The sequence below is a fragment of the Diadema setosum genome, chromosome 16 (assembly GCF_964275005.1).
Source record: "Diadema setosum chromosome 16, eeDiaSeto1, whole genome shotgun sequence".
NCBI classification, from domain to species: Eukaryota; Metazoa; Echinodermata; class Echinoidea; order Diadematoida; family Diadematidae; genus Diadema; species Diadema setosum.
In genome coordinates this window covers 22,829,439-22,960,586 of record NC_092700.1, presented here as the reverse complement: position 1 = coordinate 22,960,586, position 131,148 = coordinate 22,829,439, and the positions used below count along the sequence as shown (strand labels likewise).

Sequence of the window (131,148 nt, the reverse complement as noted above, 5' to 3'; positions counted from 1 at the left end):
AGGGGAAGAATGTTCGCAATCATACCAGTGTGGCTCGTGGCGTCGCATTATGATGCCCATGGTGAGCTTCTTTTTTTTTTTCAAATATCTTCCACAATATGCCACGCTCTAACGCGAGGCGACATTTATAAATTTGTATTGTTATGGCATGAACACTTATACACACTTCCTTGCTCTAAAAAAAGAACGACTACCACAATTTCTTGCAATGTACCACAGGCTCCTCTCTCTCTCTCTCTCTCTCTCTCTCTCTCTCTCTCTCTCTCTCTCTCTCTTTCAAAAGTACAAACACATTTAGTGAATAATGATATACATATATCCCTCCTGAATATTTATATCATCTTTGATAATATCGCTATAATATGCGTGTGTGTATGCAAGACAGACATAGATATACACAAACATACATACACACACACACACACACACACACGCACATGATTTACATACAACTTGTTTCAAGCAAAATAATATGTCTTATGTGCAGAGTTCAATTTTGTCTTCCTATAAACGCTATTTTAATGTTATACTCTAATTTGTTATTACCTATTAGCTAAAGCTTACTTGCCTGAGGAAACATAATTCTTCATAAATGATATACAAAAACATATTTTCTACATAGAAAGCGCTTTTCGTTCGTATTATTTGTAACGAATTATGGAGACGCCATACTGATGGGGGTTTTTCATGAAAATAACATTTCAAAGACCAATGATTTGTATCGTTTGCACTGAAAACAATATCTGTACAAATTCACCAGTCACTCTTTTTCTTTTATATTCGATTCCATGTTCGTTGAAAACAAAACTGTTCACTCATATCCTACCGGGCAATCCAATGAATATCACTTGTTCATGACTAGGAGTTTTGTTTGTTTCTTGTTGTTGGGTTGTTGTTGTTGTTGTTACTGTTTTTGCCAAATATTTATTTTCTTTTCCTGGCCCTAAGTTTTGGAATTCTCTTGATAACAGTAGAAAAGAAGCCTAACTTTTAATACTTTCACTATTAAGTTAAAGATCCTTTTTTTAAAGAAATCTATAAAGAGCAGCATGAGTGATTATACTCTTGAAAGCCCTAAGTTCAGTTCTTTTTTATCTGTTGTTTTCTTTTTTGCTCTCTATACCTTGGTGAACCCTTCCTTGCATCTCGTGTCTCGAGTGCGCTGTTACCCCCCCCCCCTTCTTAGCCCCTTTTCCCTTTTCTCTTTCGTGTATTTCTGATTTTGTTCATATAACAAAACAACTGTCCTGTGTTTGTTTGTGTGCGTGTGGATTTCTTGTTGTCTTTCTTTTACTTTCTTAATGCATTTTAACTAGTTCTTCGGATCAGAAATATTGAATTGATAAAAATGATATACACTGGATCTGGTTAGCACGCATCTTTTTCTTTTTTTTTTATTCAATTTCATATCTTCTTTGTTTAATTGGTGGGATCCAAAATGTACAAACTTCGCTTTTTAAAGGTCCCCTACCTTCATCCCTCGTATTAACTCATCACTCAAATGCTTAACTTCTTAATTCTCATCAAGTCATTGTACCATAATGACTTTGATAATATGCTGATATCTCTATCCGTTCATTTTTATTCTCGTTGGACGTAGGTGCTATTGATTATGTTGGAGGTGGAGAAAAAATAAACTTGAACTTAAACTTGAACTTGAATTTGTCTCTGAGCATCGCACTCCCTGTGACAGGACCCTGCCTTCGTAATTACAATGTCAGGCATGGCCCCTATAGATGTTCAAATGTTACCCCAGCCATGTCAAGGAAGGCATTATCTTCCAATATCCCCTAACCGTGTCAGGTAAATGCATTATCTTCAAATATCCCCTAACCATGTCAGGTAAATGCATTATCTTCAAATATTACCCCAGCCATGTCAGTCGAGGCATTATCTACAATTGAAGAGTTTGTTTGCAAAAACCGATAAGTCCATATTTGTCAAATGGAGATATTTGCGATTAAAGGTCAAGAAAAATAAAGAGAATAATGAGAAAATTTTTGCTTCTTTTGACCATAACCTTCAAAAATATACCTTATGTAGTGACCAATATATCATTTAAAAGGTATTATTTTGTACTTCATGACAGAGACCGTACTTCAAAATCTTCAAAAATGGACTTATCGGTTTTTGCAAACAAACTCTTCAATTATTACCCCAGCCATACCAGCTAGGCATTACAGGCAAGGTATTATTTTCAAACATCACCCCCAGTCATGTCATGCAAGGCATAATCTAATGTCCCTTGGCCATAATAAGCAATACATTATCGACAAATATTAGTTCAACACTCTCAGGCGAGGTCTTATGAGATTATTTCTTCCATCATGCCTGAATATTCAAGCTCGTTTAAGTCTTTGTTTGTGCAGACAATAAGTTTCAGTTACTCGAGGCAAGTGGGCTAGCCGAGTCCAAGTACCTGCATGTCTATGCCCCGTTGCTAGGGGGGGGGGGGGGGGGGAGGGGTGGAAATGGAGTGAAATACATCTTCGGGAAGGGATTCGAACCCAAGAGATTCTCTACATATCGCAGATCTCCCAAATATCATTTTTGGCATTCATACTCCTAATTTTCATTCGTCCTATAACACTCACCCATCTCAACCCCTCTTCCCCCCCCCCCCCCCCCCCCGTCTGAAGTCGATCATTAGTTGTACAGCATCATACCCTTTGGATCCTACAACAGGTATTGTATATTTGAGATCTATAGTGTTGTGTGCAGCAAACACTTCAATATCGCAACAATAGATTCATTCATAATCCAATGTAAATGAGCGTAAAGAATACAGAACTGCGTAAATTCAGTAAAATCACATTTCTTTCCTTTCCGTGCTCACCCGCGATATATCAGCTGAGTGTGGGCATACCATGGAAGGACAAGGTCATGGCAAACTATTCTAGGCTAGTCAGTCGCAATATCTCGAATGGAAGCCCTCGCGTTAAAAGCGAAGAATTTCGAGCTCAGTGATATTAACACTGCAGTATATGGAGTATATTATTATCAACGCGCGCTCCTCCGACTTGTTGGGCTGGGAAACATCGCAGGCCACTATCGCCTGTAGAATATTGTGCACGGCGAAAGCAACGTTCCGGTGCCAATGGGCTCCGATGATCAGACAACATTCATAACAGATACCATCATAGATTACGTCAACGAGTATCCATAACAGGCGAATAATGTTTTACAACAAGAGAATTAAAAGATACTCACCGGTCTCGGGTGGAATTGGTACAAAGAAGAGTGATTCTCGTCCGATAAGCGGCTCCTACAACCTCAGACGGAAATCCTCGTACAAACTTTCTCCTCCGACACGGGTTTGTGTCTCGCATCGCATGTACGATGCAGGAAGCGGTGTAGGTAGAAGGCTACCTACCACTACCGTAGACTGGAAAACCGACCCCTTGCTTGTTGGGGGAAAATATGTTCAGGGGGTGGGGTGTGCAGCTTCGAAGGATGTGACATAGTGGTGTCGCTAGGTTAAACGTTGCTAGGGGATCGCACTGTAACTCGCTGGATGAAAGGTTTCGCTGACTGGTGTCAACCTGAGTGGAAATGAAATATCCGTGTATCTCTCCCCTTGCCTGTTAAACTTTCTCTCTCTCCCTCTCTCCCTCTCCCTCTCTATCGATTTATTTATCTATCTATCTATCTATCTATCTGTCTGTCTATCTATCTATCTACCTGGCTATCTATCTATCTATCTATCTATCTATCTATTTATCTATTTATCTGTCTATCTATATGTCTATCTATCTATCTATCTATCTATCTATCTATCTGTCTATCTATCTATCTATGTCTCCCTCTCTGTCTGTATGTCTTTCTCCCCACTTCCGTTTCATAGTCTAACGGATACATTTATGTATTTTTAATGTCAACTTCATCACATTATATAGACGTTTGCAGATTATGCTTGTCTTGCTCTCACAAGAAAGCAGTAATCACATTATGTTACATGACATTATATGTACAGTATACGAATATAGACATATGTGTACAGTATGTTGTAATAAACCATCTCACTTCAATTCAATTCAATTCAATTCAATTTAACACAATTCAATTCAATTCAATCCAATCCAATCCAATCCAATCCAATTCAATTCAATTCAATTCAATTCAATTCAATTCAATTTTAAAGTTTATTTATATCCATCATCTTTGTGTGGACTTGCGTATGGGATTTTTATTTGTAACGTTCGCCTTTCCATCTGTCTAACTTATGTTTTGATATTTTTTTTTGTCAGCATAAACATTAATTTTCATTTGTCCATTTCCTTAATTCTTTTTCCTCTCTTTCCATTTGTCTTCAATGTAGGATTACCCTTTCCCTTTTGATCAGTCAAAAAATGTCCGTAAAATTGTACATTTATGTATCTTTCTTCCATTACGTTTCTTTGCAACCCACATTTTACGTTTTTATCTATCTACAGTATCTATATACCAAAATATATCTCTCATCTTCGGAGTATATAAATATTACCTCCAACACGATCTCATTAGCATGATTACCATGATCTCTCTAAATTGAGCATATTATTACCAGTAAATTAGACGTGAAATATAATTTTCTCTCCCCCCATGTATCACTTCAGGAGCATGGTATAACCTCGGGGACTGATTGTTGTTTTATTGTCTCGAATTTCTCATCTCGACCACTTGACCGGGTGAGTTTACGTTTCATTCTAATAGTGAACCATTATCATGCAAATTTTCGGCAACAGTGAGTGCGTACGGTGGTATATAAATATACACGATGATGGATGTGACGAAGATACAGAGAAACCAGATAGCAGAGAAACGAGAGTTTTCTTGTCATACATTATCACAACTTGTGACGGCTGTCGGTTGCAGAATGGCAAAGTTGTGTGCTGCTATTGGTATGGTCTTCAACACCAGACGATCCAGACAAAAACACGAAGACAAAACAACCCCTTGAACGTAAATGTTCTTACATGAAGAATATGAGTATGGAGAAAGTGTCATTTTTTTAAAATCATACATTGGTTTGTTTTCTCGTCGTTTGTTCTATTTCTTTGTCTGAGATATGTATCTTTCATCTTCAAGTTTAAATTGCAGATCTCTGCTGTATTTTTTTTTTTGTGTGTGTAGATATGTTTAACTAACTCTAACTCTTTTCGTGTCTGAACAGAACGGGTCTATTTGTCAATTGTTTGTTCTATTATTGTCGGTATACTTGTTTGTTTGTTTGTTTGTTTGTTTGTTCTGTATCGAGAGATATTTCCCTACCCTATATAGCGCTGTGATGAGAAAGACGATTATCACTTACAAATCGGAAAAAAAAACGAACAAAAAAGATGGGAAGCAATAACAATTACAAGACAGCACGAGCAATTAGAGCATATTTCGTGCGTTGTCCTATCTTTGGGCAGTATTTTGGTCATGTGACTTATTTCGGGACCTTGATTCGCTGATGCACCATGTGATAGCACAAAAAAAAGGAGAAGTTTAATTTTTCTGAGATAGAGCAGTGACATACATATCATGTTTCGTAATCACACAAATGAAGAGAACAGTAAACAGGCATGTTTTAAAATCATGTAACCGTGGCAGTCATCTCAACTTACCCACCACGGGCAAAAGTTGCGAGAAGCGCCCTTGCCAGATTTATAGAATAAACTCCACTTATTCATTACCTATTCATAACCTTCTTGCTTTATATACTCTCCTCTTCCTCCTCCTCTTCCTCTTCTCTTCCTTTCCGTTCTCTTTTATTGCTTCCTTCTTCATTTTCTTTTCTTCGGTCCCTTCTTCTTCTCCTTTTCTTCTTTCTTCTTCTTCTTCTTCTTCTTCTTCTTCTTCTTCTTCTTCTTCTTCTTCTTCTTCTTCTTCTATACCTTCTCCTTCCTCTTCTTTTTCTTCATTCTACCCCTTCTAATTCTACCTACCTCATTTGTCATTTTGATATTCATCTACCCCACTTCCTCCTCTTTCCTCCTCCTCCTCCTCCTCTTCCTTCCCCTCCTCCTCCCCTACACCGTTTTTCCCCTTTTTCGTCTCTTTTCTTCATTTTTTTTCCCGCTTAATATACGCCATCATTGAAATTCTTTTTTTTTTTTCGTCCGGCGTGGTAGGTATTAGAGAGATACAGATCAGTTACGCTTTATGAAATTTTCCTGGATCTGTTTCTAACTGCGTCAGGTTTATCACTCTAGTTCTTATTACCCCATTATGATACTCCTTCTGCACATCTCTGGGCGGTAAATTAGCTCCTGGATTTCCCAGTGACGATTTGCTAAAGTGAGTGACAAATCCTTTAGCTTTAACATGTCGTTTTCAGCACTTTCAATGATATCATCTGAGAAGGATGTCTAAAAACTCCCACAAGTCTATAACGAATATGCCTGTCAATTTGTGAAGAGCGTCAAGGCAATCCATTAGCCACCTTCTTTAAATATGACGATAAAGTACCTCTCAACTGCTCGTCTTCAGCATTGATTAAAAGGAGTAAGAGAGTAAGAAGTAAAGGTATTTTGAAACTGATTTTGTCTTTAGAGTGGAGCTGTGTTCGTCAGTCAGGCGTGCTTTCATCGATTAAAGCCTGCAATTTGAGCTTGCACAAGTTGTAGCTATAGCTATACTGTAATATGGATGAATATTATTATGATTTCATTTATTTTGTTCGATGCTTTATTTACTTCGCATTCGTAAAGACATTCAATATGAATTATATTATGAAATAACATACAGTCAACGACCATGCACTTAGACTTCTGCCATAAGAAAGTAATAAAGATATAACATGGATTGCGTGCTTTTGATCGGACATGTTGCTTTCTTTTCCATAAAACCATCTGTACTCACGCGGTTTACTAAAATACAAGTTTGATCTGAGACTCGACATTGACCATTAAAGTGGTATAGGTTATTCAGTACCATGATGATACAAACCCGAATGGGTAGATCTAAGATGTCTGTTATTATCTTCCAACGTTCTTGACTTAAAAAGACATAAGACGATACAGATGCTTTTGGTGGCTTTACGTAGCTCCTTGCTGCATGTAAGGGGAAATTCTAAACAGGATGAATAGAGAAAAAACAACAACAAATAGGGTAGGCAGACAGTTTGCCCTTATCATTCTCAACAGACGATATGTTATGATGTATTTTCAGAATGCTGCATTTCAAATCAACAATGTTACAAAATGTTTATGCACGAATGCATTTTTCTAATTCAGTGCGGCTCATAGTACATGCCACAGCGCTATACTATTGGCGGTTCATGACGTGGGCAATACTGTTGGGAAGAAAATAAATAGATAGAGATGAATAAACACAGACAGAGACATACAGACGGACAGACTGAAAGCGAGTTATATTGACTATGTATCCGTGGTAACGTATTCTCAAATAGTCTGTCAAATATTAAAAGTGGTTTCTTGACTATTTGCAATGTGATCACATCAGCAAATCTCGAACCTTCTCTGGGTCACCACAGTACCGCAAACCTACAGCTCCTTCTATTCTAAATCTCGGATTCTCACAATCAGTATTCAGGACTGATGATATTGTATCAAGTCTAAAGTCTAAAATGGCGTGGTATAGAGCATCAGACCGATTGTGGGGTAAGTTAATGCGCAGCGGTATACTTGAGAGAACAGTATTAGTCTCGTCGAGACAGTATGAGAAACACTGCTGCTTTCATCTTCGTTAAATAACCGCCTCTCAACTTTGCCCAATGATGGTGTACCCAAGAGCTGCTTGAGAGTCTCGTTTATTACGTGCAAGCTTTCTTACAACTACCTTTATAAATGTCAAGATTACCTTATACTATAAAGTCTTTTGTAGACAAAATATTTTGCTAAATCTCTACGTTTTATTTGACTTTAACAATATTCTGCAATGCTTCATTTCATTTCAAAGAATACATTTTAATCAGTTTTAATCAGCTAGCACGATTAGTTATTAATTGTTGTATCACACATGTACTTGTTTTTTATCGTATTTTGTTACTGTTTCGTTGGGGTTTTGCAGTATGGCGAGTTCTGAATATTATGTGTTGTGTATTACAGTGCATGTGCAGCAGACACATCACAATTATCATAATCATTATTAATCAACATTCATCTGCGTTCATAAAGAACAGAGCATGACATAAACACATAAAACTGTATACTACTTAAATGGTACACTTGGAAATCAGTAATGAATTTATAATGATTTTTTTTTTGTGGTAATATCTTAATATTAATTTTTCCGTGTTGCTTTGTTTGAGTTTTGTTTTTTTTTGTGCGTGTGTGTGCGAATTTGAGTACTACGGAAGTTGATGTCACATTTAATGAAAATGATAACTATCATAAATGGGGAAGAACATTTACTTAAGTCGCTTTGAAAATCGAAATTACTAAAATATATAGTTATGAGCATATATTTGTCTGAACGTATCCACACAATAATGTCGGTCAAACTTCCTCAAATATGAGGATTTAGATTAACGATTTATTTCTTACGATTTGATTTGTTTGAATTAAATCGATGTGACTTGCTATTTTTCACACGGCATTCCAATCCAGTTATCAAGTATTTTTCCTGTTGGCGTGTAATTTATAAGGACAGAATGGGGTATTTATGATGATGTACGACTGCTTTAATTATCCTAGTAATCAAAGTTAAGTGACCTTTGAACTGGGTGGGAAAGGGCAAGAGGACACCAATGTGCAGTGCGTAGACGATGGCGGAATACGTGCACAGTGTGGGTATTCGTAATAATTATTCCAATAAAGTAATGTGCGAGTAAAACGAACGATCCGTTCAAGATATACCCGGGGGGGGGGGGCGTTTCATGAAGGAACTTGTCGGATAAAATGTCCGACAAGTCAATTATATCCGACAAGTTCAGATAAATCAGCCAATCAGACTAAAGAATTTCTCAAAACTTGTCGGATATAATTAACTTGTCAGATATTTTATCCGACATGTTCCTTCATGAAACGCCCCCCAGGACTCGGAATTCTAGAGGGCGCTATTGGATTGCGTAAATTATGAAGGGACACTAGCACGTCGATGATCGCCATCTTCAATACGAAAATCGACTATGTAAAGTTAGTTAATAATGATAATTATTGTCAATTGAAGTAGGTCACATACATTGTATTAACACGCAAGTATCCGCGGCTATAGCTAACAAGCAAGCTTTGTCTTTAAAGAATCCGTATTTACTATTGCGGAACCAACCAGGAACTTCTACGGCCAATTCAAGCGACGAACTGATATTAACATTATTTCTACCACTTTCGAGATACCACATTAAATAATTAGGACGTTAGTAACACGACAGATGCGTAAATGTACCGTGGGTCGATACAACAGCTTCCTCGAGAATCCTGGCGTGTTTCCCTTTAAATATTGAGAACAGTGGCTAGAATGTTGTTTGTGCATTTTGCCTTATTTTTATGTCTGTATGCTAGAAGTAATGAAACACATAGATTTACTTGGGGACTGTAGGCGGATTATCGAGTGACTTTATCATAATAGGATTACCATTTCACATTCACCTGTGCAAGCAATTTGGCATGCAGTGGGTATACGAACTAGGAGACGAAAGAACATTTTGAAATTCATGACGACTGAGGTCGGGGAGAAAGATACAAAGCGATCCTTCCGGAAGGCGGGCCGCGAGGTTTGAAATGCTCTGTTATATAATGTATGAAGAGATTATAAAATTCCCCGAAATGGCATGTCAAACCCTGCCCGTGGTTAGAGCATTATGTGTATGCTCCTGGCAACAACAAAACAGTGTCATCGTATACTCAGCTGATTAGTTTTTGAGTATGACGCAAATGTGGTTGAAGTAAGAGCAGAGTCAATTCAGTCATGCGTGCTGCAGTGGTCGCGTCAACGAAACCTACTGCGGGCGTAGGTTATAATAATTTTCGGTTCCGTATGTTTGTTTGTTTGTCTGTCTGTCTGTTTTTGAACAAGATAACTAACGAACGGATGAAAAAAAATCTCAGAATTTGCAGGGCGTGTTTGTAATGAGATGAAACAATTAAATTTTGGCGTCATGAGGTCAAAGGTCAAATATTTAGGGGTCACAAAGGACATAATTTTATAGTAAGCTTAATATCTCCCAATAACTGAAGAACGGAGCATCGGATTTTCCCTCAACTTGCATGGTGTGTTTTTAATGAAGAAAATAAGAGTATGATTTCAGGGTCATGACGTCAAAGGTCAAAGGTAATAGGGCCATGCATAAAGGATCGACATAAACTAGGCTCATCTCCCAATAACTAAAAAAACGGATTAGCAGATTTTCACCAACCTTGTGGACTGTGCTCAAAATGCAGTAAGAAAAAAATATTTAAAGGGGCCCTGAAATCCAAATGCACGTTGATTTGTGTTGATTTATGATACCCTCAACATCACTTTTGCAGTGAAACGAATATCTAGAAACATTCCATATATTTTTAACGATTTTATCTTCTAGTTTTCTTCAGATTACTTGGGAACGCCCCCCCCCCAAAAAAAAAAAAAAAAAATCCTTCCAAACCAATCAATATTAATATTTTTGAGATGACCTCATCTGTCAATCATTGCTAAAGTACTGAAATGTTTAACAAAAGGCATTGGAATGCACCTTCCCCTCGACTCAGCATAACTTATGCATGTTCCCTCGCCATGTCTTTTGTTAGTCACATTAATATGACAGAAAGGATTACTACGACGACGACCACCACCACCACCAACGAAAAAATATGCTATATGTCTCATCTCCCGCCAAAAGTGCTCGTGTGACGGGGAGGGCTAGACAGGGAAGGAGGGGGAGATGTATTGTCCCAGAAATTGGTCGTGTCATGTAGTGACAGGAAGGCGACGGCGATGTTTGATTCCAAAAGGGCATTATCCGACGCTTTTAACGGGAACTGACAATTTACCTGCCATACAATTTCGGAATTGTTTGCAGTGTTTTAGCACTGCGACCATGGATCCTCACTAAATGTCTCATTCAGATTTGAACATTGTAAATGGAACACGACTGGCGCACAGTAAATCGAACATGATTGGAAAAGAGTGATATCCATTACCTCCCCCCCCCCCCACACACACACACATACACACATACACATGCACGTATGCACATACGAACGCATGTAAAAACTGCAAAGGCAATCGACTTTGTGCAGAAAAGAACATCATATTGCCGCTTAATAACAACATATGGATTGAAAAGGGATAATGATAATGATGCGGCTTTCAGATAAACCTTTCCCTTGGACATGAAACAGATCAAATTTGTTTAAAAGCTTGCCGCATGCTGGATATTTAGGTGAATAGTAAATAAGATTAATGCATGAATAAATGAATACAATAATGAATGTTGTTAAACTAATTGCTGACTTTTTGCATTCAAAATAATCATTATCATCAAGACACATCTTCTACTGATTTCATTGACAATACTTTTGCCCGCCCAACCTACAGTTAGACGCGAATAAAACGTTATGTTATATGGATCCCTTTCCAGTAGCGGATTCAGGCGGGGCGCACAGGGCGCCCCCCCCCCTTATTTTTTGTTAAAACAAAAGAAATAAAAGGAAAAACGGGGTAGGGGGTGTGCGCGCCTCCTTTAATTTTGTTAAGGCGCCTCCCCTTTACGGAATTCCTGGATCCGCCCCTGCTTTTTATCCTTTCAGCTGCAACACCGTATAGAGTATAATGCGAATAAATAACTTACGTGCTACATTACTCATCGTAATTATATCTTATACACTCTCCAGAAGAAACGATGAGTCAAATGAAGTGAGATTATTCCAGGCCATGTCGACGTAATATTACCACAACTTAGAAAATGTTTTAAATTATTTCAACCAATGTCTCCAAAACAATTCCAACTGCAAGACCCTTAGCATTTTAAGATGGGAAAACTTAAGACTTGAGACTTCAGTGAAAGGTTACTTAGTAAGCTGATTAAAATGGAAATTGAAGTGTCAAACTTGAAAGTGGAATAAAAAAAGTCATATAATTTTACAGTTTTCACAATTTGTTGACATTAGTGGCAGTCAAATATTCCTCGTCAAGTTCGACGAGATGGTTATGTCGTCACCACAAAACGCTCCTATACTGAAGTGTACACAATGTTCACTATCAGAGTTGTGTAGTCTTGTAGCAACATAGCAGTAGTGAATTATGGGAAAGAGGCTGCAGTCTCTGAATAATCAGCCTAACGCATAATTATTCTAAGAATATAAAAAATTTGTTTACAAAAGTGTTGTGAGGTGATGGCATCAGGTTCCCTTTCGATACGCGTAGAAAAGACATGTCGAGCTTTCAAATTGCTTAATCATAATCGCACATCTTACTTTAATGAGGTTTCGGTGTTTGTTGTTGTTGTTGGGGTTTTTTGTCTACTCTATCTATAATAACATAAACTCGGTATTGCATTACATAATGAGTAGTGATTAAACAACAGTTATGGACCCGAGGAAAAGATTGTGGCTAATCAACAGGTCACACGTATCATGATTAGTAACACCAAACAGATCACCACCAGACTCTTTCTGAGTAACAGCAACTTTATTCTTGCCCTCGAGCGCCCATGCCTTTCCGAAAACCCTCGGAAGTTTTCTGCCCCATGTGGGCAGAACACGTTACACTCGTTTACACAAATACATATCCATGACACAAACGAATTAAAAAAAAAAAAAAAAGACGCCCTCCATGAAGGCTACTTGGCGGGACCTCCTCTCGCGAAGGCCATATCGGAAGATCCAGTCAAACATCAAAGTACACGACCACCTTCATTATCATGCAGATGTCATACATGTTGACTGAGTGAATGCAGCAATGTAGGTATCACATTAATGAAAGTTTGGGGGAAAATCAGACAATCCGTTCAAAAGTTATGAAGTTTAAAGTATCTGTGCAGTCACTACTGGATGAGAAGACTACTACAGTGTATGATGTCACATGCGTAGAAGGATATAAGGAAAATATACATAGAATTTCATAAAGCTTTATTTTTTGAAAAAAAAAATCCCCGACTTGTCACTGACGTGTGCTAAGGGTAATATTATTCCCCTGACTTCTAAAAGAGGCAATTCAAGCGTTCTTTTATTATGCGAGAAAAGATAAAATATGTTGAATTTTCGTTATATTTTCTTTATATTGTTCTACACGTGACATCACAAGCTGTTGTAGTCTTCTCATCCAGCAGTGACTGGGCATACTTTAAAAATTCCCAACTTTTGAATGAATTGTCGATTTTCCCCAAACTTTCACTGATAATTATGTTCTACTAACGTAGCTGCATTCACTCAATCCACATGTTTTGTGAAGGTGGACTTGTCCTTTAAAAGAGCATCTCGCGCGACTGTGACAGCGAAGTTGATGATCTTCACTCGAGCGAGAGAGAGGCACGCGTAAAGAAAACTTCCAGCGACAGTTACCGCTCCGCCAGGAAGGGGGCTCCCTAAGGGGACCAAGCAGGTATCGCTTATAACTTCTTATTAATGTATGGGGACGTGGGTGGAATGATTGACTACGGGTTTTGTTTCGGTCATATTTGGCGGGAGGGGAGGGGCAGGGGCAGGGGCAGAGAAAGACAAAAAAGAGAGAAAAGAGATAGGGGGAAAAAAGACTTAAAGGTAAACGGATGGTAGGAGACGAAGAGAGATTGGTTGAATGAATCTATTGCGTCTGCATGAGGAAATCATTACACCCTTTCCAACATACTAATCGCAGCAGACTGTACATTTAAAAAAAATGAAAAAAAGATATAAGAACGTTGTTTCAAAAGGACACTTAGTCAAAAATATCCTAACATAATATACCATGTATTTTGCTCAGCATTCATTGCTGTAGATAATAGTAAATGATATCACTTCTTTTTCCTTTCTCATCATCTCGTGTCCAAAATTTGAATGGCTTAAAATTCAATTCATCCGAAATCAAAAGAAGAAAGAAATAAGTTATGTCGGCATAGTGTCTGCCATTAAAGGTGAATGAGAGCGTTTGTGTTTGACGATAGCAGCGCCGCACTGCCCGGTTTCTTTCATATAAGCCGCCGAGGTCTCCATCGAGCTCGTGCTCAAACAGAAATTTTTGAAATAGGATGCCAATATGGCGCACTTATTTATAGAGTGGGCATGAATATCGCGAGGAGCGCGCGCGATAGTTTGCTGCCATTGTATCCCCAAGATCTGAATAATCCAACGACATGATATATTGAATCACGGGAGATGGGTATAAATATTCAACAGTTGAGTTGGTACTATTTGTTTCTCATATAGTCCAGGGGCAGCCGAACTGTATAATAGATTACTCTTCAGCTCGAATCTGACATACATTTCAAAGTGGGTAGCACGCGCTCAAATATTGGTCGAGCTTGCGTCTTTGTTTGTGAGGATACACCAGGATCACGCATTGAACCTCTGCATGCAGGCACGTGCCTGGGTAATGAAGCCGGGTCGAGTGCACGGGAGATATAGAGACGGAGAAATTGAGAAACAAATTGACGAAAGAAAAACAGGTGAAAAAGAAACCCGATGAAGGGGGAGAAAATAGAAAGTAAAGCGGGGTAGATGGATGATGAATGTGAGATAAAGAGGGGAGACGGAGTAGAGAGGGGGGGGGGGGAGGAAAGGAGAGACATGGGAAGATACAGCAGAGAGTGAGAAGAGCGAGTCTTTAATGAAAGTTCATACCTGTCTAGAATCTATATTCGGCACACTTTTGCGTCAGTACCACACTTCCCATGGTGAACATACCTGAGGGTGGAGATTAAAAAAAAAAGAGGAGGGGGTGATCAACTCTATACCATCTCGCCATGTAGCTGACGCTGTGAAGAGACATTATGCGGCAGTAGTTTGTGGTTGAGTCACAATATCGCGAGCCGATTCTGTAGAAGAGAAAGAAGTTGATTGCCTGGTGCTCTGAAGTGGTCGAAATCTTGCAGCTGTATTGGTTTGTGGATGAAAATAATGTCTAAATGACAACTGAAAATTATACATTAAGTTGCCGCTTGTTATATCTTTTTTTTCTATAGCAGAATATACTTCGGTTGACAACGTAAAGATAAATCGTCTTCTCCCCTCCCATTTTTCTCTCTCCCTCTCTCTCTCTCTATCTCTCTCTTCAAAATCATATTCATTATGTATAGGCCTATATATATATTTGGAAACTATATTATAAGCAATACATAACACATAATGGCAAAACCTCGTGCTTATCATTAGAAAAACTCAATGGAAAATTCTCCAAAATGCAACTAACACCTAGATACAAGTATCGCCGAATTATAGATACCTGGTATATGAAACCCACAATTACGATGAATGTAATTATGCATAAATTGAAATAGCTTACGGACTCTTCAAATTGACAATTAAAAATTCATTCAAATTGAAAATAAGAATATTCAACTTTGCTCATCTGGTCATAAATTATTAGATTCCCAATAGTGGTAGTATGAAGTGCATGTCTGTTTATTCAATATCTAAATGTAAACATTTTTTTTTTTAGTCATGCTCGTCTTTTAGACCTCAAATGAGCCCTATTCATAATTTCATCGAGAGATTAAGATTGAGGAAATTATGTGCATCTTTTTGGCGAGCAACTCCATAATATCTTTTCATCAATTCGATAGATTGCAGAGGAATAATTTCTAATGTTTTCATTAAAATCATAGATTGTCTCCCTCAATTTCAATTCATTTCATTCAGTTGCATGAGCGTGCGTTCAAATCCACACATCTGCCGTTCACAGAGGAAGGCGATCCATGTTCAACCTACAAAAATTCAATCCTATTTTTTAATTCCTGCATAATACATCCGACTCGGGCACCATTCTCGCACGAGAGTATTTAGCAGACAGCCCCGAGGCAGTCAGTTCCAGTTTTCGGCATGCAAAGCCTCGCGTTTTCTGATTAATTTCACGAAGTCTAAGTGATTGGTTTCATTCTTATGTTGAAACGATCTGTATTTTGCAAGCGATATGATGTTTTCTCTCTACATAATATATTCGAGTATCATTCCGGATGTTTTCTCCTATTAGATTCATTTTTGTGATTTAAAAGCGGTACTAACACCCCAGACAAATGAATTTTATATGGTTGTGACAATAACAAAGTTTTGTACCACGTACAGGGTCCCCCCCCCCAAAAAAAAAAAAAATACTGTAAATTGGCATATCCATTATTTATGACCTGTTGCAAGTTCATTTGTTTATGTAATATTGTGGGAGTTTGCTTGGATCATATGCTTGTTTGAATGGATCATTGCACGGCCATTCATCAAAGAAATCCTTGACCTGACCTCATTCCCGTACTATCGTATTAAGATATGAACTTGGAAGTACGATGGCAGAGCGCAGAGATGACAGATCGGAGGGATAATACTTTATGGAGACGATATATGGCTTTAAATATCAACAGTCAAAAGTTTATTCCTTTGCCACTTTTATGAGCTCTATTTCTAGGAATATACGATGGGCTGATTACAGCCTTACCATGGTAACCGTCACACAATAAACCCGCTCTGGATGGAAATATAGCATTCAATGCGATTGCGTCCTCCAACACTTGTGGTGACTGGCTTTTATACAACTGGCTATTCTTTTTTTTTCTGACAATTAAAGTGCAATCAACTTTCCGTTCTATTCTGAAGAATCGATGTTTTTAGGGAATAATCGCAGGACAATAAACATTTGTTTGTTTTGCTATAGAGATATAAAGGAAACTTTAAAACAACTTTCACATTTCTTCTTGTTTTAGTTTAGGCTATTTTCTAATACTAATCATGAAATGAGCTGAAATTATCATTTTCTATAAAGATAAAGAGAGGAAGAGAGTGGGAGAGAGAGAGAACTAAAGTGACAACACTTGAGACAAGAAAAAACAAAAGAATGAAAGAAAATGAGAGAGACACAAAGGCCTGAATTAACGAAGGTGATATACACTTTATAAACCATGGTACAAATTTAGACCATGAACTAAAATAAGCATGAAAATTCACATACGCATATCATTGTGCGTTTGCTGCTGGACGTCTGTTTGCGTACGCAATCTGTCAATCGTATTTACGTAGGGAAAAAAATATATAAATCATGGTTTAAATTTGAACCACCTCCGTGAATTCGGGCCAAACAGGCAAGAGGGAGGCAGAAAGATACATCTACATACATCTATGCAAACAAACACACATACATACACACAAACATACAAGCATAGAGAGGGACGTGGAGGATGAAGGTATGGGTAAACAGGCAAACGAGAGAAGGAAGGGGACCCGGACAAAGTGGGAGAGTAATATTGAGAGATGTTATTAGTTCCGCTCGATTAAATGGAGCTTTATATTTATCTCAACCCTCGGGCTGAGGATTAGATCGACGGCGTGAAAAGCAGTCACCGCCCAAAGGCGTCGCCATAGCAACCGGGCACTTCCTTCGGTACTACGGCGAACCCCGATCGTGCGGGATGTCTTGTGGCGCTAATTACTACCAAAGTGTTTCCCCATTGATTGAAAGGAGGAACTTTTGGTATTAAACGCAGAGGAGACTGGGTTCACACTATAACCTGTCGGCATGTACGGCTTGAAATGAAAAGGTGGAAGGACGATCTAGGGTAAGATAAGGATGCAGAGAGAGGAGGAGGATGAAAAAAAAAAGACTGGGGTTAAATGACATCGTCTCCATTCAAACGTAGCTCCTGCGTAATAAATGTCAGAGCACGAATGGGGCGGGGCCATGGGGAGCAAGAAGTCGCTGAAGCGGATGGTTAAAAGAGAAAAAAAATGCTGTAAATAGTTTATTATAACTCGTCCGTGGCGGGTGATACGTTTCACTTGAATAAAAATACGTTCTCTCGCTTGTAAATGTTTCATCGGAGGCAGATTAAGCAAAACCTATATACTCTTTGACAATATTCGCCAATGAACAAAAGTACGGATTTTTTTTCAAGCGCACATGTTTCCATGACAACCATAAATGATTGATGGGGGCGTATCGACGGCTCACAGTAGGCCTATCATGCGGGAGATAACACAACTGACTATATACACACAATGACGGAGAAGTGCAATTTCGTTCACAGACTTACAATCACGAAATGTCAGTAAAATAATGCCATATTACGGTGGCTGATTTCCGCCAAAAGAAAAACACTTTTTTTAATCAGCCGCCGTACCATATAGTCTCGGAGCAGTCTTTCCACCAATTACGATTACGAAGACGTGCGAGTTACTTACTAGTATCTGGCCACCTTACTTTGTTTGTTTTTTGGTAGATAAAAAGAGGATCAGAACAACCAGGGGTGTACTCTGTAGATGACACTGTTTATATCTCCTCCAATGGACCATGAAGGCGACAGAAAGGGGGACGCTTGTGTAAACGAAAATCTGCCCTATGGGCTCAACCGAGATGAATGACAGTTAGCGCGGTCAAAATGTCACATCAACGTTTATTATTGTTATTCCGGTTTCACTTGTTTTATTTTGATATTGTGACTTATAAAAAACAGAAAACAGAATACAGAATGAGGAACAGAAAAGTATGACGAACTTAATATCAGCTATATTCCCAGCAATCACTACCCCGACCTCAACCAGCCGACAGCCGCCGCCCTCCGGACATCGAGGCGACCTCGATTTCGAGCAGCGAAGCACGACTTATCACGTTCCGTATATCTTTCTATCTCGGTAACGCCACTTTCCGCGCTTACATGTCCCTCCTGGCATTTTTGGGGCTACCGAGTTATGACTACTTAAGGTTCGTTTGCACGGAGTTTATCGTCGCAGCGTATGCGAATGGGCATTATCCTGTAGTCCTGTGATCGAGCATTACGCAAGTGTATTGTAACGCTTTGGCAAAACAGTAGATGCCTGTGACAGATATGAAACTTTGACTTTAATTTGTACAATCAATAATTCATACCGACTTTTTAATATCCAAAAATTTCAGGCTCGTTTGTCAACTTTGTATTTTGATAAAGGAGAATCAACTCCAAAGCCTGAAAACCACTTTCCGAAATGAAAACAGAACAGAATACCACGGTATCTCGGGAAATGGGAAAGTGCAAGGGACCCCCCCTCCCCGTCCCCCATCAGGAGAAAAAAAAAAGAGAAAAAAAAAAAGAGGAAAATCTCTGGAATGATTGAAGTGTGAATCGATCAATATACATAGGTTCATACAAAAGTGTGTGCATAGCATAATCCTGTGTTGACTATGGGCACACTTGAATGAACACTGCTGATTGGTCAGAAATCTGCAGCAACTAACAAAATTCCAATCCTGCGGCAGCGGCGGTGTCGTAATCGGGCGCCACGATGCGAATAAATGTCCTCAGCGTCTTCTCATACGCAAAGTAGACCGTCATCTCCCTTCATTAGATGACAGCATTTGAACTGCACACGAACATTGGCAGAATAAACAACTCCATTTATTTTTCTTCTCGTTGTTTCTGTCTACTTCTCAGGGGCGCCACATGATTAACCCGCGCCAATATGACATGAACTTTACAAGATGAAGCCAGACTCGTATCCCTCATCAACACTTCCATATACATACATGTACAATTAGTGTTCTGCATAACTATATTTACGTTATATGCAAAGGTACATAGCAAGAAGGGGGGAGGGGGGTGGCGATAGGGGAAGGATCTCTAGAGAGAAAAATAGTCGCCATGGTTTACTCTGTGCCTGGTATGTATACACGTATTTGTGTTTTGTTTGTTTGTTTTTGAAAACCCATGTAACCAGACGCTGCCCCGTGGTACACAATAACTCCGTGTCCATCAGTAGCCTAAGACCAAAGTGAAAGCTCTATCGAAGTCAGCAAGCATATGATTTACTTGCTTGATTGCTCGGCAATTTTGCGCCACATGCATCTCCCTACACCCCCCCCCCCTCTCTTTCAATCTTCTTCTCTCCATGTATAATACATTGTATAAAATTATGCATCTGTATCTCCCTAGTCTAGTTTCTAGACCCTTTGACAAATAAACTCCGCGGCGACGACGTAAGGCACGACAAAATCACCTAAAACTACTCTAGTAGTTGAGGGCGTCAATATCATGTATAGCGACATAGTAGGAGTAGAGGGTCTGGAAGCCAGACTAGTATCTCCCCCCTCAGACTCTCTCTCCATACAATCTGCTCTAAATGTCCCTATATAATATATTGTATATTAGGCTATAGTATGCATCTCCTCCTAAGTACCTCTGTCACACACATAGGCCCGAATTCACGAAGGTGGTACAACTGAAACAATGGTTTAAACCATGGACAAAGACTGCAGTTTTGTATGGGGCGCCAAGTGTCGCATGGCATATTTCGTTACGAAATCAGTCATTTCGTTACAAAATGTGAACATTACGTCCATGAAATTATCATTCCATTAACGAAATGGTCATTTCGTCGACGAAATGACTGATTTCGTAATAAAATATGCCATGCGACACTTGGCGCCTCATACAAAACTACGGTCTTTGTTCATGCTTTAAACCATGGTTTCAATAATATAAGTGCTACCACCTTCGTGAATTCGGGCCTTACAGTGTGCTTCTGTCCAAATGTATAACACAGTACATTGTATATGCACCCCCTCTCTCCCTTGACCTGCTTCTGTCGATGTATAATACATTGTACCGTGCACCTCTCTCTCTCTCCTCCGCCCCCTCTCTATCAATCTTTTCAATCTTCTTCTGTCGATGTATAAAATACAATATACATAGAACGTGTACATGAATGTCTATCACCTCCCTGTGGGGGCGCTGTGGCATAGTGGAAATTTGTGGATAAGTCCCCACTCCCGATCGGAGGACCAGAGTTCGAATCCCGCCCAGTGCTTACGTCATCCTTAGGAGATGTTTTTACCCACAATGTCCTTCTCGACCCAGGTGTATAAATGGGTACCTGGCAACGCTAGGGTAATAATAATAGCAGGGCCCTCTGGTAGAGCAGTGGCAACACTGAAAAAGTTACATTGGGTAAATAATTACACCTCATTATTATCACTATTATTATTATTATTATTATTATTATTATTATTATTATTATTATTATTATTATCATTAATATTATCATTATTATTATTACTATTATTATTATTATTATTATTATTATTATTATTATCACTATTATTATTATTATTATTATTATTATTATTATTATTATTATTATTATTATTATTATTATTATTATTATTATTATTATTAATTCTCTCCATGTTTGTCTTGGTTGTCTCTCACCCCCCCCCCCCTTTCTCTCTTATTCATCAAGCAAATTTCCTTCACACAGAACACAGATATCAGTCAGCATTCAGAGAAAAATGATCTTGTTGCTTTTGTCTTATTTAATAAAGTAGGTATACTAAAAATCATATCATATATCTGTTTGATTAAGCTGTTTCCTCGCAGTATAAATAATTTCATTACAATACAGTAGTCCATAATTAATCTTCAGTTACACATACCAAGGTCAATACAGCCAATCACAGTACAATGCATAATCAAAGGGACCATTTCCTGAAAGCCCGTTTATACGATGTATTTTTTTTTTTTTTTTTGCACATCACTTGAATATGTGGCATATTTAGCATAATAGTAAAATGAGAATGAGATTGCATCATTGCTACACAATCACTTGTAAAACCTTCTGTATATATCAAGTGTGGCATGTATAATACTACATTCAAATTCACAATGTGAAATTGTAGAAGCAATATTTACATTCATAAAATTCTGGTATTACACATACAACACAAACAAAATATCATTTTCATAATAAGCTTTGGACAACTCTATAAAAAGGCACTGTGTACTTCAATATAATGTCTTTCTTCTACAAAAGTTTATAGTACCGGTATAAGCCCAATGTAGACAATAATACAGCAGATACTCTAAAATGCAGTTTGTTTCTTTTCTTTCTTTCTTCAAAGAAGACACTAACATTGTGAGCAGCTCCCGAATATGTGCATGTAACTGCTGGAAAGATATTTTGTGGATCTGACAATTACAACTGCCACATATGTGTTGTAACATACAGTCCTGTTTCAGGAACTGGCCAATCTGGTAATGCCATCATATCAATGTTGAATGGCCAATTCTTAAAGAGATGGTATAGTATTGGAGGAGATGAGGATTGGGCTTTTAACTTTTTGCGAGATACACAGTACCAAGAAACCACTCATGAAATAGCCACTTCAAAACCAATTTTCATCAAATAAACATTGAATACCTCTTAGAATTGCATGCTCTTTCATATTTCATGAGAGGTTTTTAATTATCTCACACACAAAAAGTCAGGAACTTGAAGTTAGCTGTCAGGCAAAACTATACCATCCCTTTAAAACCCACTCACAACTAAGTAATTCTATCGACAGTTTACAGTCATATTCAGAGATGCGTTTTTCTTTTGGCATAATGCCAATTCAGAGATGTAATAACGTAAGGCAAAAGAAATGTATATAATACCAATGCCAAATTCATAAATAGCATATCACAATTGCATTTCTGTGCTGTGCATATAAAGAGTAAAACAAAGAGTAATAGGAATTGTGCAATCTTATAAAAAAAGGTGAAGCAGATAATGGCTCAAATTAAGACTATTAGCCCTAAATACCCCATTCCAACTTCCATACCTTTGCACTAAACTGCTGCTCTACACACTGCCCTTCTATTGCAAAAAGGAAACAAGTGACAAAAGTGTAATTTGCCATGATGAGCAAAGCATGTGCCTAATTCAAATTGGTGCAAGAAGGTGATAACCAAATACCTCCTCGATTGACATAAGTGTAATTTTTAAATTCTCTGAGTAGATATCTTTAAGTAGGCTGAGTATTTTATGTAAAACATCATATCTAAGCAATACATGTTAAATACAACCTAAACAAAAATGGGTGAATACTAACAATAATAATACCTCAGATCTGGATTCCACTCATCTTTAGATTATGTAGTATTCACACTCTGGTTTTGAATTCTACCATCACTTCTTCCACTATTTTCGTCAATATCATCTGAGGGGGACCCTTATCAAAGTGACATGTGTATTTTTCTAAACTAAAATGTGTCTCCATATGCATCATCAATATCACTGCTTCCTTCACGAAGAGAAATGCAACACGGGACAAAAAGAAATGAAATGAAATGAAATACAATAATGAACAGAACTTAGCAGCACAATGCATACACTAAAAATTGCACTGAGCTTTAGGAGGCAGCAACCTTATGCTACCCTCCCCCTCCCCCACCACCACCACCACCACCAAATACACACACATAGAAATGCAGCCATCCCAGAGATGCTTTTTGGTAAATACTTGCTACACACTTGCCATTCCCTGCCTTTGACTGGACAAACAGTGACCAGGCGTATGGCTTCAACAGCAGGGGGCAGTAATTGTGGGGGGGGGGGGGGGGGGTTGTGTGTGTGTGTGTGTGTGTGTGTGTGTGTTTTTTGGGGGTCATAGTAACAAACAGCTCTGCATGTCCTATTGGAAGGCACGCCCTCTATGACAAAAAGGCAAGAAGCTGTAATTGTGAAAACAGATATTGATAGATGCAGAAATGACAGTTGAAAATATGCAAGCACATGGTGCAGGGGAAGATGCGAGACTAAAATCAAGAATGACCTCGCACACAATTAATATCTGGATGACAAATTGTCTCCTCAGCTGTTTGGAATGGGGGTAGAGATAATCACAGTATATCCTATTTGAACTTTAGCGCATCAGCTAATCAAAATCAGCCTTAAGAAAGAAAATACCTCTAAACAGCTTCATGAGTTCTTTCATGCACAAGTGCCCATCTACTTGGAATCAAATCGATACAAAGTTTAGCAAGTGGTACATGAGTATTCTTTAAATTTTCTCTAAGTTGTGATGCATAATATCATCCAGTCATCTGTATAAAAATGAGTTGTCACTGAGAGGTAAATGTTCCTCACCATGATTACAGCTTACCCCCTGGGTTGTCCCTTTAAGTCACATTGAATTGGTATCTGCCCACCATACTTTTGACTACTGTACAAAGTTCAGTATATCAGAGAAACTGTTTGGAGTCAATTACTGCCTCATAAGTGTTTATGGCTCTATTCACAAGAATGTCTGAAGTAGCAGCTTGATTAAAGGCATTGCAATGAATCATCTGTTTTTGCAAGCAGAGGAGGGAGTTGTTTTAAACATGTATGGGTGCCACTGTTGCAAACATGATTGAGCGACTGGTTGTCCTTTAACAGCAAAGGAATGACATTTATTGTCCTTGCATCTTTATTAAGAGTCTTGCATCGTGATTGTTGCTGTGGTAACATAAGATTATATTATAAATATGTCACTATGAAACTTTACAAAGAAATTTCTTGTGGGTATGTTTATAAGTAGGCTACTATGACTCTTGACAAAAGAGGGCGCTACTACGCCTAACAATACAAGGATACATCTAGTCCTATCCTTTGCTCCAGTGTGTGTAGTTCAGGTGGAAAAACATGTGATTTTAATGCATGCAAAAACAAAACAAAACAAAATAAAAACATTATGGCAAATGGAAAATGCGGTAATACTCTGCACATGTTGAAAACATGCTCCATTGCCAAATATCAAAATTATGATCTGTGAAAAAATGTTATACCAAATTTGGATAAAAACAAGTAAAAAGAAAAACCAATACATCTTTCAACCCCCACGTCACAAGTATTTCAGAATAGAACAGATTTCAGAATTTCAAGGAATAGACTAGATGGCTACCATCAGGTTTGTAAGGATAAAGATGAAGTGTGTTCTACTGACACTTAACTCATTCCTAACAAGATTCTGAAATCTCCACAGGCTTAACATAGGTTCCCTTAGGTTCCAGCTGACAAAGGATTAAGAACATTTCTTCAAATTCACTGTTAAAGGTAATGTTATGAGGAATTCCAGTCTAGTTATCTGTTGGTCTGATAAGAAAGAGTACAATTTCACTTCCATTGACCATGTACAAAAATAAAAAGGGACAAAAATTCAATGTCTCTGTTATTGAAGTGTAAAACATGATGTTATTCCCAGCTGAATAACTTCAGTATAATGAACAGTTAGATATGTCAGGATTTGAGAGTGGGGTGTAATTGCATGATTGCATCAAAATTGTATTTACAACTTATATGGCATGTTGTGAGGGGACGATATCATCACTTCACTATTTGTGTATTCATATTGACTGTTCAAGAACTGTTTACTGAAAAATTAGTGAAAATTCATAATGTCATTCAATTTCCTTATCTTTCATTTAATTTTGATCAAATTTTCATCATTGTGCTAGGAAAATTTTACTTCTTCTTTTCAAACTTACTTTCAACTGCACTGGAATTCCCCTTTAAGAGAGGTACCTGCTGGACGATACTAACTGGTCTAAGTCCTAATAGTACTAGAAAGCAAACTGCACTAGAATTTAAAAGATTTCCCAGCAGCATGCAAATGTTTCTTCCCACTAGAATGACAGCTATTTCTTCCCCTGCAGCATAGCATTACTCACACTAACAATATTGGCTGACTAGTGGTCATCCTGTAGGGTATCAATAGCTCTGGACGTCTACCAATCAACCTCCATGTGACCATGTCACGTGAATATTCATGACCCATTTCATAAATTGTTATACTGACCTTCCATGAAGAATACCAAACACACACATACACACACAACAAATTCGTTCATTTTCAGACAATGACAGCCCTTGAAACCTGCATCTGTTTCATTGGTCTAGTTTTGATAAGCAAATTAATCATAGTCATACATAGTAGCACTTGATAGATACTCTTTCCAAAAAATAAAAAAATTAAAAAAATAAGGCCAATACTTACAACAAACTCTTTACACCACACCTTTAAAAAAAGAATACTATTAGTTATCCCCTGCTTGTTCACGAAATACGGGCAAATATCTACGGTCTGGTGCCATATTCCATGAGGCCGAAGGCCGAATGGAATATGGCACCAGACCGTAGATATTTCCCGTATTTCGTAAGAACAAGCAGGGGGTAACGATTTTATCTTTTAGTGTAAGTGCTAACCTTCTTCTCGCTGATTTCCCCTCGTGAATGATGTTGAAATCGCCGGCTGTCAGCCATGACCATGTTGACTTAGGCCTACGTTTCGCGAGCTGATCTGCATGCATGCGATGCGCGCATACAAATACGTACACGTGCACGCCATAAGATACTGCAGTGCAGTGTGAGCCAGATAGATATAAGTTGCTGTTGTTTATCAAGCGTCTAGTGGTCTCAGGTTATGTGCGCAATACGCTTGAGGACCGCGCGCTGTCCATTTGTTTTGTACAGGATTAGCGCGCACTTTCCTATAAGCGTCTTTGGTACACGCGCAGCTGGCTGTGTAATACAGTATCATGACGTCATATCACGGAATACGGGATATATTCAGTGGTTGATTGACCAATGAGAGTACAGAATTCACCATCACTAAAAGATAAATACTAATGCACCCTTTGGTGATGACATAGCTAAGGCACGACAAGAAAGGAGTTGAAAAACACCGAGTCCAGAAAATTATTGCATCTTCACCACTGCGATCACGCAGAGCTTTCGCGCGTGTCGAAAGTGCTGTAGTTGTATGCGTGCGAGTTGACCTTATCCAAGGGTTCCCTGTCCTCCCGAGAGTTGAAGTACAGGTGCGTCTGAGTTACTGGCAGCGACTTCTGCTCGCGACGAGGAGCGACGCAGTAGACGAAAATCATGTTGATCGCGATGAGAATGACGAGGAACCCCACCCACTGAAATATTTTACAAACGCACGGAACAAAATCAACAAGAGATCATTAGAAAGTGCACTGAAAATGATGCGCAACAGGGAAACAAAGTTTTGAAAGCATCTAGCTACTCAATGCATAATATGTGATGAGAAATTAGCAGTATTAATTCACTTTACGGCAATGCCTTGATTTCAAGGAAGAGTGGGAGGTCTAACCCTTCAGCAACTGAAGATTCTGCACATAATGGCCTATTGTTCTCTAGACGGTACAGCAATATTACTCTCATTTTGACAACTTTCTAAATTATACAAAATGGATCACTGCATGTCTATTTTTGTCTATTACAAATGAAGTTTATTTGAAAGCCTATTAAGACTTTACCAAGAGACTTGCATGTCACAGAAATAATTCTGACATACTTTTGTCAACCTTTGACCTGTTTCCAATTACATAATTTTACATTCTATATGGAAATAATAAAAATAGTAAAACATAAAACTATAGAAAAAAACAAACAGATGGGCGGTTTCAGGCGTTTTAGGGAGTAATCTGACAGGCAGATTTGGGCGGTTCAGTTCCTAATGGGTTAATTGTAGGAGGAGCTCACTATCAATACCTGTACAATGGTAGCCATGAAGCTCTCTGGAGAGAATTGGTACCAGGGCTCTGCTCCTGGCTCCAAGGAGGCTTGAATGGTGTCCACTCCCCACCAGACGATGAGGACGACAGCCTCGATGGGAGCTACCACTCTGTGAGAAGGAGAAGAAAAATGATAACCCCCCAAAATGTGATGAGATTGGCTGAAACTATGAACTAATAAGAATAAGCACATACATACTTATGCATCTATATAACTATGTATGTTTCTATGTGTGTATGTATGTACAGTCAACCTCGCGTAAGTCGACATAATCGGGACTGAGCAAAACACGTCGACTTACGTGAATGTCGACTTACGCGTAAGTCGACATTTTGTCGACTTATAAATGAAAATTAATTTCCCCTGTACAGAGTAAGATTTGGATCACGATGCGGATAGCTACCCATATCTCATTCCTTTTGCCGCCAAAACATGCCTACTGACATGAGCAACAATAATGTTTTAGTTCATGCATAAATCTTGCGCGGGTAAGTAACGACAACGCACAATTCCCAAATCTCTATAGAGATTTTGAGAGAGCGGGATCGGAAACCTAGGTCCGTTTCTAGACACTTAACGTTTTAAACTTGATTTGAAATATCAAAGGCAAATTCCCCAAAATTGCATTAAACTTTGCGATTTAAATTCAAGTGCGTTGCTAGGAAGATATGCGTGTGATTTCGCATGATTCTGTCGAGATTATTTTTCAGTGCCGACTGAGTTGAAATATGTGTGATTTTCCTTCCCTATAAGTCGCCATATTTGTTCTGCTTAAATTTGTATTGCCATACTCTGAAAATGAATTGTTCTCGCGCTCTGATTCGCAACATTAGGGAGCTTTAGATTTTAGACGCACGGACGTTCAAAGAGAAAAAAACATGATCTGAGCGTGCGCAGTAACTTGATCCGCGCTACAGCGCACGCTCAGATTGTGTTTTTTTTTCCTCTTTGAAAGTCCGCGCGTCTAAAATCTAAAGCTCCCTATTACCGCTCTGTACGGCGTGGGCCTGTCTGAAATAAGAAGAAGAAGAAAAGTTTGTTCATCCGAAAACGACATCTTTCGGACTACTATAACCTTCGTAAAACCAAACCTCCTTCCATTGTCGGACTAATTTAATTTTGGACTGAGATTTAAAACTTTGGCATAGCGAACTTTAACAATAATTCGTTATCATTTTTTTCATTGACATTTTGTGAAGCAGCATGCGTTTCGGTAGTTTGAAACGTGTAAATGTTGCGATGTCTTTCCCCTGCAAGTGCAGACTAAGTTCAGTCACGGCGAAAGTTCCGTTACGAAATAAAAAATAATGCGAGCCTTTTCAACAATAACGCACTTCCGTACATTTTTATGCGTTTAAACGCAGTTTCTAGTTTCGGACAAGAACCGCAAGTCTTTTCTGCAACGCTCTTGCGTTTTAAAAACAGCGTTGCTTGTGATTTGACGGACTTGCATTTGATTTTTAGATTTGCGTTTAAACGCAATTGAGTTTAAATTTCATACAATTTTCTAGTTTTGTGTTATTATCAAACGCAAGTCTTTTCAGCGTTCCGTGTGATTTGATGGACTTGTATTTGATTTTCAGAATTGCGTTTAATTTTTAATTTTGCTTACGATAAGTCTTTTAAACAATAACACACTTCCGTGGATGTTTAGAGATGCGTTTAAACACAGTTTCTTATAGTTTCGTACAAAAACCGCAAGTCTTCTCTGCAACGCACTTGCGTTAAATACAGCGTTACGTGTGATATGATGGACTTGCATTTGATTTTTAGAGTTGCGTTTAAACGCAATTGAGTTTAAAAAAAGTTCCATACAATTTTCTAGTTTTGTATGATTATCAAACGCAAATCTTTCAGCGTTCCGCGCGATTTGATGGACTTGCATTTGATTTTCAGAGTTGCGTTTAATTTTTAATTTTGCTTACGAAATGAAAAAAGTAATGCAAGTCTGTTCAACAATAATGCACTTCCGTAGATGTATAGAGATTTATTTAAACGCAGTTTCTAGTTTCGTACAAAAACCGCAAGTCTTCTCTGCAACGCTCTTGCGTTTAAATACATCGTTGCGTGTGATTTGATGGACTTGCATTTGATTTTTAGAGTTGCGTTTAAACGCAATTGAGTTTCAGGTTCGTAACAATTATTTTCTAGTTTCATATGATTATCAAACGCAAGTCTTTTCAGCAACGCACTTGCGTTTAAATGCAAAAGTTGCGTGTGATTTGATACACCTGCATTTGATTTTTTGAGTTGCGTTATTAGTTGCATTGTAATAAATCTTTTGAGAAAGGGCCCGGGTTTTAATACCGCTTCGGAATAATCAACATTAGAATATTCGGATTTACAAAAACACCTATTTCAAGTTCGGATAATGAATACCTACTGGGACATATAAGTGTACAAATTTGTGCGTTTTGAGAAAAACGAGAGGGAGAAAAGGGGTAAAGTGAACTGTCTTGGGTACTACATGTAATGCTCCAGTGTAAATGAGTGTATGTCCTTTCTATATTCTGGCATACAAGACAATGGACGCATGGCGCGAACGCTACCGTACACTAGCGAATTACCGAGTAGAAACGCAGCGAATCGGAGCGGGAAAACAATTCTTTTTCAGAGAATGGCGATAAGATTTTGAGCGAAAAATTATGTCAACTTAGACGAGGGAATTAACACGTATTTCAGCTCAGTTGGCACTGAAAAATCAGGTCGACTTACGCGAGTTGTCGACTTATAAATATCGACTAAGACAAGGAAATTTTCAAGGAATAACAAAGGCAAAAATCGGGACTTTTTTATTGTGTCGACTTAAGCGAGTTGTCGACTTATGCGATGTCGACTTAGGCGAGGTCTATTGTATGTGTTTGTTTGTATGTATGTATGTATGTATGTATGTATGCAGGCACATATATATATCGTCGCTGGGGCGACAAGACCTCGTATCTACAAAATGTCAAATGTTCAGGAGAGCCAAAAAACATGGCAGCCAAAGCACTGTGGCGAATGGGATAGCCTTTCCTTTGACATGCTGTGGTGGCTTCATTTTTGGAGTAAAACAGTTGGGATTTGGACAGGACATCACTTAACCCATTATTTGACCATTAATCCAAAAAAGTCATTTTTACCAAAATTGCAGATACAAGGTCTTGTCACCCCAGCGACGATATATATATATATATATAAGAATAGCTATAAAACATTGCAATGAAATTGGCAGAGACTAGGAACTGATCCACAGACCAACTCAGCATGCCTTTAACGTACCACACTTTCTCTGAATGGATTTAAAAAAAAAGAAAAAAAAAAGTGGGAGATAGGTGACAACCAGAATGAGTTCCTCCAGATCAGTTACAGAAGAGTAAGCCTAATGTGCATTACACCTGTCTACAAAACAGGTTTACTATGGCTTTTTGTCACTGCTGTTGACTACTGCTATACAGGCAACTCCTGTTATAACAAAGTCCTTTGTATAGTAATGACAGTTTTCTGTCCTTATGTAGAAATTTATTCATAGCTGAAGGGGATTTTGCACCATAGATTTTAAAGGGGACCCACACCCAAAGAGCAATGTGAATTGAGTGAAAGCAAAAACATTAGTAGAACACATCAGTGAAAGTTTGAGGAAAATCGGACAATCGATGCAAAAGTTATGAATTTTTAAAGTTGAAGAAAATATAAAGAAAATTCCACGAGAATTCATTTTTTTCTATCATAAGGAAAGAGCACTTGACTAGCCGCTTTCAGAAAGCAGGGGAATAATTGCTACCAATAACATATGTCAGTATCAAGTTGATGGAATTTGTAGTTTTCATGAAAAATGAATTTTTGTGGAATTTTCTTTATATTTTTATATTGTTGTCCACTCATACGTCATAACCTCTAGTAGTCTCCTCATCCAGCGGTTCCAACATCAAAACTTTAAAAATTCATAACTTTTGCATCGATTGTCCGATTTTCCTCAAACTTTCACAGATGTGTTCTACTAATGTTGCTGCTTTCACTCAATCCACATTGCTCTCGGGGTTTGGGTCCCCTTTTATGACAAAAATTTGTGGACCTGAATCTCTACTTTAGTTGCAACAAAATTTCATTAAAACCATGTCCGTTGTAACAGGAGCGCCCTGTACACTATATTGATTTAAAAAAAAGAGGAATTAACAGATGCATACTTTATTCAAGCATGTATGTACAAAACTTGTATGTATGTCTGTATTTGGTGTCTATGTGTAGTAAAATGTTATCCAATTGTCAAGAGAATGGGTATAAAGTAAAGTGACAGGCTATCTTTCTATAAGGGAATACAAAGGCATCAATTATAAACCGCACCCAGACATATACTTTATGCAGCTTTTGTGCAACCAGTGGGCACAGTTCGAACAATGTACGAAAAATTGACACTTACAAGACAAGCACGTCGAATACACCATATAGATGCCAATCGTTGTTGCTGTACTCATTGAACATGAGGCGGCGGAATTTCCGCACGCCAAATCGGATCACCATGTAGAGGAACATCAGGCCGGAGATGAGAAGTCCAAATCCCCAGACGAAGTCCTTTTAGGAATGAACAAAAAAAAAAATAAATTCAAATGAAGTAACAAAACATAAAATCTTACAGCAATGTTGAGAGGCTAGTCTAGTCTCATCGGTTTACTGCCACTGCAAATTTTGCTTTTGCCATCACAGTCACCCATCCCTAAATCCCCCTGTAAGTATCCTGCATTGTGTTTGTAATTGTCATCTTTCTACATGTTTAATTTTTGCCTCAAATTGCTGGAGTAGTATGCAGCCAGTCTTGGTCAGTGATTTGTAAAATAAGAACATACTGATGAGTATGTTTATTTCCATATATATAATTCTATTCCATGTTCTTGCCTGTGTGCATGTCTACTCATGAGAAAATCATGTACATGTATGTATACGTATCCTCAGGAAATAATAGGTACAACGTATATGTACACAAACTGATTATTCCAGAATCTGAAAAAAAAAATTAGAACATATGATTATTTATATGTTTATATCTTCACAGCCCCTTTGCATTTTTAAAAAAATACTAGTAAATGTCTGTCCAAAGGAAATCCCATTGTTCAGTCAAAGATACTGCATGGTTATGCTACACTGGAGTATAACTCCACAAATATCTCTCATAGATCTACATGTAATCTATACACGACCAAGAGAGGTTCTACGACATTGTAATACAATATTATTATAACTTGTAATTGTTAGTGCACACTGACAGATGTTCGTGTTGTAAAAGCGCCAAATGAGAGTAAGGTGAGGTTTTGTCAATATATAATATAAAAGATGTACAGTATGATGGCACCAAGCATGTAGTCTAGGTACAGAATTCACACATGACGCAAATCTCTCGTTTGAAGAGGCTACACCCCAGTAAATAATGCCAGTGCATATCTTGGCAATCAATGACTTAAAGTCAAAGATATAAAACACCTGTTTCTTGACCCTGGCCTAATCTAAGCATCAGTCATCGCCACAGCGCCACAGGAGGGGGGGGGGGGGGGCACCGCGAGAGGAGGAGATTGTTTTGGTTTTGGCATGGGCCATGTAGCTCCATGGTGCGTGTGTGTGTGTGTACGTGTGTGTGTGTGTGAGTGTAGACATTCAGCGTATGCAGACAGAGCATGCCTGTACTGTAGTGACCGGAACTATTGTCATTCCATTTTGCTCTCACCTTCTCCCTCCCCCATCTCTCCCCCTCTCCCTCCCTCTCTCCCCTCGCTCTCCCCCCCCCCCCCCTCTCTCTCTCTCTCTCCCTCTCTCTCTCTTTCTCAATGATCCAGTCAGCAGGCTGATTGTAACCAGGGAGGTAGTCTCACCTCCCCGTTGTAACTCACTGCCAAATAGCACATTGTCAGCACCGGCAAACTGGCAATGCTCTCCTTCTTATTCCTGTATTTTCGTTATTTACGGGTCGATTTTTTTCGTTCGAAATGTAAAATGGATGACCATAGAATTTCTCAATAGAATATAAAATTGAAAACTTTAGAAAGGATAGAGAAAATTGAGTTCACTTTGAATGGTCTGCCACAGGCAGATATCCTTATCATGCTCTTACGTAATACGACAGCTGCTGGAGTCATCAAACCCTGTCTTGGCCTCCAGGTTTGTCACGCCTGAGCAGAAAGTTTATTTGCAATGGACAAGTACTTCGACTCCCAACTCCCAAACGACAAATATACGCACCCCACTTTGGGTAACTGGGGTTGGGGACTCGCCTCAAACGAGGGATTGACGGCATGACAAGCCAAGCAATCTATCAAAGTGTATGGAGTGACATAATCTACATATCATTGTATGGTTTGTATGGTACCAAACTAAATCTCTATGTATGATTGTTCAACCCAGTCAAATACAAAGTCATGTGATAGCAATACATGTAATATGGTCACCGGTTCCAGGGCAATTACCCCCCTGGACAATTACCCCAGACCCTTCCCCTGACCCTAACCCAAACTCTAGCCCTAAACCTATCCCTAATCCTAATCTTTACTCTAACCTTACACAATAGAATGTATCACTACCCAGCATTCATATCAAAGCCACAAGCAGATAATATGCTATGTACAGTTGTGAGAGTGTGATGTATACACAGTCATAATGAGGTCATGATAAATGCAGAATTGCTAATCGCAGGCAAAAACAAAGTTGTATGATCACTGATACCAACATGTACATGTCCACCTAATTGATGTCACATGCAGAATTGACAAGCCCAGCCAATATAGAGTCATGTGACATTGATATGTGCATGGTCATTTGACATGTGAGATATGCAGACTTCCCAAAGTCCAAGGGATCAGATGAGAGATCATGTGACTTTGGCATGATTGCGGTCACCTGATTGATGAGGAAGTTGAGGTTAATCGCTGAACCGACGCCCAACAGGAAGAGAGCAGTAGAACACAGTAGGGTTGCAAACTTTCGTTTGACTGCAGAGACAAAGAAGAATCAGAACATTTCAAACACCTAGAATCCAATCCTTATTCAAAGTCACTTCGCCATCCATAAATTATTAAAGGGAAGATAAACCCCAAGAACAATGTGGATTGAGTGAAAGCAGCAACATTAGTAGAACACATCAGTGAAAGTTTGAAGAAAATCGGACAATCGATGCAAAAGTTATGAATTTTTAAAGTTTTAAAGGTGGAACCGCTGGATGAGGAGACTACTAGAGGTTATGACGTATGAGTGGACTACAATATCAAGAAAATATAAAGAAAATACTACAAAAATCCATTTTTCATGAAAATTACAAATTCCATCAACTTGATATTGACATATGTTAAGGGTAGCAATTATTCCCCCTGCTTTCTGAAAGCGGTTGGTCCACTGCTCTTTCATAATTCTAGAAAAGTGAATTTTTGTTGAATATCCTTTATATTTTCTTTGTATTGTTGTCCACTCATACGTCATATCCTCTAGTAGTCTCCTCATCCAGCGGTTCCAACACCAAAACTTTAAAAATTCATAACTTTTGCATCGATTGTCCGATTTTTCTCAAACTTTCACTAATGTGTTCTACTAATGTTGCTGCTTTCACTCAATCCACATTGCTCTTTGGGTTTACCTTCCCTTTAATACTGAATAACAACTGAAGAGTTTTATCACAAAATGAGCTAACTCCGTCCTTGTTAGGTTAAGATATTTGTGATTAAAGCTGCTAAAAACAAAGAAAATTATAAAAAAAAAATACAGGGTATTTTATTCATAATTCTAAAATATTCCTCGTTATATCACAAGTGAGGTAGTACTGGAAAGGTTTAATTTTAATGGAATTACTTTGAAATGATTAAAAATGATGCTTAGCTCATTTTGCAATAAAACTCTTCAAATATACACACATATCTTTTTTTCACACAATCTGAAGAAGAAACATTCATATCATTCACAATGTACAGTTTTGGCACAATGACAACCTAACACTGATGTCTGAATAAAGCAGAAGTGAAAGTGTACATTGTGTAATTAGTGACAAAACAAATGATTTTGTGTTTTCGAAAACAATCAATTGTGGGAGAGGTAATGTACTTCTGACAATCCCTCATCATGAAGATGGCTTTGCTATGCATTACAAGAGTGACTTTCACTTTACTAAACCCAGTTTGAAACTACAGCACTAAAAAACAAATAAATAAATGAATAAATAAATAACACTATACTATACTATACACAAAGTAAGCAAGGGAAAAAATTACTCCCAGTACATTTGCATCCAGTTTTGGCTTGAGAATTGGAAACCGCTTGAAATTCACAGATTTTGTACTTTTGCTTACAAACTTACATGTATATCCACACAAACACTTCAGAAGAAGTTCTACAGAAAATTGAGGCTAAAAAATGGGGCTTCAGCAAACAAGTGAGTTTATACTTGGAACAGTGTTCTACCTCCAAAGTCTTCCAAGATTTTCACAAAGAGCTCGATGTTGGCCAGCAGGGAGCTGAGTCCAGCAAACATCAGGGCGATGAAGAAGATGATGCAGAAAAATCTACCTCCCGGAATTTGCTCAAAGAGGAGGGGAAACCTGCAAAGGAGCACAATCAGCAAAATGTAAGAAATGCATTTTTAAGCAATAGATCGAAATATAAATTGAAAGAAGTTTCGCTATCCATGGATACTTTCTTCTCAAGAAGTAGCAATCTGTGGCAACTCAGGATTCACCTATTTGAAGAATATTAATGATCATGTAATTCATGTATTACTCAAACTTGTAATTGACTTACATGTATATGTTGCTTCTTTTATGAGTTGGTAGTGTTCATTCGATGTTATCTTGAACTGCAAAGAGCTTAGATTTTTTTTTTTTTTTTGTAATGGGCACTAAACAAATTCATATTATTGAATAACTATTGAATATAACCTTGAAGAGGATGTTTGACATTGCGGTGGTGTAATTTTACAAATTGCCAATCTTTGCTGACTGAGACATATGATGATAACAATTCAAATATGTGAAGAAAAAAAAAAAACTCCAGCATAAACAAGTTGTCAGAATTATGCTGATACTATCATATTCTCAAACCTATTCTTTTTTTATTACACCTTCATATTTACACAATGGCAGGTACTGTGATGTCATTTGGTGATCACACAGCTCAGATTTTGCTTTATTTCCAGATTAGAAACACTGTTGACACAGTGCCTTTCAAGTTTGCCCTTCATTTGTCTGATGCTTGCCTGATTTGGTAACGATGAAACATAATGCATAAAAATTCCACATCATTGCAAACGACTTGATAAAACAGGTGGATGTATTTGTGCTATAGGCTGTCAGACAAAAGTATGAAACCATGTTTTTGGTTTTGCTACTTAGTGACACTTCCCTAGTGATGGTGAATTCATGTGGACAAAATAATAATAATAATAATAATAGCATGAGTGATTTTTTTTTCACTAGAATCACAGAGTGTCAAATAATCACAGATTTTTATACAGCAAACTATAACTCCATTTAATACAAGACTAAAGCCCCCAAGATATTCTATTCCCAATCACATCATGAATTCTGTCTTTAGTTTTATAGATGAGAAGCAGGCAAGAATTTTCATGACACCATGTTCGAAAATAATATTGCTGTCGGTACTGTTCGACTTTTCATGGGCTATATCAGGATGAACAATCTATGGACACAGCTATACTATCTTTGTGCATGCTCATTCACAAAAGACAATACCACAGTACATTGAAAGCTGATGGGAAGTATGCCAAAACCATTGTGGAACCATTCATGCCTGCTTAAAAAAGAAGAAAAAAAAAATCCCTTTTGTCAGTGGTAAATTCTATCAACCATTTCGACATCTGGCTCTAACACTGTGCGCTGGATTCATCATCTTCATGCTGAAAGCACAAAACAAACGAACAGACAAACAAAACACATCCCTTTTCTGAGCCCAACATAAAGACTGTTCCCAGGCACAACCAAAGCTGGTAGGACAAAACATAACAAGTATGATAATCGACATGCTTCAAAAACTGTGCTTTATACGACAGGGCCCCCCTCCCTCCCCCCCCCACCCCCCCCCCCCCCCCAATGGGAGAAAACAAGAATCTGTTCTGAACAAGGGCGAAGAGAACAATATGAGCTACTGAGATGTTTATTCAATAGCAGACTTATAGGTGGCTTACAAATGTAATATCCATGACACATATTGCAAGTACTCATGTAGTAAGAATATGGTTTAAACAAAAGGCAACATCAACAACAAAAAATTACACTTCATACATATATATGCAAAAACTGTTACAAAAACAAACAAACAATAAACAAGCTCTTAAAAAAAAGGTATCCCAGATGTTACCTGTACAAGAAAACATTATAATTGCAAATAATAATTATTAAAAAAATCAACAAGAATTGTGTAGGTATACAAAGAAGTGTGGGAGGGGTTTCGTCAACTATACAATCCGGTGGCAATAAGACTTTTGATCTCACCAGGTTTATTGTCAAAGTGTATTTGCATACTGTTGCATGACTATGCATTTGTAATGACGGGGCAGTAAAGAAACTCCAGATGCACTTGAAATTTTTATCAATGAAGCGAACATGGCAGGCTTTAGACCAAGTGGAACATATCGTCGGTGGGGTGACAAAACCTCGTATCTCAATTTTTTGAGATTTTGAGTTTTTTGCATAATTTTGTACCTAATGGCCTACCGCACCATCTGATAAACCTATGGAACGCCATTCTGCCTTTGTTTTTTTCAAAAACGCCTTGAAACTAAACCTCGTAATTTTAACCCACGTCGAAGTTGCACTGACAAAACCTCGTAACTTAAGATACGCAATTCCTTCTCCCTATGTCTCCAAAATCTGTTCTAACAAAACCTCGTATCTCCACACCAACTTCGACCCATATTGGGTTACAAGGTTTATGCAAATAGGAACTGCAAAATATGCGCTGATAATACCTCGTATCTCAATTGCAAATTTCGTTCGAGTTACGCGATATTATTACCTGCCGTGATTCCAAATGAACATTGACAAAACGCGTATCTCGTACATTTCGCGCGAAATATTTTTGCGCGCGCTTTCTTATGTATCATTTTATGGAATTGGAAGTCGATGTCATATCGATTTCTGTGCTCTCCCATTGAACAGTTTATAGGAAGGAAGATGCAACAGCCATCACGAACCAAGGTACCAAAAAAAACTACCAAATCTTAAATTACTTTTCTTATAATGTGTTTCATAATTAATTATGTAAGGGAGTTTAGCTGAACTTTAATAGTGCCGAGCTAGTTACATTGTATCATTGTAAAATATCATTATAACATTATGAAATTAGCTTTAACTTTTTAATATTATTCATAAAGGTAGGCAAAGTCAGTCCTGCCTGTGTAGGCTGTGAGAGTAAATTAACTGTGATCGGTGTGTCGCTCTGTGCGTGTGTGTGTGTGTGTGTGTGTGTGTGAGTGTTTTGAGTCATGAGTGTTCCTGATTTGGGTTTTATGTTTGGGGAACAGTTGAACTCGAACTTTATGTCAGACTGGTCAAAACCTTGTTAGAAATTAGAGAGTGCAGATGTAATGACTCATAACTTAATTTGATTTTATTAAGTCTAGTCTAACTTACAGTAAATTAGGTATACCTAAATTATAATTTGATGCATTCTCAGGACATTGATTGTTAGTTTAATATAGAGACCTAACAGTTAGATCTAACTAGATCTAAATGTAAATCTAACTTGAATTATTCTAAAAACTAGTATAAGGTCAAACTTAGCCTATGTAAGTTAGTAGATCTACCAATCTTTGGCATACAGGTACGTGCCAAGACAAAGAGTTTCAAGTATGGCCTGTACGTCAACCCTGTTAGGGCTAGCTATCTTTTAGCATATTTTCGTACATGAAGCTCTTGTTATTATTAAATATCGGGTTAGCTAAGCCTAAGTTAGTAAGTAAGGCGCAGAACTTAAGTATCCAGCATGTAAATCTAGACCTTTCTTAGCTGATCGTTTCAAGCTTGTCGGTCCTAGCTGCATGTGTAATAAAGCTAGACTGATACACTGATTATCGTCCCAGCATAGAGTTCATCTTTGACTTTGTATTTACTATGTAATCTTTGTACTTATTCTAATGTCAATTTATATTACTTTTATTAGTCTAGATCTATATGTGCATGGCTGTGATCATGGGTACCCTTCATCCTGCAATGTTTTTAACATCCATAGAATTTTGCTGACCGCACCAAGGTGCTATTTTCTGATAAAGATTTAACAAAGTAAAGCCAAGGAAGCTGTAAGACTAGTTTCATATTATTAAGAATAATATTTTTGTGTTTACAGCCATTTTTAGATTAAAAATGCAGTTTTTTTTTCTTTTTCTACGTAACATTAAAACAGCACAATTTCATGCCCATCATCAAAAGGAAGGATTGTACTTTTGTTGGACATTGGATGAATGAAATTAGTATAGTGCAAAAATTTTATATTGAGAGCATGTCATGTGCTCTTTAAATAAAAATATATGGATATATTAATATTCAGGGGTTTGTTCATAACGTTTGGTGTCCACCAAACATATATAAATAAATCACACAATTGCAGTTGATATTGCAATAACTGTTTTGTAATATAGCATTCAAAAGAGATCAGAGTAACAGTCCAACAATTAAAAAGGTTTTTATTCCCCATTACTCTGATATTGAAAATACACTATCACCTGCAACATCACTTGAATTTTAAGTGTCCACAGTTATGAACATAATACAGCCTTATTCTGAAGTAATGGAAAATCATTTTCTGAACTTTTGTATCACCAGGGATTGCTTTCATAAAAATATTTGAAAATATTACTTCATATAAGCATTTACATCTTTTTTTTTCATTTTTCATCAATTACGAAGGTGGACATGGTTATGAACAAAAGAGTTATGAACGTAAGATTCGGTTTTCATTCAATATCAATGTCAAAGTTATGTAGCTATTTCCTAACAATTCTAAACTATTCTGTCTTTTTCAGTATAAAAACACAAACTACTAATGATTTTATGCGTTGTATACTACATATTGTACTTCCTTTCATCTCTTCCTTATGTTCATAACCTGGACACCACGTCCAACAGTTATGAACATGACGACAACTTCATAAAATTAAAACATTTATTGTAAAATTAATCTTGTAAGATTAATTTGATTTTAAGTCATTATTTCTTTAGTCTTAACTAGTTTCTTGTAAGTTTTGATGCATAAGAGTAATCTGTTTCTTTAAAATAACCATCAGTAGTGTCCTACAGTTATGAACATACTCTTTTTTGACAACAGCAAATTCTTATAGTGAAAACGACTAAGAATGATTACAACTTAAGTTATGTTGTATGTTGGTCCACTCCATTGCCTTTGTTATTGAAATGTTGTTAATGGGGATATGACATCAATTCAGGGATGTTTGCTAAATTTCTTCAGCACAGGTCACAAAATCTTATGTTCATAACTATTGTCCATAATGGATTCAATCACTATGCTTTGGTGAAGATGCAAATCCCTGAATTTCTGGTATATGATGATAGCCATAGCAATTATCAACTAATATATCACTTAATTTTTTGCTGAAACTGCTTCCATAAATGAATACAAAAAAAAAAAGGAAATGGACATGGAGTTATGAACAAAGACACTTGATGTTTTGATGTTTGATTACATGTGCACTGCCCATGAAACAGCTCTTAAAATTGGGTGTGAGTAATACAGGGTGTAAGGAAGATTGTATGGAGAGAATCAGTTTCATTCCAAGAACTTAATTCTTGAACCCAATATGTTACACTTTGGGTACCCATGATTGGAGCCATGCTCTGACATTTATAAATTAATTCCACTATCACTTTGGGTACAATATTTTGATTTAGTGATAGACTCTAGGTCTAAATAACTTTTTTGCATAAAATAATTAAGTTAGATTCAGAAATTGAGCACAGCTTACTGATAATGGTTGTACTAGAGCGCATTTTGATCTACCCACTGTGACAAGCACCCGACCATATTTCGGTCTAAAGTTAGACGATGACGGGTTAAACGTAACATTCAAGAAGGTCTATATTCATAACTTTTACGTGCACGGGACTGCTTCTATTATTATCATTAATACTAGTTAGATCTGTAATGCTTTATTTGATTTGGTGGGGGGGAGGGAGTGCACGCATTACTTTTGGATCCGTTAATCACAGTTCTGTCCAAACTCCATCTGCCCTGAATACCTCGCGGAAGTGGGGGGGGGGGGGGGAGGGGATAATGGTTGACTATATAGTTGCCGAAATCGGTTCTACATTTTAGTAATGCTTTAACGTTATTTGTGTTTAAAGAAATGAGAAAATATTTTAATAAGAAATGAGAAAATAAGATCGGTAAGATCTGAAAAATTGTGGTCGTTTTTTTTTTTCCAAGTTTATACATTTACCGAACACTTGGAAATTTGCCCTAATTCTTCCATCAACATTTATGTATTTGTTTTTTGTTTTTGTTTTTTTTTTGGTTTTGTTTTTTTTTTTTTTTTTTGGGGGGGGGGGGGGGGAGGGTGGGGGAAGAGCAAAGGTGCCGGGTAGGGGGGATGGGATGCCCTTCCCTTGTTTTCTACGCTTAGGATAGTCATTTTGACAACCTATCCCATTTACTCACTTGCAGGAAAATGCATAAACTCACGCGAGGGTGGCAAATTCTTGAGCTTAGTAAGAAACAAACAAAAAGACAAGAAAATGAACAAGCTGAAGTCGAAAGAACCCAGGAACCAATCATTCCAATGGACACAGAAGAATGACCACAGACGACTTAAAAACATAACACAAACTATTTAGCTTTGTATAACAAAATACCCTGTCCCGCTGCTGTTGCATGTGAATCGCCGCCCCTCCCCCCCCCCCCCAACAAAAAAAAAAAATACACGGGTAAACCTTTAGGTGAATGGTATATCTACGTATTTCGGTTTCAGAAGACAAGTTCAGAAGCAGTAGATCTCGACAACTCTGACGAAGATTACGCACCAGACGTAAAAGATGTCAGTGATGGGGATAGTTCCTCTTCTGATAATGATGCCGGATAACCGTCTCAAACTCAATGACATAGAACAGGCGTGATGTATAAATAGAGCATAGACAATGATACTGCATTTCATTCATAAAGTGATGTACAGTTTGCCGATACATTAGGCAAACTCTGTTGTGATCACAGTCGGTTTGATTCTGTTAGCAAATTTGTGACTCCAAAAATGATCATGTTTTTGCTGATCACTTTGATACCTTCTTGGAAGAACAGGAATATATCTGTGGGTGTTTCATCAAAGTTTGTCGGTGCTGACAAGTTGTCATCACTGACAATTTTAGTGAAATCCTTCATTTTGATTGGCTGAAAATACTGGTTGCTAACAGTTACTATGGTAACCATCAGCGAAAGACAACTTGTCAGCGACGATAAAACTTGATGAACCACCCCTCTGAACAATAAAATGCATTGAATCTAAATCAATTCGATTAATAATTTCAGATTCTATTTAACATTGAATCGATGTTCTAAGACTATGAATTTTCAAGGATTCTAAACAAATCCATTTTGATATGTTGGGAATGTGTTGCTTGGATTTCGGATTGAATTGAATGAAATAAAATTTATCTGGCGATTTAAATGATAAATTGTGAATATCTCATTTGTTTTGTCTTAACAATAATCATTAATGCAATCATTAATTTGATCTATAATGTTTTGTTTTTTTTCACTATAGATATGTGCCGTCAATGTCTCTGTTTTGGGAGATGGGCGTGTGAACGATGGTTCTGTTTTGAAGTTACAGATGAACCGTGTAAAGGAGAAAATTGATATTAGAATGTTGACAAGATTGCAATAATCTTCATAATCACCATGAACATCGATTATCATAACAACGACTCAGCAAAATCCTCGTAACTCATTCAGAGTTGAAACTAAGAGCTCGTATCTCAATTTGAATAAAAGGTAAAAAACTTGTATCTCAATTTCGATAAAAGTCAAAACCTCGTAACTCAATTTCAAGAATCAAAATAACCATTTTATGATATTTCAATAATGATATTTGAAAATTAAGAAATATTCCACTTTTAAAAAGAAAGAACGTTATCACAGCACGTAATTTGTTGAAACAGGAATGTTTTTTCCCTCTCCTGAAAATTCATGATTTTTGAGATACGAGGTTTTGTCACCCCACCGACGATATATATATCACGAAGCTAAGTACCGCAGGCATAAATGCGAATCTAAAGCAGCGATCATTACCATATGAATGTGAGCCCGGTGTTTGCGGGACCATTTGTCTTCAGGAGCTCGACAATCTCCGTCTGCGTCCTGTTCTCCGCCATTTGCGTTGAGAAGACAGTGGCGTATGTCAGCATGCCACAGATAAGACTATGGTGGAGGTACAAAAAGATACACATCTACATCAACAGGGCCCAGTGTTTATTTTTTTCTCTCACATGCCTATTGGGCAGGTAAAATCATAAAAATATTCTCAAATCTTTACTTGCAAGAACAAAAAAAAAAAGAGTACTAGTCGCCAAAACGGCAACAATGAATCAATTGACTTGAGGAGCTTTTGATCTTCATGTTAAAATCAACATTTTACTTGCCTGATCAGAAGAGTAACTACACTGTATTAGCATTCTAATATTTTCAATTGCCCAACATACAATTTCACTTGCCCCAGGTAGGTGCTAATGCTGCACCCTGTACATACATTTGCAGAGGTCGATAAAGGGGGAAATGAGTCTTTGAAGATGTGTACACCCAGATGCACAAAATGTTCTTTCTCAAAATAGTGCCACTAACAATGCACTGTACTGTTTCAGGGCAATATTTTCCTATTTAAAGCATTTGAACAGCTCCAATGTGTTTAAAGATATCATCCTAGCAAGAGCAGAAACAACACCATGGATGGTTGAGATTGGGGGGGGGGGGAACGATTCTGAATAGCTAATTGAAATGTGCAATGAAGCTAGACCCTTGTAAGAAAGAATGCAAAGAGCAGTCCTATGTTCAATCGACCACAAATTCACAGCATTTATTGGTATTGGCAACCATGATGGCTAACATGTAGGGGACTATTTCTCAGACTGGATCCTGTATTCCCTCTGCAGCATTATATAACCCAGGGCTGCCAACATTCACCCACTGAAATCATGGGGACTCCACAGAGCAATCAGGGAGGTATAAAGGGATGGCATAGTTTTGGCTGAGATGGGGGATTCAGGTTTTAAGTTTCTGCGAGATAATTAGAAACTACTTATATGAAATATTAAAGATCATACAATCCCAAGAGAAATTAAAAGTTTGTTAAATGAAACTCTGTTTTGAATTGGCTGAGATATGTACAAACAACATAAAACAGATAAAAGGTGGAACCAATCTTTCATTAGGAGCACTTTGTTTTACTTTGTCTTTGGTCATCTCAGTCATTTCAAAACCAATTGTAGTGGATATTGGAGCCATTGATTACAAACACCAAACCACATGGTTTAACCCTTTGTGGACGACCTAATTTTTGCTACAACATTCCCCAGAGACACCTGCTCCAGTATACTCAGGACTAGTCTTCAACGGCTTAAAGGGATTGTATAGTACTTGTTGAGGTGAGAATTCAGCTTCTAAATTTTTGCAATATACTTAGAAACCACTTCATGAAATGTTAAGAAGCATACCATTCTAAGTGGAATTCAAAGTTAATTTGATGAAAATCAGTTTTGAATTGGCTGAGATATCCAAAAACAAAGTAAAACAAGGTGATCCTTTTGAAAGGTAGGTCCAACATTTTCCTAGGGTCACTTTTGGATATCTCAGCCAGTCCAGAGCCAATTTTCATCAAATACACTTTAAATTTGTCTTAGAATTATATGGTCTCCCGTATTTAATAAGAGGTTAATCATTATCTCAAAAAAATATCATCACAAAATGTTGGAAACCTCAAGCCCCATCTCAACCAAAACTGTACCATCCCTTTAAACTTCTCAAACCCTTCTGCCCAAACCACAACCTGGGAGAGAGATAGAAAGGGAAAACAGTGTCATGATGCCACAAGTATCTCATTATCACAAGGTAGTGAAAGTGCAGAGCAATCAATCTCCTTCTCTCTCTCTCTCTCTCTCTCTCTCTCTCTCTCTCTCTCTCTCTCGGTTTCAATGCTCCCGGCATCAGGACAATTCTAAAGCGTCATTACGGGCAGCGATAGAAACTCTTCTGTTTTGATAGTGAAGTGAAAAACTGCTGCAGACTTTGGTATTACTCTAGTGCTCCCCCATGCTTGACAGGATTTGTGCATGGTGTTTACGGGAGATACATGAATTGACTGTGTATGTTTTTGTGGCAGAATCTGTATCATTCAATGTCCTTACTATCAAAAACACTGATAGCTTTAGTGCAGATATTGTGCTGTATTGCAACAGTTGATTAAATAACATACACACACTCAAATCACAACAGATAATACAGGTGGTTGCTCAAGAGGTCTGCCCTCTATAAAGAAACACTGTTGTTGTTTTTTTATGATAATGCAATACACAATGCCTTCTCTGTATTTAAACTTTTTTACATAGAAAAAAAAAATCTTAGCCGAGAGCTGATAAATGGTCAGTCTTAATCATGATGCCAGTAAACTATATATATATGATGGGCTACTGTGTGTGTGTTTGTTTAAATGTTTGGTATGGGTGCAGTTGGTACCCCATGAGTGATTAACCCATTGGCATTGGGGACGAGTCTTGAGTATACTCGGGCAAGCATCTGGGAAATGCGTTTTGTAGCAATATCAAACCGTCCTCAACGGGTTAAAAGCCTCAGTATATCAACAGGTACATTGTATACTTGTGTGCTTGTTTCAGCACTTGTTACAGGTGCAGTTGGCAGCCCTTTAAAGTAATTCGTATCCTCAGTACCTACGCATCAACAGGTGGCAAGTTAGAACTATATACCTGACCAAGTTGTTGCCGATCGGGATGAAGTTGCCGTAGCGAACGATGCCGTGATCAGCCGTCATGTAGGCGGAGTACGACACGAAGAGACCCGCCGCTGCGCCCGTGTCGAATGCGTTCTGGCTGATGGCGTCCACCCACATCCTTGCGTTGCCAAATTGGGCTGAAATATTACAAAGAGAGAGAAAGAAATAAGAAATAGAGTAAAACAGATTATAGACAATAAACACACACAATTGATAGGGGAATGAAACTCAAAAATGCATGACGATTGAGTGAATGCAGCAATTGCAATATAATGTTATATATTTTAGAATTTAGAATTTTCTTTAAGTATCATTGTTTTCCTCCACAGCACTTCAAAGCCTTCAGAAGGATCCTTCTTTTTCGAACCCTCCAAAGCAAATTGCACGTGGCTCTTCTTTGACAAAAATCTTATCAAGCTGAAGGTCTATAACTGCAATTTGATGTCTGTTGTTAAAGGACAAGTTCACCTTCATAGACATGTGGGTTGAGTGAATGCAGCAATATTAGTAGAACACACCAGTGAGAGTTTGAGCAAAATCGGACAATCCGTTAAAAAGTTATGAATTTTTGAAGTTTCTTTTCAGTCATGGCTGGATGAAAAGACTACTATAGCTTGTGATGTCACATGAGTACAACAATATAAAGAAAGAATAAAGAAAATTCAACATATTTCCATTTTTCTCGCATAACAAAAGAACACTCGACTTCTCTCTTTCAGAAGGCAGGGGAATAATATTGCCCTTAACATACATCAGTAGCAAGTCGAAGAAATGTGCACTTTATTCAAAAAGTAAAGTTTTGTGAAATTCTCTTTTTATTTTTCTTATATGGTTGTACGCATGTGACATCATACACTGTAGTAGTCTTCTCTTCCAGCAGTGACTGTGCAGATACTTAAAATATTCGTAACTTTTGAACGGATTGTCCAATTTTCCTCAAACTTTCACTGATGTGTTCTACTAATATTGCTGCATTCTCTCAATCCTTATGTATATGAAGGTGGACTTGTCCTTTAATTACTCCTATTTTTTTTTTTTTTTTGGGGGGGGGGAGGGGGTAAATGATGAGTTGCATAACCTTTCAGCTTATTAAACTTTACTGTGGATTTGAGTCACTGCTATGTCCTCTCATAGAATTCATGATCAGCATATTGAATACCTCTCCTCATTAACAACTGCCAACCTACACTAAGTGAGAAGGACATAAAGAAGATCTGAATAACATTTCATTCTAATTTCATTTCACATTTAATGGTAAAATCACATACTTGACAAAACACATTGGAGTGCAACCATTATCCATCCACATAAATTTCACAATATTCAGAATCATTGGGGAAGAAAACAGAAATGTTAAAAAAACTAGAAATGTCGCTATGGCGACTGATGCCTCCGCCATAATGCATGATTCTCCCAATAGGCGTAAAGTACAATGTCTTCACAATGTGTGATCCATGACAGTTTCACATAACGGGCAAAATATTGAAATGACAGGTTTGTCAGAAATGTCTTGAACTGGGTTTGCTATAATTTTCTAAGAGTGCAGGTACACATATTTGGGGAATTTTGGGAAAGTTTATGCAATGAGTAATTTCCAAGGTATGAAGAAAGAGTGTGATGACGGTACAAAATAGATTTTTTTTTTTTTTTTTTTTTTTTTTGGGGGGGGGGGGGGCATTGAAACCTGGCCTTTGACCCTTAACCTTTGACCTTCTGGCTGGAAATTTCCCGGAGAATCTCCATTAGGTAATGCATGTATTCAGTTTTGAAACTAATAATGCAAGCATTGCATATACTAGTATATGAGGGAAATAGTAAAATTTTGAGGAGTTGACCTTGACCTTTGACCCCTGACTATTGACCCATGACCCCTAAATTCCCTAGATAATCCCTGCCAGACAGTACATGCATATGTTCCAAGTTCCACGAAGATACATTGAAGCATTTGAGAGAAAAGTAATATTGCAACATTTTCACCTAACCTTTGACCTTTTGACCTTTTGACATGAAACTCTCTCTGGAGAATCTTTATGCAGTAGTACATGTCCACACCAAGTTTCAAGAAAATACCTTCGGGCATTGCATAGATATGGGGGAAATTGCAACATTTGTAGCATTTGACCTTGACCTTTTGACCTTTGACCTCTTGCCAATGTCACTAAAATCTACTCAACTAATTGTCCCATCATACATCATCCTTGGACCAAGTTTGGTGAAAGCTGCTTCATCCAGTTTTGAGTTATTACGTAAACAGATAAATTTTAGGATTTGACCTTGATCTTTGACCTTTGACCTCTGTCCGATTTCACTGAAAAACTAATCAAGTAATTTTCCCATCATACATCATCGTCCAACAAAGTTTGGTGAAATTTGCTCCATCCAGTCTTGAGTTATCGCGTAAACGGATACAATTTCATGATTTGACCTTGACCTTTCACCTTTCACCTTCAGCCAATTTCACCCAAAATCTAATCAAATAATTGCCCCATCATACTTCATACTTGGACCAAGTTTGGTAAAATTCCAGTAAATATTACTCAAGTTATCGCGTAAACGAAAGCGGACGGACGTACGGACGTACGGACGGACAGACGGACGGACAACCCGAAAACATAATGCCTCCGGCACCACTTCGTGGCGGAGGCATAAAAAGAACAGTCACATGACTTGATAAAAAATATCAAAAGTAAAAAAAAACACAACCCACCAAAAGTGTTATTTTTGCCAACCTGGTATATCGCATCAGTCATTTCATGAGATCGTAATAAGAACTCAATGCCACAAAAACTGTATCCTTATTGTGAAAGTCCATATCATTTGTCTTCCGCTCCAAATCAGTACAGTACTTAACCATGACAGTGCTGAGTGTACATCTTTTGTAGCTTTTAGTAACTGTTGTTAAAGATGCACCTACCCCAGTCGGGCGTGAACATAAAGCGGACGCCGCTGACGGCGTCGGGCAGCGTCATGCTCCAGATGAAGCAAACGACGACGAGGACGAGGAAGACCGAGACGATGACCGAGCAGACCACCTCGATGCTCTTGACCCCCCAGAGAACGGTCAAGCCGGCAAGCAAGATGGCGACGGTGTGGTAAAGAAGTGGCCATTCGGAGTCCTGATGGACACAAGATCACAAAAGCAAAAGTGTAGTTTTATGGATTCACTTTACAATTTTGTATTGCAAAATATTTTATCCCTCCTTCTTTTTTTTCGATTTTTTGGGGACGTTGCCATGCTCTTGTCAAAGAAGGTAAATGAATCACCAATATCACTAAACAAAAATCTAAGCTAGTTGCCTTAAACACCCAGATGATTAAAACAATGCCTCTTCTCGCAGATTAGTGAATTGAAAGAAAAACTGGCAAAGTCTCCTACACATATCCATGACCTGTACATTATCGGGAGCTGTTTCCATATTGTCACAGTGAAAAAAAAATAATAATAATTAGCTCATACCACTGTATGGCTAATCTAAAGAAATTTAGTTTTTACTATTGCTTGTCCTCAAATTTTATTCAAGTCAAATTAACTAAACATGGCATTTTCCAATTTCTCTGCACCTCTTCTCTTGTTCCCTGTTTTTGTTTTTGTTTTTGTGTGTGTGTGTGGGGTTTTTTTTTTGTCTCTTTTTTTTTTCGGGGGGGGGGGGGTTGGAGGGGAAGGGGGTGGGAGGGGGAATTCCTGAGTTGACTTGAAGGGAGCATGAGACCTTATACTTAGTTTAAATGGAGGTGGTGCAAACTTGTAACAGCCAACATGCTTACAAAATGTGTTATAATTAACCTCTCAGCATATCCCAGCCATGAATATCAGAACAAACACTTGAGGAAGATTTGGAAAGTTTGTTGACACATCAAACAGGAAATTCTGCTACATCATGGCCAGTCACCCCCAGTGTTTTCTGCCTCATCACTGGCAGCTCAAAAACCTTTATGTTGCAACAATGTTTACATCCTGCCCTGAATTGGTTCCCATCTGGACTACACCTAAATAACAAATTATTTAACTAACTGTGTTTTAATCCTCAATATCATGTAGTCATTTATTCATTAAGTTAGAGCTTTGTCGATACCAATAAAGAAAAAGTTTTGTATAACACCCATTCTATCCTACATTACATGGTGGGCATGTTATTTTGGGCACTATCATATGGTTCACCAGAAACTGAAGCGCACCTTTAAACCTACGTGTATAAGGTGCACACCGGACAAACAACAAACACATGCACTGAAACCAAATATAGTGCAGAAAAGAAGAAAAGAAACTGCACACAGATCATATAATACAAGCTAATGAACAAATGTGGGTTATTCTTGTGAATGTTAAAGTGGCAATGTTGTGGGCAAAAAGTTGTTTTGCATGGATCAATTTACATTGATGTAAATGACATTCAGTTTACATAGCATTAAAATCTACAGTGTTTACATCCAGGAATTTGTCATTAGCTCTATTTCTGATATCAAACATAAGAATGAATATCAAATAGCGTGCTTAAATGGGAATATGAGACTACCCAAATATGTAAAACATTCAATAATAATCACTGTAAAAGTAACAAAATAGATTCTAACCACTGCAAAGTCTTGAAATGTTTGGTTGCTTGCAGGGAGGGTCTCTGGAAGATCGTGGCCAATGTAGAAAATGAGGTAGTAGATACACCAGCCAACGATGACACAGTAGTAACCACTATAGATGGGGAATATAAGAGGTAGTAAGCATTTATAGGTATTGCAGAGGTAAAGTCTACACATACACATCTGGTCAATTCTAGTTGGGAAAAAATACAAGGGAGAGCTTTGCTGGCATTTGTGAATAGAAGAAGAACTAGAAGTATACAGAATGAAACAAACAAATATAAAAACACATATTTCCACAGTATGTGTATACATTGTATTAAAAGAAAAACAAAAGCAAACAGCAGGACAAAACTTTAATGTCATTGTCCTATCTGGAATCTTATCATGGAATTTTGGGGTTCATTACTTGAAATGAAAATAAAGTTTTGGGGGGAGTTTTCTACATCATGACTAACCACTTCACACTGAAAAAAAGTAGCAAGAATTAATTGCCTTACACCAATATATTACACGAGAGCCGTCTCTCAACTTTCAATGGCAAATTACCTGTTAACCCTTTCCACGTGAGATTCTGACATTCCCATTGAGTTTGCACAGGAAACGGTACATAAATGATTAAACTTTGAGGAGCTGTTTGTCTGACTTGATGTAAACAAACTTGTAGACATCAACTTTGTACTGTGCCAAGTAATGAATCTGAAACAGAACTACTGTAGGTAGGAGTGGGGTTTAGATTGGAATAATTCATGCATCAATGTGAATGAGAGTTTACAAATTGGTATGATCCAACTAATAACATTTGGCATGCTCTCATGATTATACTACTACTAACTGTACTGTATACGCCATATATTTCGCGAGTCTAAATTTTCGCGAATCAGGAATTCCGATGCTTCAATGTCCAGGCATACACATCAAGTTTTTGGGGGAAAATAAAAGCACACAATCAGTGAACCAATGTAAGAACTGGCAAATATAGAATGGTTTTACACAGACATGCTGCTTGCGAATGCTACCCTGTATGACGAAAAAGCTTGGAGGAGTTGAACAAATCTGTACCTTATTCCGAAGTCTACGAGAGCCACCCAGGCCCCTGCCCAGCCGTTCTTGGGCCCAATCAGCTCCGTGAAGGCCCCAATGGTGGCCTTCTTGGTGTAGCGTCCTGTGCCATACTCGATCAGGATGAGAGGGATTGACCAGATGAAGAGGAAGACGACCCAGACAATCATAAACTGGAGGCATCCTGTAGGGTGTGGTCACAGAAAGTTCAAGTTCAAGTTCAAGTTTGTTTTATTTCATCTCTACCAACAAATTGAGGATACAAGGAAATGTTTGGGTATAAAAGTAATGACATAAAGATTAGTACAACAATGCAATGAACATAATGACATGTAATAAAGACACAGGTAATTGTTACAAGAGATCTATACAAATTATGCTACTTGTATTTCTTAATGGTAAACTCCGAAGCAAAGTTGATGGCAATGGAGGGGAAGAATTGTTGACTACAAGGGGGAGACACCACTGTTATTAAGGAAAGCGTAGACGAGGATGTGTACATACAGTAGGTGAAAACTTTTGGGGGGACTATTCCAGTCCTTATTTTGAAGATGTTTCAGGAGCTTCTGGACCTGACCTTGTGCGGCAGATCCATCCAGCTGGGTCTACATATTTACAGGTACAGTTGCTTTACACCATAAGAATAGGTAAAATGTATGGGATCAGCTGATGTCAAACATCAAACTCTAATACAAAACAAAAATGAAATTTAGCTTTCGCTCAAATGCAATAGATAATGCATATAGTGACAAAAAAGAAGAAAAGAAGAAGAAAAATAAAATAAAATAAATCTGCGCATACATAATGTGCAGACACAGTACAAGGGGTTATGGCCGAGGCGTTCCACATTGTTTATAGGGAACATTCTCATTTTGCATATACTTCTTGTATAAGTTGTATGGATGGCATTGTTGTGAATTTAGAACTGAATATCACAACACTATAATGCTTGAAGACAGAGATTTCCCATACCCAGGGCAGTAATATACTGTATGAGATAATGACATCATGCCCTTTAAACAGATATTATACAATGTATTTAACCCATTGAGGAGAGTGCTGATTTTGCTACAAAATGCATTTCTCATAGACATTTGTCTGAGTACACTCGGGACTTGTCCTCAACGGGTTAACATGACCAATATCATTATTCTGTGAAAACATACAAAAATACAAAGTTCTCTCATAGAATTCCACAAGTGGCTTTCCAATACTTTAACTTTAACTTGAATTTGCCGAACTTTGTTTGATTTTGACTTCTCTGTAGAATCTAAGTCAACATGAACTTGGAGAGTCACCATCCACTTATCAAAAGCAAACAACATCCTCAATTTGCAAGTCAGTGGGGAGGAGAGACACATATGCAGGAAGAGACAAGTACTAAACTGGCATCACAAGTTGTAATATTTACTACAACTAGTTTCAGTTTCTGTGCTGCCATTGCGGGATGAGAAGACTACTCAGTCTTCTCATCCAGCAATGGCGGTACAGAAACTTCAAAAATTCATAACTTTTGAATGGATTGTCCGATCTTCCTCAAACTTTCACTGATATGTTCTACTAATATACTGCATTATTTTAATCCAAAATTTAAAAGGTGAACTTGTCCTTTAAAGGAGATGAAGAGACTGTATGAGTCAAATAAGTAAAGAACTATAGCCATTGTAGTTTGCAAGTGGGTAGTTGTGATCATGAATGCCCATTCACTGGAAAAGATCGTCTATTGTATCTACGCAGCAAGGAAATATTATGACACACATCTTTTTCTTTTTGATACCATTAATCATCACCTCGAGAAATTTACTTAGCTGAGTTCTTGTCAGCTGGCTAACTCGATTTTGGTACAGTGTTTTTACCGTCTTTAGCTTTTATCCACTTGCTTTCACTTTTGTGCTAACTGCACAATCTCCTTTGATCAATTTGCATCATAACAAACTTTTTGCAAAGGTTGCTTTGTTTTGATTATTTGCTATTTAAAACAAGTAGCACCAAAAGATAAAGCACTGCCAGGTATTTAGAATGTGTAGTGTGTGTTTGAAAGAGAGAGAGAGTATATCTTTTACAGACAATGTCAGTGGCCCTGGGTTGAACAAAGTGGGAATTTGTCTCTCAGTTTCGCTAAGATGACGTTCATATTAAAGCTAGCAGCTTCCTCATTACTTGAGCACTTCCAGGTTTGGAAAAGTAAACAGTGTTCAGTACAGAATGTCAACTGAGTGTGTGCTGTACATTTTTTTTTTTTTTTTTTTTTTTTTTTACAGAGTCACAGCTCTTTCAAAGACATCCTATAGGCACAGAATCAGCACTTATTTGCATGCCAACCTCAGTGGTTCTCTTCACATTTTTTTTTTATCCATCACATGAATGTTCTGGAAACAAATGGAAAGGGGAGATGTGGAAGTATTGTTAACACCCCCACCCCCACTGGCTTATTTTTTTAGTGGATTTAGGGTGTGTTTTGTTTTGTTTTTGGTTTGTTTTTTTGTTGTTGTTTTTGCCTGTCAGCGGATTTTGGGAGAGAAGTGGCAGCATGCAACAAATATGCGAAGACCTTTTTTTTTTTCCCCCTTGCTTATTTACTCATCATCATTGGGTCAACCACCCCCCCCCCCCAACAAAGGGCTAAATCCACCCCTAACGCATAGGGCTATTAAAGTGAGGCTACATCCTAACATCAGCATTTTATGTGGAATTCATGGGAACTGTCTGTCATTTTGGAGTGTCTGTTTTGTGATGAATTTATCATTAATTTACTATTTACGTATTTAAATGCTGTGCGTTTGTAGCCAGTAAGTGAATAGTACTGGGCTGAACCTGGTGTATACAAACCAACCTTAGTGTAAACGCACTCAGTACCTTCTCATGTCAATGAAAAAGAATTGTTTACACTGGAGATAAATGGTGTATACAATTGTATTTGATCTTAGTGGCTCCTGGGTTACTGTGTATGTGTGTGTGAGTGTGTTTCTGTGTGTGTCCCTTTTTTCTTTTTGGCGGGGGGGGGGGGGGGGGGGGGGGAATGGCATTTGCTTCTGGTCTTTTTGCACAGTCATTCTTTCCCCTGCATGGGTTAAGATTGTGGCCGGTATCTTCGCTTAGATACTGCTGCATAGTGTGTGTATTGCCGGGAACTTTCATGTTCACTAGGTTATTTGCCCCAAGTTTTCTTGTCTCTTGTGGGCTCATGAGTCACACACCACGAGACCTATCTTTCAAAGACACACCATACCAGTACACATCAGGGCTAGCACTAATTACATTGGAGAATCGACTAACTGAAAAACCAGATATGTTTGCGTGCATTTTGGTTTTGCGAATCTTGTGAGAGCCAAGATTTGTGATATCAAAATGCACACAAAAGTTCTTCTACATTATATGCATTGAATGTCAGTGGCAATCCGCAAAAATTTCGTGCCGTGAAAATATCGTGCTTTACAGTACTTTACACTGTGTATATTAGTGGATGATCAACAAAGTCTGTATTCAGTTTTATTTTTCATCTTCCTGAAAGATAATCGTACCACTTCAATAAGAGTACAATAGTTTACATACTGTACTATGTAATTAAATCTTGATTGATAATTGCTGTATGAGTTTTGAAGATAGTGCATAAAAATGGAATCATCATGACAAAGCAAGTACCTATACAAAGTTTCCAAGGTCAAGTTTACCAGATAAGAGACATTATGTACAGCTACAAACGCTTCCACATTTTAAATGTTTGTCTTCCTTCTTGGAACATAATATCGGATACACAACACATACACAATGCACTGATATCAGTGACAGTACCAAGCAATGACACAGCCAAGACAAATGTTGTGTAAACAAAAAACAAAAGTTCAGTTTCCATCAACTACCAGGTAATAGGTTAGGCTGTCATTTTGAAAAACCTTGAAACAAGGACAAGCAGTGGATCATACTATTAACTGTGTGCAGGAATTTCCCTGGGTCTGTTTGTGTTCATAAAATGTCTCGGTGACTTACAAATAGGCAAATATAGCATCGTAAAGTACAAATAAAAACACCCAATATTGACCCTGAGAGGAGTACCCTGATTTTGCTTTCTGCAGTGGGTCACCACGTCTAATACACTGTAAATAGATGTTAGACAGTACGATCTCTGAAAATTGCTTCATTTTATCATGGACCCTAGGGTCCAGGGATGGTTTTTTATACTGTACCGCTGTGTAAAGGTCACTCTACTATAAATTACCAGCAATGTCTATAACATCACCTAGCCAGAAAGGAAGAGGACAAGGTCTGTTTACAGGCAAACTATTCCTAAAGGAAATTGTCTAGGAGTCTGGGTATTGTATGAAAAAAAAAAAAAAATGTGACTTACTGTACAATGTATGTTCACTTGTACTATTCTAAAATATGCAAATCTATTCAAATGTGCTAAAAAACAAATAGCTGCAAAAGAATTATAATTTTATTGAAAGTTATAATCTAATGCACATAGTTACAATGTATGTACAGATCTATGCAAGTGCATTCAAAACATGATTTAACGAAACCACTGCTCAACAAGACCTTGAAAAAAATAAAAGTTAAGCCATTGACAAATCCTCAAATCCAATACATGGTTGGGGAATATATGAAGATTTTGACTGAAACTTGATCAAAATGTGCTGGCCATCATTATTTCCCAGTTACCTTGGTCTCCACTGTTATTGGCCAGAATGCGTGGGAAGCGCCATATATTTCCCGTGCCAACCATGCATCCTACACATGTCAGGATTGTGCCAAAGGTCGTTCTGAAGCTACCCCCGGAATTCACTCGGCCGGACTGTGGCTCATGCTGTTGTTGTTGTTGTAGTTGTTATACACAGGGAATGAAGAAAAACAGAGAAAAGAATTCAAAACGATTGTGAGCAGGAAAATATTAAAAAGGTACTTTGTACAGTGCTATATTGTAAGTCAACAAAATTCTATGATACAACTTTTCATACAGCATGGTACTTCTTTACAAATTATACAGGTATGTATTCTCATTCTGCATTGTTATTGAGCACTCTTTCTGTGTCATTCTTCACACAATCTTTCAAAGAACACAGTTTAGTTTATTTTCTACAATTCATGTCACTATGTCAGTATCAAGATAATTTCGATCACAATCTATGTGTCTGCAGCAGATCTGCAAATAAGATGCTAATTTGCATAATTGAGAATTTTTACTTTTTGAAACTATATAAATATTCAAATACTACACATAGGCTAATATGAAATTAGAAGTGTGGGTTAAATGCGAACATTTTGGAGAAAAAATACATGATGCTCTGTGACAGACTGTGTACCATACGAATGACTAAAACTCCCATGAATTATCAATTAGCCATTCTCTATACATGGGCTTAGTGGCAGCCCTTCACTTGGGTGGACAAGTGACATTTGTATTTTTAACATTCACAGTGGTTTGCATGGCATGCAGTTGTGCAAAAATGTAGTTTTTTTTTTTTTTAATCAATGCACACTATAAAGGTTGCAAACTTCATTATCTTTACTTTTAAACATTAATTATTCATCTTTTTTCCATCTTTCATTATAGTGATGATTGATATTTATAGTGGGGATAAATATGAAGAAAATGATATAAAAAGTTCTAATTCCATGAATATGTTGTACATGTATACCCTGATCGTGAAGCCTATAGAATCAATAGATAGACATGAAAGTGGATACTAAAGTACTAGAATGTATGAAATGTTTGATAGTAGCCAAAATTCAGTACTGCACAACTCATCAATGTAGGATAAAGAAGATGCATGACAACGCGTCAGAGTAAACAAAGGAAGTAATGCAACACTTTAATAGAAATCTCATTGAACAAAATAATTTGCATAATAATTGTCATATCACAGTTGAAAATCAATGCTAAATTACTACTGTTTGAGTTTATCATAATATAATTCAAGAACTGGAATTTGAAGAAAAAAAACTCAACACAGGACAGGTCATGAAAAACCATAGAGGAAGAATAGAAACTTAAGTAAAGTTACCATGCAATTTGCTGTTCACATAAATCATTTGTACAGATCTAATTTATAGATCCTAGTTGTCTCCATAAAAAATAATGAATAAATGACTCTTGTAGTCTTTAAAGTAAATTTATAAAATTGATATTATTGATATTTCATAACATGTCTATGACATGTGACTTTTTTCATTTCATAGACAAACTTTAAAAACAAAATGCCCACAATTGCAAACTTTTGAGCACCATGTATACAAGTAGAATCTAATTTATATTTTGTAAAACTTGTCCAAAATAGATGAAAAAAAAAATCTTCTCAAGAATGACAAAGCAAATTAGATGTCTAGTTCGGCTCTAGACTGTTCTAATTAATAAAATTACTTTTGTGGGAGTGTTGAGTGTAGACTGTAGGATCGAAAAATTATGCAATATACAAATTATGTTGATCTGCTTTTTATTGTTCTACAATTATACAAAATTAACCCGTTGAGGACGAGTCCCGAGTATACTCGGGCAGGTGTCTATGGGAAATGCGTGTTGTAGCAAAATCAGTCCGTCCTCAACGGGTTAAAAAGAAAAATTTGTTCTTTTATATTAGTACTGGTATAATTTCTTTCAAAATTTTTTCTTTTCCTTACCTGGGGCTGCAACGGTGTCGTGTCAGTTGCTTCATCCATATCGAAATTTCTCACTAAATATCAGCCGAAGTGCCCAAGCCCAGTTCTCTACACAACTTTGTGATTTTACTTTGGTGCTAGGTAGGTCGAGATGGTCGAAAGATGTAAGGACCACTGCACTGTTTATACAACACAACAGGGTATATTGTACTACGAGTAGAGCCCTCTCAATCGTAGTGTCATTCCAGATTTTATTGTTATAGGCCTAGATCTATAATCTATGCATGCAGAATCTTAATACAGATTGAACACCACCAAATTGATATAAGCTACCCACTAACCAGGTACCCTTCGAAAAATATTGGGATCTATTCTAGAAAGAGCCAGAGGTCTAACAGTATTCTGAACTCTTGAACTGTATGGAAGTGGTAAGAGAGCCCAGCCAGCTCAAATCTCCTGCCCCTGGCTTGGCGAGGTCTAGCTGCTAGCTGTCACGTTTCTGTCGAGATGAGTCTGCTGCTGCAGTGTCAATCAAACATTCATGACGCGGCTTCAGGATTAGATATTGAAGAAAGATCGAGGTGATAACTACTGTGCTGCATTCTCGGTCTCGTCCCTGTCTTCATCCATGAAAGTCCGGATATTGTACCCAGGCCCAGCTGATACTCTTGATCCTAATCAGTGCAGTGACCACAGTTACACCCCTACCAGCTCCACAGCCCTCCACAACGTTTACTGTCAGCGCGCGATATGTGTTTAGAAGTCGACTGCAGCTCCACACTGTACATACCGTGTACCACACACATCAGCAGCACCGGTCAATCGAACTCTTGAAAAAGTTAGGGAAGTCACCTGACACCTGACACCTGATTATCGATTCAACAAGTGGTACTTATGATCGATCATTATCATTTTATCATAGAATGCATTGAAGACTCTAGCTGTCATATTTATATAAAATTTGTCAATTATTTGGGGTTTTTTTTCAAAAAAGTAATTCAATAAAGATTATATACAATCAAAAAGTTATACTACGTCATAATAGTTCAAACTAAACTTCAAAAATACTTAATGCATGTAAAAGTAAATTAAAACGCATGCAAAAAGGCTATACGCATTGGGTTGTCGATGCTGTCGCAACGCAACGCATAAACATCCATAGAGGCAGCAGCTGTAGCAGCTAGCTAGCGAGACCACGGCCGTAGGTGTTTAATGGGTGATGATGATGCATGCATGCAGTGAACTAAAAGGGTAGCAGATAGTGCAGTGCATGGTGCTGCCAAATCAAACGCGTTGTGAATCTACATAATGATCTAGTATCTACACAGATACAGGCCTATCTGTCAAGTCAACTTAGTCCCCCTACTAAGAGTTACAGCACTTCACAAGCAACAAAGTCAAGAGTCCTACCGCAACCAGGTAAAGTACCAATAAAGTTTTAAGTCGTAGTTCTGTGTGTGTTGTTAAAGTAGGCCCTAACGTAACTGCGACCAGCCCCAACACGCAGTGTTAACAGTGTGTAACTGTGTACACGGAGCGTCCCGGGGTTAGCCCTAACGTTACATGTAAATTTAAATTTACAATGTAAGAGCTTCTATCAAACTTTATTGAAAGACAAAGTCACCAGGAGAGACAGACTTCGATAGAACCTATTAATTTAGACCTCTATCTAGTAGGTCCTATGATGTATCTGTACTGTAAACCATGAAACAGGATCAGGAAGCTAACATTAGAACGTTCCTCCAACGAAGCTAGAACCCGTCTCTAACGTTACATATTTCTAAACACTCGCCGTTTATGTTTACTGCCACTTTTCATTGTAAACCAACATTACAGTCTGACTAACTTTTTTTTAATACTATTTATAGTAAGTTTACAGCAACAAGGCTGTGTTTAGTTACAGTCTAATGCGAACACGAGCTGCATTTTTATTTCTCAATTAATCATACACGTACATGAACCTCCTGATGTAGACTGTGTAGGTTCCTACTGAATTTTCAACATCAGTTGTCTGTTCTCTCTCAAAATCTTATCTACTGTACATGTAGTTTGCGATGTCTAATGTGTAACGTTAGATCTGATTGTCACACTTGTGTCTTGGCAGGGGTTGTCCAGTCATTTGACCGAACTGACCGAAAATCAAGTCTTCTCAACATTAGGCCTACTACTTCACTATAGTCTAGTGGAAGAAGCTGAGAGTTCCGACAGTACACAAGCCTGCAGAAAAGGACCAAGATGGGAGATGTAAGTAACAATGATTTAACCCAGGGACCAGGGTACAATCCAGAATCTCGTCTATTTGATACATGTAGATACAACACTCTACTGTACATTGTAATCTTTACCAGCGTACTGATTTTCGTTTAAAATTTTCTTTGTATTTAGTGTGTGTGTGTGTGTACACTATGGATATATATATATATATATATATATATATATATATATATATATATATATATATATAAGTTACTGTAAAAGGGAGATATACATGTGTACATTGTATCTTCGTGGCTGTGTGCAGCATATGAAATTGTAGAATGTACATGTAGGTTACCTATCAAATGTCTTGGGATTATTAAATGACAGCAGTTTTAGATTTGTGTATGCTGTATAATCTTACATAAGAAGTCTACCTCCAAAATTTCACTTTGATGTTACAATTGTATTATGTTTTCACAATCAATAGTCCATAAAAAGCAGTTTACTGGAACATCAATGTTTTATCTACCACTTCTTCTTTTTTTTATCCTCCTTTTTCTTTACAGGCAAAGGATGATGCGTTGAGCGTAAAAAGTGGCGGATTCAAGTACAGAAATAAGAAGAAGCTGAACCCCAGAGAATTAAATGCCATGCACCCAACCCAGAGGAGTAAATATTTGGCTGTAAGTGACTGACCCCTGAAAAAAAAAAAAAAAAAAAAAAATTGACATGCTGTGTTTTAAGAGTTGAGTCTAGTAAAGTATTGAACATTGTCAGTGTACTATAACTGGGTCATGATGCACAATAATCTTTTGAGTAAGAAGTAGCAAATGGAAATATGTATTGCACAAATTTTGACAAATTTTCAGTCACACCATATGTCCACAGAGCTTTTGAAAGAACTTGCCTCTAGCTCTGCGAGTTGTAGCATTTGTGTTGGCATGCTGTAACATCAACAAAAGTTTATAGATAACTGGTCTGAACTCAAATAGAAGGTCAGCAAACTAAGCATGGAAATTTCCACTCTGACTGTCTGAGGCTAGCTGAGGAAAATTTTACTGAAATCCAGCGATACATTAACTTGGCAAAAATACAAAGAATAGCAAAGACGCTACAGATATTCACATGGTGATTAGTATGCCAAGTCTTGGATGAAATTATTAGTTGAATGTCTGCTGTCACAAAACAAGGTGTATTTGGGAGATGGGGTATGGTAAAAGATTGTCAACAAAACAGAGTATGATTATATACAGGGCTCGACACTAACGGTGGCCCAGGGCCACCAAAAACGCACGTCGGGCCACCAAAATTTCAGAAATGAAGAATTTGGTGGCCTGATCGGGCCACCAAAAAAGGTCGGATGTTTGCCTTTGGGCCACCAAAAATAAAAGTTAGTGTGGAGCCCTGTTATATAGGACATGAAACATGTCCACTTCATCATTAAACTTTACAAGAGTACTAAAAGAGCGATATTCCTTGATTAGTTGTAAATGGTTATTGTCAAATTTTAATCATTTTTTTTTTTCATTGAATGCCAAGTCTAGGTTGAAATCATTAGTTAAATGTCTGCTATCACAAAACAAGGTGTATTTTGGAGACGGGGGTATAGTCGAAGATTGTCAACAAAACTGAGACATACGCATAGGACTTGAAACATGTCCACTTACAGTGTAATCGTCATACTTTACAAGAGTGCTTTGGGCAATATTCGTATTCATAAAGTAAAATGTAAGTTGCTATATTGTCAATAATTTGTCTTTATTGCAGTATGAGGACCCTTCAAAGGAGACGGCAGAAGCCATTGCCAACTCCAAGAAGCGGGTCCAGGATCTGGGTAAGAAGCAGGCCGAGGACCTACGAAAGGAGAACCAGGTGGACCTGGAGAATGAGAAGCACAACCAGCTGATAGGCCAACTCAAGTGAGTACATTAGCCTTGATATTTGACAAAGGTTTAACATTTAATACCAAGGATGTGCAAAAAACTACAATCTTACACGTAATATGTAGATTGTTCAAATATACTACTGTATACGCCAAATATTTCGCGAGGTTTTTATTTTCGTGGATTTTGCAAGTCAGGTGCTATTCGCGAAATTAAAGACACGCGAAAATAATGACTCTGATCCCGATGTGGACGTGACGTACGCATGTACATTTCTCCGTTCAGTACAAGACTCCACGATCGCAAATTTAACCACTCGCGAAATTGTTGGGAATTCCCGATTCGGGAAAATTTAGACTCGCGAAATATATGGCGTATACAGTATAAGGTACTCTATATATCCGCTGTTGTAACATAGTGCTTGAATCAAGTTTTGCATGGATTTTTCAACATTTTGTCTTTGCATGCACAGACACTGGGATATCGGGTTATGTTGATTTTAGCCAAACTGAATCTGTACATTTTTGGTGTACTAGAAGTTGCCTTGTTAGCAAACTGACTTACTATAAGTGTGAATTCAGCTCAAAGGGACAATATACTTTTGATTACAAGGAAACTTTATAAACTTACAAGTCGATTATTGTTGGTTCTTGGTGAGTGCCAGAATAATTATCAGAAAAAGCGCATTGGACAATCCTTCGTTCGTCAGATCATTTATTCGCTGTGGTTTGGATCATGTAAAACATTTAATAAAGAATGATACAATTGCAACTGTACTACATATTGCAATGTGGAAATGATTGCTGTCGCGAGGATTGGACACGTAGTAAGTCAACACACGTCATACATTAGCCTTTCCCATTGACGACGAGTCCTAAATATACTCAGGCAGGTGTCTATTGGTTAAAGTGCAGAGGAAATCTGGCTTGAATGCTTGCATATCATGGTGAAAACCCAGACTTACCTGTGGCAGTTTTTGATGTGTGAAGATCAGACATCCTCCATAGATGTAAATAATTTGCAGACTGGAATGAGCAGTCAATCCACTGCAGTCCACTGATTTTGCGTTTAATGAAGATGTCTTTTTGACATTGAAAGCTGTTACATGTAGACTTGGATGATTGAGGTGACATCAGAAAGCAAAAACTAATATATCAAGCATCCTGATGAAAATCTGCCTGAATTCAGTAGAAATTTGTTGTGATATCAAGCCAGTATCATCAGCAGGTCCAATGCTGAAAATTAGTGGTTTTATCAAACCTTTGTTTCATCCAGGGTTGCTGGAAGAAAGACGTTTGATATCTTTTTTCTTTCGTTCTGTCAATGCAGAGCTGCAGAGGCAAGGAACAGATTACGAGTCATGAGGCTAAGATACCAAGCAAACAGAGTGAGTATTTTTCCCTTCCGTGTTAGCAAGAAACATATTTGAATTTTTTAATACTTGTGCCTTGGGTAATCAGTGACAAACTTAATGACATATATTTTACAAGAATGTGTGTTTTGTGTTGTTGTTTTCTTATTCAAATAGTTGACTTGAAATAAAGAAAAAAAAATATCAAAATTATATATTTTGCATTTTCCACAGGCATGCATGCTACAGAAATGTTTGCCAAATGCTTCAGATACTAAGTGTGCTGGTAACATCCTTCAATATTTGCTGATATCATCACAGTATATATGAATTTTCTGTGGAAATGCACAAATTTGTTTAGTTTTGACATGAGAGCAGAATAAAAGAAAACAATGACAAAAATCTGTATTATTTTGTCTTTTTCAAGGACATGATGTTTGACTCACACACAGAGTTAACTGTATATCAGTTGGTGGTATATATCTATGTCTGTGTGTGTAAGTGTATATCATATGTGTAATGATTAAGTACAAGTACAGGGGACCATAATTATTACGAAGTCCTAGGGACAGGTAGTTTTGTTTCGTTATATTGAAATTTTGTTATAATTGGACAAATAAACAGGGAAAAGACATAGAGCGGATAATTTTGCAGCCTGAATTTTTACTTCACTGTAACCATGCAGAATTTCATTATAACCGTGTTCATTATAACAGGAGTGCACTGTACATCTATTCCAGTATACCAACATGTTCTATACCAATGTATATCTCTCTGATCTCTCCAACCCAGGCCCAAGAGGTCAAACATCTCATATCTTGCCAGCCATCAGCCATCAAGGCAGTACGTCTCCAAGCCATGGTTCCAGCCGTACCGGACAAGTCCAGCCCAGGGGACAGTTTAGACAAACTTGAGGTAGGTCACCACTTCTCCTCTTTTCCCCCACATATGGAGCCTTGCAATCTTTGCCATGATATCCAACTGCATTGAAGCTACTGAAGTTGATGTTAAATGATGTCATTGCAATTATAATTTTCTTTTGCAATGCTTGTCCATTAGTGTAATCAAACAGTGTATATGTATTCATTTTGTGTATGTGATCATGCAATGTACATATATCCAGGGCTTGACACTAATGGTGGCCTGGTGGCCTGGGGCCACAACCAAAAATGCACGTCGGTCCACCAAAATTTCATTCAATAAATGAAGAATTTGGTGGCCTGATTGGGCCACCAAAAAAGGTTGGATGTTTGCCTTTGGGCCACCAAAAATAAAAGTTAGTGTGGAGACCTGATATATCAAATGCATACACACACAAATAGCACATACATAAACAGAAAGTAAATTTGAGAGAGGTAGACAAAGTGATGTGAATTTACAGATGTATGTATCTATTTGCTGTACGTGAGAAAGTGTGTATAAATGTTGTTTGAGCATGCAGTATTTAATTGATTTTAGATATTTACATTTGAACAACAGAGAACAACTGCAATTTATTGGTACTGACATAACTTGCAGAAAAATCAGCTGGGTCTGTTGTATACTCTCAACGTAAATTTTCTCTGCAATGTTGACAGAATTTCACTGACATAAAATCAAACATCCAATTGTTGACAATGGGTCATAAGCACGTTGCAGATGGAGTAAATGTCAAAGATATGTCACCATGTTCCGTGGAAATCTCACCGTGCCTTTTGTTGGTATATCCTCCCCACAGAGATCGAGGGTGGAGACGCTGCTTGAAGACGAACGAGGGCTGACCATCGATCGAGATCTCAGCTGAGAGTTGGACATTCCAGATATTTATGTTTTTTCTTTGTCTTGTTTTGTTTTGTTTTATTTTTGTTGTTGTTGTTTTGTTTTGTTTTTGTTTTGTTTTTTGCTAGAGATGTAACATACTTGACATTTATGTTTGTCATCATGTGTAAATGCAAGCTTGTAATAAATGATGCAACCCTGGATAGATGGGGTGTGTCATGTACGAGTAATGAATGAATAATCGTGTTCATCATACATTCCATGGTGGTTGTAGACGTGTGAAACGCCCTTTAATATTGTCCCCTGTGTATGAGCACTGATGCAGTTTTCATCATCTTCAAAAGGGGAAATTCCCTAACCGTGCTCCTTGAAGAGGATTGACACTCGCTTCTCCATCCATCTCTGCTATTCATGGTAGGGTATTGAACCACTTCCTTGAATTGCAACACTACTACACATCCAGATCCCAGAATTCTAGTGTCTTGCATGTGCACAACTGCTCTGTTTTTGACACAGTTAAAGGCAAAATATGCATGGAGTGTGTTAGCTATCATGCTTGAGGCCCTGTGAGAGTGGACTAGATGAGTGCTTCTCAACTGGTGGGCTGCTGCCCCACCTGTTGGCCGCGAAGCTCCCTCTGGCGGGCCACAGTGCTGACCAAAAATGAATTTAAAAAGATTTGTTTTTGATCTAACTGGGCCTCGAAAATATGTTGCAGGAGCCAAGGTGGGTGTTGGGTTAATAGAAAAGGTTGAGAAGCACTGGACTAGATTACATTTAGTGTACAAGCAAAAACTTGCCAAATGATGCCTTATGAGGTCAAACATTATCCTGATGCTGTGTACGTTTACGTCAGTCAATTACGTCAGTCTTGAATGGAAATAATGCACATGCACAGGCAGTAAACATTGGAGGGAGACAGGGTTTGCCAGCCATTATAAAACCCTCACTTCTCTGACATAAGCTCTTAACATTTCCTTTAATACAAGTTGTGTATGACACACATGCATCAGTCTTGAATGAGACTAATATGCCCTTTGCATTTTTGCCATGTGTTTTGGTATAAAGTGTCTTTATATAAAATTGGTGCATTAGCCCAGCAATACCAAGCGGGCTGCTAATAGCCTACATATTTGTAGATGGCATGTGTGTATTTAGACATTGTCGCTGCCAATATGGTAGCCTCGATTCTAGGCTGGAGACTGGGCTACCCGTCTACAAATGTATCTGCAAAATGTCTGACATATGTGAATATTTTCTTTTTCCAATGATGCCCACCCAGTAAAGCAAAGTGGACTATTCACATGAGGCATGTGATCAGATTCCTCTACACAAAATTTTAAGACATCATTCAGTTTGGCAGTTGTGCAGACTGCACTGCCTGTGAAAAGTTGTACATGGGAATACTGATAGCTTTAGAGCATGTGTTAAGTTTTGTTTGTTTCTTGAAATTCAATGCCTTGCACTGTTTCCCAAGTGCTTGATATTTCTGAACTACAGCCATATGTAGAATAGTTGCAACGAGGCAAGCCTTATTGCAAAATCAAGTTAAAAGCTGACATGTGCCACTTTGAATGTCCAATATATTAAAGCTGTTAAATTTCAAAGTAAATGTTATTATTCAATGATTGTTGCAAATATTTTATGATCATGCACCAGAAATTTAAGATTCCTGATTGTTTGCATCAGAACTTTGAGTTTACTTGTCAGTTTTCATGATGTCATTCACATTCATCAATTAGATGGGACAGGAAACTAAAACAGTGTCAACAAAATTTGTTTCAAATTTCATGGTTGCAGTCAGGCTATTTTGGTATCGTATGAGTTGACGCAATACGTTTACATTGGTGTAGTGATTAACTATTTACTCCACCTGCTGCTCTTTGTAAAGTTCTGTGTTCTAGTCAGATAATGTGTTGTGCAATTTCTATAGCCGTTTAAAAATCAAGCGAGGCTTGCATGAACCTCAAGTAAGCCTTTGCTGTGTGTTGTGAATTCTAGTTGTGTATGAAGTGTGGATACGAATGAACTGTACGTTCTCAGTTCATCTATTCAAATTAGTTAAGCTTTTCAAGTGAGACAAATTGTTTTTATGAATTCCTTCAACCCCACTTTTGAGAAAATCAAAACAGTAATGTCTATTTACACTACATGGTGGGTTTATATGGGTCCTCACATTTTGACATTAAAAAAAAAAAAATGGTGTGTATGTGTTAGAAGTCATTACCTTCGAATTGTTTATCATTGACTGTCCTTCCATTTAATGTTATCATATGATATTCATAAACAGCCAATTCATATCTGAATATTAGCTTTCATAGCTGCAAATGAGAATGTAAATATCCATCTGAAAGATTACTTGTGAAATATGTGTTATTGATTATTACACATCAAAGTAAGATTTAAAGTGGAGGGGCAGATAGGACACTAAAAACATAAATGTCAAAATGAGAAAATATAGTGTAAACTTCCAGGTATGAATACACAAATTATTGTATGTCCATTTTGCCTTTTTGTTCATGAATATGATACAAGTGCTTTTACACGGTAGTTTTGTGCCTTCTATATAAACTAGTTATGTGTATTCCTGTTTTACATGTTTTGCATGAGAGCCCTTATAGAAAGATAGAAATATGATTTATTGCTCGTGCTCTTGAGTTGCACATTCAAACCTTGGTCAAGGTTTTCTATTTTGGATAAGTTTTTATTGCTTTAGAGATCAGGAATTCATGCAGCCAGTCAGTCATAGGCATTGTATTTACTTGTACGCTGTATTTTGAAAGTTAACTTAGAATTAGCCATTTCTGTCAAGAGTATTCCTATATGTCATACACAGAGATGTAAAATGAAGCACCGTCCATGATTTTATACCCACTGTGTACCTTTGTATTCATTTCTTGTGTCAGAAATGTTTGTATTTTTGCAATAAATGTACATGTATCATAAGTGTTTCAAAATATTCCAGGACTGTACATTCTAAACTGATGTATTTCTATGTACATTACTTGTGTTACACAGACACTTGATACTCGTTATCTGGTTTAAAATGTGAGCACAAGTAGGAATGTATTTTGCAATAAAATATGTACTTATCATCAATGGTTGTGTGTATGTGAGTGGTCCTCATTTGACAATCAAACTTTGTGCACATAATTCACCTAGTCACAGTCAATGAAAATAATGCACACCAGGGGCCCGTTTCATAAACCTTGTCATCAGTGACAACTGCCACATTTCTATGACAAATTTGCTCTCAGCCAATCAGGTGCAAGGATTTCAGTAGCTTGTCACATCTATGACAACTTGTCACTGATGATAAGTTTTATGAAACGGGCCCCAGTACATTACACCACGTTGTACATTTGTTACAAGATTAATTATCAGGTGTTATAAATTTACAATTTTTCTTTTTTTTTGTGGCAGAAACATATCTAAATTAATATTTGCAAAGCAAAATTAATTGGAAGAATGCAGAATATACAGGAGTTTTTGGCATGTGAATACATGCTTGAAAGCGAGATGTGGATGTTTTGGAATGCTCTCGGGGATAAGTATGTATACCCATACCGACGGTGTGAGTTTGATTCACGTATTTTCCTGTGTTTCTATGCAATGTGTGTGTGTGTGTATGTGTGTGTGTATGTCTTTCCTGCTTTCTGTCTGTTTCTGCGTGTGAACGCGGGGGGAGGGGGGTGGGGGAGGCACTCGGAAAACGTATTCACTGTACCCGCGTCCAGACACCTCTGAAATAGATCTTAAATTACGGCACATCAGACTTGCACCGTGAATGGCGTCACACCTGTAAAACATCATACATATCATCACAAGGGATGGCAACTTGAATTGCCGCTTCCCACACTGATTTGAAAATAACACACTAACACTTTCCTGATATACAACAAGGAATTCAGTGGAATAAGCAGATGTCAGATTTTATTCTCAATCCACAACACTTACTTAATCTTCGCATCATTCTTCTAAAATTTTCTTCCCTGAATATCAATATACATTGTAGTACTTTGTGAAGTATAGGACCCCTGAATGGCGATGTTGTAGCCCGTCCAAACAGCCAAAAATATTACGAGATGCAAATTTAATCAGGCGCAGATTGTACGAAATGAATACATCCTTAGAGTGAATAGTAATATAATTATGTTAGTTGACTGGTTGAAATTGTTAAGGTACCGATAAATCCCTGAAGTTAACCCGCCCTTTCTTTGAGGAAGTAGTTGTAATAATTTTAAGCAGTTATGAGTCAAATCTTGCACGCAACAGAAATCAATGATAGTGACATTTTAATCGTAATTTAAAGTCTTCATGTGTAGGCATATGGTCATCTGATACTAGCTTAAAGATATTGTATTGTGGAGGGTTCCCAACACATCAAGTGGTAAGAATTACACAGTCACGTAACTCACGTTGTCTTAAACGCTGCTATATATTGGGACCTCCTATTCGGGTAGCGCATCTCGGGTATTCTCAGGTAAAATTTATTGGAAATCACCATGACATACTGCAATAACCATGGTAACGATGTAGATGCAGGCCTTACATGTGGATGTGTGTCCCTCCAAATGTCACATGCGATGATAAACTATTTTTAGTGTGTTGTAACTCACAGCCTCCCCTCAATCCTCCTGTGTCCTACAACTGGGTCTTCGAAATTCTGAAGATATTGAAGAAAAGCAGCTGTTAATTCTTGCTGACCACAGAAGTAGCGATGAGAAATATTATGCAGTCAATGCAAAGTCACATGTATATGTATAGTAGACCTTTGCCTATGTCGAAAAATAAGTGGCTAAGTCGAAGGAAAAATCATATCCTGGATGAAGATAAACATGACTGTGTAGATTCTGTTGTATAACCATTAAGTCGGTATTCAGGTAAGTCGGAGGACTTTTTCCCGTCCCTTCGTATGGCCGCTCCCGACTTAGGCGATGTTAGCAGTATTTCTTCGAAAATATGCTGCACCGTGATTTACCACGTAAGTCTGAGCGCGTACCGTTAAATTCGCTGTCGTCTGCACTCTAGTTACGTTTGACTTTTGGCATTTTGTGGGCGCCAAAAAAGACCTTTTCCAGCCCCATGGCAGGCCCTTCGATGAGCAGAGAGAGGACCAGCCCACTGGCGTAAGAGATCACGAGGTTGCCTGCATACCAGTAACTCTGTAACATGAGGAGACACACAAAGAGGTCAAAGGCAGGATTTTGACGGACCATCTTTGAGAATCTTCACAAAATGCAAAGTGATGATCAATTTTGTCGTCACGCCTGACGTGAAAATTTTCGAGTTATTTTGTCTGAATTTGATATTGTCTATTTCAGTCAGCTTGTATGTCTGTCTGGTTTGGTTTGGTTGGGGATATTGTGCTTTCTTCTCTTTTTATCTCTACTTGACTTATTTTAGATTTGATTGATTTTTTCTAAATTGTATACAATGGACATTCTCCACTGAAGACGTGATAACAAGCTCTTCATTCATTGATATACATACTCAATTGATTTCAATACTTGAAATGCGCTGTGAATATAGTATAAGCAGTTACAATGTCAGATAGTCCTCCGACAGGCTTCCTGGTGGTAAGGAAAAAATCTTTGTCATGAATGTATGTAACAACAAGAAAAATAAAGGAATATAATGTCACTAAATTTGTCTTTTGCTTACCGAGTACCTCATTCTGAGGGAATAGTTTCTTTCTTTCTCTCTCTCTCTCTCTCTCTCCCTCTCTTTCCCCCCCCCCGCATCTATCTATCTATCTATCTATCTATCTATCTATCTATCTATCTATCTATCTATCTATCTATCTATCTATCTATATATGAAGGGCGGTGAGTTGGCTCAGTAGCGCGTTTGCCTTCGACCCAAGTGACCCGGGTTCGATACCCGAGTCTCACTGAGCAATGTTAAAGTGTGTAATAATACCGTCCCCTCTAGCAAGAGGCAAAATACTCTGTCCCTCGGATAGACCATAAAATAGAGGTCCCGTGTGTGTGAGAGAGTCACAACTCGTGCACGTTAAAGATCCCACTTCATTTATTCATCGCAAAGAGAAGGGTGTTTAACCCGGTGAAGTGGTGAATATGGGCTATCCAGCCATCTTCTCAGGTGGAAAAAATGAACAAACAAACATATACCTAGCTATAAATCTATCTGTCGATCTATCTATCTCTCCCTGTATATAATATGGGAGATTGCAAAATACTTACGATAGTTAAGACGGTCATGTGGAAGGGAACCTGATCAGACAGAATCTTGGTGAACATGGGTGTGGAGTGAATGAGATACGTGCAGTACGTCAGTCGAGCCATTGGGATCCAGAAACGCCACTCCAGGAGAACAGCAATTGGTCCTGGAAAAAAAAAAAAGAAGGAGAAGAATTCTGCCAGAAAGGTAAGATTAAAAGCAGATGAAGGTGGTGGTAAATCATATAACCTGTTATTGAGGAGACATGATGAAGCTGTTCGTATAATACTTATGGCCTACCTTTGATTAGAGGGTCATTTTTCATGTTTCACGGAGCACAATACATTCGCCAGAGAATTCAATCCAGGCCCATAGCTTAAAGGACAAGTTCACCTTCATTGACTTAAGGATTGAGAGAATGTAGCAATATTAGTAGAACACATCATTGAAAGTTTGAGGAAAATCGGACAATCCGTTCAAAAGTTATGAATTTTTGAAGTTTTTGTGCAGTCACCGCTGGATTAGAAGACAACTGCAGTGTATGATGTCACATGCGTACAACAATATCAAGGAAAATGTAAAGAGAATATCACAAAATTTCATCTTTTGAAAACAGTACACATTCCCTTGACTCGTTACTTACGATATGGGTAATATTATTCCCATTGCCTTTAGAAAGAGGCAAGTGAAGTGCTCTTTTATTGTGCTAAAAAGTGAAAACATGTTGAATTTTCTTTACATTTTCTTCATACTGTTGTACTCATATGACATCACGAGCCTTAGTAGTCTCCTCATCCAGCGTTTCCAACACAAAAATTTTAAAATTTCATAACTTTTGCATCGATAGTCCAATTATTTTCCTCAAACTTTCAGTGATGTTTTCTACTAATATTGCTGCATTCTCTCAATCCTTATGTTTCTGAAGGTGAACTTGTCCTTTAATGATCTAGGACCCTCTTTTCTTTCTGATCCCCCCCCCCCCCCCCCCCTTCCCGGGCGCAGGAATGCTATATAGTGAGACGAAGATGCGCTGATTGAAGATTGCGAGTGAGTTTTTACCTCCGTATCCCGTCTGACAAGCGAATATGATCCACGCAACACCGATGCCCCACGCCATCCGATGGACGGTGAGATAAAAGACAGCCACCGGTTGGGAGACCTCATCCGATGGCACCCAGGCTTGGCCGTACACCACGGAGTAGAGCGTTGTCAAGGCAACGCACCATCCAAACAGCATCAACCCCTTACAGGAGGAATAAAAGAGCAGTTAGCCCATCTGTCTCTTGCACACCATTGGCCATGTTTGGCACTTGGTGAGGAGTGTTGTCGATGAACATGTCCTTTTCCTAGCCACGATTTGGTTTGTTGAGAATCATTGTCTGCACCAAAGTGAACAACATCTACATTGCTCGCCTTAAGAATACAACATGATTCAAAAAGATATTGAGCGCAAACTAGTCACAGAATCCATACTAGCAAAGCACCACAGATGACGCTCAGTTTCTTTTCCCTGTATATAAACACGCGTGTATTTCATGTCTTCAGTAGATGTGTATAAACAAGTGACAAGTCTCTTCCATTCCGCAAATTAACACTTTCTTCATTCATTTCAAACTTGTGCCTTATAGAAATTGAAATTTGAGGAGCTAAAATCTTTTCTTTTTTTCAAATTTCGAAATGAGGGGGAGAGGTTGCTAGAAGCGAGGAGCTTGGTAATGTCATGATTAATAGTATCAAACGCACAAGGCGCGGTAAACGATCGCAAATTTCTTGTTATACATCGCTTTCGGAGGAGTAGGCGCATTTGAATAACAGTGAATGGAATTATCATGATAAATGAGTTATGGTGCAAAACAATGATTGATGGAACACACGACAGCCATTGTGATATCCATATACGTACCCAGTTCAGTTTGAGTTTCTTTCCCTTTATTTTGAAGATGATGTACCCGAGCGCCATGCCAACCAAGTACGGTTGGATACGGGTGTACGGTTTGGCGTACGTTAGATCTGCATTGGGTGGATCCGGCACTCTCTCGTTATACCAAGGTCTGAAATGATCAACAGAAATAATTACGAAAAAAAAAATGATTAGTAAAAAAAAAATATGTCTATATGTTCTTGTCGAAACATGAAATAAAAAATTGAATTGAATTGAACTGAAATATGATAGTGTGTCACGTAAGAATGAATAGGTAGCTACAAGGTACAACTAAATTAAAAGTTTTAGCTTCTACTAACATATGACCAACCTTTAATTGCAGTGGGCAAGCTTTCGTACTGTCCTACTCCTAAGGACTTTTTCAAGCCTTATGCAGTGACATAACATTGAATGGGATGAGGCTCTTATCATTGACTTCGAAAGCAACTGGTTGAAAAGAAAAATAAAGGAATCGCTTTGGATCATCAGGATTAATCCAGCTCTCAATAGAGACTCTGGCTATACCCTCTCACCCATCTATGGTCCAGTGATCAACAAAGACAAGCAACGGCAGCAAGACAACACTAGACTGCATAAGGCTTGAGAAAGTCCTCAGGAGTAGGACGAAAGCTTGCCCACTACAATTAAAGGCTGGTAGAAGTTAAAACTTTTAAATTTACTGTCATCCCCAACCGATGAAAGTTTTTAGTATTAAGGTACAACTAGAATGGACTACTTCGATTCCAATCGTTTTATTTTTTTAAAACGAAACTGGAAATAGATTGGGAAAAATCATCCTAGGCCTAAATATTATAAGGAATAAGCTAGTTTGTATCCAAAAAGATAATAATTATTCTTTCAGGAATTCCATCTCATTAAAAGGCAGAGTATGACTACCTACAGATTCAAAGTGCCATTTTGAGGCCGCAACGCAGGTATATTTTTGGAGTGATGAAATTGTATAGGCTTCCTTTAGTGAGGATCTCTGGCTCAAGTGGAGCAGAGGGAAAGAAAAGGAAACCTTTTCTGGACATTTCAAAATCGAAATGCAGTAAGTTGCCAGGCCGGAGGTGCGTTTTCAAAAGTGTGGGTGCCCACTTCATGAACTAACAAGCAAACAAACAAAAAAAAAAAAAAAAAAAAAAAAAAAAAAAAAAAAAAAAAAAGGTCCTCAGCTCATCTGTCCCCTTCCATTTCCGGGTTTCTTTAGCTGACAAGCAAAAAAAAAAAAAAAAAAAAAAAAAAGGACCTCATCTCCCCTTCCATTTCCGGGGTTTTTCAGCTGAAAAGATCTTCAGTAGAAAAACATAACCTTACCGCGCTCACACTTCAAGATCTCTATCTATTTCTATTTAGTGCCACTTACGTACTTCCGGGTTAAAAAAACAGTGTGGGGCCCAAAGTCATGACACCTTATGTATTCCTTTGTCGATGGTGCACAAAAAGTGTGGGGCCTCCGCCGGCCATGAGTTGGTTTACATCATCCAAAATAATCTGTCGTGTATCCTATAAATGTCTTCTTTTTTTAAATGTTCGTTTCCACGTCTTGGTGTGAGGCTCCCCTTGCATACTACAAACACTCGTGTGTTTGAAAAAATTTGTTTCAATGCATCCACTATGGGCAGTGCTGATTTATAAGAAGACTCGGTTGTAATCATAATCGTAAATTATAATCATGTATCGTGATAGACATTTGCGTTCGTCTACCTACTTGGACATGCAACTTTACGCATCATGTATATGCAGTGCTTTGCTTGAGCGTTATTCATATCTCTTCCCAAAGAATTTAGCTCCCAGGTCTTTCTTATCTCTAGTTCGATGGAGATGACAGATGTCAGTAAGGAAACGAAGAAAAGTGTCAAAGAATCTGAAGGTTCGAGCCTGCCTCCATTGCTAAGCAACCATTCTCTGCATTCTTTTTAAGTTTTCTCCTTACTCAAGTAGATGAAATATATCAAAGATCAGACAAATTTAGATTTATAATGCTACTTTGTCAGAAAGATGCGCAGTAAAGGGGAAATGTTGGGAGAAAGTTTATACATACCCCGCCCCACTGATGGCTAGACCCCAGTACCAGCTGATGCCGAACACCGCCCCCAACGACACGAGCATAAGTGTGACGATCACACTCATGCCCGCTACGCCTTTTCTGTGAAGAGAAAAAAAGTAAACATTATCGTTATCAAATTCATGAGATCAATCATTGTGTGTTGCAGAGAATAGAAACTATCTCTGACACGAGCAATGTTCAAACTATAGAACTGAATGATATAATATTATGTAAATACTGGAACCAACTGTCAACCGAATGATAAGCAAAGCCGACCCTTCAAATTGGTGATACAGATCTCTAACTTCGCAGTACGTCCTTCGTAAACTTGACGGAATCGAATGCAGCTCATGCGACGAGTGATGTTGGTCAAAGGCATTGAAAAAAATAATAAATTGAGGAATTTATGTTTTACGCATCATTTTTGTGATATGACTGGTCGAGTATTGAATACCCAAATCAATTTTCCCTGCATGCGCTAGACGGATGGACTGACTTTGATACTGCATGCGAACAGCACAGGTGAACGTCGATTGACTTAACTGGATTCGAAAACAATACATGAATTGATCGATTTTATAGGTGTTTGAATGCTAGTTACAAAGCTAGGGTTTCATACCTATGACACATGACTAAACTTTTTTGTTCTCTCTTTTTCTTTCCCTTTCCTGAGTTTGTTTGTACATTTAGTTGTTTGCTTTTGTTGGGCCTTCTCAGAGGTTGTTATGATTATGTTATAGCTGAAGCGGAAAGTAACAAAGTTTAAAGATAAAAATCATAACAAATTATTCTAGAATAGTAAAGAGCTTTACGAGGAATTGGCTGTATAACAGTTTTGACTGATATTTTTTCTATGATACATTTAGTTGAAGGACAAACTGTCACAAGACAATACTGTTTGTTATAACGTCATAAGAGAAAATTCCGTAACATTTAAATGTTTAAAGGTGTGCATAATTCATACTTGTGAAGAAGGACTATGACGACTGGACTGATGATGTAGAACTGCATATCATTAGCCAGGTACCATGACAAGCCGAAGCACTGCGAATTTGATCGAAAATGAGTGATACTTTGAAGAATTGAAACACTGGTTGACCACAATTTGGAAGAAATAACGACAGTTTACAATATTGTATCGCAAATTCAAGTTCTTAGAGAACATATCTCATCATGCATAATGAGAGTATGATGAATTTGTATTACAGAGTTTGAGGAAAGCTCACGTTTATAAGCTAAAGATTGTCGACTTTCGAGAAGGAAATTTGTCAAAACTTACGATATACTAGTCCTTATATTACCACTGATAATTATGATTACGAACTGGTATCGTTTGTTATAAGTGACAAACATCAAGGACTTCAATTCCAAAATCCAGACACAAAATAAATGCAGTTGTGGCTGTCTGTTTGATCTATCATGTTGCAATATCAGACGTCGAAACATTCTAAAGATACGGGGGTATATATGCAACGCTTCTCTTGCTACTTTATCTTTTATTATATCATTTCTTTTTTTTTTCTTTTTTTACTAATGTCATTAATAGCGATTCGGGTTAGTAGACAGTGTTTGTTGAATCCATTTGATAAAAACAACAGCAACAACAAAAACAAACAAACAAAAAACAATCTCACCATAGTTTCCAACACGTTTGGCCACGGGTACAGATTATTGATGTAAAGTGGGTGTGTCCACCAACGCTGACGACACGACGACCTGACCATCTCATTCACTCTGTCCGTCCACACCGAATGTCCGGCATGGGGAACCACCAGAACGTTCAAACCGATGGCCACCATCAACACTGGCGTCAGGCGCCACCACCGATGAAAATAGAACAACGCCCATTCGCGGGCGGTCCGGAGCTTCTGAGCGCTCAGGGCCTGAAGAGTCACATGGGTGACAAGAAGCCCACTGTTGACATTATACAGAAACAGAAAAATATAAACAAAAACAAGTGCAGTCATGAGGGGAGTGGCGGTAGTAGGTCGTCTAAAATATCATTCTGATCAGAAATTGATTTAATAACACTAATAATAGGTGGTATGAAAATACTTCTAAGTACGTGCCACACAAGAAGTCCAGCGCCATGTTGAAGTATATAGATTTAGTGATAACTTTAATTAATGCAGACTCTTGGACCAGCTCTGAGGCGATGACTTCTTTACTTCATCTGTCACTGATTTGTTAATTAAATGTCGCGACTGAAAATTCAAAGGCAATACCAAGAAACATGATAAAGATATGATATCATATAATTCTTTTAAGATTTATTTTTTGGTCACTCTTCAAGATTCTAAAGATTTTCCAAAATGTTGATTTTCTAATTTTACATCTTTAATGAATGTCAGCATTGACAGATGATGACAGAACTTAGAAAAGTAATCGCTTAGTTTCCCTTACCTGAGAAGAAAAAACGTGTCGACAGACACGTCTGCCTTGGTAATGGCCCAGAAACTGTAATTCAGCACCAGCTCCACCGTTTGCCTCGGATTCACTATTAATATGTAAGAAATATTATTAACGCAACAATGATGTCCAGAAGGAAAAGGAAAAAGTAAATCAATAAGAACGATGATAATAATGATAACAATGATGATGACGATAATACGACAACAATGATGATGATTATGACGACGACGATGATGATGATGACGACGATAATAATAATAATAATAATAATAATAATAATAATAATAATGACGATTACAACACAATCATTAATGATAGTGATGAAAATAAGTCGAACAATACCTATCTACAATATGCTCAAACCGGGTATTCAATTTAATGAAAGCATTGCATTCTAAGACGATGTTTGGTTTCATTTCGTTCATTCCTTTTCATTTCAATAAAAAAATGTACAAGTACAGTGATGCAATTAATGCATACACAATATTATACTTCATCATCATTTTCTAACAACATTGACGTTAAGCTTTTGTTGAAGTCTATTTTGAAATGAGCAGAGAAAATTGAATGCTCAAAGGCCTTATGGAAATATAAATAATCAATATTTACAATAAAGATTATTTACAAAAAAGATTTACAATAAAGATTAACACACACACACACACATACTCACACATACACACACATCATACACATAGGATGCATATATTCTAACTTTTTCATCTTCAAAAGGGAAATTGTATACTATACTTACTTATCCTGCCTTGATAGAATACTATAGTGTGACCGAGGATGACCCAGAACATGCTGAGAACACGAATTCCATTCAACGACGCCATGGTGTTCTTGGTCTTCTTGGCGCTAAATATCTTCTTACAGTTGGTGACCATCGAAAAGGAGATCAAGACGCCATCTAGGAGCTCTGTGAAGCCAATTAACGGGATGCAATCTTCATTAGCATATGATCTATATAATTTATATCTCTCTCATTCTAATTCAAGACTTTTTGGCGGTCTATCTTGAGGCTTATAGTATTTGGCGTTTGTTAGTGTGGTGTGTCAATCAACTTTGGCACGGTTACGTTACACAATCTGCGTTTCCTTCAGTACCAACTAGTTAAATCAAGTTTTGACATTTGAATTACATCTAAACTGTCTTGAATTCCCTGAACAGAAAAGAACTTCAAATCACCACGTTTTTTGTTGTTGTTGTTGTTGTTGTTTTTGTCGTTTGTTTGGTTTTTTTTTTTTTTTTTTTTTTTTTTTTTTTTTTGCTGACGACAAAATAACATATGTGTGTGTGTTATGTTTTGTTTTGTTTTTTTACCAGCATTAAAATCTAGTTTCGTAACTGCAAATTGAAAAGAGGTACACAAAAAAAAAAAAAATTCAACTGAAAACAGAAGGCTCGTTCATTCTTTTCTTTTCTTTTCTATTGCAGAACCAAAATTGACAGAAAATATCATTTGATGACTCAAGTTGCATCCAATGCCTTGATGGCAATTGTTGTACTGTTACAATTTGTAATCTTATAATAAGTCTATGCCAACAATGCAAATATCTACAATTTTAAGAAGAATATATCCCAGCATAACAACTGATTTACAAATTGGCCTACATCGACGTACAATAAGTAATATTTACGTCGATGTAGGGTAATTTGTCAATCAGTTGCAATGAAAACATCTCGACTGAAGAATTTCATGAATTTGAATATCCAAGCAGAGTTACCATGATACCGAATCCTATTTCTACTCCAGGTAACTCCAGGCTGCTCATTGCCAAATTCTTGAAAGCTCATAGCCTTTGCTCCCGCGTCCACGGTCGCCTTCTCGAAGCTACCCTCGAATCCCTCGTTGACCATTCCATTCTCGAAGTCCTTGGCGTCATCATCTCCTTTGTCTTCAACTACCTCATCGGCCGAGGATGTCGTCAGGGCGGAATCGCGATCTTGCTCCAAATCGTCGTCGATGTTCAGGTCATTGCCGACTGCCTTTGACACTTTGCTGGGAATGACGACGGAGGGAGGACCGAGTTCGAGACCGAGTTCGTGGTTGGTGGCTACCGTGGCTCGAGATTCCTCGTGATTGGCTTCTTCCACCTTCTTCATGACGAGATCTCGCACGAATGTCTCGTACAAGGTTCCCATGACCACCAGTAGGGCAAGGAAAGCTACAAGTGTTCTGTTGAAACGATTCCAGAGTAATAGCTAAAGAGCTAGTTGGATGTTCCTATTTAAACATTAACTGATAAACAAGTTCGTGTAATAAAAAGGTCGAAGGATAGATGGAGTTTCATAGATACAGGATATCTCTCATTATATTGATATTCACGATATTTTTCGCTCCTTTATCTGTCCATTCTCATTTTCCTGTACCACCTGTCCTTTTCAAATTTAATTTTCCACTCTGACGCAACTGCTTGTCTTTTCCACCTTGGGTATATCCGTTGCAATCTTATTGTATTTTGTAGATTGTCATGATTTTACCATGGCCATGCGAACGTATGATTTGTGTGTGTGTGTGTTTGTGTGTGTGTGTGTGTGTGTGTGACTGGTTATCTATAGCCCTTTAGAAAACAACAAAACACTGAAAAGACAATCAATTCCATGGATGTTAAATAAGAAAACATCACTACGATTAAGATTTATAATAGGACCTAAATATAGATATAGATATATAGATATAGATATAGATATATAGAAAATGTTATATATATATATATATATATATATATATAGAGAGAGAGAGAGAGAGAGAGAGAGAGATGTAGATATAGATATATAGATAATGTTATAGATATAGATATAGATATTGGTCAGCTGTTGGTATAGATATGAATATAAAATTGAATACGGCATGGTAACCGAATACAAGAAATACTGAAGGCACATACGTGAAGGCAATATCGGCCGATCTCCACGGCAGAGGTTCTATACAGTCAATTTCAACAGTCTCGTTTCTCCTGGCAGCAAACCTACCTGCGGGGAGGTGTGCATAATTTGATCATTGTTAACCGTTAATTTGCTTTTAAGCCCATTTGCAATTCTACTGGAGTGCTCCTTTGGTGATGGATAGGCATATTCTATTCTGGAAACTATAAGTGACGATGAAAAGAGATTATGAAATATTATTCGCAATCATTGTTGTACCACTGCTATTGTCTTCCTGTATAGAACTGTCGATGTTCATTACTGTAACCAAGTGGGCTGGCTAACTTATATACGAACCTGCTACGGAGACGAATGTAAAATGTAAAAGCATGACCAAACTACAGCTAAGTGCCCTAGCGCATAAAGGGCTAAAGAGTTACCCACATGCATTTTACTTTCTCTTGTCTCAGTTTATAGTTCACACCTATTACTCATTCTTACAGATGACGTTTAACATCAGTATAGTATTATATTGCTCTGAATAGATGACTAAACTACAACACAATGAAGAATACTTATACTGTTCCGTTGATTTGGTGCTCAAATTAGAACGTATTTTAATCACATCACGACTACTTTTTTTTTCAGCTACTGACATGACTGCTATAGTGTATAGATGATGATGATCATAGCAACGATGGTTACAGCATAATGATGATAATAGTAGAACTGATTAAAAAACAAAAATAATATTGACATCAACAACATCTGCAACAGCAACAACAACAACAACAACAACAACAACAATAGTATGGTCTTGTCTGTATCCGGTACAACCTATTCAATGGAATCACGCCGACGATATGGTTTCGGAGAATCCTTCTAATATCACCAACCAAAAATGTTTTACGAAAGACCACATTCCAGTCTTGAGACCATCGCTGCTGATAACTTCTCCTCCCCCACTTGTTCATTGTTTTTGTTGTTGTTGTTGTTATTGTTGTTGTTGTTGTTGTTGTTGTTGTTGTTAATTCTTAATCTTAATCTTGAAAAGAATTCGAGTTTCTTACTTGACTGAAAGAGGATCTGAATTTCCTCTTGAGTGCACGTCCCGGGCCAGCAGGTCCCGTACCCGATGTAGTCCGGCATCTATGCCAACAGCAAACAAGAGATTGAACAACACGTGACATGACAAAGTGGTCATTCGAGGAGCAAAACGAGGAGGGAGCTATAGTACGATATAATTGATACTACTAACTAGATGTATCGTTATCTTTGTCATTTCTTTGTTTGCTCGTTAGTTTCTTGTTCTCCTATATTGACAACTGTGGAATTTATAAAATTCTATGAAGAAACGAAGAAAAAGGATGAGAAATCTAGAGGAATACTGATTATAATCATAGATACAGAACTATAGATTAGTATAATACCGGGTAGAGAAAGATAGATATAGCTTAGATAGATAGAGATAGATGGATAAAGTACAGGCAAATATATATACATATATATATATATATATATATATATATATATATATATATATAATACAGATAGATAGAAAGATATATAGATAGATAGATAGATAGATAGATAGATAGATAGATAGATAGAAAGATAGATAGGTAGATGGATAGATAGAAAGAGATAGATAGATTGATATGGATAGATAAATAGATAGACAGATAAATAAGGTTATTGTGAAAGAATTTTCCTGCGATTTGCACCTCCTGGAATAATTTGAAGCGCGTTCTCCGATAGCAGTACTTCCCGTCGAAGGGCGCATACCAGAGCTGAGTCCCGTTCTTCTTGACCATCTCACAGAGCCAGATGTTTCCTGGAAACTTTTGTAGCCACGTGTCTAGTATGACATCCAATTGTGGTTCTCCGTAGGAGTGCTCCACTGTGACGTAATCACGTAAGAGAAGAGTTCATGTTTTGGAATGACGTTATGGAGTTTTAGATAATCATAAAACAATACAAATATACAAGAAAAACACAAACCTCCAAATACAAAAAGAAGAAGCACTGCAATGTTATGGAATGAACCTTACTCATATCCTATACTCGCATCCTGTTTGTTAGTTTTCTAGAATGATTCAAAATTTTTGCCGGTCTTGTTTTAGAATCTTTGCTGCATGGTTTCTACCACAGTCCTCCGCTACATGGATTTCTCGACGCGGAAACAATCTTCGGCAGCCCTGGCATCTCTCATAAACATTATTGTATTGTTCAATTGATCAGCATCCAAGCAAAATTGACAAGAACTTAATGTTTTAAGGAGTCTGCATAATCAACAGCAGATTTCCACAGTTTATAATAGCATTCATCCACGATGCTGTATAAAGAACATCGTGGAAAATAAAAGCAGAGTCCTGAAAGCTTGGGACATTTTCTGTTTTAACCTAATGACTTGGACCTAGGATGGCGCCAAAAAGATATCATATTTTGCAATATAAAACAGACATCATTCCATTCCGTCTGGTACAATAATACAAGGATATTAAGCCCACTCTAAAGTAGTATAAATGTTTAAGCAAACATACACAAGGACAAGCTTAATTATACATGATTATATACCATCTGGGAATCAACTTACTGAGTATAGCGTAGCGAGCCCGTGAAGCCAGGTCGGTGTTGAATTGCTCGACGTCGTCGAGACAGCCTTGGGAGACGATGCCGTCTGCGAAGACGTAGAATCGTTTGCCCGATGGCGCCTCTTTTATCCTGGCGTTCCTTTTTAATTTTACTACCTCGTCCAATTGAAACTGAAACAGAGATTTGGGTATTATTCATGTGATACGCAATAAAGAAATGTTTGTTGTTTTTTTTTTATAGTATAATACAGAATCATTTAATGATCTATTAATAACGGCTTGTGTAAACACAGTGCAAGCAAAGAAAAGTATACACTGATAGAAAACAGAGAATTAAGATAATATATGCATAAATTATGAGCTCTTAAATGCTGTCGATGAAAATATGTCATGATAATTTCAAGTTGTTATATTGCCCAATTTATTTTCCAGCACTACCATTACTAAAGTGTGTTGGTGGAGATGTGTGTAAGTATAATATTGTACAATATTACATGTATGATAATTATTATATGAGCGCTGAACCAAAGGGGATTTACAACAAGCGGTACTACGATAAACCTATCAATATGCAAAAGTACAATTTGATGTTCATTGCAGGAATTATACCTATATAGTACCTTCAGATGTTTTCTCTTATCTGAAAGCAACTCCATCGTTTCTTCAAAATTAAGACCCTGCTCAGTGACAGACCGTTTCAACGCATCAAAAAGGTCGTTATCTGAAAACAAAAACAAAAACAAAACAAAAATAAGCTCAAGTATAATAGTCTGACGCTGTAACCATGACGACAAGACGTCACTACGATCTCTGAAGACAAAAACATATGAAGGGAAATATCCCTGACAGTTTCTGACAGTTTACTGACACTGTTTAATATAATTGATTCCATACTACCATTTTATTGAATTCATCGAGTTCTCTATTGCCTGTTGAAAGCGCAGGATTTTTTTTTTCTAATATTGTCAACAGACTTCGACTTTATTTAGGCCTATAAGCAGGTATGAATAAGTAACCGTCATTTGGACCGAAAAACAACATCAAGCAATAGAAACATTCCTCTATAGAAGTGAAATAGCAAAATGATAATGATTTACCGCTTAATGTGTTCATTCTCTTCAACTGCTCCAGTCGCTTCCATTCCGGATTGTTCTGCGCCATGGCGGTACGGGATGTAATCAGGCAGACAGTCAGAAGACCAACCGCACGGATCAAGACATTCGTTGTAGGGATCATGTTTGTCTTTATACGATCAACGATTACGCATACGAATTTACATCGGCCTACAATACGACACGACGGCCTATTGACATGATTGAGAAGTATCAACGAAGAAGCCCAAACTGGATGAAATCAAGAGAGTATTTTAGAGACGAAATGATGTGAGCCTTCCGCTGTGTTTAATATGTTTCCGTGAATTTTAGACTACACATCCTAGTTCATCTCAAGAGAGATTTCTCCAGTGATAATCATTAAGTTTGACAGCTTTACGAGAGATCCATGACGCGGAAGACCTGGAACAACTACTGCTGCTGGTATTAGTATTCCGAAACAGTGTACCGTCAAAGTCGTTCTACACGGAATACCACACCGATTATATTATTTGCCTGATTATGATTGTCTTGACATGAAAACAAAGCCCTATCTTTTTGCTCTTTGCACAGAGTATGAGATGCAAATGATAACAAATATTGCGCAGAGAGACAATTTTGTTTGAATAAACAGATAATAGCTCGAGTTGGGTTCACGGTCACGCTGGGCAAATAGATAATCGTCCCGATATTTGGTCTTATAAGGAAATGTTGAGATCGTGGTTAGGAGTGGCCAACACGGATGAACCTTGTCAAATGATAAACAAAATACTTGCTCAATCTGCAATCGATCTCCATGAAATAAATGAGTATAGGCGCGAAACGGGTTGATATCTTTACTTGTATAACTTAATTGTCCTACTGACACTGATTGGTCGAGTATTTCTCCTTCGTTTTCCCTTTTGAGATCTATTGTCCTTTATAGCTCTCTCCCTCCCTCTCTCTCTTTCTGTCTGTGTCTCTCTCTGTCTCTGTCTCTGTCTCTCTCTCTCTTTCTTTGCCATCATCGTCAGACATTACCTTCGCGCTCGTTCGTGGTGATCACAATCATCATCATCATCATAGTCATCCTCAACATCATCACCAACGTCAACACCAACTGCATCCTATAAAGGCATCCAACCTCGGTGCCTTTCTCGCTGTTGTCTGACGGAGATCAGACCATCGCTTTCACTTCGGTTTATATATATATATATATATATATATATATATATATATATATATATATATATATATATATATAAGAAGAATGGATATTACTTCTCACCGTAGAAAAAAAAAAAAAGCTGCCGGTTCTGGTTACCTCGTTATCATCCTATAGGGATAGGTTTCACTATGTTTTGCGATTGGGATTTTTATTCTGTCAGTAAATTCAGAGATTCAGAAAAGGAGGAGAAAGAGGAGAAAAACGAAACAACAAGAACGTAATGACGATGGAGGGAAAGATACAGAAGAAGGAAGAACGAAGAAAAGAAGAGGCAAAACTAAAGTAGGCGAAAGGACACGAGATAGATAAAAAAAAAAAAACGTGCGGAAAATGTAAAGGAGAGGATGAATGTGATGACATAATGGAAGAAGAAGAAAAAGAAGAAGAAGGAGGAGGAGGAGAAAGAGGAGGCGGAGAAGAAGAAGAAAAAGAAGAAAGGAAAAAGAAATATCCATGTGAGGTTAGAAGAATACCCCACTTTACATTCCCACTCAACACCCTTCCATGGCAGTGTTGATCTACAGTACGCGGAACCCTGTAGTTGACGGGATCAACAAAAAAAAAAAAAAAATCAGTCAGATCAGACTGCGAAAAAAAAAAAAAAAAAAACGAATAAGAAGATCCTGGAATACATCATCACCACACTGTACTTTGACAAGAAGGATTAATCAGTAAGTTATTTTGTAATAACGGTTGCGATTGTTCCCATGGAAACGTGACGAAGATCAAGTGTCCCCTGGGTCCAAAGGGAATCACATTTCTTTGTTTTGATTTTGGTAATACAAATGTATTTCGAAAATTCATTAAACGTCCCCTTGCTTGTATTGCCACGATTATTCTGCAAATACAATCAGTACCGTATGCCCCCATATATATATATATATATATATATATATATATATATATATATATATATATATACATATATAATATATATATATATATTATATATACATACATATACCCGCGGGACCCCCAACGGGACCAACGGGACCCACCGCAACGGGCCGCAACAATAAATTTAAAGTTGGTAAATCAATCCAAATACAAATTTGAGGGTGTGAAACTATGACTTATTACCAATATCTATACAGAAAAACCCATCTGATTTGCTTCAGTGGTTAAAGAGAAATAAGGATCTTTGTACACCATATCAGGAATTCCTTCCCTCCAAGTTCTGTCTACTGTATTGTACTGTGTTCACATTAATATGCCGTTCCTAGAGCATCCAAGGCTAATCTTGGAAGAAACAGACCCAAGACATGCTTTACAACGTTCCACATTTCTCTGTGACCACTTAACCAAACTGAATGGTTTCCTGCAAAATATAGGTAATATGATATATTTTTAGACAGTTTAATCGCATTGAAAGTTATCAATGCCAAAATCCGATTGTAATTTTTTTTTCTTACCGAAGATATTGTTGTAAGTACTCAATCTCACAGAACACTGCTCATAGAATTAGGAACAGGCAATAATACCCAACTAGTAATTAAATCACACTCTTTCAAACACAACTGAACATCACTACAGACACATTTATCCGCGGTGAGGGAAACTTCAATAAATTAATGAGGGTAGTTTGCAATCATTATTTGATTCACTTTTATTGACCCAGTAACAAACGATGCTACCATAAAACATGACACTGAAAACTTACATAGGAGAGATGAAACATTCCGTAACCAGCATCGTAATCAGATGTGATGACACTGTTTCACGCCTAACATGTCTAAAGAAATGCGTAATAAATATTTTACAGCACTTGATCGTTACAAGTGGTCAGAGATACATGTGACAACTTACTATGCAGGGTGACAGACAAGAAAAAAGAGAGATCGTAACATACTTTTTGAATCATGGGTTTTAACAGGGGACGTCTGCAAATCTGTGTGGATGAACGTCACGTAATAAGAAGTATGAATGAATTCAACCCATAAACGGTTGGGAAAATAATTCTTAGACTGCATTACACCATAAATGATTCCAATATCTACCTTAGTAGGATCAATGGCTTTTACGTGATGGTAAGTGATCAAATCAACGATTGTCATGATGTTTATAACACTGGTCTTGTTATTTTTCCTAAAAGCTAGTTACGGAGTTTGAAAGATGACGTAATGTAAGGGGAAAATCCCTTAATCGGAAGAATTTAATCACACAAGAAGAGTCAAAGGGAGGAGTACGGCAATATCGACTTAACTTTAATAAATATGGCGATACACTGCGTTTGTGGCAAAGACAAGATCTCAGTATCATTTAACATCCGAACGTTTCTTTTCTATCAGTCTTTCAGAGGTTTATGAGTGTTGCAATACTTTCCCTTAAAGAAAAAAAAAAGAAAAATGCAAAACACCCAGGAATCATATCATTTTCATTAAATAATCCTTTTCTGTTTCGAGGGTTTTTTTTATCCATTTTCACTAGTTTTCATGATTTTTTTTTTTTGCAACAAAGGAATAATTACGATACAATATAAGCGATAAATGATGTGAACGAATAATGTTAAATAATCTTATACCTTCTATAGAATAATTGCGCACGCTACGAAATACAGGGTTGCCAATTTGCATGCACATGTACATGCTCCAATGCGCAATTTATTAATAGCAGTGAGTCACAAATCATGCTTACCTCGTCTAATATTACTGAATGTCATAAATCAGGGCCACATTTCATAAAAGCAAGAAACACTAGATAATCCAGGGCCCCATTTCATAAAAAGTTTATATGATATCAACTCTTGCTGCAATGGCAACTTCCATAGCAACAGCCAATCAGGAAGCTGGATTCTTGTCATCACCATGACAATTGCCATTCCAGCAAGAGTTGCTATCATATCAACTTTTTATGAAATGGGGTCCTGGATATCTAGTGTCTTCTGGGCCCCATTTCATAACAGTATAGATATGATAGCAACTCTTGCTGCAATGGCAACTTCTCATAGCAACAGCCAATCAGGAAGCTGGATTCTTGTCATCACCATGACAACAATTGCCATTCCAGCAAGAGTTGCTATCATATCAACTTTTTATGAAATGGGGTCCTGGATATCTAGTGTCTCCTGGGCCCCACGTAATATAAGTTGATATGATAGCAACTCTTGCTGCAATGGCAACTTCTCATAGCAACAGCCAATCAGGAAGCTGGATTCTTGTCATCACCATGACAACAATTGCCATTCCAGCAAGAGTTGCTATCATATCAACTTTTTATGAAATGGGGTCCTGGATATCTAGTGTCTCCTGGGCCCCACGTAATATAAGTTGATATGATAGCAACTCTTGCTGCAATGGCAACTTCTCATAGCAACAGCCAATCAGGAAGCTGGATTCTTGTCATCACCATGACAACAATTGCCATTCCAGCAAGAGTTGCTATCATATCAACTTTTTATGAAATGGGGTCCTGGATATCTAGTGTCTCCTGGGCCCCACGTAATATAAGTTGATATGATAGCAACTCTTGCTGCAATGGCAACTTCCATAGCAACAGCCAATCAAAAAAGCATCAACTTGGGACAAGTTTTTTTTTATGAAATGGGGCCCTGGTCAATTTGACAGAGTAGAATGTGCTCCGTTGTCGTCTGCTTCTTTGTCCTTTAGTTCTTTTTCAGTTTCGGGGATTTGTAGGCACCAAACATGACTTTCTCCAGTCCCATGGTGGGGGCCTCGACCAGGAGACAGAGCACAGTGGCGGCCATGTAGGAGAAGACGGTGTTAGCGGTAAACACGTAGCTCTGTGGGATAAGGAAAGCGGAAAAAGGGTGATGAAAATGATTCAAAAGTTGTACATTCTCTTCTCTGCCCTTTTTTCTTTCTCCTTCCTTCTCCTTTCACTCCACCCCTCTCTTTCTCTTTCAACTCCCTTTCCCCCTCTCTATCTCTAAATTCATTCTTTGCCAATCTCTTCTCTTCACATGCTACTATAGTAGAATACGTAGGTCCTATATGTGCTCTTTCCACATCCCCCCCCCCCCCAAAAAAAAAAAAATCTTCAAAATCTTCCTGTTCGACAGGATTGGTATCACGTATAAAAGTGTGCCATCGAGAGCAATTATAGATGGGGCCGAGAACAGAAAAGTGGGATAGAGAATAAGCTGTTTGAGATGCCGTAAAATTATGCGTGCGATCGGTTTCATACTGATTGACAGATTTCAGTGATTATATGAAGGCTATTAAAAGGTATGACTTTTGCTCAATATAGATGATTATCGAGAATTCCTCCCTAAATTTGTTGGTAATTACGGTGTTGTTGCTAACAGTACTGTTGATCGTTATGTATTTCAGTGATTCGTTTTCCGTTATGTTTAAAAAGAGATTCCTGGAATGATGCGCATGGCTAATGTAAATGTAAATGTTACTGTGTTGTTGTTGTGTTTTTTTTCCCGAATCATCTTATACAGGGACCATGATGCAGACTATACATTTATTCATGGTAAGTCTGTTTTAGATGGACGATGTTCCCTTCGTTGGATGCACATGTATAGGCTCCATTCCTCTCAAGGAATAGAAAGCTATAAAAGATATGAACTCTCTTCATGGCTTGAGCCACGTGGACGGAAAAATACCTACAGGTGTTTTAGGAAGAGAAAGTATAACACAAAGACAATCGTCTGTTGTTCCTACGTTTTATAAAACAGACGGCACACTTGTAGGGTGTGGATCTTGTAAATTAAAAGTCATTTGAATTAACGTTAATCGTTTTTGATATGCAGATGCACCTTTCAATTGTACATTAATATATATATATATATATATATATATATATATATATATATATATATATATATATATATATAATAAATATATATATATATATAATAAATAAATATATATATATATACATATATATATATATATATATATATATATATATATATATATATATATTTGCTGTCCACAGTGACTCGTACTAGTAGGGTTTCATAATAATGTTTGGTGTTCATTTGGTTTACTTTGAACCTAAGAATTAAAATTACGTGAATATGGTATCACTTATAGCTTTCTTTTCTTTTCTTTTCTTTTTCTTTTTTTTTTTTTTTTTTGCTGCGTGGCTTTGCTTCAGAAACAATTTCCTATTAATTTGCCTCAAATTTAATTGAGCGAGATCAATTTGAACCGTGTATGTAGACGAGTTAACGGAGATGAAAAAAAGCAGTATTTAGTAATATTTTCCTACTCTGTATAATACATATTATATACATGTTTGGAACAAAGAACTGTTCCCTTTCAGAGGCGGTCAGTTAGAACCTGTGATGTCTTGCCTGCAAGCTAGAACCCGTTACCATGGTTACTGATAAAGAGCTGGTTATGGCAGCGCATTGACAGTTAGTCCAGCAGTCTGTAACTTAAGGAGAAACACCTATAGTTTCGAGGACAAATCTGGAAGCGCTTGAAGTATATATATATATATATATATATACATATATATATATATATATATATATAATTACTTTTTTTAAACAGACCTTTATGACTTATACATTTATGCTCAAAGTGGCAGCAGCAGCATCAGGAGTAGTAATATGTAAAACAGTAGAAGGTGGAAGAAGATGGAAATGAACGGAGAAATGATGTACCTTGGAACAGATACAATGTTTATATATAATGAAGAGTTTGTTTGCAAAAACCGATAAGTCCATATTTGCCAAATGGAGATATTTGCGATTAAAGGTCAAGAAAAATAAAGAGAATAATAAGAAAATTTTTGCTTCTTTTGACCATAACTTCAAAAATATACCTTTATATGTAGTGACCAATATATCATTTAAAAGGTATTATTTTGTACTTTATGACAGAGGCCGTACTTCAAAATCTTCAAAAATGGACTGATCGGTTTTTGCAAACAAACTCTTCATATATATCATGTATATATCATGTATATATATATCAGGGCTCCACACTAACTTTTATTTTTGGTGGCCCAAAGGCAAACATCCGACCTTTTTTGGTGGCCCGATCAGGCCACCAAATTCTTCATTTCTGAAATTTTGGTGGCCCGATGTGCGTTTTTGGTGGCCCCGGGCCACCGGGCCACCGTTAGTGTTGAGCCGATATATGGCCTATACAGTGTTTGTATGGGCTACAGTACAAAATCACAGCCGGTTTACGATACACGCGTGTGCCTCTGTTGTTGATATAGCAATACGTGTAATGTCAAAAGATAAACAATGAACGACGGACTGTCTGCAAAACCAACATTTCCATTCTTCGTTTCGAGGGTGATATAATAATCAATCTAACTTGTGTAGATGGACAATGTTTTATTTCGACTGTTAACTGTTTTATGTTATGTTGCCATGGCGATATTTTAAATAAATCATCTAAACAATATGGCAATAGCCATAAACCACCATGATCACGTACACAAATAGCGCACAAGTAAACTCAAGCAAGCTAAAGTCTTATACAATACAATCTATTAAAAAGAAAATAAATCATAGCATTATGCGATAAAATGTAATTTTGGAAGTAGGCCATACATATTCAATTTCAATGTCGATTTCATGTCGGGTTAATGCGTTAGATTTTATAGTTCCTATGTAGTTAAAAGAACCACTGGCTTGGACGAGGTTTATTTTCATATTTTCAATTCATTAATAGTATGAGGTATACACACACACACACACACACACACTTACACACACACACACAAACACACACACATAGGGAAAACGGCGCTCTGTTTAACACCTTGGAAATATCAAAGAAATGGGATCATTTTCAAATTGTCGAAATATGACTTGTTTATTTATTGAGCATAGGCCTAAGTTAGGCCGCTTCACCATAAATAGACATGATTGTATGTCAAAAGTTTATATAGTTTATTCTTTGTAACGTTTTACCGGACTTCATACTAACATGATACTCTGACGTTCACCAGATCAATATTGCTATACATTTTGGCGATGGGAGAATAATTACTGAGATATCCAAAACGATTAAAGCGGACCTAATTAAAGTGGGAACCATTCTTTTTAAGGATCGCTTTGTTTTTCTTTGGTTTTGGTGTATTTTTGGTCCCAGCCATTTCAAAACCGATTTTCATCAAATAAGCTCTGATTTCCTTTTTAGAATTGTATGCTCTTTCACATTTTATGAAATGGTTTCTGAGTATCTCACAAAAAGTTAAAAGATGAATCATCAACTCAACCAATACTGTACCATCCCCTTATAGTAGACTCGTGATGAAGTAATCTCTAATATAGTATTTCCAAAGTTTACCCCACATTTTCGACATTCAAATTGCTTGCAATGTTCGGTTGATGTCCGATAATGAGCTGAAGTGATTGTTGTGAAAGTCTGTTACGCGGTAGTTACATATTTCTCAATCCTCCGACGATCCTCCGGCGAGCATATGCCACTTTGTTGTCCCGGGCGAGTTGGATCTTCTTCTTCTTCTTCTTCTTCTTCTTCCTCTTCTTCTTCTTCTTCTTCTTCTTCTCTTGGCCAGTAGTTCAGTGGCAAAATATGATGTCTCGCTCGAGGATATGCTAAAGGAATAATTGACCATTTGCAGATGAACCAAAAACCAAGCATTAGTGCTTCAAAATAGTTCTAAAATGTGAGTTAGGGATAGAAACAACCAATGTAAAAATTTGAACCAGTGTAATCGATGTTAAGCATTGTTGAATAAACAAAATGTGAACAACAGTTATAATAAAAATGTTTCCAGACTAAACCATCTACAGTTATGGTTCAATGAAAAAATACTGATATCTCCTTAAATTTTAGGCTTCAGTGCAAAAGTTTTATGATGTATGGTATGATGTTTTGTGATTCAACTAACCTACACATATGCATCAAAAGTGATACAACAATTTTTTTTTTAAATCACTGCTCCCAAAGGTAAACAGAACCTTTAAAGTTCACCTTTGAACTTTTCGGAGGATTTTGAAGAGAACTTCCGGGAGTATGCTATCGTCGTTTCTTCGCCTTTTCTTCTTAGCACCGAATGCTAGACAAAGGGATACCAATAGACAACGGGTGAGATGGATATTGTTTTCATTGTCATGAAGTTCAGACCACTTACTGCAGTCTCTTCGAATGTAGTCGAAAAGAATAGTATTGTCAATCGATTGTAAAAGCCGGGCGAGGATACACGTAGAAGGAAATGTTGGTGATGCGATACACAGCCCATTCTAAGTTGGGTCTCTTGCACTTTCTTGCGTATTCCAAAGAGCCTATTCGCAGGAGTGCTCGGATGAATTCTTCCTGCGATGCTCGGTCAGTTATTTCATGAGGTACCTTGAATAGTGGGCTGTTCGTCGAAGGGGGCTGATATTTCAGGTCCTGCGTCTCAGTGTGGCGAAGAATGAACCCAAACGCCACGCTGACTTTGTACGCAGTCTCTTGTTTCTCGAATATTTCCTCCGCAAACTCTCTCATCTTCTCGGGTCGAAGACCGTCGAACTCGAAATTAAGGACGTGGCGAACTCTGTAACTAACCCTCCAGTGTGTCTCGATTGAGCTTCGATGTTCCTCACATACATCATCCAGGGTACGAAATTGGTTTTCAGCTTGTGTGGTTGACTGATCCAGAACTCCGATATCAGGATAATGGTCAGTAGCTGTAGTAGCTTCATGGTCAGTGTGAGCACTAGTGAGTAGGCATTTGTCTCCAGCTTCTGATTGTGATAAATCATGGTGCCTTTTGAGGTAGCGACTAAAGTAATGTTTGGTAGTATACTCCTTTCCACATGTTTTGCAGACAAAGAGAGATGGCGTCATGTGAACGGTTTCCCCGTGACGTTGTCGATCGGCAACGTTTTGTAATACATTTCCGCAGTATTGGCATGAAAGCTGAGTCTCTTTCGGCATCTGATTACAATCATCTTGTGTCAACTCCTGGAGGTTTTCCAGTTGGTTACGTCGATGAAGGGATATCCCGCACTGATCGCACAAATGACGCTCTCTTGACATGAGTAACGTTCTTTACTTTACCGATACAGGCCAGCCCAATATTGTTAAATCTGTATCCGCAAATGTTACATTCGATGCTTTTGCTCCGAAGGCTGTCATAATAATTGAGTTTCGGCTCGGTTCTCTTTTCACTGATGAGGTACAATGACGTCAGCACGCCTAATAAGGAGAGAGCCAGGAAAGGTAACTGATTAAGAATGAAGATTGAACATAATGAAAAAAGAGATAATATTACCGTATGTCTCAAAAAATTACAACGGTACCCTCGGTAACTTTAAAAATAGTCAATCAATCAAAATACAGTTTCAGGGTATGAAACTGTAACTCATTGCCCACATCTTACAGAAAACCCCATCCAATTTGCTTCAGTGGTCAAAGAGAAATTTGTAGAGCATGTCAAGAATCCCTTCCCTCCAAGTTCTGTATATTGTGTTTACACATTGATATGCAGTTCCAAGAGCATCCAAGTGCTACACTTGGAAGAATCGGACTCATGACATGCTTTACAACAATACACATTTGTCTGTGACTGCTTAACCAAATTGAATGGGGTTTTCTGCAAAATAGAGCTAAGATGTCATATTTTAAGACTTTGAAGTAGTATTTAGACGGTTTAATCATATTGGGTGTTATCAATGCAGAAATCCGATTGTATTTTTTGGGGGGACATACAGTATAGTTACGCCATTATTTCTGTCTTCAGGATGTGCCATTTTGAATGAAATAAGAAGTTGTAAGAATATTATTGAAACTGTTTCTTGTTCTCAGGTATCTCAACAAAATTGGAACTTTTTACTCGATCGTATCTTTTCGGCAACAATTAAAGTACATTTACAATATTATGTACAATGTACGTAGCTTACCAAACCGTTCTATATGTTGTGCAACAGTGTTTTATCGTCGATTTTCGTTACATGCAGATTATATGCTATAATTATGTATAGGTTATTCATGGGTAGTTTATAAGATTTAACTTCTCAAACATTAAATTTCTATAATGAGCTGCACTATGTACGCTGTATAATATCTGATGTATCTTGTAACTGCAAGGTGCTGATTTCATCTTAAAAAACAGGTGTTTTTTTTTTAATATATATCATAACACCGATAGACTGCGTCGTGATCAGCTAGGTGTCACTTAGATAAACTCATTTGTGGTTATTGGCAACACGTAAACAATGTTGGGCCTTTATAAAGAAAAGAAATATGAATATATCCGAATCCGATGGTATTAGGCCTGTATAGACCTATAAATTAGCCTTCATGTGTCTGCACCAAATTACATGAAGTAGTGTTGACCCGTAGCGATATGCTATAATGTATGATAATACTATTAAATGTAAAGTTAGTATTTCAGTTTGATTGAACCCTTCAGTTTGATAATGAATTATTTTCCAGTTCTTGAGTCTAAACGGCTTTTCCCCAAATGTATTTCATAATTAGGCCTATTAATTTGTCTTTATCATTGCATGATGGCAAATAGACTGAGGTGTACTTTGTAATTATATCAAATGTGACGACGCACGTATTCCATTACCCATCTGTGATCTATAAACACTCCACAAATACAAGTGAGCTTTAAAACGTTTTGTATTGGACTGATGTGTTGAATAAAGTGAAAGGTTTACTCACCTCCTGCGGTCAGGATAAGGATTAGTCTATGTAATGCGCACAGAGGAGAAAAATTCCTGTGTCGGCCAGATCGAGAGACGGTCGTGTTTTGCTGTTAACGCATCCAAGTATACTCCGCCTATTTAACACTCATCCGCGCTACACTGTGCCGTGAAGGAGGCAATCGCATTACAACTGGCGTACTCTATGCAATGTAATACAGCAGACTACAACAGAACATCAGCACTGTAGCCGTGGCAGGACCGGAGACCCCACGCACACTGCCAGTGTTGAGTGAGAACTACCAGCACGTCTTTTTACGCGCGCAAGTCTTGCTCGAGTAAACAGCAAAAAGTAGAAAGGAAGATCGACCCAGGGATGGTTCTCTCTTACACGTGGTTACGTAATATCGATCCTCTCGTACAATTATTGGGAGATTGTGCGGGCATACCTATATACGCGACGAGACTTAAAATTCCATCTGTCCGGAAGAGTTTTTTTTTTTTGTTTTGTTTTGCTTTATTTTTTGTGCTATCATTTTTTATCTATCAAATAATTATATTTATATATATATATATATATACATATATTTATATATATAATATATATATATATACATATATATATATATATATATATATATATATATATATTTATATAAATATATAAATATATATATATATATATATATATATATATATATATATATATTCTTTACTTTCACGGGAGGGGATTCCGTGAAGCCAGAAAGTCAGGAACATACCCGTAACCACAAGGTACAGACCGAACTTTTGGTCAACTACATACGCTACGTCCCGTCTTATTTTATAATTATCTTTCTTTTATTGTGTCAAGAATAAGCCTGGTACTTTTCTTGTCTTCGTAAACTCTTGACCCTGCGATAACTCAATCAATTCGATGGCATATACAAAAGTACGCTGGCATTGTATAACTCTAAATACTGTTAATATTTCCCACATACATAGTTATGGTTGTGACTTTCTTATTTTTCAGGACATCGAGAAATCTAGACAGCTTTAAAGAGTTAAAGATGTCGTGATTATTTTTAGAGACTTGACGTTCCTTAGGCTCTGTGTGTGTGAACACACTTACACACACACACCCACACACACACACTTACACAGAGACGCACAATAATGTATATTGTACACATGTACCTATCTATCAATATGTACAATATTGCACGTATATGAAGAGTTTTATCGCAAAACAAATTAAGTGCCATTTTGAAACTTTTTAATGTAAGTCCATCATCAGATAGAGGAAAATAAAACTTTTCCAATAATATCTAACTCCAATATTCCTGAATCTATGATGAAAGAATCCCACAATTTCTTGATATATTTTTCGAACGCAATTTTGTCTGAGGCTCAAATCCTGATCTATAACTGATCACTATTCTGAAGTTATTCAGCTAGGAAAAACATCATGTTTCAAACTTCAATGACAGAAACATTGAATTTTCGTCATAGTTTTCGTATGCGATAAATTGAAATTGTGAGGTTATGACATGGTCAGCTCACTCACTTGCACGTTATACACCATCCGCTGTACAAGAACTGTTTTGCAGAAATTAGCAACACTTCAACATTTCGTAACTTCTTTATTTTTATCCGGTTTCAGTCATTTTTGTTGTTATCGTTGAATTCGTAGGATTTTATTCTTTTTTATCAGACTAACTTATTTTGGGGCTGGATTTTCCTGTTGTTGAGAGTTAATGAAATGATGCTTGTGCATGTTGGTCGTGCCCATCTCCTCCTTGAGATTGTAACAACAGAATAATGAAGAAATTAAATGTCAAGAAAAGAAGAAGGAAATCGAACTTACTATCGCAATTGGGGTCACGTGCCAGAGAATCTGATCGGAAAAGACTTTGGCGTAGCAGATGCTGGCATGGATGAGGTAGGTGCAGTAGGAGAGGCGGGCCAAGGGGATCCAGAATTTCCACTCCAAGAAGACAGCGATCGGTCCTGAAAAGAAAAGGTAGGAATTATAATTTCACTTAAAAAGTTGTGCAACCTCTTCATTAAGGTACAAAATCAATGGATAACGGGATATAGGAGAGCGGAAATGTCCAGCATAATAGATGTTATTCTATGAATTGGCCTTACTGACATCAACATTTTGCACGACATATTATGTTTCGCTTCTTTCTTTTGCCTGGTATTGAAAAAAGAAAAGTGAATAAATTTACTCTGATTTGTAAAAGGTCTAGCCTCTATCATACTTATGTATCATAATCAGGTTATTAATATTATCGTTATGATATTATTATTATTATCATCATCATTATTGCTATTATTATTATTATTATTATTATTATTATTATTATTATTATTATTATTATCATTATTGCTATTATTATTATTATTAGTAGTAGTAGTAGTAGTAGTAGTAGTATATTGGACAAGAACATTAATCTCCAAATCTAGCGCGAAATTATTCGCCTACAGTGTTCATGATATTTTCATTAAAAAAAAAAACTGCGCATGATTTTAGGTGAAAAGTGTTCTCACCTCCGTAGCCTCTGATTTGTAAAAGGTCTAGCCTCTATCATACTTATGTATCATAATCAGGTTATCAATATTATCGTTATGATATTATTATTATTATCATCATCATTATTGCTATTATTATTATATATTATTATTATTATCATTATTGCTATTATTATTATTATTATTAGTAGTAGTAGTAGTAGTAGTAGTATATTGGACAAGAACATTAATCTCCAAATCTAGCGCGAAATTATTCGCCTACAGTGTTCATGATATTTTCATTAAAAAAAAAACTGCGCATGATTTTAGGTGAAAAGTGTTCTCACCTCCGTAGCCCGTTAGGCAGGCGAACATCATCCAAGCAATTCCCACGCCCCAGGCAACCCGGTTAAAGGTGAGATACATTACCGCCTCAGCTTGCGGTATGGTCAGGTAATAGTCCACGCTCCATGCCTGACCGTACACCACGCAGTAGAGCGTCGTGAAGGAAACGCACCATCCGAGAAGAACGAAAAACTGAGAGACAGACAGACAGACAGACAGACAGAGACAGAATTAGTTTTGTGGTATGTATTTTTATCAAGTTGGAGGTGCAATTACTCATTACTATTAGGTATTTGCAAATAACTTGTACGCTTTTGCTGACAAGACATAATTAATCCTGAATAGTATGCATAATGTCATGACTTTTTTGGATTTTTTTCGACGCATCTCACCGAAGTCTAAGTCAGTGTCTGTAGAAATACTAAAGCCATTGGCTTTTGCATAGAATGTAGGAAGAGCTACACTTTAATTCGTTACCATTTCGCAACAATGATTTGCCCTTTTTTGAAAGGGGGGGGGGGGGCAAACAAGGGGGTCATCTTTGTGTGACCATAGCAAAACTGGAATGTTTTGATGAGGAGTTTAAAAAGGTGAGGAGGATTTTTTTTTTTTTTTTGTGCTAGGCAACGAGAGATGCGTGAGTTGATGTTTTGATTAGCCCATATAAGTGTCACTTAATGTTGCACTGCAGAGCCCTAAGTAAGTGATATGTGCTTAGAACAAAAACAAACAAACAAACCAATCGACAAACAAACTTGACTTCGTGTTTACTTGAAATTACATAGCTATCTTATTAGAATTTTGCCAGATTTCAATGACGTACCACTGCTGGTTTATTTCTTTGATTTAATTTCATCCATTGTGGTCAATGTGAATAAGGCTGTAAGGCATGCGATTTCTTTCACCGCCCTTCGCATATTTTGTTTTGTTTTGTTTTGTTTTGTGGTGGTTTTTTTTTTTTTTGGGGGGGGCGGCTACAGAAGAGGGGCAATAGGGTGCTAATTTATGATGTTTAATACTCACAAAGTGAATTTTGGGTTTCTTTCCTTTCAGTTTAAACATGATGTAGCCGAGTACCATGCCGACAAGGTAAGTTGGAATACGTGTGTACGGCTTGGAGTACGTCAGGTCACGGTCGGCTGGCTCGATGACGCGGTCATTGTAACGTCTGAAAGACATCCACATTCATGTACACAAGAATAGCAAATGCAGAACCAATAACATAAAAATCACGACAGCCCCGGAGGAACCATAAAAAAAAAAAAATGTTTCATTGAGAGGGCTTTAATCATATACTAAAATGGAAGATGAAAACTACACCCCGTTTACACGAAAAAGTACCCTGCGGGAAAACGGGTCACGACAAACTGTTCTGCTCATGGCCAACTTTAAAAACGAGTAGCTAATGATGATATTGATGTATGACTCCCTATATGATTCCCTTTGGATTATACTCTTTCTGTTAGGCACGTCTTCGAGCATTCGTACGCCCAATGATTCTCTTTAGATTATTTTCGTTCTGCTCGTACAGTACACCTTTCCCTGTCTGGAGAAAAGTTTTCCTACCAGAGGTCCTTTTTTGTTTTTTTCCTTTTTGTTGTTTTGTTGTTTTTCTTTTAGATCAAGAGTTAGACAGGTCACGGAGGCATTGCAGTTAAAGGATGGTAGATTGATAATATGGAGTCGTCAACTGTTATAATAACAATAATAATAGAAACTCAAAGCACAGAAAGGAGGCAACCACGCAAGGGGCTCTCTACAATGAATAAGCCAGTTCGGGGTTAGCTCATGGGCACATGGGTACAAATGACCTACGCTTCTTTCTCAGTTGATTAGGCACTCCGCTAGTTTCAAGCGACAGAAGGCATAAACTTGCCCAACATAACAATTTATGGAATTCATCAGTCATGTTCAAACAAAGGATGAACTTGCATAGACCAGGTGACCAGAATGATCCTTCCATTGGCATTTTGGAAAGCATCCATTTCATTATTTTGCACTGAATGTATTAACAATCTCTTTCTATTGATATTGTCAGACACCGCTTTTGCTGTCAGGTGGATGTGCTGGCAAGCACCACTTACAGGGATCACTTGAATAATCATTACATCACAGATGCTTATCTCAGTGAATTTAAAAACCACCATGCTCTGCTGGTACAGATGACCTTTTTCTGCTCATGCTCAAAGTGGAACCCCGAACTGGCTTATAATAGAATAATGAATGATGTTAAAGGGTGTGTACAGTTCTGGTAGAGGTGAGGATTTAGCTTTTAACGTTTTGCGAGATATTCAGAAATCACTCTATGAGATGTCAAAGAGCATGCAGTTCTAATGGGTATCAAAAGTTTATTCAATGAAAATCGGTTTTGAAATGGCTGAGATATCCAAAAACAAGGTGAAACAAAGAGATCCTAATAAGGTTGTGGCATGTCGCCTTTTATTATTAGCACTTTTTTGGATATTTCAGCCATTTGAAAAGCAATTTTCATCAAATAAACGTTGAATCCTTCTTAGAATTACATGCCCTTTCATATTTCATATGAGGCTTTTCATTATCTCACTTAGGAATGTTCAAAACATGAATCCCCACCTCAACCAGTACTGTACAGTCCCTTTAATCGGCAGATGGTTCTGCTATAGATGAAAGGATGAACCACTGTAATAACAGAAATATAAAGTCAGAAACAGATGCAAATGTTCTACTGCTTTGTATTTTGCAGTGCTATTCTAAGCCTCATTAGACGTTAGTGGAATGTTACTATTAGATTTGTTCCCGCCACTCACTCTGTGCCATTGATGGTGAGACCCCAGTACCAGTTGATACCAAAAAGCGCCCCCAGCGACACGAGCATTAACGATGTGATCAGCGCCATGCCAGCTTTACCTTTCCTGTTGCATTATAATATAGAAAAAGATACAAGTCATGAAACTATTGAGACATGCACACAAATATTCATATTGTCTGGTTCTCAGAAGTTAAGAGGTCTCACGCAATTAAAGTTTTGGTCGCCAAAGGTAAATTTCACGTCTAGCGCCTATGGGTGTTTGGTTTATTGTTGCTCGTTTTTCAAATATTAATGTGATTGCTTCATACGAGGTCAATAAAAAAAGATCCAAGCTCAAACTCCAGCTCAAAACACAATACCAATGTGACCATTGATAATGAAATGCAAACCACTCCTCACACCACATGCGACAATCAAACAATAATCCTGATGTGATACCGCACAGTTGTCCACCCAATTTGGTTTGGTTCATTGTCATATTTCAATGTGAAAAATAATGATAATTAAACAAACAATGCAGTTATTCTATGAGCAACAAGCAGACATGTACAAACATTCACAAACTTGAGAAAAAAATCTTCAACAGTAGACATACGCTAAGATAAATTAAAATAACGTTACTCAAAACGAGATATGCTCAGCTTTCAAGGCCCTAACGATATCATGAATTTGTTAAAAAGACAAGACAAGAGAATATCCACAAATTGTGAATCAGTGAATCAATGAATTTTATTCCATCCCAAAACAATGCGTAGAGACTCTGCTAAGTATTAGTCGCTATATATAATAGAATGCCTTTGAAAATATTTCAAAGGCATTCTGTTCGGTATCATCTATATGCAGACGACATACAAGTTTTTGTATCTTTTCCACCACATCAAATCCAAGCATCTCATGCACTGCGCTGTCTAGAAAATTGCATCATTGATATTGATGCTTGGATGAGGTCTAACTCATTGTTTCTAAACCACAGCAAGTGTGAATTTATCCTTTTTGGTTCTAAATCTCACTTGAATAAGTTGGATATTAATTGTATTTCGATTGTAGGTAATGATATTCCTCTGTCAAAGTCATGTCGCAATCTGGGTGTTATGTTTGACTCTCACATGGCTATGTCCGATCAAATCACCAACATTTCTAAATCAGTCCGTTATCAATTGCGCAATATTGGTTTTATTCGCAAGTATTTGACTCGCTCTGCCACGGAAAAACTTGTTCATGCACTTATTTCTTCACGCCTTGATTTTGGTAATGGTTTGTTTTTCAATCTACCAAACTCGCAAATTGACCAATTACAAAAGCTACAAAATGCCGCTGCACGTATTGTTTCTTTGTCAAGTAAACGCAGTCATATCACACCTATCCTGAAGAGTCTTCATTGGTTGCCTGTACAGGAGCGTATTCGGTTTAAGATACTTCTTTTGGTTTATCATGTTATTGAGGGAACAGCTCCTGATTACAATGTTTGTTTGTTTCGTCAATACCAACCTTCACGAACTCTTCGATCCTCAACTTCAGGTCTCTTACATATTCCGTTTTCTAGGAAATCTTGGGGGGAACGTGCTTTCGCTCACGCTGGACCAACACTGTGGAATTCACTTCCTCGTGAGCTGAAAGACTCAAGCTCTATAACATCTTTCAGGAGTAATTTAAAATCCTATCTGTTTAGCAGTGCATTTTGAAGACCAGTGTCTTTTGAAGACAGACTTTCATGTCTTTTTTTTTCTGCCTCTTCATCTTCTTCTATTACTGTGATGTGCTTGTATTTTCAATCTGTTTGCTTTGATGTACCTATTGTAAAGCGCCTTGAGCATTTAATCAAAGTGGAGAACGGCGCTATAGAAATTGTATGTATTATTATTATAACTGTACTCTGCAATTTACGAGATTCATGGCTATATTATAATCGTCTCAATCGGCAACCAATCCCATTGCTATGGAAATATTTTGTTTGTTTGTTTTTTCGGATAATATGTCTTTCGTATTTTAAGAACCATTTTCTGAAATGAAATTGTTACTGAGTGAAGAAAAAAGATTACGCACTTGTGGAGAAGAACGATGATGATGGGGCTTATGATGAAGAACTGCATGTCGTTTGCCAGGTACCAGGACAAACCAAAGCACTGCAGAAAGAGAGAGAGAGAGAGAGAGAGGGGGGGGGGGGGTGAAGAGAATATGGTATAATGAACGATAGAACAGGACTGAAAAACAATAATGAATATATGCAGCTGTGATAGAATAATTATATACAACAACAACAAAATTGCACAAAGATATTACCTCTGGTTTCCAGCATGCATTAAACCAAACAGACGGAGTTGGCCAGCATAAACGATAGATCAAAAGCATCCACGTTGATACGCAGTGTACATAGCAGATCAAGAGGGGGCGCACCGGTCGCGCACCCCCTCTTTATTTTTGGTTAAAACAAAAGAAATAAATAGATAAATTTTGCAAAGGTGCCTCCCCTTTATGGAATTCCTGGATCCGCCCCTGATAGCTATAAACACATGTCATTTATTTATACCTTATATGCTGTCACCTCGTGCATATACACACGCAGACGATTTCTCTATTCATTATTGATTATCGTAAGTTATATAATCAAATACTAAACAAATTCGGAACAGTCGGTATAACTTGCAGATCGGATCTAACCGCATCTTTCCCAGCCATACAAGCTAAACAAAATGAATTGTCTTAGAATATCAAAATCTAAAACACAATACGTGTCAAGGTAATAATAGTGAAATTAACGACGATAGAGAAGACATAATTTATCACTTTACCGTGTCTTCCGTGCTGGCGTCGAAGGGAACGAGGTTGTTGACGTAAAGTGGGTGTGTCCACCAGTACCTCCGGCAGAAGGACCGCGTGAACTCGTTCATCTCGTCACGCCACAAGCCCTGGCCGAAATGCGGGAACATGAGAGCGTTCATTCCCATGGCCACCATGTAGACGGGGGTCAAGCGCCACCAGCGATGGAAGTAGAATACCGCCCACTCGTAGCCGGTCCGGAGTTTCTGGCCATCGAGGGCTTTGAGCGTCAGAAACGTGACCAGAAATCCACTGTGTCGGGATAAAAATGGAAAGCAGACAAAAGAGTTAATATTTCATACCAAACAATGCAAAACAAAAACGAGTAAAACGAGACAAGGCATGATGAGACATGAAAAAGATCTAACAAGACAGTTGAGCTCGATCCTGAATGTTTGATGAAATTAAACAGTGCGATTATTTTATCATTCACTCTTGAATGACCTCAGACTTCAATTAGGTAAAGCTTGAAACGTAAAACTCATATTTTGGTTAATATATTGTATCGCAACTACGACCGCAAGAGAACATTCTGAAGTGGGTATTTTTGTATCGCTAGTGGACATGTGACGAAATAGAACAAAGTTAACGTTTGTTTGTTTTGTCTCGAAACCTCACCTGAGAACGAAGAATGTGTCCACAGAGATGTCTCCCTTGGTTATCGCCCAAAAGCCGTACTCCTGGTACATGTCAAAAAGTTGCCTTGGATTCTCTGTAATCATGGTGACCATCCAAAAGAAAAGAGAAATGAATGTATAAACCACGTGCTTACATTAAGATAATTGTTACGATATATTATGATACACATCATACACTTTATAGCAGCTTCATCAATCTTGGACTTACTTTACTTCCACTGTTTTATGTTCAATATTGCAAAAGGTATCCATATCTCACCCCCTCCCTTCTCCCTTTCTATCTATCATTTTTTAACGATTTCTCTATCTTTCTATTTATATCTTTATATTTTGGATCACAAATTTATCCTCAAGTGACTGATTTAGAGAGCTTCACGTGATTACAATGTATTTAATATAATTATCTTCGACTATTTCAGTATGTTATTATGTCCGACGCTGCATCAGTGCATGGTATACTATTTAGGAGATGATTTTACTTATTATTTTCTGACGACATTTTCTGAGTAGAGCACTATTCGTGAAACGATGTTGCAGCTATACTTATGATGAACAGTTACAATTCCCCAAGATACGAGCATACAGACATCAGAGCTGTTCTGATGGGCGTGCAACAGTTACTCAGTCTCACCGCTGCTAAGTTTTTTTTTCCCAAATTTCCAATCACTGACTCTGTGACCCGCGGCTGATCGAGTACCGATCCCCCTTTTTTCGTTTACATTTTTTTTTACCCCAATATATGAAACAAATAATCACAACTCTGCCTAATTTCAAAAAATTTCTGGTTAAAATAGGTGGCACACCTCTGTCCATTGAATAGTTTTCACCAGAAACTGAAGTATGTTTGTTTACCCTATCTCTCACCGTTGTTGTTGTTGTTGTTGTTGATGTTGTTGTTGTTGTTGTGGCTGCTGCTGCTGTTGTTGCTGTTGTATTTTTCTCCCCATGTATAGGTACAGGTACCTGTCTGTCTACGTGTTTTTCACTCTGTATGACTATAACAATGGAGTGAGTGAGTGTAGGTTGAAGGCTCAATAAAGCGAGAAAGTAAGGAAACCAAATTTTGATTTCCGTACCATATTGACGTACCATATCGGCCTATGTAGAATGCCACCGTGTGACCAAGGATTACCCAAAGCATACTGAGGACACGAATCCCATTCAGCGACGCCATGGTGTTCTTGGTCTTCTTGGCGCTAAATATCTTCTTACAGTTGGTGACCATCGAAAAGGAGATCAAGACGCCATCTAGGAGCTCTGTAAAGCAAAAAAAAAAAAAAAAGAAAAAAAAGGTGGGGTTGGGAAGGATGAGATTTGTGCCCTCGGCAACAAGATTTTATGACTGACACTTGACTGAAAACGAGATAACCCCGATAATTATCACGATTATGATAAACATAAATGGACATAACGGTGCACCACGTATTCTTCCTTGGGTATGTGTTTGGCCCTGAAAAGGGCCTACCCATTCTCGACGTTTCGGCAAGCATGTTCCTGCCGTTTTCAAGAGAAACTATTCAAGAAAATTCTCTTGAAAACGGCAGCAAAATGCTTGCCGAAACGTCAAGAGTGGGTAGGCCCTTTTCAGGGCCACATACTCACCCAAGAGAGAATGAGAGGTGCACCGTTGATCCCACTGGCGTAGCCAGGGGGGGGGGGGGGGCGATGGGGGCGGTCGCCCCCCCCTAAGATTTGGACCGAGGAGTTGGGAGGCGGGAAAAAAAAATGCGTGTATACTGTATGCATGCACATGAAGCGGGTCTCCTTTGCAACCTTTCATCAAATAAGATATATTTTTTTGAATATTTCACTCAAAGTGTGCACCAGATCGTTGAATTTCAATTCAAAATATGCAAAATCTCTCGTGCTTGGGAGGGGGATACCCCCTCCCAAACCCTCCCCCTCTTTGCCGCTTTCCCTAGCTAAGTACACTTTTTAGATTAAAAAAAATTCTGAATAATTCTGAGTGCACAAGACTTTTCACTAATATTCCGAAAACTGAAGGTTCTCTCATGTATAAGGGGAATTTCCCCTTTTAATCGACCCTTTTCTCCTCCCTCAGCCCCCCCCCCATCATTTTTTTTTTTGATTACCCAAATGTTGATTCCATCAAATATGCTTATTATGCGTATACGAGATATCTCAATTTCAGCCTTAAAAAGATACAAGCTCCATCGGAAGGGAAGAGTGGAGATAACACTCGCCAACGCCTTCTTCCTGTTCCCCCCCCCCCCCCCCCCGCCATGCAAAGAAGTAGACTGTGGCTATACCAAGATCGCTTTATTTCAATTCTAAAAACGCAAAAGCTCCGCGAGCGGGAGGGGGAATCCCCCTTCCCCTAAGTTCTACCTCACTAGACTTTATACATACGCACAGATGGTGATTTTAACACTTCGATGAAAAAGTGTTGCACCAAAAATTTGCACCAGATCGCTGAATTTCAGGTCTGAAAACGCAAAATCACCTTCGTGTGGGAGGGGATATGCCCCTATCTACACCCTCGTGTGCATGCTTTTTCTGTTTGATTGCTGAACAGACAGCGTTCATGATATTCAGTGTAAGAATTAATACAAGAAGACTAGTGTGTTTGAATTATACTGTTTTATAGGCAAATTGTTCAATAATAATCTACACTAAAATATACGGCAACCTTAAACAAGTGGGACTGTTTCAACTCGTTAAAACACGCAAAAACATGCATCAAATTGCACCATTTGCAAAATCAAAATGCAAAAAGTTCTTACCGTGGGAGGGGGGACACCCCCCTCCCACACCCTCCCCTCCCCCCTCGTTGGCTCCGCTCGCTCGGGTTCAGTCGCGTTCATGATATTCAGTGAAAAGAATTAATACAAGAAGTGTATTGGAATTATACCATTTTATAGGCAAATTGTTCAATAATAATCTACACTAAAATATACTGCAATCTAAAACAAGTGGGACTGTTTCACGTCGTTAAAACACGCAAAACATGCATCAAATTGCACCATTTGCAAAACCAAAATGTAAAAACTTCTCACCGTGGGAGGGGGGAAACCCCCCTCCCACACCCTCCCCTACCCCCTCGCTCGCTCCGCTCGCTCGGGTTCAGTCGCGTTCATGATATTCAGTGAAAAGAATTAATACAAGAAGTGTATTGGAATTATACCATTTTATAGGCAAATTGTTCAATAATAATCTACACTAAAATATACTGCAATCTTAAACAAGTGGGACTATTTCACGTCGTTAAAACACGCAAATACATGCATCAAATTGCACCATTTGCAAAATCAAAATGTAAAAAGTTCTCACCGTGGGAGGGGGGTTCCCCTCTCACCCTCCCCTACCCCCTCGCTCGCTCCGCTCGCTCCGCTCGCTCGGGTTCAGTCGCGTTCATGATATTCAGTGAAAAGAATTAATACAAGAAGTGTATTTGAATTATACCATTTTATAGGCAAATTGTTCAATAATAATCTACACTAAAATATACTGCTACCTTAAACAAGAGGCCCTGTTTCACGTCAATAAAACGCGCAAAACATGCATCAAATTGCACCATTTGCAACATCAAAATGCAAAAAGTTCTTATCGTGGGAGGGGGGACACCCCCCTCCCACACCCTCCCCTCCCCCTCGCTCGCTCCGCTCGCTCGGATTCAGTCGCGTTCATGATATAAAATATACTGCAATCTTAAACAAGTGGGACTGTTTCACGTCGTTAAAACATGCATCAAATTGCACCATTTGCAAAATCAAAATGTAAAAAGTTCTCACCGTGGGAGGGGGGAAACCCCCCTCCCACACCCTCCCCTACCCCCTCGCTCGCTCCGCTCGCTCGGGTTCAGTCGCGTTCATGATATTCAGTGAAAAGAATTAATACAAGAAGTGTACTGGAATTATACCATTTTATAGGCAAATTGTTCAATGATAATCTACTCTAAAATATACTGCAATCTTAAACAAGTGGGACTGTTTCACGTCGTTAAAACACGCAAATACATGCATCAAATTGCACCATTTGCAAAATCAAAATGTAAATAGTTCTCACCGTGGGAGGGGGGAAACCCCCCTCCCACACCCTCCCCTACCCCCTCGCTCCCTCTGCTCGCTCGGGTTCAGTCGCGTTCATGATATTCAGTGAAAAGAATATTTGAATTATACCATTTTACAGGCAAATTGTTCAATAATAATCTACGCTAAAATATACTGCTATCGTAAACCAATGGGACTGTTTCACGTCGATAAAACGTGCAAAAACATGCATCAAATTGCGCCATTTGCAACATCAAAATGCAAAAAGTTCTTATCGTGGGAGGGGGGACACCCCCCTCCCACACCCTCCCCTCCCCCTCGCTCGCTCCGCTCGCTCGGGTTCAGTCGCGTTCATGATATTCAGTGAAAAGAATTAATACAAGAAGTGTATCTAAATTATACCCTTTTATAGGCAAATTGTTCAATAATAATCTACATCAAAATAAACTGCTACCATAAACAAGTGGGACTGTTTCACGTCGATAAAACGCGCAAAAACATGCATCAAATTGCACCATTTACAACATCCAAATGCAAAAAAGTTCTTACCGTGGGAGGGGGGACACCCCCCTCCCACACCCTCCCCCCCTCGCTCGCTCCGCTCGCTCGGGCTCGGTCGCTTCGCTCCCTCGCAGACTAACCGCCCCCCCTAAGATGAAATCCTGGCTACGCCGTTGGTTGATCCCTCTATCACCCAACGTTTTACCGCCAAGGAAACAGACACAGTTACGGCTGTACTCATTATCATTACACTCATTGCATTGATAATTATATGAATTGACTGCAGTAAAATCATCATGATTTTGATATCTATCATTCCAATTATAACTTTAAGAACGTATTAGAACGAACTAGAATTTCACAAACATGATTACAACTCCCAGGCTGCTCTGGACAGCTTCTTCAGTACTGGTACTGCTCTCCAAAAAGGTCATTTGGGAATCATTCGTGAAAGGGGAGGGTGGATTATAATTATGTCGTTGTGAAAAGATGTTTGAATCAGGCAGTTCTAAAACTCAGAATTTTTTATTACAAGAATACTTCACCTTAATTTTCTACACCTCAATGTTTTCAATTCGGTGCATGCCTCATTGTGTCGATCATAAAATTCTTCCATCGAGTTAAATTCTGACAAGAAATACAGCAGTGGTTTTGGCATTTAACAAACTTTTTTAATAGGTGTATGCTCGTAAAACCCCTCATCGTATCATAAGTCATCTAAAGGTAGGACGCGGTCTTTCACATTGTAATATCTAGTTTCAGCTCTGTCAATTCGTTATGGTTATGGTTTAACAAAATCAAACCTCAGGATCTCTCTTTCCACGCTATAAAGAATATTACTGACTGCCATAGCATATGTCACACTTGACTAGACGTTATATAGAAACTTTATTCAAGTATAACCTGCAGCAAGAATTGTAGTGTGAAATACAGAAACTACTAACATAGTACAATACGCACAACCCAAAAAGTTCAGCTTCTTTGTATCTCAAATAGGTCGACCAAAGATACCCTTTGACACGAGATATGTTTGCAATTAAATTATAAAGCACCAGAATTGTTTTACAGCTAAGTTTTATGTACACTGTCTCTCACAATGAAAATAGATAACAATGAATGTTGACACTGGTACAGTTCATTACACGGTGCTAAGATACGCATCGGTCATTTTTACCCCATCTGCGAGCAATCCTCTTGTTTCCGTTCGATGTCGGCTGCTCGACGTCGAACTCCTCAATGGTGACAGTCTTCCTCGGATGGACTGACGTCTTTTCGTCACTCTTGAAACCTTCGTTCACCACACCGTCATCCTCGGACCGGTCATCGGCGTTGCTGGACTGGTTGTCGATCTCCTCCGAAGACGCCGTCAGAGCCGAGTCGCGATCGTTGTCGTCATCAAGGTCCTCGTCGATACTCTTTTCGCTTCCAACTGCCTTCGTGGCCTTTTCGGTGACGATAACCGGAGGGTCTTGTTTCTCTTTGTCGGCATGCACTTCGTCGTCGAAGCGGTATTTTTTATCACAGCGCAATTCCTCGATCCTTCCCAACACCAGAACTTGGAGATATATCTCGTAGAAGGTGCCAATGCACACCAACAATGCAAAGAAAGAAAGCAGGGTGCTGATGCACACACCAGTAAAAGAAAGACAAAATGAATGCACACAAGATTGACCGAGATAAAAAGGTAGGCAAAGCGTTAAACATGAATGGAAATTGTGGAAGCATTACGTACTTCAACTGCAATGCTTTTTTTTTTCAATTCAATTCAATTCAATTCGATTCAATTCAATTCAATTCAATTCAATTCAATTCAATTCCAATTGTATAAATAAGAAACAACATTAAATACAAGTTGGTAACATGAGCGTTCATGAAAAGAAATGAAGAATCCGTGGTGATGATACTTACAGGAAAGCAATGTCGGCTGTTCTCCATGGTTCGGGTTCTTGGCAATCCACCACGTAAGTTCCATTCGTCAGAGCAATTGCCCAACCTTGAGAAAAATTAAAACGTATGATTTCTGATAAAAATGCATCTTTAAATGCATCAAATGCACGTGATGCGCCTGCATGCAGGTTGCCCATCAGAATTTTCATTTACATTATTCTGTATCTGTATGATGACATGATTTGTTACAGTGCCGATATAAGATGGCAGTGGCAATGATATCAACGTTGTAATATAGATGGATTTACTAATCTTACTTGGGACTAAAGCAGTAAAATGTCACAAAACACAAAAAACGGAACACAGAACACGGATCACGGATCACGGTCCCAAGGCAAGAACAGTAATGTATACTACAGTAGATTGTTAAGCTAAGTGCCTTTGTTCATGAGTTTTACGGATTCAGTTGAACAACGTCACAATGATTATAAGGATGATTGTCTTCTTCTTTCATCAAATCGTGAAGAAGTTGCAAACGATGGGTAAACAACAACATTTCATTACAAGTTTGACTAGAAAGGCAAAGAAAAGGTTGAAAAATAGCAAAACTGGTATTCATTTTCTTTGTTCACTCAAAATCGTTGTGAAAGACCTATACTGATATCACTATTATACGCAAAGATTTGTGATAACATGCGTACGAAGGTAATGGCAAATTTGAATTGGAATAGCTTCATTATCCCCCCCCCCTCTCTCTCTCTCTCTCTCTCTCTCTCTCTGCCCGTCTTTGAATACATTGAGAAAGGATAGAAATTCTGTTTTTACATTCATCATCATTTTGTTTAGTCCATACCTTTGATATCGGTGTAGGTTGGGTATGCGCGTTCCTAAAAACAACAGTGTAATCATTTCTTCTTCGAATGTCAATATCTTTCATTATTGATACATTGTACCATTCTTTCAATTCAATTTGATGTATCAGAGGTTATTACGAACAAATCATCCTCATTTTTAAGGACTTAACGGTCCGTTATCATACATTGGGTAGGACTCCATTATCGCCACGCATCGAGATACAAGTTCAACAATCATCCGCTCAGTCAGTGTTGTTCGCGTTTCGTAATTTGAAAGTAAACAAGGGCGTGTTAAGTCCACAGTTGGGCCTCTCCCTTTATAATCGCATTTATTAGATCATGTTTGTCGATCAGTTCAGATGTACGCATGATCAGTGATCGACACGGAGGTAAGGCCGAATTGTCATAGGAAGAAACAATCAAACAGACAAGGATTACTTGCTTGTCTGTCGCTATAATGTGTGCCAGTACGTGTGCTTTGTAGCGTGATGTGAGTTTAGCGATAAGACGTCGGGAAAAAAAAATCTTTCATAATATGATTATTATCCGCATCCTATAGAAAGTTCATGCCAAACGAACATAGCCACCTGCAGTGCACAAAAATCTAAAGCAACATCCAAAACAAACTTCAATGTAATTTACATAATTATAATTTATTGCTGCTTTCTTTGTCACGTCCTGCCGTCGTCAAACACAGATCTATTACGCAATTACAGAGGAAATACTTTGTACTTTGAATCGGTAAATATACCCTCAATCATTTATTCACTGCCTTACAAATTACGTAACTTTAAAGGTATTAGCCCACATTTGTAAACCTGCAGCAATTGGTCTCATAGTTAGCATGGAGTTTGGGTATGATTGCAGTAACACCTGTGCAAAATTTCGTTCCAATTAGTCCATTACTTTCATAAAAATAAATGAAAATGCACCGTAATCCGTATGCATGCGCATAACGCTCGCTAGCTCTGGTACACGTACGTGTTACATGTACAATGTACGTAGCTATAGCCCGCGCTCGTAATTCGATTTTGGGTCGGGTTGACCCGGTTTGAAAATTGATTTTTAAACGATGATTTTCTCTCTGTTATGTATGGTATAGACAAAGAGCGACAGGTGAGGTATGTTACTGTTATAACTTGTACTTGAAGTCATATTGGACCTGTTTTATGCAGTTTTGATTTTCGTGGGTTTGCAAATGTGGGCTAGTACCTTTAAGTTGTGATGACGCTTTGATGCTTCATAGCCGTCGATACTACAACTCAGTCTACTTAATTGTTTTTAAATGAATAATCAATGTGTAAGCGTTAAAGTCATAATTTTCCGGGAGGGGCAATAATTTTCCATCCAGTAATAACATCACGATTTAGGTTTTTTTCTCTCATAAAGCGGAAAATAACTAATTTAGGGATACTATGATAGTTAGTGTATGACCTGAAAGAGTTCGCGATGATCATAGTTAAAGTTTCCAGCAGTGTCTTATTACCTTAGTAGGAAGGTTATTTGTTCAATTTGATCAGAAAGATGAAGGTTTTAATCTATATCAGCACTCATCTCATTAAGTTTTATTAATGCACGGCACTTTATCGGCATCGCTGCTCAATAAATGTCAGTGAACACGTGATATCATCTGAATCTACCATGACGTCATGATTAGTAACTACATAAAAGAGAAAGCTCGTCAGAAAATTACGAAGTTGGCACCAAAAGTGCGTCTCCAAAATATTATATCTAAATTATTATCAGTATGTATTAGGTTAGGCATCACTGCCATAATTTGCAACGTGAAAAGGTGTCGTGTCTGTATTGTCACCAACTTTTTGCTGGCTGTGATCCCCCTCCTTTTTTGTGATTGTTTGTCTTCTTCGTCTCTGTTGGATGAATCATTTTGTTCCGGTCTCTAGGTTTTCATCAAATGAAATAGATGGCTTTGCGGGTGTCACTTCTTGGTTTCTGACACAAGGTCTTAACTCCAACCTCTGAAGACGAGTTTATAAATAACAACCAACATAAAAGTAGAAAGAACTAAATTAATGTCTTACTCTTCTGTGACAAGGTGTTGATCTCGTCCTGTGTACACGTCGCCGGCCAACAGGTCCCAAACCCCAGGTAATTCGCCCCCTGAGATCACCGACATCGGAAAGACGAATTGAAATGTTGAAAAATCTTCTTACAAGAATCGAATTCATACCCGCCTTACTGATTTTAATACGCCATTCACAACAAAGCACAGACTCTCATACACCACCACTTGACTATATTTTATCTTTATGTGAAACTTCTGCTTCGTCTTTCAAGATACTTGAAAGACTTGAAAGACTTGAAATACCGTCATACTTCTCTTTGTTCAACCCCATTTCGATTTTGACCAGTTGTCATTACAATTGCTGCCTAATCACCATGTGTATTGTTTGTTTTCTGTACATTGTTTACAAGGTGAAAGAACTTGTATCATTATTTCTGTTGTAATATTCATAAATGAGAAGTATGAAAATAAAATGAATTGAATCGCACTGAAGATATTTTTGTGGACTTAAGTCTCTCACAATCTCTTTCCCTCTCTCTTTGCTCTCCTTCCACTGCATTTTCATGAGTTCAAGTACATAAGAAATTAAATCAACTATAATAAATAACTGAATGTAAGATACATGATTTATATAAATTTTGTGTACAAAACAAAATGAGAATGGCATGAGCGTGAGTGATATGCGTACCTTTCTTTATGGCAAGCTTGTGTAGATGTTGGGATGCGGGAAAAATGTGTCGTGTTTTTAATGCACCTATAGCCAAAGAAATGATTATATCGAATGCTGCCTTAATTTCTTGGTATTATTTTGCATGTCGCATAATGTTCTGATTACATTAGTATATTCTATTGTATAAATTTATCTATGTCCTATTATAGTCCTCGTCACTTATCTGCTTATACTTTTTGGAGTCGCTGTAAAGACAGCTGCGAGGAAAACAAAACAGACTTGAAAATGAAACAAGGTATAGGTTCTAACTAACGCTTACCTCTCCCGTCACGTCCTGCCCAAACGGGGTCCTCGTGTAGCAGTACTTGGCATCGAAGGGGGCTGCAGAGGTCCCGTTCTCCTTCACAGACTTGCACAGCCACACGTTGCCCGGGTACTTGAAGTTGAAAGTGCGAAGGCTCTGGCGAAGGTTCGGCTGCCCTTCCGAATCTGCCACTATGGCGTTATAAAATTTTTAAATTGAGTGTGCTCAATAATGGGTTTGATATACTTTTTTAAATTCAATGTGTTCAATAATGGGTTTGATATACTACTTCAACTACTATTACTATAACTACATGACTATGTACTACTATCACTATACGTTTACTAATAGGCCTGCTACTTACTATACTATATACGAGAAAAGTATAATGATGATTTAGATGATGACGATGATGATTATGATGAAAATAATAATAATAATAATAATAATAATAATAATAATAATAATAATAATAATAATAATAATAATAATGATAATAATAATAATAATAATAATAATAATAATAATGATCAGCAAGACCAGCAATGTGATCAGTGAGAGTAAAATAATTATAACAGCATGACAAAAATACATTTGGACAGAATAGTTGAACGATATGAAGTTGAAGAGTAAATGAGAATGGTCGCACGTACTACTATAGATGTTACTGAAGGGAGAACTGAAAGAGAGAGAGAGAGAGAGAGGGGGGGGGGGGTAAGAAAAGACTCATAAACTTGATGAATATGAATAATCATGTTTCACCTAGTAAATTGTGGGAGAAAAAACGGTGAGAGAAAGACAGAAAGAGGGAGAGATAAATGACAAATGTTACAGTAATGTTGTATCTTCACGATTCTTACTTATCGTGGCGTACCAGACCCTGTTCGCCAAGTCGGTTTCGTATCGTTCGACATCGTCGAGGCATTGCTGCGATACCGCGTCATCGGCGAAGACATAGAAACGCCGACCCGTGGGATCGTTCACGACGCGGGACTTGCTCCTGAATTCTGCAATCTTCTCCTTTTGGCGCTGAATGGATGGACAGAAATTGACGGAGATTGATGAACATGGAATCATTTACAGCATTTCCCATTAATTTTTGCCTAATTATTGATGTAAGACCATCTATAATGCTATACATAACCGATGCAAAATTTATGAACGGAAAAAGGAAAATCTAATTGACAGCTTTCCTTTTTTTGATGTCGCTCAAGCTCTTTTCAATTAATGAAATTTCTATCTTACCAATCAAGTCATTATTATTCCATGAGGTATAGAAACAAAAAGAAACAACAAATTGGGAGCGAGAGCCATCAACTTCATGAAAATTAAATGCCAATGACAAAATATAAATTGTGTTATGCGATAAAGATTTATTTCATAATAGTGATTTGTTAATTGTTGTGTTGTTTTTGTTGTTGTAACACTGTACACACGCCCTCTCTGAAAAACAGCCTCACCTGGCTGATCGAGGGCATTTTATCCCGTGATTTTGTGTAGTTACTCACTTTAAAATGCAGAATTTATTAACGACATTGTACAATTGTACCAGGTAAAAGCAAATTGGAGAGAACAAGAAAAATTATGATTTTTTTTCTTGTTCTTTTCTTTCTTCTATCGCGGTACACCACCATTCTACGAGGAACTTACTTCCAAAAGCTTTTGCTTGTTTGTGAGTAGGTTGAGAGTTTCGTCAAAGTCCAATCCATATTTCGTCACAGACCGTTGGAAATCCCGCACGAGTTCTTCATCTGATGGCAATAAAGAAAGACCAAGCAAGCTCTCACTCACTTAGAACTACGTGCACTCGTTTTGTATCGGAAATTGCATGAAATGTCAATACCAAAAGCCTTAAAGGCACAATTTACCTTTTGCATATGAAACGAAAACCCAGCATTAGTGCTTTAAAATAGTTCTAAAATGTGATTTAGGGATAGAAACAACCACTGTAAAAATTTGAATCAGTGTAATGGATGTCAAGTGTTGTTAAATACACAAAATATAAACAATAGTTATAATAAAAATGTTTCCAGACTAAAGCGTATACAGTTACGGTTTATTGAGAAAAACACTGATATCTCCTTATATTTTATGCTTTATTGCAAAAATGTTATATGGTAGGATGTTTTATGATATAACAGACCTACACATATGAATCAAATGTGATATCTTGAACATTATTAAAATCACTGCTCCCAAAGGTAAACTGGACCTTTAATTGTATACATGTATAATATTTTGATAATAGGGATCACATGAAAATATATATAGGGGTGATGCGAACTACTTCCGGCATCTCGGAAAAACTTATAAACACTCGCGTCCTTATAGAGTTACAACTATTTCACTACTTGGTAGCTTTTGAATGTAAACTTAGATGCTGATCAGACTTTGACAGACTGGGAAAAACGATATTAAATTTGCGAGATTTTCATTCATCAGAAATCCACAAATCACATACGTTCGCGTGATTGCAAACTTCGTTACATCGTTGGGAAACGCTAACGAATGTCCATAAAACAGAGTCATTAGGCCTACCATCCATGAGAAACAGTGCTATACTAGGGACACTGAGTAAAATTGAAGTGAAATTTCATGGCAGTGACCCGAAGTTGAATACAGCAAATGGAGACATGAATTCTTGTCCTGCAATTATCAATTCCAGAACGAGCAAAAATCAAGATAAGCATTGTCACATAAGTATTGATGTATATATTAACCCGAAAATGAAATATACCTTTATCATCATATTTTTTTTTGAGAGAGACTTTTGCTTTGTGTAGGTATTTCGTCATCTTATTGAGATATCAACTTGCGTATTAGATTCAAATACAAGCTTTTATATGGGTGTATGGACTGTGACAGCGGAGACACTGTACAGACGATATAGCGTTTTTCTGTAATACGAGGTCTGTGCATCATTTGAACTTGACGACATTGTACTGTTGTGCAGGCTTATTATCTGGTGTCGCGTTACCTCTAGTCTTCTGTTGGTTGGGAAGCTCGTAAAGACTAAGAGATTACATGTACCGATAAGATAATCTTAAAGTGCATATAACGGACCATCGTGATATACGTGAGCAATCGCAGGCCTAAACCTAGTGCAACGCGTATAGTAGCTTGAGACCAGCATTATCATATCTGCCGATCACCGCTTTATCGTGCGTAGGGAGTGCTCAGTATAAATAGGCCTACAGGAGTGACGCCAACTGCTATGATTGCCCACATTAAACATGATTAACCCCAGCCATGTTAGATTTTGCATGTTTTTTCTTTTCTTTAATGAACGTAATTATACGGGTAAGTATACATTGATTGTCGGTCGAACGCACTTTGCCTATACACCTGTAAATAACAGATAAGACAATTTGATCATGTTAATACCTTTTGCTTTAGTGCTTATCTGTCTTTGTAATAGCTTCAGAAGACAATGTACGCTAACCATCTGTTTGAAAGGAAATGCAGTAATAAGTTATGACAGGATTCGGACAGACCCACCACCTGTCGATTCAGCTTTGCCGAAACCATATTTGACTCTTTCTGAGTGATGATATTAAATCACAGACAATGCATTTATAAAATGGTGATAATGATTCTGAGTATGATAATTTAATACCACAATAGCCGTCTAAGATTATTGCTTGCAGTAATGACGGTGACACCCTTCATAATTACCAAAATGATTTTATGTAATGTGATATTAAACGGAACGATGTCAATCATTGCCGAGTTGATATCATCAATGTTTACACGTTAACAGTAATGTACAAGTTTTTTTTTTCCCAATAATGTTCTCATACAATAGTAAAAGATAAAACATACCGTTCAACTGGCCTGCTCTTCGCAACCGGAGAAATCTGTTTAAATCAGGGTGGAGCTGACCCAGCACGACGCCGAAGCTGCAGGCGAGAAGGACGCCCAAAGTAGGGAGGAGGCTCAGTCGCCCGACCATGATTGTCTATACCCAACGCCCGCTTCAACGTGCCACGATCCAGTTCCAAATGATCCACCAAAAAACGCGGCACACGGTGTTGCAGAATGAGGATGCTGCGCTAGTCACGTTATTTTCTCGCTGCTCGGCGTTGGTTTTAGTTTTGGTATGTCCTCTGGAGTATCTGCTTAAAAGTTCATCAGCTTAGCAAACAAAAGAGATAAGCCCGTGATAAACACGATCGTGATATAAAGTATATTATATAACTCACGCAGTTGTGGTTTTCTGGTTTTAAAGTCTCTCTTTTCTTTATTTCTTTCTTTTTTATAACACCATAACATCCACCATCATAAGTTCATACATTTTATTTTGCCCAGTAAGATCGCCGCCAAAACCTTGAATATCTCAAAAACCTTGAATATCTCAGAAACCTCGGGGTGCAAGAATTGCATCAATTAATCGGATTCGGATTCAGCATTATACCTTCAGAAAACACTGGGAGGATACATAAGCACTGTCAGACAACAAATCTGACTTTGGCACCCAGACTATATAAAGGCCAGTAAGACTGAATACATTATGGTTTCCCTTCTTGCGCTTCAGGCCTCGCGTCAGCTGCGTCTGCTTGGCACAGCACTAAATGTTTATAGTGTAATGGCAATGAATGGTGCAATGGATACGAGAAATGCCGCGGCAGTGACGCAAGGGAGAGTTCACTTCCTTACTTCCCTCCTCCATGTCCTCCTCCTTCTCTCTCTCTCCCCCATCTCCTCTTCCTCGTCCTCTTCTCCTTTCCGCCTTCAAGCTTTCTTTCTCTTCTAATCTTTCCCTCTCGTTCTATCTCTCTCAACCTTCTCATCCTCCAGTCCCTCACCCCACCTCTCTGTCTCACCTTCCTCCACCTCCTCCTCTTCCTCCAAGACCACCTCCTCCTTCTCTTTGACTAGATCTTCCTCTGCTCTTTTGCATAAAACTACGGTAACTTTTGCAGCTTCCATGGCATTTGCTCCTGGACAATTGCTCCCATGAAACATCTACACGATATTTAAAGCCAAACATAAATTCTACCCACAAACGTAACCATAACCCTAATCCTCACATCAAACTTAGCCTTAAACCCTATCACAACCCTAAGAATAATAGCGTGTTGTGTGTATCCATTTATTGACCACACAAAAGTATCACACACTGTACATGTATTTTATTATGTCGCTATGTAAGATTCATGTACAATGTAATTCTAGCTGTAGAAATTTTGATTTTCAAAGGTGAAAACAACTTATATTTATCTCTCTTTTTTTTGTGGGTGGAGGTCATGAAGCTGCGTTTCACTGGTTTAATCACAAAGAGAATGTTTGGATGGAACTCTGTAGAAATTCTACTAAATTCCTTCGTTCAAGCCTAGTGAGAAAGCTATACTATTACATTATACTGTACAATGCACAACAATATGACACACAAAAAATTATGCACACTGCAAAGACAGCACACAAAAATGATGGCCGTGACACCTTGAATGTTATGATAAAGTGTTATACTTTATTATGAAGCAAAGAAAAAAGTTTAAAATTAAACAATAAGAGTAAAGACATTGGAAAAAAAAAAGAGACATGACAAGAATTTCAGACCATCCCCAGTGATCGTGACTGACATATAAGAAATGAAAAAAGCACAAGCATAAAATAAACTTTGTCTCTATCCGCTTACTCTTCAGATAAACTGCTCTTATCATCTTGTTCAGACATACATGCATATAACAAATAGATTTTTTTTTTTTTTTTGCTAATTTCATTCCAAAGCACTTCTGACATTATATAGATTGTTTTTTTTTTCTTTCAGCTCTTATCAAAATAAGATAATATGAAACAAATACTGACTGGAACTATTTAAGAACAGAAAAACAAAAGTGGTGTAACATTCCATTTCTACCAATACTGTGGTATCTTAATTTACTACAAAAAGATACAGAGCGAACTGCAGAGAAAACTGAACTATGAGAACCAACTACGACAAATGAAGGTAAAACTGTTCATAGCGACTATTTATCTACACCATCTTCTGTTGTGTTCGCGTTTGCTTTGTTTTTTTCTTCTAATTATTGTGATTAATAACTACAAAGAAATGCTGCTACTTTGCAACTATAAAGGTTTTGAGCGCCGACAGATCCCCCTTCCAAAAAGAAAAAAAAAATACAACAAAAACAAAAACACACACAAACTGTCAAGGAGGTGACATCAAAAGTTTGCGAGATGCAAGGATAAAGTTACTAAAAAAAAAAGAAAAAAAGAAGACAAATATACAATGAAATCAGGAGGCTATGTCATTAATATTCTGAGATGAAAGAGTGGACAAAGAGTCACATATTATGCCCCACAATCCAGGGCATGTGTCTTTCATTAACACACCAAGCTATATTTTTTTAAGAAAATAAAATGCACAAAAAAAAAAACATAATTCAAGAGACCATGGGCACAGCTGGGCAAGATCAGAACGGGCAACGATAGAGTGTTAAGTCAAAACAAGCTAATTCTGTAATACCCCACACAGGAAGAGCAATGCAGAGCTTATTTGATGAAAATCAGTTTTGAAATGGCCGAGATATCCAAAAACAAAGAAAAACAAAGCGATTGTAATACAAGGTGGGTCCCATCTTTACGATTGCTCTGTCTTGCATATCTTCACCATTTCAAAACCAATTTTCATCAAATTATACATTGAATTCCTCTTGGAATCAAATGCTCTTTCACATTTCATTTAGAAGTTTTTCCCCACAAAATGTTAAAAATAGAGAAGTTAGGTTTCAACCAAAACTATACGATCCCTTAAACCCCTGAACTACTGAATTCTGTAATACCCCACAGACTTCGTACAGGACTGACTGGCTTCCTGAAGGCAATGGGTTAGATATTTCAAGAGAGCAGAAAATGCTATCGATGTATGCTTACAAAGAGGGTCATCTCAACGCAGTTTGACCACACCAATATGAATCAGAATCAAGTACGCCGCTTATGAATGGTTTCTAATTGAGCAAATACATTTTTACTGGTAACCATGCATTGATCGCATAGCACATATATCGTATGCACATTATGGGGGTAAGGGGTAGGGTCAGGGCCGTGTGGGGTGGGGCCACACTGCGCACAAAGGTTGATACATTTCGTCTTTGCAATGCAGATCCGCAAACCTTGACTAGTCTGGCAAGATTTTTAGTCAACGGTTTTGGGCTCCATTATCAAAATCTACGAACCTACAGGAATGCACAAGCTTTAATACGCCCATTTTCGGTCATTGCTAGAAAGGGATGATTCAGGTAACTTCAGAGGTGGTGAACGTAATGCTTTTCTTGCACACTGCTCGACTGACCGACTGCAATCCGTGCATTGTATGTGGAATGTTTCAGCATCTTGTGAAACCAACTCCATATTATTTCTTCACTCTACATGGAAACACTTTTCCAAATGCTAATAACTCTATGCACTGTGACTCAAACAAGAAAACATTAGTCACACTTTGCAAAAATTTCGAACTTTTTCCCATTAAATCTGGGTTGCTATTTTTTTTCCCCCCAACTTCTGCTGTCATTTGTGAAATGCATATATAAATACAATATGTCTCGGACTGAAAATTTCAAGCCAGCTGGAGAGGCAACAACCAAATACAATGAACAACCTTCGTGATCAATCCAACATTCAAAGTTCATGATCCCTCAAACAGTGATATAATGTACATGTACGATGTCACCTTTAGTACAAAATCACATTGAATCAACAGAACACAAAGATATTCAACAAACTAAGACCCTCCAGCACCTCCATGCTTCGTTGTTGGTTTGGACAGAACTCAAGTACATTGTATACAGACATGAAAACGAAGGCCAATTCATTCTTACGGAGTACAGCATAAAACAAACCAGGAATTTGGTCCCTTTGTTAAAACACTGTGGTTACATTTCCAGAGGGGGAGAAGGTAACACTTCAGGGGAAAAAAAAAACAACAACAACAATTCTCCTGGAAAGCCAATACTCAAGCAAGAATGGTTCTAACTTGTATAAAATATCAATCTTTGCACTAATGTTTCCTAAATCTCCTTGAAAGAGACTAAAGAAGTAAACGGCGTCTGTGAATTGTGCAGAAGGAAACAAGGACAAGTGAACTACTTCAACTCACAACGAGCAAAGTCAAAGGTCATTTCACAATGAGAATTACAATCATCATTTTCACTTGAATATTTCATATTCACATAAAAATCTTAATTCCAAATCAAGCCATTACAACATTTCTTGGAAATTACATACATGAAACAACATCGAAGTCACAGGCGGATTAGAAAAAGTGCGACAGTTAGTACGCATGCAGGTTAAAGGCCTATGCTCTACCAGTTTTGAAGAGATACAATTGAAACAAAACTTCTCTTTAAAACCTCATATCCCCTTCTTCATCCCAAACAAACGAACTGACTACTAGCTCACAGTTGTGACAGGACTGTTTTGCTGAGCACTCAAAGCACACAGGCAACAGAAGAATACAGAGCAAGAGTCATGAAGAACCAGTCAACAATAAACTGGAGTACAATAACAAAAGGGGGGGGGGGAATAATAATACCCTCCAATAAATACATAGATACAAAACTTCACAAAACTACAGAAAAAGAAACGCTCCGCGAAGCACGAGTTGGCAAAGATTCTCAACTCCTTGTAAATTCAGTCCCCCTTCAAATCTGTGTGCACTGGGAGGAACATCAATTCCTTTTTCCATCCCCCTCATCCACAAAAATGCAGCTCTATGCAGAAGAAAGTACACATATTCATCTCATTTCATCTCTTCTACTTCTCTTTTGTTTTTTCCTTTCTACAGAATACACTACGGCCATATCCCTTCTTCTTGTGACAAGGTTGTTACAGTTTAACCCACACTCTTATCAAAATAGTGTATGCACTGCCACTGCACAATGCTGTCGACAACTCGTTTCACACTACTTGACTGATGCACACTAAAATAAAAAATCGCTTCGTAAGTTTCATTAGACATCTAAGCCTTCCCACTGGAATACATGGAACATTCTCCCCGGAAGCAACATCTTACATGAAACAGTGCATGGAAACTAAAAATTTTTCCACTCAAGCAAACATCTTTCGCAAGCTTGCGCATAGTGGGTCGACAAGCCTTTTTTTTCCCAGTCTTTAATCACATTCCCCATTATATCTCAAACTAATACCAGGAAAAAAATTATGTGATCATCGCTTTTTCGAGAAAGTCAATTGGTTAATTTCACATACTACCCATAACTAGTTTGTGCTTTCTACATGTACCACATCACCTGCAAATTATATGAACAGGATAATGAGTGTTTAAAGGAACAATGTACAATGAGACACAGCTTTCTTTTTCGAAAGAAAGAAGAGTATATTTTGCATAAATATAGCAAGGCAAAAACAATGTGGATGTGAAAATTTGAGCATGAATTGACTTTACTGAAGATACTTACTGGCATCTTTAAGTTTGCTGGTAACCCTATTTGAGTTATCAAAACCACATGACTTCAACATCCCAAATACATTACTCCTCATTTTATTACGTATCGTCTGCTAAATGGAACATTTCATCATTTTCTTCCCAAGACAAAAATTATTCACAACTCTGTTCAAGATAAGTCACAGATGCATCGTCTGTCATTTGCCCCCTGTATCAGAAATTCATTCCTCCACAAACAAAACTTGAGGAATATGATACCTTTAGATTTTTGTGAACAAAAAAAGGTGTGTTCGAGCATTCTCCTAAAGCAAAGTGAATCGAACTGTACTGAACCCGCGCCAGAGCAGCACTAGAATGCTCCTAAAGTGTACAGTACCAAACTGAACTCCGCCATAAGTGGACCACTTCCCGATGTGCTCCAGAGGGTACCAAAGGTTCACATTGTGAAGAATGTGCGTAACATGCACATACGTCATAATGCAAAGAGTTCATTCTCTTTGTTCGGGACATCTGTAAGTAGTTTAAGCACACCAGGTGAATGACCCTGTTGCTACAAAATGCGCGACTCCCTCTAAAAACAACTCAAGAGGTACGTACGCCTTCTCAACAGAGCGCTCCAGCGCTCAAAATGCGGCACAGTAAAGTTCAGTACGCTTTGGTTCGGTTTGCTTTAGAGCGCTCGAACTCATCCCAAGACCAAATGCGGAGATCTTATGTAGCTAATGTTAAAAAGTCACCTGACCAGGAGAGAGTGATGTACAGTCCTGGCAGGGCACAAGCTTTTGATAACCTTCTTACATTCAACCAGTCATTACATTCCTCATGTTTGCCTCACCTCTCTCTCAACTTTTGCTCACCTGTTGTTGCCTTCTTTAACTTGTTACAATCATACCAACCTCATGGCATAAATCCACATTACTTTAAACATTTGCTTTTTGTTCTGTTCTTGGGGGAAGGGCTACACAACTTCGGTGAAAAATGCCAGTAATTGATACCACAATGAACCCATCAAGGCGTTCATTTCCACAATTACTTGCATGAAATCTGCAAACATCTCTGCATTCTGCATCCTTCAACTTCAGACCTTATGCCATTTCTTGTAAACATCCTGTCACCATTTGCCACTTTGTAAACACGATCATAACACCAAGAAAAAAAAAATTACCCCATTCCCCCTTGAGCCCCACCACTCCCCTCCCTCTGTCCCTCCTGCCTGCTTCTCATTTTGCTGATGACAGCTACTACCACTTAAAGCTAACAAACAAACAAACAAACAAACCCAAGGTCACTTGTCTGCACATATTCACATATATTAGGCTTATTCACACAGTCACAAATAGTCGCGATTATTTGGGTCGCAATCTGAATCATGACGCACAAACCATTCTTTTTGTGTGTGTGTGGAAATATTCACAACCATGACTATTAGTAATATTGAAGAGGCAATATGCACACTTCTGAAATAGTTGTGATTGTTGGCGGTACAAAGTGTGTATGAACATCGTGCGAAATCATACTGGTTTTTCACGTCCCATAATGCAAGATGCCTTGAACAGTCGGGTCAACGTCACGTCAAACTCCAAGACTTGGTAACGCACAGTTTGGTCTCGCTGAAATCGTTGCGATTTCAGGCCTGATTTTTCTTCACGAACTAGTGGACTCAAGATCGCAATTTGACTCGCGATTTGACTCCTGCTTTTTCATTGTGCATGAATGAACCTCTTACCCCACTCTCCTGCACAAACTGATCACATTTTCAACTGTCTTCATTCTCTAAATACAAAGGCGAAAAGAAAAGAAAGGGGGGGGGGTATAAATTCAGACATTTCTTCTTGAATAAAATGGATAACTCTACCAATGCTACAATGAAGAATAAACAACAGGCATAACTTCAAAAACTTATGCTCCTTGTTCCACCACTTTAAAGTGCTTATCTTACTCTACAAATATGAAGCCAAATCCTAAAGTTGCTGCAAAAATAAACAAATAAAAAAAAAAAAAAGCAGCTTAATGTTTTAAACACCTTTGCAACAGCACAGGTAAAGAACGATAATTGCTCTCCCTTAATAGAGAACTTAACAATACATACAGAGGTAATTACTTGGACAAACACACAGGAAACATATGATACCATTTTCATACTGGCTGTATAAAATATGCATTCAGCTCTGGATGCGTGGAGAAAAATACATAGTCATATGTGCATGCGTGTTATGGATGTGAAAATGAAATCAACCGAGGAACTGCTTCGTACAGAAGATGGAAAACATGTTTGAGATGTTCATTTTCTACACTAAGAAAAAAAAAGAAGACAGAAATAAAAACTCAACATACTCCGTCATGTGCCATTTCAATTAACTACCATCAGCTTAAAAAAAAAAAACCCATACAAACAAACAATGATGCTGGTTACTTCCTACTGTAGTTTTGCTCCGGCAACATGTATAAGTGGTATCTCATGAAGCCAACCATTATGAGGTCATAACAAGACAGACAGCAAACAAAGTACCTCGATGAACTCAAGGTAGCTCCTGAAAGGTTACAATAGCATTCATCTGTCATTGGTGAAGAGGGAAGAATTATGGCCAGCCATATGGGTGTGTTCTCTCTCTCTCTTTACTTTTTTAAAATTTTTTTATTTGCAACCCTTTGAAAAGGCTTCCGCTGTTTTCACTGTACAGAGAAACAGATCCTCATCATCTACGTATGCATTATCTGGGTTTACTATTGCATAAACCAAGGCAGCTGTTTTCGTTATATGAAGGACTCCAACAAAATCGCCACAAATTTTGGACCATAGTCCTATTCAGATTCCTACAAAATTTTTTATGTACAGAAAAAAAAAAAAAAAATCTTTGTCTGTGTTGACCTCGATCTGGCAAAAGGAAGCAAGTCGCATGCAGAATTTCCTTAGTTGGAAAATTATTCTGATAATTCAGATTGCATCTGACAACCGTTTATCAAAAGCACACCCATCCCCCAGAACTTTTTTCAAAACTATATTGACAGCACATGGACTAGTTGTCCAGGAGTGAGTGGAAAGCATATGACAGAAAAAAAAAATGCCTACACTTATATTTAACCTCCTAAATAATGCAAAGTGAATGGCCGACATGGCACACAAACGTGAGATGAAGTCTTGTGATGGAAGGATATTTAGCGGTAGAAGAAAAGACGCAGCCTCCGAGGGGAAAAACGCAGAGACTGGAAACAGCGGGGGAGAGCCCCCGTAAACAAGACGCACGAGAAATGAGGTGGAGGCCGATGTTCCTTGGCAACCGGGCCGTCGAGGACGGCGGACCGCATCACTTCTTCTTGGCCTTCGCCCTGGCCCGGACGCTGCCGTTCTCCGAGTGCGGCGAGTCGGATGTCGCCTGGGAAGCGGATACGGCGTCGGCCTGGTCGCCACCCTCGATTGCTCTTGCTGCAGATGTAAGGTTGCGAGTGAAAAAAGGAAGAAACACAGTCCATGTAAGATGACCCACATCAAATAATGTTTGAATGTTGAGCAATTGTAGCCCTATGCCAAACTGCTTGATCTTATAATCAATGGCAGCATTGGTGTGAACTGAACAAAGTTATGCTTTCATTTACATCTGCCCATCTTTCCATATGCACTATTGTACAAAAAATAATTCTCAATCTGACTGCATGTCATAACATTACAAATGCAAAGATGATAACGAGAACAAAATACAGGTTACCATGCATACATCATCAGGGACTAATTAATGATCTAAGATTGTATCTGCATGCCTATGATGTAGAAAGCAAGTCTACTTCTTCATTCATGGCAAAAAGCTATCATTATACTTTGCTCACTTATACTACAGCTTTGTTCTATTCTTTTAATTACCAGACCTTCTTTGTCAGCATATTTCCTGTATTCATGTATTAATCCTCCCCATTTAGTTTCATTTTATTTAATAAAAAAGAAACACCAACATAAATTCGCAACATCTACAACACCTTTAGGGCAGCTTGTTCTGAAATATATTCAGGGTTAGTTAAACATTAGCTGAGTGAGGGTTATTATGCCTGGGAGAAAGTGGCCCATGCAGCGCTTCGAGGCTAGGCACGACTCGAAAGTGAAATGCCATACCAAGCCTCTAAAATTTAGAAACAGCAATTGATATATACATGTATCAGGCATCACCCAAAGTGCTCCAAATGACTACTTTTTTTTTGTTGCACTTAACACTATCGAAACATACTAGTATGATATCCTCTGAACAATGACTGCTCTTGGAGGCACAAATTTAGTTGCAGCTATGTATTAACTACACATCCCCACTTAAATAAAATAATAAAAATAAAAATATGGCAACCACAGGTAAACACTGTTATAATTGGATAGTTGGGACCACAAGAAGTTTGTTGTTGTAAGGAAATATTGTGAAAAGCAACAACCATGGGATATGATTACAGAGTATACTCGTAAAATCCTCTTGTCCAATCGAAATCTTGTATCCATGACAGTTCGTTTTAAAGGGGTACATCTGTAAAAATGTTAATATGGGACTCGTTCTTACTCTCTTCCTTCTTCTTCTTGTCCTTGCTTTTGACGGGCACCATCTTGCGCTGGGGCTTCGCCGAGGCCAGCTGGGACTCGCGGCGACGGCGCAGCTGGAACATGAGGAAGTTGAAGATGAGCCAGGCCTGGAAAAGGCACACTGCTGCCAGAATGGAGAGTCTACCCCGAGAGAAGAAAGACAGAGAGAGAGAGAGTAAATGGCAGACTGTCACGAAAAAATCACAAATCCAGTCCCACTGCAAGGTTGGATTAACTCTTTGAGTGCTAGTCAAAAATGCATTCACTGTAGAAATCACATATCATATTGCCAGCCTAAAAAAGAGAAGGTTTGCATCAAAAATAATAGCTCAAAGAATTCAAATAACCAATTTTCAGATGTGTGCTTAGAAAATTTATAAAAATCTGTGCTTTCCTCTTAAATCCAGGTTTTCTGAAAATTTAAGTGTTCAAAAGACTTCTGCAGTTTATAATAATTTGTTTTTGTGTCAAGTTAGATGGAGTACAATCATAATCAATACATTGGCAATCAGCCATCAGAAAAAAAAAAAAAATTACCTTTGGTAGAACTGAAAAAAAAATAAATCCTTGCATGTAGCATGTACACCTATTTGCTTCAAAGGCAATGTCACAAAATATTGAAGAAGACCTTGAATGGACTGTGGACAAGCAAATGGACATATTCGGTCCCTGCAGTTTCGAGTCGCGAGCGTACCTTGAAATGGGGGAGTTAAAATTTCCACTGGCAAAGTCGAAACCCTGGCTTTCTATCCTACCGAGGCCGAACCAGACGGTGAGCGTTGTGAGTGAGATGATTGACAGGCGAACCAACAGGAAGAGAATGGCCCACAACGTAAAACTGAAACGGCAGAAGAGGAGGAGGAGGAGGAAGAGAGATGTGTCATGTCAGGCACGAATGGTTCAAATTTAAAAAAGGGATGTCTCCACTAAGTTAGGTGGGAAGAGAAAGCTACAGTGTATAGTTTCACTGTTGTCTTTATTCCACTCGTCTTGAAATAAACTGTCGAAGTTAGGTGGAAGAGAAAAGCTTCAATTTTATTATCTTCTTATCTTTAATTCTTTGTCTTGCAACAAACTGTCAAAGGAGAGGTCCCCACAAAGTTAGGAGGGAAATGAAAGCTTCAATTTCATTGCTATCTGAATTCTTTGCTCGTAATAAACTGTCGAAGGAGTGATCCCCACCATGTTAGGTGGGGAATAAAAGTTGTAATTGCTTTGTTATCTTTATTCTTTGTCTTGTAATAAACTGTTTCTGTTTTTGGAGCAGAAACTCTAT

At 37.8% G+C, this 131,148-nt stretch overlaps 5 protein-coding genes across 6 annotated transcripts in view; 1 reads left to right on the top strand and 4 right to left on the bottom strand.

Annotated features, from left to right (window-relative positions):
• Window positions 1-26,443: 26,443 nt before the first annotated feature.
• LOC140239717 (uncharacterized sodium-dependent transporter YocR-like) lies at window positions 26,444-58,584 on the bottom strand. The gene is made up of 12 exons (XM_072319539.1): window positions 58,546-58,584; window positions 56,590-56,734; window positions 51,931-52,114; window positions 50,866-50,980; window positions 49,208-49,409; window positions 46,268-46,430; window positions 43,584-43,712; window positions 35,739-35,875; window positions 34,191-34,282; window positions 31,729-31,880; window positions 27,306-27,438; window positions 26,444-26,710 (listed from the first exon to the last, which is right to left on the bottom strand). The coding sequence occupies exons 1-12, from the start codon at window positions 58,582-58,584 to the stop codon at window positions 26,510-26,512; spliced, it is 1,692 nt and encodes a 563-aa protein (XP_072175640.1). The 3' UTR covers window positions 26,444-26,509.
• A 1,139-nt stretch (window positions 58,585-59,723) lies between these two features.
• LOC140239574 (protein LKAAEAR1-like) lies at window positions 59,724-65,945 on the top strand. Its single transcript, XM_072319404.1, has 7 exons — window positions 59,724-59,943; window positions 60,629-60,768; window positions 61,290-61,406; window positions 62,491-62,642; window positions 63,936-63,993; window positions 64,750-64,872; window positions 65,675-65,945. The coding sequence occupies exons 2-7, from the start codon at window positions 60,760-60,762 to the stop codon at window positions 65,738-65,740; spliced, it is 525 nt and encodes a 174-aa protein (XP_072175505.1). The 5' UTR covers window positions 59,724-59,943; window positions 60,629-60,759; the 3' UTR covers window positions 65,741-65,945.
• A 313-nt stretch (window positions 65,946-66,258) lies between these two features.
• LOC140239715 (uncharacterized) lies at window positions 66,259-84,907 on the bottom strand. Its single transcript, XM_072319538.1, has 18 exons — window positions 84,844-84,907; window positions 84,367-84,467; window positions 83,749-83,917; window positions 82,877-83,052; window positions 82,223-82,301; window positions 81,176-81,260; window positions 80,012-80,463; window positions 79,036-79,203; window positions 78,273-78,366; window positions 77,504-77,783; window positions 76,834-76,913; window positions 75,886-75,968; window positions 74,751-74,785; window positions 73,802-73,933; window positions 72,958-73,141; window positions 71,922-72,064; window positions 70,751-70,880; window positions 66,259-66,368 (listed from the first exon to the last, which is right to left on the bottom strand). The coding sequence occupies exons 1-18, from the start codon at window positions 84,905-84,907 to the stop codon at window positions 66,259-66,261; spliced, it is 2,565 nt and encodes an 854-aa protein (XP_072175639.1).
• Window positions 84,908-89,539: 4,632 nt separating this feature from the next.
• LOC140239714 (O-acyltransferase like protein-like) lies at window positions 89,540-120,882 on the bottom strand. Its single transcript, XM_072319537.1, has 16 exons — window positions 120,741-120,882; window positions 117,568-117,668; window positions 116,778-116,946; window positions 115,933-116,108; window positions 114,960-115,038; window positions 112,085-112,169; window positions 111,351-111,796; window positions 106,755-106,922; window positions 105,646-105,739; window positions 105,000-105,279; window positions 104,254-104,333; window positions 102,209-102,313; window positions 100,446-100,590; window positions 99,425-99,614; window positions 98,428-98,570; window positions 89,540-89,783 (listed from the first exon to the last, which is right to left on the bottom strand). The coding sequence occupies exons 1-16, from the start codon at window positions 120,880-120,882 to the stop codon at window positions 89,646-89,648; spliced, it is 2,541 nt and encodes an 846-aa protein (XP_072175638.1). The 3' UTR covers window positions 89,540-89,645.
• A 7,406-nt stretch (window positions 120,883-128,288) lies between these two features.
• LOC140239917 (translocating chain-associated membrane protein 1-like) overlaps window positions 128,289-131,148 on the bottom strand; it is a 24,151-nt gene continuing 21,291 nt past the window's right edge. For both annotated transcript variants that reach the window (XM_072319733.1, XM_072319734.1), the window contains exons 9-11: window positions 130,567-130,710; window positions 129,853-130,013; window positions 128,289-128,744 (exon numbers count right to left, since the gene is read on the bottom strand). In XM_072319733.1, the coding sequence (XP_072175834.1) occupies window positions 128,626-128,744; window positions 129,853-130,013; window positions 130,567-130,710 (424 nt within the window). In that variant the 3' untranslated portion in view covers window positions 128,289-128,625. The remainder of the gene's footprint in view (window positions 128,745-129,852; window positions 130,014-130,566; window positions 130,711-131,148) is intronic.

Bases quoted from the DNA above. Each gene is read 5' to 3' on its own strand.
- LOC140239714 (XM_072319537.1), bottom strand. From the start codon at position 120,882: ATGTTTCATGGGAGCAATTGTCCAGGAGCAAATGCCATGGAAGCTGCA. The intron at 104,334-104,999 runs GTAAAGTGATAA...CTCTTTCTGCAG, and splicing joins ACGCCAGCACGGAAGACACG to TGCTTTGGTTTGTCCTGGTA. The intron at 89,784-98,427 runs GTAAGTTCGATT...CTTATCCCACAG, and splicing joins ACGTGACCCCAATTGCGATA to AGCTACGTGTTTACCGCTAA.
- LOC140239574 (XM_072319404.1), top strand. The intron at 61,407-62,490 runs GTAAGTGACTGA...TCTTTATTGCAG, and splicing joins AGAGGAGTAAATATTTGGCT to TATGAGGACCCTTCAAAGGA. The intron at 63,994-64,749 runs GTGAGTATTTTT...TCTCCAACCCAG, and splicing joins TAAGATACCAAGCAAACAGA to GCCCAAGAGGTCAAACATCT.
- LOC140239717 (XM_072319539.1), bottom strand. From the start codon at position 58,584: ATGGATGAAGCAACTGACACGACACCGTTGCAGCCCCAG. The intron at 43,713-46,267 runs GTATATAGTTCT...CCTCCACCATAG, and splicing joins ATCGGCAACAACTTGGTCAG to TCTTATCTGTGGCATGCTGA. The intron at 34,283-35,738 runs GTAGAACACTGT...TTGTCTCTGCAG, and splicing joins AATCTTGGAAGACTTTGGAG to TCAAACGAAAGTTTGCAACC.
- LOC140239715 (XM_072319538.1), bottom strand. From the start codon at position 84,907: ATGGCGCAGAACAATCCGGAATGGAAGCGACTGGAGCAGTTGAAGAGA. The intron at 77,784-78,272 runs GTAAGGGAAACT...TAATGTCAACAG, and splicing joins GACACGTTTTTTCTTCTCAG to TGGGCTTCTTGTCACCCATG. The intron at 75,969-76,833 runs GTATGAATTATG...TTCTCTTCACAG, and splicing joins GTCATAGTCCTTCTTCACAA to AAAAGGCGTAGCGGGCATGA.